Source organism: Stenella coeruleoalba, assembly GCF_951394435.1.
Source record: "Stenella coeruleoalba genome assembly, chromosome: 1".
In the NCBI taxonomy this organism is placed as follows: domain Eukaryota; kingdom Metazoa; phylum Chordata; class Mammalia; order Artiodactyla; family Delphinidae; genus Stenella; species Stenella coeruleoalba.
Genome location: NC_137169.1, coordinates 189,891,798 through 190,035,976, shown reverse-complemented (window position 1 = coordinate 190,035,976; position 144,179 = coordinate 189,891,798). Strand labels below are relative to the sequence as shown.

The 144,179-nt window shown below is 43.6% G+C and overlaps 1 protein-coding gene across 2 annotated transcripts; it reads left to right on the top strand.

The window, feature by feature from the left end:
- The first annotated feature begins 64,031 nt into the window (after positions 1 to 64,031).
- Positions 64,032 to 138,890, top strand: UCK2 (uridine-cytidine kinase 2). 2 transcript variants are annotated; one of them, XM_079945648.1, is made up of 7 exons: positions 64,032 to 64,532; positions 116,873 to 117,032; positions 117,861 to 117,957; positions 124,632 to 124,774; positions 130,772 to 130,869; positions 133,322 to 133,370; positions 134,734 to 138,890. In XM_079945648.1, exons 1-7 carry the CDS (start codon positions 64,434 to 64,436, stop codon positions 134,871 to 134,873), a joined length of 786 nt encoding a protein of 261 aa, XP_079801774.1. In that variant the 5' UTR covers positions 64,032 to 64,433; the 3' UTR covers positions 134,874 to 138,890. The 2 variants fall into 2 exon arrangements, with proteins under 2 accessions (XP_079801774.1, XP_079801775.1); XM_079945649.1 differs by lacking the exon at positions 130,772 to 130,869 and having other exon boundaries at positions 134,734 to 134,867.
- The last annotated feature ends 5,289 nt before the right edge of the window (positions 138,891 to 144,179 follow it).

The following is a 144,179-nucleotide window of genomic DNA, read 5'->3' as shown; positions in this document are numbered from 1 at the left end:
GGTTTTAGAGAACTGTGTACCCTCTAGCTGCTGTTGAGGTGTAAAGGAGTAAGAGGCCATCATGAGAACACAAAGGAACTGTGTTTCAAAGTAAAAATTGAGGTACCGTTCAATCCAGCAGGCCCACCGCTGGGCCTTTCACCCGAGCAGACCACAGTCGAGAAGACACAGGCTGGCAAAGGTGCACTGCAGCAATCTGCACAAAAGCCAAGACACGGAAGCAACCAAAATGGCCATCAGCAGATGAGTGGACAAAGAAGAAGTGGTCCATGTGCACAGTGGAATATCAGCCGTGGAAAACAAGGAAACACTGCTCTTTGCAGCACCATAGATGATCCTAGAGATAATCACAGAACATGAGGTAAGTCGGAAAGCAAAAGACAAATATCTTATGATATCACTTCTGGGTGGCATCTAACAACTGATACAAATGAACTTATTTCCACAGAGAAAGACAAACACTTAGAAAACAACTATGGTTATCTAAAACGAAAGGTGGGAGCAATGGGCAAATTAAGGTTAGGGCTGCCATACGTACACAAATACATATGAAATACATATATATAAGAGACTCACCATATACGAAGGGAGGTCTACTGAACACTCTGTATTAATTTACATGGAAAGAGGATCTGTACATGAATATATATATGTGTGTGTGTGTGTGTGTGTGTGTATATATATATATATATATATATTAGAAATGAACCAGTGTGTGTACACCTAGAACAAATAATATTCTAATCATTACCCTGATTAAAAAAACTTAAATTATAACAATGAAGAAGATGTCCTGAGACATAAACTTATGCGTTGTTTTCCTGGCACATTCCACTCTAATTTACAACCTAGGAACACGAGTTCCAGGAAAGCTCTGCTGCCCTAGTAACGAGGTTTGGGAAAGGAGAAACGCTGCCGCCGTGCGGCCGTTTCCCACAGCGGCAGCATTCAACCCAGTGCTAATGGTCACTAAATATTAACAACGATTGCAAACTTGTAAGTGCCACACGCCTTCAAAAAAAATCCTGCGGTCGAAAATCGACCAAAAGTTTCAAAAGAGGGCAAGGTTTCAAGAAGACAATTTCAAGAGGTATATTTTACACGCACTGGTTTTTTTTTTTTTTCCTTTTTAACAGCAACAACAACAAAAAAGTCATGGAAAAATGCTCATCATGAGGAAATGTTAAAGATATGCAAATCCAATCTTCAAAAACGTATCAGCTCACACCGGTCAGAATGACCATCAGCAAAAATTCTGCAAACAATAAATGCTGAAGGGGCTGTGGAGAAATGCGTACCCTCATCTCTAAGTGGGACTAAACTGGAAAGAGCCACTAATGAAAACAGAATGGAGCTGCCTTTAACAGATACCCATTGAGGCACCATAGGATTCAGCAGGCACGCTCCCGGGCCTATGACCTAAGAAGACACAATTAGAAAGACACAGGCAGGCAAAACTGCACTGCAACAGTATGACAATAGGCCAGACAGGGAAGCTACCAAAACGTCCATCCAAAGATGAATGGAAAAGGAGAACCGGTACATGTACAGATGGAATAGGAGCCAAGGAAAAAAATGAAACAATGCCGTTTGCAGCACCATAGATGAGCCTGGAGGTAATCACAACATGAAGTAAGTCAGAAAGCGAAGGACGCATATCCTATGATATCACTTAATGGTGTTACCTGAAAATTGATACCAATGAAGATTTTTCACAGAGCAAGGCAATCAAAGATTCGATCAACAAACGTATGGTTAACCAAATGGAAAGGTTTGAGGACTGGATAAATTAGCATATTGAGGGAAACAGAGCTACACCAACACATGTGAAATATATAAGCACCAAGGACCTATGGAATACCAAGAGAAGACTACTCAACATTGTGTCCTAACCCACATGGGAAACGGATCCGAAGGTGAACAGATAATATGCATATAGGTAAAAGAACCACATCTTGCACACCCAGAACAAACAAAACATTGTATTCAAATTTGCTGTGATAACAAATAAAAATTAAATTAAGAAAACCAACAAGAAGTAATGAGACATAAACTCATGGGGGTTTTTCCTGGCCCATTCCATTCTAACTTACAGGTTGGAACATTACACCTAGGAAGGCTCTTTTACCCCAGTAGCCAGATTTGGGAATGGAGACATGCCACAGCCTTGTGACTGTCTCCTGCAAAAGCAGCTTTAAACACAGTGTTCAGGGTCTCTTACTATCCACAAGAATTGCACCTCTGTAAATGACACCTGCCCTCAAAAAAATCCTGGGTTCGAATATCGACGAAAAAATTCAAAAGAGGGCAATCTTGCAAGAAGACGATTTCAAGAGGCACATTTAACTCACATTCTTTCTCTTTTTCTTTATTTCCGTTTAACAAAAAAGGCCGTGGAAAAAGCTCCACATCAGGAATTACTAAAGACATGCAAATGCAATCTACAAAAACGTTTACGGGACAACAGTCGGAACGTTCATCAGCAAAAAATCTCCAAACAATAAATGCTCAAGGGGTTTTAGACAACTGTATACCCTCTAGCTGCTGCTGGGATGTCAAATGGTAACAGTCAGTAGTGGGAACAGAAAGGAGGTAAAAATTGAGCTACCATATGATCTGGTCGGCCCACTACTGGCTCGATCACCTGAGAAGACCAGAATCAAAAAGACACAGGCTGACAATCCTACACTGCAGCACTATTTACCCTAGCCAAGACTTGGAACAACCAAAAGGTCCATCAACCGATGAATGCACGAAAAAGAAGTGGTCCGTGTACCCAACGGAGTATTACTCCGATACAATAAATACAGTCAATATAAAAAACAAACATAACTGAGGAGACATAAGCTTTGTGTGTTTATCCGGGCACATTCCACTCTAATTTACAACCAAGGAACACTACTTCCCAGAAGGTACTGTTTCCCTAGTAACTAGGGTAGGCAATGTAGAAATGCTGCCGCCCTGTGGCCGTTTGCCGCAACAGCAGTTTTACAACCCGTGCTAGAGGTCACTTCGTATTCACAAGGACTGCAGGGCTATAAATGACACCTGCCAACAAAATGTGTTGAGGGAGGTAATGGCAAAATAAATTCAAAATATGCCGCATACTTCAAGAAACTATTTGAATAGGTAAGCTGTACTCACTCTTTAAAAAACAATAAAAATGCATGGCTATAAGCTCAATATAAGGAATTATTAGACATATGCAAATCCAGCCACAAAATGGTATCAGCTCACACCAGTCAGAATGACCCTCAGCAAAGAAATACAAACAATACATGCTGCAGAGGCTGTGAGCAAATGCACTCTCACCTTTAAGTGGCTCGTAAACTGGTAAGTGCCACCAATGAAAAGAGAATGGAGCAGCCCTTAAAAGGTAAACACTGAGATACCATATGATCCCGCAGGCCCACTCCTTGGCCTATAAGCTAGGAAGACGGAAATGGAATGACACATTCAGGCAAAACGGCACTGCAGCAGTATTACAATCGCCAAGACATGGAAACAACCAAAAAGTCCATCAAGATACGAATGGACCAAGAAGAACTGGTACGTGTACAGATGGAACATGAGCCATGGAAAAAACGTGAAACGAAGCAGTTTGAAGAACCGTAGATGACTCTGGAGGTGATCACACAACTTGAAGTAAGTCACAAAGCGAAAGACACATATCCTATGATATCAATTATAGGTGTTACCTAGAAATGGATACCAACGAAGATATTTCCACAGATAACGGGAATCACAGATTTATTAAACAAACTTATGCTTAACCAATCGGAAAGTTGTAAAGATTGGATATATTAGGATATTGGGGTCGACAGAGGTATACAAACACACGTGAAATATATAATCGCCAAAGACCTACAGAATTCCAAGAGAAGACTACTCAACACTGTGTCATAACCTACCTGGCAAATGGATCCCAAGATGAATACACATATGTCTCGGTGTAAAAAACACACACATCTTGCGCACCTAGAACAAAGCAAACATTACAATCAAATTTGCTGTCATAAAAGATTATATTAAAAAAATGAACAAGAAATAATGGGGCATAAAATTATGGGCCTTCTTCCTGGCTCATGCCATTCTACCTTCCAACCTTGGAACACAGCTCCCAGGAAGGCTCTGTTGACCTAGTAACCAGATTTCAGAGTGGAGAAATCCTGCAGCATTTTGGCCTTCCTCCAACAGCAGTTTTAAACCCAGTGCAAATGGTCAGTTAAAATTCACCCGAATTGCAGGCCTGTAAATGACACCTGTCCTCAAAAAAACATTCTGGGGTCGAAAATCGACCAAAAACTTCAAAAGAGGCAACCTTTCAAGAAGACAATTTCAAGAGGCATATTTGACACACATTTTGTCTTTTCTTCTGTTTTTTTTTCTTTAACCAAAGCAAGTGCATGGAAAAAATGCTTAACATCAGAAATTAATAAAGTCACGCAAATCCAATCTATGAAAGCGTTCACCTCACAACAGTCAGAATGATCATCAGCAAAACAGTCCACAAACAACACATGCTGAACGGGTTTTAGAGAACTCTGTGTACCCTGTAGCTGCTGGTGGGAGGTAAACTGGTAACAGCCAGTAGTTAGAACAGAAAGAACATGCGTTTCAAGGGAAAAATTGAGCTACCATAGGGTCTGGTAGACCCACTGCTGTGCCTCTCACCTGAGAAGACCAGAATCCAAAAGACACAGGCTGGCAATCCTACACTGCAGTGATATTTACCACAGCCAAGACTTGGAAGCAACCAAAATGGCCGTCAACAGATGAATGGACAAAGAAGAAGTGGTCCGTGTACACAGTGGAACATGAGCCATGGAAAAGCATGAAACAGTGCTGTTTGCACCACCATAGAAGGACCCAGAGATAATCACACACCTTGAAGTGACAAAGAAACCGAAAGAAAGACATCCTATGATATCACTTATACGTGTTACCTAAAAAATGATACCCATGAACTTATTTCGAAGAAAAGGACACTCATGGATTAAGAAATCAAGATTATGTTTAACCAAACGGAAAGGTGGTAAGAATGGATAAATTAGGATATGGGGGTGTCAGACCTATACTAATACATATGAAACCTAGAATCACCAAAGACCTATGGAATACCAAGAGAGGTCCACTCAACACTCTGTAATAACGTCCATGGGAAAGGAGGCAAAGATGAATAGACAGATACATAGATATAATGAACCAGATTCTGTACACCTAGAACATACACAACATTTTTATCTCATTTGCGCTGAGGAAAAAGAAAAATTACATTTAAAAAACAAACAAGAAGTAAGGAGATATAAGCTGTCAGGGGTTTGCCTTGGCACATTCCACTCTAATTTACAGCCTACTAACACGATTTCCAGGAAGCCTCTGTTGCCCAAATGCCCTGAGTTGTAAATGGAGAAATTGTGCCGCCTTGTGGCCGTTTCCCGCAAGAGCGGCTTTAAACCACGGCTAATGGTCACTTCATACTCACAAGGACTCAGGGCTGTAAAGGACACCTGCCCTCAAAAAAATGTTCTGAGGCAGGGAGTGGCCAAAACACTTAAAAGACAGCAAAGTTTTCAAAAAGATCCTATGAGAGGTAAGATTTACACACTCTTTACAAATAAAAAGGGAAATGGATACAAGCTCAACGTCAGGAATTATTAGACTCATGCCAATCTAATCTATGAAAAGCTTTCAACACACACCACTCGAATGACCCTAAGCAAAAGGTCTACAAACAATGCATGCTGAAGAGGTTTTAGAGAACTGTGTACCCTCTAGCTGCTGTTGAGGTGTAAAGGAGTAAGAGGCCATCATGAGAACACAAAGGAACTGTGTTTCAAAGTAAAAATTGAGGTACCGTTCAATCCAGCAGGCCCACCGCTGGGCCTTTCACCCGAGCAGACCACAGTCGAGAAGACACAGGCTGGCAAAGGTGCACTGCAGCAATCTGCACAAAAGCCAAGACACGGAAGCAACCAAAATGGCCATCAGCAGATGAGTGGACAAAGAAGAAGTGGTCCATGTGCACAGTGGAATATCAGCCGTGGAAAACAAGGAAACACTGCTCTTTGCAGCACCATAGATGATCCTAGAGATAATCACAGAACATGAGGTAAGTCGGAAAGCAAAAGACAAATATCTTATGATATCACTTCTGGGTGGCATCTAACAACTGATACAAATGAACTTATTTCCACAGAGAAAGACAAACACTTAGAAAACAACTATGGTTATCTAAAACGAAAGGTGGGAGCAATGGGCAAATTAAGGTTAGGGCTGCCATACGTACACAAATACATATGAAATACATATATATAAGAGACTCACCATATACGAAGGGAGGTCTACTGAACACTCTGTATTAATTTACATGGAAAGAGGATCTGTACATGAATATATATATGTGTGTGTGTGTGTGTGTGTGTGTATATATATATATATATATATATTAGAAATGAACCAGTGTGTGTACACCTAGAACAAATAATATTCTAATCATTACCCTGATTAAAAAAAGTTAAATTATAACAATGAAGAAGATGTCCTGAGACATAAACTTATGCGTTGTTTTCCTGGCACATTCCACTCTAATTTACAACCTAGGAACACGAGTTCCAGGAAAGCTCTGCTGCCCTAGTAACGAGGTTTGGGAAAGGAGAAACGCTGCCGCCGTGCGGCCGTTTCCCACAGCGGCAGCATTCAACCCAGTGCTAATGGTCACTAAATATTAACAACGATTGCAAACTTGTAAGTGCCACACGCCTTCAAAAAAAATCCTGCGGTCGAAAATCGACCAAAAGTTTCAAAAGAGGGCAAGGTTTCAAGAAGACAATTTCAAGAGGTATATTTTACACGCACTGGTTTTTTTTTTTTTTCCTTTTTAACAGCAACAACAACAAAAAAGTCATGGAAAAATGCTCATCATGAGGAAATGTTAAAGATATGCAAATCCAATCTTCAAAAACGTATCAGCTCACACCGGTCAGAATGACCATCAGCAAAAATTCTGCAAACAATAAATGCTGAAGGGGCTGTGGAGAAATGCGTACCCTCATCTCTAAGTGGGACTAAACTGGAAAGAGCCACTAATGAAAACAGAATGGAGCTGCCTTTAACAGATACCCATTGAGGCACCATAGGATTCAGCAGGCACGCTCCCGGGCCTATGACCTAAGAAGACACAATTAGAAAGACACAGGCAGGCAAAACTGCACTGCAACAGTATGACAATAGGCCAGACAGGGAAGCTACCAAAACGTCCATCCAAAGATGAATGGAAAAGGAGAACCGGTACATGTACAGATGGAATAGGAGCCAAGGAAAAAAATGAAACAATGCCGTTTGCAGCACCATAGATGAGCCTGGAGGTAATCACAACATGAAGTAAGTCAGAAAGCGAAGGACGCATATCCTATGATATCACTTAATGGTGTTACCTGAAAATTGATACCAATGAAGATTTTTCACAGAGCAAGGCAATCAAAGATTCGATCAACAAACGTATGGTTAACCAAATGGAAAGGTTTGAGGACTGGATAAATTAGCACATTGAGGGAAACAGAGCTACACCAACACATGTGAAATATATAAGCACCAAGGACCTATGGAATACCAAGAGAAGACTACTCAACATTGTGTCCTAACCCACATGGGAAACGGATCCGAAGGTGAACAGATAATATGCATATAGGTAAAAGAACCACATCTTGCACACCCAGAACAAACAAAACATTGTATTCAAATTTGCTGTGATAACAAATAAAAATTAAATTAAGAAAACCAACAAGAAGTAATGAGACATAAACTCATGGGGGTTTTTCCTGGCCCATTCCATTCTAACTTACAGGTTGGAACATTACACCTAGGAAGGCTCTTTTACCCCAGTAGCCAGATTTGGGAATGGAGACATGCCACAGCCTTGTGACTGTCTCCTGCAAAAGCAGCTTTAAACACAGTGTTCAGGGTCTCTTACTATCCACAAGAATTGCACCTCTGTAAATGACACCTGCCCTCAAAAAAATCCTGGGTTCGAATATCGACGAAAAAATTCAAAAGAGGGCAATCTTGCAAGAAGACGATTTCAAGAGGCACATTTAACTCACATTCTTTCTCTTTTTCTTTATTTCCGTTTAACAAAAAAGGCCGTGGAAAAAGCTCCACATCAGGAATTACTAAAGACATGCAAATGCAATCTACAAAAACGTTTACGGGACAACAGTCGGAACGTTCATCAGCAAAAAATCTCCAAACAATAAATGCTCAAGGGGTTTTAGACAACTGTATACCCTCTAGCTGCTGCTGGGATGTCAAATGGTAACAGTCAGTAGTGGGAACAGAAAGGAGGTAAAAATTGAGCTACCATATGATCTGGTCGGCCCACTACTGGCTCGATCACCTGAGAAGACCAGAATCAAAAAGACACAGGCTGACAATCCTACACTGCAGCACTATTTACCCTAGCCAAGACTTGGAACAACCAAAAGGTCCATCAACCGATGAATGCACGAAAAAGAAGTGGTCCGTGTACCCAACGGAGTATTACTCCGATACAATAAATACAGTCAATATAAAAAACAAACATAACTGAGGAGACATAAGCTTTGTGTGTTTATCCGGGCACATTCCACTCTAATTTACAACCAAGGAACACTACTTCCCAGAAGGTACTGTTTCCCTAGTAACTAGGGTAGGCAATGTAGAAATGCTGCCGCCCTGTGGCCGTTTGCCGCAACAGCAGTTTTACAACCCGTGCTAGAGGTCACTTCGTATTCACAAGGACTGCAGGGCTATAAATGACACCTGCCAACAAAATGTGTTGAGGGAGGTAATGGCAAAATAAATTCAAAATATGCCGCATACTTCAAGAAACTATTTGAATAGGTAAGCTGTACTCACTCTTTAAAAAACAATAAAAATGCATGGCTATAAGCTCAATATAAGGAATTATTAGACATATGCAAATCCAGCCACAAAATGGTATCAGCTCACACCAGTCAGAATGACCCTCAGCAAAGAAATACAAACAATACATGCTGCAGAGGCTGTGAGCAAATGCACTCTCACCTTTAAGTGGCTCGTAAACTGGTAAGTGCCACCAATGAAAAGAGAATGGAGCAGCCCTTAAAAGGTAAACACTGAGATACCATATGATCCCGCAGGCCCACTCCTTGGCCTATAAGCTAGGAAGACGGAAATGGAATGACACATTCAGGCAAAACGGCACTGCAGCAGTATTACAATCGCCAAGACATGGAAACAACCAAAAAGTCCATCAAGATACGAATGGACCAAGAAGAACTGGTACGTGTACAGATGGAACATGAGCCATGGAAAAAACGTGAAACGAAGCAGTTTGAAGAACCGTAGATGACTCTGGAGGTGATCACACAACTTGAAGTAAGTCACAAAGCGAAAGACACATATCCTATGATATCAATTATAGGTGTTACCTAGAAATGGATACCAACGAAGATATTTCCACAGATAACGGGAATCACAGATTTATTAAACAAACTTATGCTTAACCAATCGGAAAGTTGTAAAGATTGGATATATTAGGATATTGGGGTCGACAGAGGTATACAAACACACGTGAAATATATAATCGCCAAAGACCTACAGAATTCCAAGAGAAGACTACTCAACACTGTGTCATAACCTACCTGGCAAATGGATCCCAAGATGAATACACATATGTCTCGGTGTAAAAAACACACACATCTTGCGCACCTAGAACAAAGCAAACATTACAATCAAATTTGCTGTCATAAAAGATTATATTAAAAAAATGAACAAGAAATAATGGGGCATAAAATTATGGGCCTTCTTCCTGGCTCATGCCATTCTACCTTCCAACCTTGGAACACAGCTCCCAGGAAGGCTCTGTTGACCTAGTAACCAGATTTCAGAGTGGAGAAATCCTGCAGCATTTTGGCCTTCCTCCAACAGCAGTTTTAAACCCAGTGCAAATGGTCAGTTAAAATTCACCCGAATTGCAGGCCTGTAAATGACACCTGTCCTCAAAAAAACATTCTGGGGTCGAAAATCGACCAAAAACTTCAAAAGAGGCAACCTTTCAAGAAGACAATTTCAAGAGGCATATTTGACACACATTTTGTCTTTTCTTCTGTTTTTTTTTCTTTAACCAAAGCAAGTGCATGGAAAAAATGCTTAACATCAGAAATTAATAAAGTCACGCAAATCCAATCTATGAAAGCGTTCACCTCACAACAGTCAGAATGATCATCAGCAAAACAGTCCACAAACAACACATGCTGAACGGGTTTTAGAGAACTCTGTGTACCCTGTAGCTGCTGGTGGGAGGTAAACTGGTAACAGCCAGTAGTTAGAACAGAAAGAACATGCGTTTCAAGGGAAAAATTGAGCTACCATAGGGTCTGGTAGACCCACTGCTGTGCCTCTCACCTGAGAAGACCAGAATCCAAAAGACACAGGCTGGCAATCCTACACTGCAGTGATATTTACCACAGCCAAGACTTGGAAGCAACCAAAATGGCCGTCAACAGATGAATGGACAAAGAAGAAGTGGTCCGTGTACACAGTGGAACATGAGCCATGGAAAAGCATGAAACAGTGCTGTTTGCACCACCATAGAAGGACCCAGAGATAATCACACACCTTGAAGTGACAAAGAAACCGAAAGAAAGACATCCTATGATATCACTTATACGTGTTACCTAAAAAATGATACCCATGAACTTATTTCGAAGAAAAGGACACTCATGGATTAAGAAATCAAGATTATGTTTAACCAAACGGAAAGGTGGTAAGAATGGATAAATTAGGATATGGGGGTGTCAGACCTATACTAATACATATGAAACCTAGAATCACCAAAGACCTATGGAATACCAAGAGAGGTCCACTCAACACTCTGTAATAACGTCCATGGGAAAGGAGGCAAAGATGAATAGACAGATACATAGATATAATGAACCAGATTCTGTACACCTAGAACATACACAACATTTTTATCTCATTTGCGCTGAGGAAAAAGAAAAATTACATTTAAAAAACAAACAAGAAGTAAGGAGATATAAGCTGTCAGGGGTTTGCCTTGGCACATTCCACTCTAATTTACAGCCTACTAACACGATTTCCAGGAAGCCTCTGTTGCCCAAATGCCCTGAGTTGTAAATGGAGAAATTGTGCCGCCTTGTGGCCGTTTCCCGCAAGAGCGGCTTTAAACCACGGCTAATGGTCACTTCATACTCACAAGGACTCAGGGCTGTAAAGGACACCTGCCCTCAAAAAAATGTTCTGAGGCAGGGAGTGGCCAAAACACTTAAAAGACAGCAAAGTTTTCAAAAAGATCCTATGAGAGGTAAGATTTACACACTCTTTACAAATAAAAAGGGAAATGGATACAAGCTCAACGTCAGGAATTATTAGACTCATGCCAATCTAATCTATGAAAAGCTTTCAACACACACCACTCGAATGACCCTAAGCAAAAGGTCTACAAACAATGCATGCTGAAGAGGTTTTAGAGAACTGTGTACCCTCTAGCTGCTGTTGAGGTGTAAAGGAGTAAGAGGCCATCATGAGAACACAAAGGAACTGTGTTTCAAAGTAAAAATTGAGGTACCGTTCAATCCAGCAGGCCCACCGCTGGGCCTTTCACCCGAGCAGACCACAGTCGAGAAGACACAGGCTGGCAAAGGTGCACTGCAGCAATCTGCACAAAAGCCAAGACACGGAAGCAACCAAAATGGCCATCAGCAGATGAGTGGACAAAGAAGAAGTGGTCCATGTGCACAGTGGAATATCAGCCGTGGAAAACAAGGAAACACTGCTCTTTGCAGCACCATAGATGATCCTAGAGATAATCACAGAACATGAGGTAAGTCGGAAAGCAAAAGACAAATATCTTATGATATCACTTCTGGGTGGCATCTAACAACTGATACAAATGAACTTATTTCCACAGAGAAAGACAAACACTTAGAAAACAACTATGGTTATCTAAAACGAAAGGTGGGAGCAATGGGCAAATTAAGGTTAGGGCTGCCATACGTACACAAATACATATGAAATACATATATATAAGAGACTCACCATATACGAAGGGAGGTCTACTGAACACTCTGTATTAATTTACATGGAAAGAGGATCTGTACATGAATATATATATGTGTGTGTGTGTGTGTGTGTGTGTGTGTGTATATATATATATATATATATTAGAAATGAACCAGTGTGTGTACACCTAGAACAAATAATATTCTAATCATTACCCTGATTAAAAAAAGTTAAATTATAACAATGAAGAAGATGTCCTGAGACATAAACTTATGCGTTGTTTTCCTGGCACATTCCACTCTAATTTACAACCTAGGAACACGAGTTCCAGGAAAGCTCTGCTGCCCTAGTAACGAGGTTTGGGAAAGGAGAAACGCTGCCGCCGTGCGGCCGTTTCCCACAGCGGCAGCATTCAACCCAGTGCTAATGGTCACTAAATATTAACAACGATTGCAAACTTGTAAGTGCCACACGCCTTCAAAAAAAATCCTGCGGTCGAAAATCGACCAAAAGTTTCAAAAGAGGGCAAGGTTTCAAGAAGACAATTTCAAGAGGTATATTTTACACGCACTGGTTTTTTTTTTTTTTCCTTTTTAACAGCAACAACAACAAAAAAGTCATGGAAAAATGCTCATCATGAGGAAATGTTAAAGATATGCAAATCCAATCTTCAAAAACGTATCAGCTCACACCGGTCAGAATGACCATCAGCAAAAATTCTGCAAACAATAAATGCTGAAGGGGCTGTGGAGAAATGCGTACCCTCATCTCTAAGTGGGACTAAACTGGAAAGAGCCACTAATGAAAACAGAATGGAGCTGCCTTTAACAGATACCCATTGAGGCACCATAGGATTCAGCAGGCACGCTCCCGGGCCTATGACCTAAGAAGACACAATTAGAAAGACACAGGCAGGCAAAACTGCACTGCAACAGTATGACAATAGGCCAGACAGGGAAGCTACCAAAACGTCCATCCAAAGATGAATGGAAAAGGAGAACCGGTACATGTACAGATGGAATAGGAGCCAAGGAAAAAAATGAAACAATGCCGTTTGCAGCACCATAGATGAGCCTGGAGGTAATCACAACATGAAGTAAGTCAGAAAGCGAAGGACGCATATCCTATGATATCACTTAATGGTGTTACCTGAAAATTGATACCAATGAAGATTTTTCACAGAGCAAGGCAATCAAAGATTCGATCAACAAACGTATGGTTAACCAAATGGAAAGGTTTGAGGACTGGATAAATTAGCATATTGAGGGAAACAGAGCTACACCAACACATGTGAAATATATAAGCACCAAGGACCTATGGAATACCAAGAGAAGACTACTCAACATTGTGTCCTAACCCACATGGGAAACGGATCCGAAGGTGAACAGATAATATGCATATAGGTAAAAGAACCACATCTTGCACACCCAGAACAAACAAAACATTGTATTCAAATTTGCTGTGATAACAAATAAAAATTAAATTAAGAAAACCAACAAGAAGTAATGAGACATAAACTCATGGGGGTTTTTCCTGGCCCATTCCATTCTAACTTACAGGTTGGAACATTACACCTAGGAAGGCTCTTTTACCCCAGTAGCCAGATTTGGGAATGGAGACATGCCACAGCCTTGTGACTGTCTCCTGCAAAAGCAGCTTTAAACACAGTGTTCAGGGTCTCTTACTATCCACAAGAATTGCACCTCTGTAAATGACACCTGCCCTCAAAAAAATCCTGGGTTCGAATATCGACGAAAAAATTCAAAAGAGGGCAATCTTGCAAGAAGACGATTTCAAGAGGCACATTTAACTCACATTCTTTCTCTTTTTCTTTATTTCCGTTTAACAAAAAAGGCCGTGGAAAAAGCTCCACATCAGGAATTACTAAAGACATGCAAATGCAATCTACAAAAACGTTTACGGGACAACAGTCGGAACGTTCATCAGCAAAAAATCTCCAAACAATAAATGCTCAAGGGGTTTTAGACAACTGTATACCCTCTAGCTGCTGCTGGGATGTCAAATGGTAACAGTCAGTAGTGGGAACAGAAAGGAGGTAAAAATTGAGCTACCATATGATCTGGTCGGCCCACTACTGGCTCGATCACCTGAGAAGACCAGAATCAAAAAGACACAGGCTGACAATCCTACACTGCAGCACTATTTACCCTAGCCAAGACTTGGAACAACCAAAAGGTCCATCAACCGATGAATGCACGAAAAAGAAGTGGTCCGTGTACCCAACGGAGTATTACTCCGATACAATAAATACAGTCAATATAAAAAACAAACATAACTGAGGAGACATAAGCTTTGTGTGTTTATCCGGGCACATTCCACTCTAATTTACAACCAAGGAACACTACTTCCCAGAAGGTACTGTTTCCCTAGTAACTAGGGTAGGCAATGTAGAAATGCTGCCGCCCTGTGGCCGTTTGCCGCAACAGCAGTTTTACAACCCGTGCTAGAGGTCACTTCGTATTCACAAGGACTGCAGGGCTATAAATGACACCTGCCAACAAAATGTGTTGAGGGAGGTAATGGCAAAATAAATTCAAAATATGCCGCATACTTCAAGAAACTATTTGAATAGGTAAGCTGTACTCACTCTTTAAAAAACAATAAAAATGCATGGCTATAAGCTCAATATAAGGAATTATTAGACATATGCAAATCCAGCCACAAAATGGTATCAGCTCACACCAGTCAGAATGACCCTCAGCAAAGAAATACAAACAATACATGCTGCAGAGGCTGTGAGCAAATGCACTCTCACCTTTAAGTGGCTCGTAAACTGGTAAGTGCCACCAATGAAAAGAGAATGGAGCAGCCCTTAAAAGGTAAACACTGAGATACCATATGATCCCGCAGGCCCACTCCTTGGCCTATAAGCTAGGAAGACGGAAATGGAATGACACATTCAGGCAAAACGGCACTGCAGCAGTATTACAATCGCCAAGACATGGAAACAACCAAAAAGTCCATCAAGATACGAATGGACCAAGAAGAACTGGCACGTGTACAGATGGAACATGAGCCATGGAAAAAACGTGAAACGAAGCAGTTTGAAGAACCGTAGATGACTCTGGAGGTGATCACACAACTTGAAGTAAGTCACAAAGCGAAAGACACATATCCTATGATATCAATTATAGGTGTTACCTAGAAATGGATACCAACGAAGATATTTCCACAGATAACGGGAATCACAGATTTATTAAACAAACTTATGCTTAACCAATCGGAAAGTTGTAAAGATTGGATATATTAGGATATTGGGGTCGACAGAGGTATACAAACACGTGAAATATATAATCGCCAAAGACCTACAGAATTCCAAGAGAAGACTACTCAACACTGTGTCATAACCTACCTGGCAAATGGATCCCAAGATGAATACACATATGTCTCGGTGTAAAAAACACACACATCTTGCGCACCTAGAACAAAGCAAACATTACAATCAAATTTGCTGTCATAAAAGATTATATTAAAAAAATGAACAAGAAATAATGGGGCATAAAATTATGGGCCTTCTTCCTGGCTCATGCCATTCTACCTTCCAACCTTGGAACACAGCTCCCAGGAAGGCTCTGTTGACCTAGTAACCAGATTTCAGAGTGGAGAAATCCTGCAGCATTTTGGCCTTCCTCCAACAGCAGTTTTAAACCCAGTGCAAATGGTCAGTTAAAATTCACCCGAATTGCAGGCCTGTAAATGACACCTGTCCTCAAAAAAACATTCTGGGGTCGAAAATCGACCAAAAACTTCAAAAGAGGCAACCTTTCAAGAAGACAATTTCAAGAGGCATATTTGACACACATTTTGTCTTTTCTTCTGTTTTTTTTTCTTTAACCAAAGCAAGTGCATGGAAAAAATGCTTAACATCAGAAATTAATAAAGTCACGCAAATCCAATCTATGAAAGCGTTCACCTCACAACAGTCAGAATGATCATCAGCAAAACAGTCCACAAACAACACATGCTGAACGGGTTTTAGAGAACTCTGTGTACCCTGTAGCTGCTGGTGGGAGGTAAACTGGTAACAGCCAGTAGTTAGAACAGAAAGAACATGCGTTTCAAGGGAAAAATTGAGCTACCATAGGGTCTGGTAGACCCACTGCTGTGCCTCTCACCTGAGAAGACCAGAATCCAAAAGACACAGGCTGGCAATCCTACACTGCAGTGATATTTACCACAGCCAAGACTTGGAAGCAACCAAAATGGCCGTCAACAGATGAATGGACAAAGAAGAAGTGGTCCGTGTACACAGTGGAACATGAGCCATGGAAAAGCATGAAACAGTGCTGTTTGCACCACCATAGAAGGACCCAGAGATAATCACACACCTTGAAGTGAGAAAGAAACCGAAAGAAAGACATCCTATGATATCACTTATACGTGTTACCTAAAAAATGATACCCATGAACTTATTTCGAAGAAAAGGACACTCATGGATTAAGAAATCAAGATTATGTTTAACCAAACGGAAAGGTGGTAAGAATGGATAAATTAGGATATGGGGGTGTCAGACCTATACTAATACATATGAAACCTAGAATCACCAAAGACCTATGGAATACCAAGAGAGGTCCACTCAACACTCTGTAATAACGTCCATGGGAAAGGAGGCAAAGATGAATAGACAGATACATAGATATAATGAACCAGATTCTGTACACCTAGAACATACACAACATTTTTATCTCATTTGCGCTGAGGAAAAAGAAAAATTACATTTAAAAAACAAACAAGAAGTAAGGAGATATAAGCTGTCAGGGGTTTGCCTTGGCACATTCCACTCTAATTTACAGCCTACTAACACGATTTCCAGGAAGCCTCTGTTGCCCAAATGCCCTGAGTTGTAAATGGAGAAATTGTGCCGCCTTGTGGCCGTTTCCCGCAAGAGCGGCTTTAAACCACGGCTAATGGTCACTTCATACTCACAAGGACTCAGGGCTGTAAAGGACACCTGCCCTCAAAAAAATGTTCTGAGGCAGGGAGTGGCCAAAACACTTAAAAGACAGCAAAGTTTTCAAAAAGATCCTATGAGAGGTAAGATTTACACACTCTTTACAAATAAAAAGGGAAATGGATACAAGCTCAACGTCAGGAATTATTAGACTCATGCCAATCTAATCTATGAAAAGCTTTCAACACACACCACTCGAATGACCCTAAGCAAAAGGTCTACAAACAATGCATGCTGAAGAGGTTTTAGAGAACTGTGTACCCTCTAGCTGCTGTTGAGGTGTAAAGGAGTAAGAGGCCATCATGAGAACACAAAGGAACTGTGTTTCAAAGTAAAAATTGAGGTACCGTTCAATCCAGCAGGCCCACCGCTGGGCCTTTCACCCGAGCAGACCACAGTCGAGAAGACACAGGCTGGCAAAGGTGCACTGCAGCAATCTGCACAAAAGCCAAGACACGGAAGCAACCAAAATGGCCATCAGCAGATGAGTGGACAAAGAAGAAGTGGTCCATGTGCACAGTGGAATATCAGCCGTGGAAAACAAGGAAACACTGCTCTTTGCAGCACCATAGATGATCCTAGAGATAATCACAGAACATGAGGTAAGTCGGAAAGCAAAAGACACATATCTTATGATATCACTTCTGGGTGGCATCTAACAACTGATACAAATGAACTTATTTCCACAGAGAAAGACAAACACTTAGAAAACAACTATGGTTATCTAAAACGAAAGGTGGGAGCAATGGGCAAATTAAGGTTAGGGCTGCCATACGTACACAAATACATATGAAATACATATATATAAGAGACTCACCATATACGAAGGGAGGTCTACTGAACACTCTGTATTAATTTACATGGAAAGAGGATCTGTACATGAATATATATATGTGTGTGTGTGTGTGTGTGTGTGTGTATATATATATATATATATATATTAGAAATGAACCAGTGTGTGTACACCTAGAACAAATAATATTCTAATCATTACCCTGATTAAAAAAAGTTAAATTATAACAATGAAGAAGATGTCCTGAGACATAAACTTATGCGTTGTTTTCCTGGCACATTCCACTCTAATTTACAACCTAGGAACACGAGTTCCAGGAAAGCTCTGCTGCCCTAGTAACGAGGTTTGGGAAAGGAGAAACGCTGCCGCCGTGCGGCCGTTTCCCACAGCGGCAGCATTCAACCCAGTGCTAATGGTCACTAAATATTAACAACAATTGCAAACTTGTAAGTGCCACACGCCTTCAAAAAAAATCCTGCGGTCGAAAATCGACCAAAAGTTTCAAAAGAGGGCAAGGTTTCAAGAAGACAATTTCAAGAGGTATATTTTACACGCACTGGTTTTTTTTTTTTCCTTTTTAACAGCAACAACAACAAAAAAGTCATGGAAAAATGCTCATCATGAGGAAATGTTAAAGATATGCAAATCCAATCTTCAAAAACGTATCAGCTCACACCGGTCAGAATGACCATCAGCAAAAATTCTGCAAACAATAAATGCTGAAGGGGCTGTGGAGAAATGCGTACCCTCATCTCTAAGTGGGACTAAACTGGAAAGAGCCACTAATGAAAACAGAATGGAGCTGCCTTTAACAGATACCCATTGAGGCACCATAGGATTCAGCAGGCACGCTCCCGGGCCTATGACCTAAGAAGACACAATTAGAAAGACACAGGCAGGCAAAACTGCACTGCAACAGTATGACAATAGGCCAGACAGGGAAGCTACCAAAACGTCCATCCAAAGATGAATGGAAAAGGAGAACCGGTACATGTACAGATGGAATAGGAGCCAAGGAAAAAAATGAAACAATGCCGTTTGCAGCACCATAGATGAGCCTGGAGGTAATCACAACATGAAGTAAGTCAGAAAGCGAAGGACGCATATCCTATGATATCACTTAATGGTGTTACCTGAAAATTGATACCAATGAAGATTTTTCACAGAGCAAGGCAATCAAAGATTCGATCAACAAACGTATGGTTAACCAAATGGAAAGGTTTGAGGACTGGATAAATTAGCATATTGAGGGAAACAGAGCTACACCAACACATGTGAAATATATAAGCACCAAGGACCTATGGAATACCAAGAGAAGACTACTCAACATTGTGTCCTAACCCACATGGGAAACGGATCCGAAGGTGAACAGATAATATGCATATAGGTAAAAGAACCACATCTTGCACACCCAGAACAAACAAAACATTGTATTCAAATTTGCTGTGATAACAAATAAAAATTAAATTAAGAAAACCAACAAGAAGTAATGAGACATAAACTCATGGGGGTTTTTCCTGGCCCATTCCATTCTAACTTACAGGTTGGAACATTACACCTAGGAAGGCTCTTTTACCCCAGTAGCCAGATTTGGGAATGGAGACATGCCACAGCCTTGTGACTGTCTCCTGCAAAAGCAGCTTTAAACACAGTGTTCAGGGTCTCTTACTATCCACAAGAATTGCACCTCTGTAAATGACACCTGCCCTCAAAAAAATCCTGGGTTCGAATATCGACGAAAAAATTCAAAAGAGGGCAATCTTGCAAGAAGACGATTTCAAGAGGCACATTTAACTCACATTCTTTCTCTTTTTCTTTATTTCCGTTTAACAAAAAAGGCCGTGGAAAAAGCTCCACATCAGGAATTACTAAAGACATGCAAATGCAATCTACAAAAACGTTTACGGGACAACAGTCGGAACGTTCATCAGCAAAAAATCTCCAAACAATAAATGCTCAAGGGGTTTTAGACAACTGTATACCCTCTAGCTGCTGCTGGGATGTCAAATGGTAACAGTCAGTAGTGGGAACAGAAAGGAGGTAAAAATTGAGCTACCATATGATCTGGTCGGCCCACTACTGGCTCGATCACCTGAGAAGACCAGAATCAAAAAGACACAGGCTGACAATCCTACACTGCAGCACTATTTACCCTAGCCAAGACTTGGAACAACCAAAAGGTCCATCAACCGATGAATGCACGAAAAAGAAGTGGTCCGTGTACCCAACGGAGTATTACTCCGATACAATAAATACAGTCAATATAAAAAACAAACATAACTGAGGAGACATAAGCTTTGTGTGTTTATCCGGGCACATTCCACTCTAATTTACAACCAAGGAACACTACTTCCCAGAAGGTACTGTTTCCCTAGTAACTAGGGTAGGCAATGTAGAAATGCTGCCGCCCTGTGGCCGTTTGCCGCAACAGCAGTTTTACAACCCGTGCTAGAGGTCACTTCGTATTCACAAGGACTGCAGGGCTATAAATGACACCTGCCAACAAAATGTGTTGAGGGAGGTAATGGCAAAATAAATTCAAAATATGCCGCATACTTCAAGAAACTATTTGAATAGGTAAGCTGTACTCACTCTTTAAAAAACAATAAAAATGCATGGCTATAAGCTCAATATAAGGAATTATTAGACATATGCAAATCCAGCCACAAAATGGTATCAGCTCACACCAGTCAGAATGACCCTCAGCAAAGAAATACAAACAATACATGCTGCAGAGGCTGTGAGCAAATGCACTCTCACCTTTAAGTGGCTCGTAAACTGGTAAGTGCCACCAATGAAAAGAGAATGGAGCAGCCCTTAAAAGGTAAACACTGAGATACCATATGATCCCGCAGGCCCACTCCTTGGCCTATAAGCTAGGAAGACGGAAATGGAATGACACATTCAGGCAAAACGGCACTGCAGCAGTATTACAATCGCCAAGACATGGAAACAACCAAAAAGTCCATCAAGATACGAATGGACCAAGAAGAACTGGCACGTGTACAGATGGAACATGAGCCATGGAAAAAACGTGAAACGAAGCAGTTTGAAGAACCGTAGATGACTCTGGAGGTGATCACACAACTTGAAGTAAGTCACAAAGCGAAAGACACATATCCTATGATATCAATTATAGGTGTTACCTAGAAATGGATACCAACGAAGATATTTCCACAGATAACGGGAATCACAGATTTATTAAACAAACTTATGCTTAACCAATCGGAAAGTTGTAAAGATTGGATATATTAGGATATTGGGGTCGACAGAGGTATACAAACACACGTGAAATATATAATCGCCAAAGACCTACAGAATTCCAAGAGAAGACTACTCAACACTGTGTCATAACCTACCTGGCAAATGGATCCCAAGATGAATACACATATGTCTCGGTGTAAAAAACACACACATCTTGCGCACCTAGAACAAAGCAAACATTACAATCAAATTTGCTGTCATAAAAGATTATATTAAAAAAATGAACAAGAAATAATGGGGCATAAAATTATGGGCCTTCTTCCTGGCTCATGCCATTCTACCTTCCAACCTTGGAACACAGCTCCCAGGAAGGCTCTGTTGACCTAGTAACCAGATTTCAGAGTGGAGAAATCCTGCAGCATTTTGGCCTTCCTCCAACAGCAGTTTTAAACCCAGTGCAAATGGTCAGTTAAAATTCACCCGAATTGCAGGCCTGTAAATGACACCTGTCCTCAAAAAAACATTCTGGGGTCGAAAATCGACCAAAAACTTCAAAAGAGGCAACCTTTCAAGAAGACAATTTCAAGAGGCATATTTGACACACATTTTGTCTTTTCTTCTGTTTTTTTTTCTTTAACCAAAGCAAGTGCATGGAAAAAATGCTTAACATCAGAAATTAATAAAGTCACGCAAATCCAATCTATGAAAGCGTTCACCTCACAACAGTCAGAATGATCATCAGCAAAACAGTCCACAAACAACACATGCTGAACGGGTTTTAGAGAACTCTGTGTACCCTGTAGCTGCTGGTGGGAGGTAAACTGGTAACAGCCAGTAGTTAGAACAGAAAGAACATGCGTTTCAAGGGAAAAATTGAGCTACCATAGGGTCTGGTAGACCCACTGCTGTGCCTCTCACCTGAGAAGACCAGAATCCAAAAGACACAGGCTGGCAATCCTACACTGCAGTGATATTGACCACAGCCAAGACTTGGAAGCAACCAAAATGGCCGTCAACAGATGAATGGACAAAGAAGAAGTGGTCCGTGTACACAGTGGAACATGAGCCATGGAAAAGCATGAAACAGTGCTGTTTGCACCACCATAGAAGGACCCAGAGATAATCACACACCTTGAAGTGAGAAAGAAACCGAAAGAAAGACATCCTATGATATCACTTATACGTGTTACCTAAAAAATGATACCCATGAACTTATTTCGAAGAAAAGGACACTCATGGATTAAGAAATCAAGATTATGTTTAACCAAACGGAAAGGTGGTAAGAATGGATAAATTAGGATATGGGGGTGTCAGACCTATACTAATACATATGAAACCTAGAATCACCAAAGACCTATGGAGTACCAAGAGAGGTCCACTCAACACTCTGTAATAACGTCCATGGGAAAGGAGGCAAAGATGAATAGACAGATACATAGATATAATGAACCAGATTCTGTACACCTAGAACATACACAACATTTTTATCTCATTTGCGCTGAGGAAAAAGAAAAATTACATTTAAAAAACAAACAAGAAGTAAGGAGATATAAGCTGTCAGGGGTTTGCCTTGGCACATTCCACTCTAATTTACAGCCTACTAACACGATTTCCAGGAAGCCTCTGTTGCCCAAATGCCCTGAGTTGTAAACGGAGAAATTGTGCCGCCTTGTGGCCGTTTCCCGCAAGAGCGGCTTTAAACCACGGCTAATGGTCACTTCATACTCACAAGGACTCAGGGCTGTAAAGGACACCTGCCCTCAAAAAAATGTTCTGAGGCAGGGAGTGGCCAAAACACTTAAAAGACAGCAAAGTTTTCAAAAAGATCCTATGAGAGGTAAGATTTACACACTCTTTACAAATAAAAAGGGAAATGGATACAAGCTCAACGTCAGGAATTATTAGACTCATGCCAATCTAATCTATGAAAAGCTTTCAACACACACCACTCGAATGACCCTAAGCAAAAGGTCTACAAACAATGCATGCTGAAGAGGTTTTAGAGAACTGTGTACCCTCTAGCTGCTGTTGAGGTGTAAAGGAGTAAGAGGCCATCATGAGAACACAAAGGAACTGTGTTTCAAAGTAAAAATTGAGGTACCGTTCAATCCAGCAGGCCCACCGCTGGGCCTTTCACCCGAGCAGACCAGAGTCGAGAAGACACAGGCTGGCAAAGGTGCACTGCAGCAATCTGCACAAAAGCCAAGACACGGAAGCAACCAAAATGGCCATCAGCAGATGAGTGGACAAAGAAGAAGTGGTCCATGTGCACAGTGGAATATCAGCCGTGGAAAACAAGGAAACACTGCTCTTTGCAGCACCATAGATGATCCTAGAGATAATCACAGAACATGAGGTAAGTCGGAAAGCAAAAGACAAATATCTTATGATATCACTTCTGGGTGGCATCTAACAACTGATACAAATGAACTTATTTCCACAGAGAAAGACAAACACTTAGAAAACAACTATGGTTATCTAAAACGAAAGGTGGGAGCAATGGGCAAATTAAGGTTAGGGCTGCCATACGTACACAAATACATATGAAATACATATATATAAGAGACTCACCATATACGAAGGGAGGTCTACTGAACACTCTGTATTAATTTACATGGAAAGAGGATCTGTACATGAATATATATATGTATGTGTGTGTGTGTGTGTGTGTATATATATATATATATATATATATTAGAAATGAACCAGTGTGTGTACACCTAGAACAAATAATATTCTAATCATTACCCTGATTAAAAAAAGTTAAATTATAACAATGAAGAAGATGTCCTGAGACATAAACTTATGCGTTGTTTTCCTGGCACATTCCACTCTAATTTACAACCTAGGAACACGAGTTCCAGGAAAGCTCTGCTGCCCTAGTAACGAGGTTTGGGAAAGGAGAAACGCTGCCGCCGTGCGGCCGTTTCCCACAGCGGCAGCATTCAACCCAGTGCTAATGGTCACTAAATATTAACAACAATTGCAAACTTGTAAGTGCCACACGCCTTCAAAAAAAATCCTGCGGTCGAAAATCGACCAAAAGTTTCAAAAGAGGGCAAGGTTTCAAGAAGACAATTTCAAGAGGTATATTTTACACGCACTGGTTTTTTTTTTTTCCTTTTTAACAGCAACAACAACAAAAAAGTCATGGAAAAATGCTCATCATGAGGAAATGTTAAAGATATGCAAATCCAATCTTCAAAAACGTATCAGCTCACACCGGTCAGAATGACCATCAGCAAAAATTCTGCAAACAATAAATGCTGAAGGGGCTGTGGAGAAATGCGTACCCTCATCTCTAAGTGGGACTAAACTGGAAAGAGCCACTAATGAAAACAGAATGGAGCTGCCTTTAACAGATACCCATTGAGGCACCATAGGATTCAGCAGGCACGCTCCCGGGCCTATGACCTAAGAAGACACAATTAGAAAGACACAGGCAGGCAAAACTGCACTGCAACAGTATGACAATAGGCCAGACAGGGAAGCTACCAAAACGTCCATCCAAAGATGAATGGAAAAGGAGAACCGGTACATGTACAGATGGAATAGGAGCCAAGGAAAAAAATGAAACAATGCCGTTTGCAGCACCATAGATGAGCCTGGAGGTAATCACAACATGAAGTAAGTCAGAAAGCGAAGGACGCATATCCTATGATATCACTTAATGGTGTTACCTGAAAATTGATACCAATGAAGATTTTTCACAGAGCAAGGCAATCAAAGATTCGATCAACAAACGTATGGTTAACCAAATGGAAAGGTTTGAGGACTGGATAAATTAGCATATTGAGGGAAACAGAGCTACACCAACACATGTGAAATATATAAGCACCAAGGACCTATGGAATACCAAGAGAAGACTACTCAACATTGTGTCCTAACCCACATGGGAAACGGATCCGAAGGTGAACAGATAATATGCATATAGGTAAAAGAACCACATCTTGCACACCCAGAACAAACAAAACATTGTATTCAAATTTGCTGTGATAACAAATAAAAATTAAATTAAGAAAACCAACAAGAAGTAATGAGACATAAACTCATGGGGGTTTTTCCTGGCCCATTCCATTCTAACTTACAGGTTGGAACATTACACCTAGGAAGGCTCTTTTACCCCAGTAGCCAGATTTGGGAATGGAGACATGCCACAGCCTTGTGACTGTCTCCTGCAAAAGCAGCTTTAAACACAGTGTTCAGGGTCTCTTACTATCCACAAGAATTGCACCTCTGTAAATGACACCTGCCCTCAAAAAAATCCTGGGTTCGAATATCGACGAAAAAATTCAAAAGAGGGCAATCTTGCAAGAAGACGATTTCAAGAGGCACATTTAACTCACATTCTTTCTCTTTTTCTTTATTTCCGTTTAACAAAAAAGGCCGTGGAAAAAGCTCCACATCAGGAATTACTAAAGACATGCAAATGCAATCTACAAAAACGTTTACGGGACAACAGTCGGAACGTTCATCAGCAAAAAATCTCCAAACAATAAATGCTCAAGGGGTTTTAGACAACTGTATACCCTCTAGCTGCTGCTGGGATGTCAAATGGTAACAGTCAGTAGTGGGAACAGAAAGGAGGTAAAAATTGAGCTACCATATGATCTGGTCGGCCCACTACTGGCTCGATCACCTGAGAAGACCAGAATCAAAAAGACACAGGCTGACAATCCTACACTGCAGCACTATTTACCCTAGCCAAGACTTGGAACAACCAAAAGGTCCATCAACCGATGAATGCACGAAAAAGAAGTGGTCCGTGTACCCAACGGAGTATTACTCCGATACAATAAATACAGTCAATATAAAAAACAAACATAACTGAGGAGACATAAGCTTTGTGTGTTTATCCGGGCACATTCCACTCTAATTTACAACCAAGGAACACTACTTCCCAGAAGGTACTGTTTCCCTAGTAACTAGGGTAGGCAATGTAGAAATGCTGCCGCCCTGTGGCCGTTTGCCGCAACAGCAGTTTTACAACCCGTGCTAGAGGTCACTTCGTATTCACAAGGACTGCAGGGCTATAAATGACACCTGCCAACAAAATGTGTTGAGGGAGGTAATGGCAAAATAAATTCAAAATATGCCGCATACTTCAAGAAACTATTTGAATAGGTAAGCTGTACTCACTCTTTAAAAAACAATAAAAATGCATGGCTATAAGCTCAATATAAGGAATTATTAGACATATGCAAATCCAGCCACAAAATGGTATCAGCTCACACCAGTCAGAATGACCCTCAGCAAAGAAATACAAACAATACATGCTGCAGAGGCTGTGAGCAAATGCACTCTCACCTTTAAGTGGCTCGTAAACTGGTAAGTGCCACCAATGAAAAGAGAATGGAGCAGCCCTTAAAAGGTAAACACTGAGATACCATATGATCCCGCAGGCCCACTCCTTGGCCTATAAGCTAGGAAGACGGAAATGGAATGACACATTCAGGCAAAACGGCACTGCAGCAGTATTACAATCGCCAAGACATGGAAACAACCAAAAAGTCCATCAAGATACGAATGGACCAAGAAGAACTGGCACGTGTACAGATGGAACATGAGCCATGGAAAAAACGTGAAACGAAGCAGTTTGAAGAACCGTAGATGACTCTGGAGGTGATCACACAACTTGAAGTAAGTCACAAAGCGAAAGACACATATCCTATGATATCAATTATAGGTGTTACCTAGAAATGGATACCAACGAAGATATTTCCACAGATAACGGGAATCACAGATTTATTAAACAAACTTATGCTTAACCAATCGGAAAGTTGTAAAGATTGGATATATTAGGATATTGGGGTCGACAGAGGTATACAAACACACGTGAAATATATAATCGCCAAAGACCTACAGAATTCCAAGAGAAGACTACTCAACACTGTGTCATAACCTACCTGGCAAATGGATCCCAAGATGAATACACATATGTCTCGGTGTAAAAAACACACACATCTTGCGCACCTAGAACAAAGCAAACATTACAATCAAATTTGCTGTCATAAAAGATTATATTAAAAAAATGAACAAGAAATAATGGGGCATAAAATTATGGGCCTTCTTCCTGGCTCATGCCATTCTACCTTCCAACCTTGGAACACAGCTCCCAGGAAGGCTCTGTTGACCTAGTAACCAGATTTCAGAGTGGAGAAATCCTGCAGCATTTTGGCCTTCCTCCAACAGCAGTTTTAAACCCAGTGCAAATGGTCAGTTAAAATTCACCCGAATTGCAGGCCTGTAAATGACACCTGTCCTCAAAAAAACATTCTGGGGTCGAAAATCGACCAAAAACTTCAAAAGAGGCAACCTTTCAAGAAGACAATTTCAAGAGGCATATTTGACACACATTTTGTCTTTTCTTCTGTTTTTTTTTCTTTAACCAAAGCAAGTGCATGGAAAAAATGCTTAACATCAGAAATTAATAAAGTCACGCAAATCCAATCTATGAAAGCGTTCACCTCACAACAGTCAGAATGATCATCAGCAAAACAGTCCACAAACAACACATGCTGAACGGGTTTTAGAGAACTCTGTGTACCCTGTAGCTGCTGGTGGGAGGTAAACTGGTAACAGCCAGTATAACAGCCAGTAGTTAGAACAGAAAGAACATGCGTTTCAAGGTAAAAATTGAGCTCCCATAGGGTCTGGTAGACCCACTGCTGTGCCTATCACCTGAGAAGACCAGAATCCAAAAGACACAGGCTGGCAATCCTACACTGCAGTGATATTTACCACAGCCAAGACTTGGAAGCAACCAAAATGGCCGTCAACAGATGAATGGACAAAGAAGAAGTGGTCCATGTACACAGTGGAACATGAGCCATGGAAAAGCATGAAACAGTGCTGTTTGCACCACCATAGAAGGACCTAGAGATAATCACACACCTTGAAGTGAGAAAGAAAGCGAAAGAAAGACATCCTATGATATCACTTATACGTGTTACCTAAAAAATGATACCCATGAACTTATTTCGAAGAAAAGGACACTCATGGATTAAGAAATCAAGATTATGTTTAACCAAACGGAAAGGTGGTAAGAATGGATAAATTAGGATATGGGGGCGTCAGACCTATACTACTACATATGAAACCAATAATCACCAAAGACCTATGGAATACCAAGAGAGGTCCACTCAACACTCTGTAATAACGTCCATGGGAAAGGAGGCAAAGATGAATAGATAGATACATAGATATAATGAACCAGATTCTGTACACCTAGAACATACACAACATTTTTATCTAATTTGCTCTGAGGAAAAAGAAAAATTACGTTTAAAAAACAAACAAGAAGGAGATATAAGCTGTTAGGGGTTCGCCTTGGCACATTCTACTCTAATTTACAGCCTACTAACACGATTTCCAGGAAGCCTCTGTTGCCCAAAGGCCCTGAGTTGTAAATGGAGAAATTGTGCCGCCTTGTGGCCGTTTCCCGCAAGAGCGGCTTTAAACCACGGCTAATGGTCACTTAATACTCACAAGGACTCAGGGCTGTAAAGGACACCTGCCCTCAAAAAAATGTTCTGAGGCAGGGAGTGGCCAAAACACTTAAAAGAGAGCAAAGTTTTCAAAAAGATCCTATGAGAGGTAAGATTTACACACACTTTACAAATAAAAAGGGAAATGGATAAAAGTTCAACATCAGGAATTATTAGACTCATGCCAATCTAATCTATGAAAAGCTTTCAACACACACCACTCGAATGACCCTAAGCAAAAGGTCTACAAACAATGAATGCCGAAGAGGTTTTAGAGAACTGTGTACCCTCTAGCTGCTGTTGAGGTGTAAAGGAGTAAGAGGCAATCATGAGAACACAAAGGAACTGTGTTTCAAAGTAAAAATTGAGGTACCATTCAATCCAGCAGGCCCACCGCTGGGCCTTTCACCCGAGCAGACCAGAGTCGAGAAGACACAGGCTGGCAAAGGTGCACTGCAGCAATCTGCACAAAAGCCAAGACATGGAAACAACCAAAATGGCCATCAGCAGATGAGTGGACAAAGAAGAAGTGGTCCATGTGCACAGTGGAATATTAGCCGTGGAAAACAATGAAACACTGCTCTTTGCAGCACCATAGATGATGCTAGAGATAATCACAGAACATGAGGTAAGTCGGAAAGCAAAAGACAAATACCTTATGATATCACTTCTGGGTGTCATCTAACAACTGATACAAATGAACTTATTTCCACAGAGAAAGACACACACTTAGAAAACAACTATGGTTATCTAAAACGAAAGGTGGGAGCAATGGGCAAATTAAGGGTAGGGCTGCCATACGTACACAAATACATATGAAATACATATATATAAGAGACTCACCATATACGAAGGGAGGTCTACTGAACACTCTGTATTAATTTACATGGGAAGAGGATCTGTACATGAATATATATATGTATGTGTGTGTGTGTGTGTGTGTGTGTGTATATACATATATATATATATATATATATATATATATTAGAAATGAACCAGTGTGTGTACACCTAGAACAAATAATATTCTAATCATTACCCTGATTAAAAAAGTTAAATTATAACAATGAAGAAGATGTCCTGAGACATAAACTTATGCGTTGTTTTCCTGGCACATTCCACTCTAATTTACAAGCTAGGAACACGAGTTCCAGGAAAGCTCTGCTGCCCTAGTAACAAGGTTTGGGAAAGGAGAAACGCTGCCGCCGTGCGGCCGTTTCCCACAGCAGCAGCATTCAACCCAGTGCTAATGGTCACTAAATATTAACAACAATTGCAAACTTGTAAGTGACACACGCCTTCAAAAACAATCCTGCGGTCGAAAATCGACCAAAAGTTTCAAAACAGGGCAAGGTTTCAAGAAGACAATTTCAAGAGGTATATTTTACACGCACTGGTTTTTTTTTTTCTTTTTAACACCAACAACAACAAAAAAGTCATGGAAAAATGCTCATCATGAGGAAATGTTAAAGATATGCAAATCCAATCTTCAAACACGTATCAGCTCACACCGGTCAGAATGATCATCAGCAAAAATTCTGCAAACAATCAATGCTGAAGGGGCTGTGGAGAAATGCGTACCCTCATCTCTAAGTGGGACTAAACTGGAAAGAGCCACTAATGAAAACAGAATGGAGCTGCCTTTAACAGATACCCATTGAGGCACCACAGGATTCAGCAGGCACAATCCTGGGCCTATGACCTAAGAAGACACAATTAGAAAGACACAGGCAGGCAAAGCTGCACTGCAACAGTATGACAGTAGGCAAGACAGGGAAGCTACCAAAAAGTCCATCCAAAGATGAATGGAAAAGAAGAACTGGTACACGTACAGATGGAATAGTAGCCAAGGAATAAAATGAAACAATGCCGTTTGCAGCACCGTAGATGAGCCTGGAGGTAATCACGACATGAAGTAAGTCAGAAGGCGAAGGACACATATCCTATGATATCACTTAATGGTGTTACCTGAAAATTGATACCAATGAAGATTTTTCACAGAGCAAGGCAATCAAAGATTCGATCAACAAACGTATGGTTAACCAAATGGAAAGGTTTGAGGACTGGATAAATTAGCATATTGCGGGAAACAGAGCTACACCAACACATGTGAAATATATAAGCACCAAAGACCTATGGAATACCAAGAGAAGACTACTCAACATTGTGTCCTAACCCACATGGGAAATGGATCCGAAGGTGAACAGATAATAGGCATATATGTGAAAGAACCACATCTTGCACACCCAGAACAAACAAAACATTGTAATCAAATTTGCTGTGATAACAAATAAAAATCAAATTAAGAAAACCAACAAGAAGTAATGAGACATAAACTCATGGGGGTTTTTCCTGGCCCATTCCATTCTAACTTACAGGTTGGAACATTACACCTAGGAAGGCTCTTTTGCCCTAGTAACCAGATTTGGGAACGGAGACATGCCACAGCCTTGTGACTGTCTCCCGCAAAAGCAGCTTTAAACACAGTGTTCAGGGTCTCTTACTATCCACAAGAATTGCACCTCTGTAAATGACACCTGCCCTCAAAAAAATCCTGGGTTCGAATATCGACGAAAAAATTCAAAAGAGGGCAATCTTTCAAGACGACGATTTCAAGAGGCACATTTAACTCACACTCTTTCTTTTTTTCTTTATTTTCGCTTAACAAAACAGGCCGTGGAAAAAGCTCCACATCAGGAATTACTAAAGACATGCAAATGCAATCTACAAAAACGTTTACGTGACAACAGTCAGAATGATCATCAGCAGAAAATCTCCAAACAATAAATGCTCAAGGGGTTTTAGACAACTGTATACCCTCTAGCTGCTGCTGGGATGTCAAATGGTAACAGTCAGTAGTGGGAACAGAAAGGAGGTCAAAATTGAGCTACCATATGATCTGGTCGGCCCACTACTGGCTCGATCACCTGAGAAGACCAGAATCAAAAAGACACAGGCTGACAATCCTACACTGCAGCACTATTTACCCTAGCCAAGACTTGGAACAACCAAAAGGTCCATCAACCGATGAATGCACGAAAAAGAAGTGGTCCGTGTACACAACGGAGTATTACTCCGATACAATAAATACAGTCAATATAAAAAACAAACATAACTGAGGAGACATAAGCTTTGTGTGTTTATCCGGGCACATTCCACTCTAATTTACAACCAAGGAACACTACTTCCCGGAAGGTACTGTTTCCCTAGTAACTAGAGTAGGCAATGTAGAAATGCTGCCGCCCTGTGGCCGTTTGCCGCAACAGCAGTTTTACAACCCGTGCTAAACGTCACTTCGTATTCACAAGGACTGCAGGGCTATAAATGACACCTGCCAGCAAAATGTGTTGAGGGAGGTAATGGCAAAATAAATTCAAAATATGCCGCATACTTCAAGAAACTATTTGAATAGGTAAGCTGTACTCACTCTTTAAAAAACAATAAAAATGCATGGCTATAAGCTCAATATAAGGAATTATTAGACATACGCAAATCCAGCCACAAAATGGTATCAGCTCACACCAGTCAGAATGACCCTCAGCAAAGAAATACAAACAATACATGCTGCAGAGGCTGTGAGCAAATGCACTCTCACCTTTAAGTGGCTCGTAAACTGGTAAGTGCCACCAATGAAAAGAGAATGGAGCAGCCCTTAAAAGGTAAACACTGAGATACCATATGATCCCGCAGGCCCACTCCTTGGCCTATAACCTAGGAAGACGGAAATGGAATGACACATTCAGGCAAAACGGCACTGCAGCAGTATTACAATCGCCAAGACATGGAAACAACCAAAAAGTCCATCAAGATACGAATGGACCAAGAAGAACTGGCACGTGTACAGATGGAACATGAGCCATGGAAAAAACATGAAACGAAGCAGTTTGAAGAACCGTAGATGACTCTGGAGGTGATCACACAACTTGAAGTAAGTCACAAAGCGAAAGACACATATCCTGTGATATCAGTTATAGGTGTTACCTAGAAAGGGATACCAACGAAGATATTTCCACAGATAACAGGAATCACAGATTTCTTAAACAAACTTATGCTTAACCAATTGGAAAGTTGTAAAGATTGGATATATTAGGATATTGGGGTTGACAGAGATATACAAACACACGTGAAGTACATAATCACCAAAGACCTACAGAATTCCAAGAGAAGCCTTCTCAACACTGTGTCATAACCTACCTGGCAAATGGATCCCAAGATGAATACATATATGTCTCGGTGTAAAAAACACACACATCTTGCGCACCTAGAACAAAGCAAACATTACAATCAAATTTGCTGTCATAAAAGATTATATTAAAAAAATGAACAAGAAATAATGGGGCATAAAATTATGGGCGTTCTTCCTGGCTCATGCCATTCTACCTTCCAACCTTGGAACACAGCTCCCAGGAAGGCTCTGCTGACCTAGTAACCAGATTTCAGAGTGGAGAAATCCTGCAGCATTTTGGCCTTCCTCCAACAGCAGTTTTAAACCCAGTGCAAATGGTCAGTTAAAATTCACCTGAATTGCAGGCCTGTAAATGACACCTGTCCTCAAAAAAACATTCTGGGGTCGAAAATCGACCAAAAACTTCAAAAGAGGCAACCTTTCAAGAAGACAATTTCAAGAGGCATATTTTACACACATTTTGTCTTTTCTTCTGTTTTATTTTTTTAACCAAAGCAAGGGCATGGAAAAAATGCTTAACATCAGAAATTAATAAACACACGCAAATCCAATCTATGAAAGCGTTCACCTCACAACAGTCAGAATGATCATCAGCAAAACAGTCCACAAACAATACATGCTGAACGGGTTTTAGAGAACTCTGTGTACCCCGTAGCTGCTGCTGGGAGGTAAACTGGTAACAGCCAGTAGTTAGAACAGAAAGAACATGCGTTTCAAGGTAAAAATTGAGCTCCCATAGGGTCTGGTAGACCCACTGCTGTGCCTATCACCTGAGAAGACCAGAATCCAAAAGACACAGGCTGGCAATCCTACACTGCGGTGATATTTACCACAGCCAAGACTTGGAAGCAACCAAAATGGCCATCAACAGATGAATGGACAAAGAAGAAGTGGTCCATGTACACAGTGGAACATGAGCCATGGAAAAGCATGAAACAGTGCTGTTTGCACCACCATAGAAGGACCCAGAGATAATCACACACCTTGAAGTGAGAAAGAAACCGAAAGAAACACATCCTATGATATCACTTATACGTGTTACCTAAAAAATGATACCCATGAACTTATTTCGAAGAAAAGGACACTCATGGATTAAGAAATCAAGATTATGTTTAACCAAACGGAAAGGTGGTAAGAATGGATAAATTAGGATATGGGGGTGTCAGTCCTATACTACTACATATGAAACCTATAATCACCAAAGACCCATGGAATACCAAGAGAGGTTCACTCAACACTCTGTAATAACGTCCATGGGAAAGGAGGCAAAGATGAATAGATAGATACATAGATATAACGAACCAGATTCTGTACACCTAGAACATACACAACATTTTTATCTAATTTGCTCTGAGGAAAAAGAAAAATTACATGTGAAAAACAAACAAGAAGTAAGGAGATATAAGCTGTTAGGGGTTTGCCTTGGCACATTCCACTCTAATTTACAGCCTACTGACACGATTTCCAGGAAGCCTCTGTTGCCCAAATGCCCTGAGTTGTAAATGGAGAAATTGTGCCGCCTTGTGGCCGTTTCCCGCAAGAGCGGCTTTAAACCAAGGCTGATGGTCACTTAATACTCACAAGGACTCAGGGCTGTAAAGGACACCTGCCCTCAAAAAAAATGTTCTGAGGCAGGGAGTGGCCAAAGAACTCAAAAGAGAGCAAATTTTTCAAGAAGATCCTATGAGAGGTAAGTTTTACACACTCTTTACAGAAAATAAAGGAAAATGGATAAAAGCTCAAACTCAGGAATTATTAGACTCATGCAAATCTAATCTATGAAAAGGTTTCAACACACACCACTCGAATGACCCTAAGCAAAAGGTCTACAAACAATGAATGCTGAAGAGGTTTTAGAGAACTGTGTACCCTCTAGCTGCTGTTGAGGTGTAAAGGAGTAAGAGCCAATAATGAGAACACAAAGGAACTGTGTTTCAAAGTAAAAATTGAGGTACCATTCAATCCAGCAGGCCCACCGCTGGGCCTTTCACCTGAGCAGATCAGAGTCGAGAAGACACAGGCTGGCAAAGGTGCACTGCAGCAATATGCACAAAAGCCAAGACATGGAAGCAACCAAAATGGCCATCAGCAGATGAGTGGACAAAGAAGAAGTGGTCCAAGTGCACAGTGGAATATTAGCTGTGGAAAACAATGAAACACTGCTCTTTGCAGCAGCATAGATGATCCTAGAGATAATCACAGAACATGAGGTAAGTCGGAAAGCAAAAGACAAATATCTTATGATATCACTTCTAGGCGTTATCTAACAACAGACACAAATGAACTTATTTCCTCAGAGAAAGACACTCACGGACTTAGAAAACAGCTATGGTTATCTAAAAGGAAAGGTGGGAGCAATGGACAAATTAAGATTAGGGTTGCCATAGGTATATCAATACATATTAAATACATATCTCAAAGAGACCGACCATATACCAAGGGAGGTCTACTGAACACTCTGTATTCATTTAAATGGGAAAAGTATCTGTACATGAACATATATATGCATATGTATGTATATATATATATATGTATGTGTATATATATAAAATGTACAAATGAACCAGAGTGTGTACACCTAGAACAAATAATATTCTAATCATTACCTTGATTAAAAAATTTAAATTATAACAATAAATAAGATGTCCTGAGTCATAAAGTTATGGGGTTTTTTACTGGCACATTCCATTCTAATTTACAACCTAGGAACACGACTTCCACAAAAAAAAAAAAGCTCTGTTATCCTAGTAACCAGATTTGGGAATGGAGAAACGCTACCGCCGTTTGGCTTTTTCCCACAACAACAGTTTTAAACCCAGTGCTAAACGTCACTAAATATTAAAACAATTGCAAGCTGGTAAGTAATACACGCCCTCCAAAAAATCCTGAGGTTGAAAATCGACCAAAAAATTCAGAAGAGGGCAACCTTTCAAGAAGATAATTTCAAGAGGTATATTTTCCTCGCACTTTTTTTTTAAACAACAAAAAAAAAGGGATGAAAAAATGCTCATAATTAGGAATTATTAAAGACATGCAAATCCAGTCTACAAAACTGTATCAGCTCACACCTGTCAGAATGACAATCAGCAAAAACTCTTCAAACAAAAAATGCTGAAGGCGCTGTGGAGAAATTCGTACCCTCATCTCTAAGTGGGACTAAACTGGAAAGAGCCACTAATGAAAACAGAATAGAGGTGGCTTGAACAGGTACAATTTGAGCTACCATAGCATTCAGCAGGCACACTCCTGGGCCTATGACCTAAGAAGACACAATTAGAAAGACACAGGCAGGCAAAACTGCACTGCAACAGTATTACAATAGGCAAGACATGGAAGCTACCAAAAAGTCCATCCAAAGATGAATGGAAAAGAACTGGTACATGTACAGATGGAATATTAGCCAAGGAAAAAATAAAACAATGCTGTGTGCAGCACCACAGTTGAGTCTAGATGTAATCATAAGTTGAAATAACTTAGAAAGCAAAGGACACATATCCTATGATTTCACTTACTGGTGTTACCTAAAAATTTATACCAATGAAGGTTTTTCACAGAGAAAGGCAACGAAAGATTCAATCAACAAACATATGGTTAACCAAAATGAAAGGTGTGTGGATTGGATAAATTAGGATATTGGGGTAAACAGAGATATACCAACACATGTGAAATATGTAAGCACCAAAGTCCTATGGAATACCAAGAGAAGACTACTCAACATTCTGTCTTAACCCACATGGGAAATGGATCCAAAGATGAATAGATATATGTATGTGTGTAAAAGAACCACATCTTGCACACCTAGAACAAACAAAACATTGTAATCAAATTTGCTGTGATAACAAATAAAAATTAAATTAAGAAAACCAACAAGAAGTAATGAGACATAAACTTATGGGGGTTTTTCCTGGCACATTCCACTCTAATTTACAACCAAGGAACACTACTTATAGAAAGGTACTGTTTCCCTAGGAACCAGAGTTGGGAATGTAGAAGTGGTGCACCCTGGGGCCATTTGAGGCAACATCAGCTGTAAAACCTGTGCTAAAGGTCACTTCATATTCTCAAGGACTGCAGGGCTATAAATGAGACCTGCCAAGAAAATGTGTTGAGGGACATAATGGCCAAAATAATTCAAAATAAGGCACATACGTCAAGAAACCATTTGAATACGTAAGCTGTACTCACTCTTTAAAAAAAAAAGAAGAAAAGAAAATGGCTAAAAGCTCAATATAAGAAATTATTAGACATATGCAAATCTAACCATGAAAAGGTATCAGCTCACACCAGTCAGAATGACCATCAGCAAAAAATACAAACAATAAATCCAGAAGAGGTTTTAGAGAACTGTGTACCCTGTAGCTGCTGGTGAGATGTAAAGTGGTAAGAGCTAATAATGAGAACAGATAGGAACTGCGTTTCAAAGTAAAAATTGAGGTACCATTCAATCCAGCAGGCCCACTGCTGGGATTTTCACATACGAAGACCAGAGTCGAGAAGACACAGGCTGGCAAAGGTGCACTGCAGCAATATGCACAAAAGCCAAGACATAGAAGCAACCAAAATGGCCATCAGCAGATGAGTGGACAAAGAAGGAGTGGTCCATGTGCACAGTGGAATATTAGCCGTGGAAAACAAGGAAACACTGCTCTGTGCAGCACCATAGATGATGCTAGAGATAATCACAGAACATGAGGTAAGTCGGAAAGCAAAAGACAAATATCTTATGATATCACTTCTGGGTGGCATCTAACAACTGATACAAATGAACTTATTTCCACAGAGAAGACACTCACAGACTTAGAAAACAAACTGTGGTTATCTAAAATGAAAGGTGGTAGGATGGATAAATTAAGATTAGGGTTACCATAGCTATACCTATACATATTAAATACATATATCAAAAAGACCGACCATATATGAAGGCAGGGCTACTGAACACTCTGTATTAATTTACATGAGAAGAGGATCTGTACATGAATAGATATATATAATGTACAAATGAAGCAGATTTTGTACACTTAGAACAAATGATATTCTAATCATTACCCTGATTAGAAAAGATAAATTAAAAGAACATACAAGAAGTACTGAGACATAAACTTAGGGGGGTTCTTCCTGGCACATTCCATCCTAATTTACAACCTAGAAACACTACGTCAAGGAAAGGTCTACTGCCCTAGTAACCAGATTTGGAAATGGAGAAATGCTGCCACTTTGCGGTCATTTCCGACAATAGCAGTTTAACCCAGTGCTACTGGTCACTTAATATTAACAATATTTGCAGGCCTGTAAATGACACCTGCACTCAAAAAAATCCTGGGGTTTAAAATCGACCGAAAAATTCAAAAGAGGGAAACCTTTCAGAATTCAGAACAATGATAGTGACAATGATCCAGGGCCTTGGAAAAAGAATGAGGGCAAAGATCGAGATGATGCAAGAAATGTTTAACAAACACCTAGAAGGATTAGAAAAGGAACACCTAGAAGAATTAAAGAACAAGCAAACAGAGATGAACAATACAATAAGTGAAATGAAAAATACACTAGATGGAATCAATAGCAGAATAACTGAGGCAGAAGAACGGATAAGTGACCTGGAGACAGAATGGTGGAATTCACTCCCATGGAACAGAAAAAAGAAAATAGAATGAAAAGAAATGAAGACAGCCTAAGAGACCTCTGGACTACATTAAACGCAACAACATTCACATTATAGGGGTCCCAGAAAGAGAAGAGAGAGAGAAAGGAACAGAGGAAATATTTGAAGAGATTATTTTCGAAAACTTCTGTAACATGGGAAAGGAAATAGCCACCAATGTCCAGGAAGCACAGAGAGACCGAGGCATGATAAGCCCAAGGAGAAATATGCTGAGACACATAATAATCAAATTGACAAAGTTTAAAGACAATGAAAAATTATTGAAAGCAACAAGGGTAAAACGACAAATAAAAGACAAGGGAACAGCTGATTTCTCAGCAGAAACTCTACAAGCCAGTAGGGAGTGGCATGATATATTTAAAGTGATGAAAGGGAAGAACCTACACCAAGAGTACTCTACCCAGCAAGGATCTCATTCAGATTTGATGGAGAAATCAAAAGTTTTACAGACAAGCAAAAGCTAAGAGAGTTCAGCACCACCAAACCAGCTCTACAACAAATGCTAAAAGAACTTCTCTAAGTGGGAAACATAAGAGTGGAAAAGGACCTACAAAAACAAACCCATAACAATTAAGAAAATGGTAATAGGAACATACATATAGATATTACCTTAAACGTGAATGGATTACATACTCCAAACAAAAGACACAGGCTTGCTGAATGGATACAAAAACAAGACCCATATATATGCTGTCTACAAGAAACCTACTTCAGACGTAGGGACACATACAGACTGAAAGTGAGGGGATGGAAAAAGATATTCCATGCAAATTGAAATCAAAAGAAAGCTGGTGTAGCAATACCCATATCAGATAAAATACTTAAAAATAAAGAATGTTACAATATACAAGGAAGGACACTACATAATGATCAAGGGATCAATCCAAGAAGATATAACAATTATAAATATATATGCACCCAACATAGGAGCACCTCAATACATAAGGCAACTGTTAACAGCTATAAAAGAAGAAATAGTCAGTAACACAATAATAGAGGGGGAATTTAACACCTCACTTACACCAATGGACGGATCATCCAAAATGAAATAAGGAAACAGAAGCTTTAAAAGACACAACAGACCAGATAGAGTTAATTGATATTTATAGGACATTCCATCCAAAAATAGCAGATTACATTTCTTCTCACGTGTGCACAGAACATTCTCCAGTATAGATCACATCTTGGCTCACAAATGAAGCCTCAGTAAATTTAAGAAAATTGAAAACATATCAAGCATCTTTTCTGAAAACAACGCTATGATATTAGAAATTAATTACAGGGAAAAAAGTAAAAAACACAAACACATGGAGGCTAAACAATAGGTTACTAAATAACCAAGAGATCACTGAAGAAATCAAAGAGGAAATCAAAAAATACCTAGAGACAAATGACAATGAAAACATGACAATCCAAAACCTATGGGATGCAGCAAATGCAGTTCTAAGAGGGAAGTTTATAGCTCTACATGCCTACCTCAAGAAACAACAAAAATCTCAAATAAACAGTCTAACCTTACACCTAAAGGAACTAGAGAAAAAAGAAGAAAAAAAACCCCAAAGTTAGGAGAAGGAAAGAAATCATAAAAATCAGAGCAGAAATAAATGAAATAGAAACAAAGAAAACAATAGCAAAGGTCAATAAAACTAAAAGCTACTTCTTTGAGAAGATAAACAAAATTGATAAACCATTAGCCAGACTCATCAAGAAAAAGAGGGAGAGGACTCAAATCAATAAAGTTAAAAATGAAAAAGGAGAAGTTACAACAGACAACACAGAAATACAAAGCATCCTAAGAAACTACTACAAGCAACTCTATGCCAATCAAATGGACAACCTGGAAGAAATGGACAAATTCCTAGAAAGGTATAACCTTCCAAGACTGAACCAGGAAGAAATAGAAAATATGAACAGACCAATCACAAGTAATGAAATGGAAACTGTGATTAAAAATATTCCAACAAACAAAAGTCCTGGACCAGATGGCTTCACAGGTGAATTCTATCAAACATTTAGAGAAGAGCTAACACCCATCCTTCTCAAACTCTTCCAAACAAGTGCAGAGGAAGGAACACTCCCAAACTCATTCTGTGAGGCCACCATCACCCTGATACCAAAACCAGACAAAGATACTACAAAAAAAGAAAATTACGGACCATATCACTCATGAATATAGATGCAAAAATTCTCAACAAAATACTAGCAAACAGAATCCAACAACACATTAAAAGGATCATACACCATGATCAAGTGGGATTTATCCCAGGGATGCAAGGATTCTTCAATATATGCAAATCATTCAGTGTGATACACCAAATTAAAAAATTGAAGAAGAAAAACAAGATCATCTCAATAGACGCAGAAAAAGCTTTTGACAAAATTCAACACCCATTTATGATAAAAACTCTTCAGAAAGTGGGCATAGAGGGAACCTACCTCAACATAATAAAGGCCATATACGACAAACCCACAGTCAACATTATTCTCAATGATGAAAAACTGAAAGCATTTCCTCTAAGATTAGGAACAAGACAAGAATGTCCACTCTCACCTCTATTATTCAAGATAGTTTTGGAAGTCCTAGCCATGGCAATCAGAGAAGAAAAAGAAATACAAATTGGAAAAGAAGAAGTAAAACTGTCACTGTTTGCAGATGACATGATACTATACATAGAGAATCCTAAAGATGCTACCAGAAAACTACTAGAGCTAATCAATGAATTTGGTAAAGTTGCAGGATACAAAATTAATGCACCGAAATCTATTGTATTCCTATATACTAATGATGAAAAATCTGAAAGAGAAATTAAGGAAACACTCCCATTTACCACTGCAACAAAAAGAATAAAATACCTTGGAATAAACCTACCTAGGGAGACAAAAGACCTGTATGCAGAAAACTATACGACACTGATGAAAGAAATTAAAGATGGTACAAACAGATGGAGAGATATACCATGTTCTTGGACTGGAAGAATCAATATTGTGAAAATGACTATACTACCCAAAGCGAGCTACAGATTCAATGCAATCCCTGTCAAATTACCAATGGCATTTTTTACAGAACTAGAACAAAAAATCTTAAAATTCGTATGGAGACACAAAAGACCCCAAATAACCAAAGCAGTCTTGGGGGAAAAAAGCAGAGCTGGAGGAATCAGACTCCCTGACTTCAGAGTATACTACAAAGCTACAGTAATCAAGACAATATGGTACTGGCACAAAAACAGAAATATATATCAATGGAACAAGATAGAAATCCCAGAGATAAACGCATGTACTTATGGTCAGCTAATCTATGATAAAAGAGGCAAGGATATACAATGGAGAAAAGACAGTCTCTTCAATAAGTGGTGCTGGGAAAACTGGACAGCTACATGTAAAAGAATGAAATTAGAACACTTCCTAACACCATACATAAAAATAAACTCAAAATGGATTCGAGACCTAAATTTAAGATGGGGCACTAAAAAACTCTTAGAGGAAAACATAGGAAGAACACTCTTTGACATAAATCACAGCAAGATATTTTTTGATCCACCTCCTAGAGTAATGGAAATAAAAACAAAAATAAACAAATGGGACCTAATGAAACTTAAAAGCTTTTGCACAGCAAAGGAAAAGATAAGATGAAAAGGCAACCCTCAGAATGGGAGAAAATATTTGCAAATGAATCAATGGACAAAGGATTAATCTCCAAAATATATAAACAGCTCATGCAGCTCAGTATTAAAAAAATAAAAATCCAATCCAAAAATGGGCAGAAGACCTTAATAGATATTTCTCCAAAGAAGACATACAGATGGCCAAGAAGCACATGAAAAGCTGCTCAACATCATTAATTATTAGAGAAATGCAAATCAAAACTACAATGAGGTATCACCTCACACCAGTTAGAATGGGCATCACCAGAAAATCTACAAACAACAAATGCTGGAGAGGGTGTGGAGAAAAGGGAACCCTCTTGCACTGTTGTTGGGAATGTAAAGTGATACATTCACTATGGAGAACAGTATGGAGGTTCCTTAAAAAACTAAAAATAGAATTACCATATGACCCAGCAATCCCGCATATACCCAGAGAACACCATAATTCAAAAAGACACATTCACCACAATATTCATTGCAGCACTATTCACAGTAGCCAGGTCACGGAAGTAACCTAAATGCCCATCGACAGACGAATGGATAAAGAAGTTGTGGTACATATATACAATAAAATATTACTCAGCCATAAAAAGGAGCAAAATTGGGTCATTTGTAGAGACGTGTATGGATCTGGAGACTGTCATACAGAGTGAAGTAATTCAGAAAGAGAAAAACAAATATCACATATTAACGCATGTGTGTGGAACCTAGAAAAATGGTGCAGATGAACAGGTTTGCAGGGCAGAAATAGAGACACAGATGTAGAGAAAAAACGTATGGACACCAAGGGGGGAAAGTGGCTGGGGGGGGGGGTGGGATGAACTGGGAGCCTGGGATTAACATATATACATTAATATGTATAAAAGATAACTAATAAGAAACTGCTGTATAAAAAATAAATAATATAAAAAAATTTTTTAAAAAGAAAGAAAAAGTTCTTCCCTTCCCATAGACGTATTTATATGAATGAATTATTTCTATGCTTATATCTACAAATACAAAAAAAAGGAATAAATCCTACCTTGAGGGCTTCCCTTGTAGCGCAGTGGTTGAAAGTCCGCCTGCTGATGCAGGGGTCACGGGTTCGTGCCCCGGTCCGGGAAGATCCCACATGCTGCGGAGTGGCTGGGCCCGTGAGCCATGGCCGCTGAGCCTGCGCTCCGCAACGGGAGAGGCCACAACAGTGAGAGGCCTGCGTACCGCAAAAAAAAAAAAAAAAAAAAACAATAAAAAAACTTACCTTGAAACAAAAAAAGAAAAAAAACCACAGAACCCACCAGTTACACAGAGAAAAACCCTATCAGGGCACTTGCTCCAGTGGTAAACAATTCTGAAGTTGGTCAGAGGTGGGGAATCCTCTCCCATGCAGCCAGCAGCCCACCCGCAAGGAGCGTCCTCATTACAAAGCTGGCGGACCGTGCTGAGGCGTCTGTGAGTAAACGTGAGCTGAACCCAGGCCAGCTGCTGCTGAACTGTTCCCACCCTTCCCAGGTAAAACACCTGAATGTGTGCAAGGACTTGAAAGCCTAGAGGAAGGGCCGTGGAGCCACACCGGCGACAGCACGCAGGCCGACTTGGTGCCTGCAGGCCAACCAGGATGGTCCTGGCCCTGGGCGCACTTCTGGAAGCTTTCCATTTCCCTGCCTGAGATACCCCTCCTGTCTCGGCCCCCACTGCTTTTTTCATTCCTCACCTCTGCCCAGGGAGAAATTCCAACAGCAGGTACGGGTGACACATAGTCTTCTTTAGCAAGTAGCAGACTGGCAACTCCTGCAGAAAGTCCAGCAGAGCCCCATTCACACCGGGCCACCCACAAAGCCGTTGGCCCTACTCCCTCCCACCAGCCCAGCCCCGACACTGCTGACGGGGCAGAGAAAATGGCGTCAGACACAGGTGCAGGGGCTTTTGCTGCCTGGAGCAGTGTTTATATACACCTCAACCCAGGTACACCTGGGGAGGGCTGGCCGGCCGGGTCAGGCTGCCCAGGTCAGCCAATCCTCGCCCCTCAGGGGCTCACAGTTGCAGAAAATGGGCCTTGCTGCACCGGCCAGGTCGAAGGAACAAGTGTAGGGTTTTGAGAGTCAGGATAGACAAGGGGCTGCAGCTCTGGCTTGTTTTCTAATCATTTTATTTGGTCCATGAGTGGGAGACAACTTCAAGAAGACCCACTCCTAATGGGAGGAACCTAGGAGTCAGGGAGAGGAGGGGTGGTGGGTAGAGACAGAGGCCTGGTGCTGCGGCTGTAGTGGAAGCCTCTGGAAGACCAGGTGGAGTGAGGCCGCCCAGAGTGAAGCCCAGGGTCACAGACCTGTCGGAGCTGCTGTTTGTTAGTTCAAGTCCTGCTCTGAGGTGCTCTGGGTCAGCTCTGAGCGACAGGTGAGCTGGCGGTGCTCTGCAATGAGGGCTATGTGCACGGTTCCTGTGTGCCCAGCCCTGCCGGGGTACCTGCCCAGGTGAGCTCCATATCCTGGGAGGGGCCTGCCCATGAGAGCCCCGTGGGCTGCTGGGTGCCAGCCCAGGTGAGCTCCATATCCCGGGGGGGCCTGACCACGAGAGCCCCGTGGGCTGCTGGGTACCTGGTAAAGGGTGTCAGGACAGTCAGTGAAGCCACCAAGGATATACATCCAGTAGTTCCTAATTCCTACACAAAGCTTGTCATTCTACTATCAACCAGCACCTGGTATTCTGTATTAGACTTAAAAGATGCCTTCTTCTGTATTCCATTAGTCCCAGAGTCACAAGAAACTTTAGCTTTTGACTGGCAGGACTCAACATGCAACAGAAAGAATCCTGCTGGGCCGTCCTACCACAAGGGTTCAAAAATTCCCCCACCATCTTTGTGGAAACTTTAGCTAAAGACCTAAAAGATCTACCTCTGGAGAAGTGAACCCTCCTTCAATACGCAGACGACATTCTGATCGCCAGCCCTACTAAGGAGGTCTCTGAACTACCAAGCCAATAAAGGATAGAAGTTGTCCAAGACAAACGCTCAAATATCACAGACTGCAGTGACCTGCCTGGGCTTCATTCTCACAGAAGGTCGGAGAAGCCCATCCCAGGAAAGGGAAGAAGCCATTTGCAGCCTTACCCCTTTCTAAAACTAGCTTAGGGGTTCCTGGGGAGGCCGGGGTTTGCTGCATCTGGATCCCTAACTACAGTCTACTAGCTGGGCCTCTATATGAAACACTGAAAGGAAAAGATGATGATCCTTTTGAATAGAATCCAGAAGTGGCCTTTCAAGAATGGAAAGAGCAGTCAATTCAGACCCTTGCCCTGGAACTCCCTAATTTAGCTAAACCCTTTGACCTTTACATTCCCGGTGAAAGGTGAATCGCCATTGGAGAATTAGTGAAAAAACTGGGACCACTTGAAATGGAACAACGCAAGAATGCCATCCAGGTAGGATAAACTACGGTCACCAAGGGGCTTGGCCCACTGCCACATCTGGCCAAGATACTGGCGGTATCTAAAAACCTGGAAATCAGCAGCCCAAAAGGCCAGCTCCCTCCTGAGGGAAAAGGACCCCACGTAGTGATCCTAACCACCAACCATGCCCTGAAGTTGCAGGGTTCGCTCCGTGGGCACACCGACCTCGAGTGAGGAGGCCCTCCAACTCCAACATCCAGAGAGATAACCGGGGGCAACAGGGCACCATGACGACTCGTGTGAACATCACTTGACCTGGAGCTTCTCTCAGAAAACAAGTGTGTACCCCAAAAAAGCAGACTACTGCTTGCAGGACTTACTGCACCCAGAGGGGAGCTAATAAGCTTGGCAGGGGAACCGTATATCACGCTGTCACCATAGAAAAGCCAACAGCCACCGCGGTGACGGCGGCCAGTGAGACCGGCTGGACTCCTGGCTACTTCAAAAGGCCGTTGACTCAGTGGCTGTCATGGTCTTGGATCAGCACCGGGCCTGGACTGTCTGGGAGCTGAGCGGGCAGGGCCCTGACACCTGGTGCTGTTTGTACGTTAACTCAGGGGCCTAATTGAAGAAAGCGCAGACTACTGGTCAGAGCATCTAGGCTGGCAGAAACGGTCAGCCTAAGGTGGCCGAACAAATGTGGGGCGGGGTAAAACCGGCCCCCACAGCGTCTCTGCGCATCTCTTTCCCGGACCCTTAAAGGTCATTGGAATCTATAACACTTCCAATGCTGGCGCTCAGGCGGACGAGCAGTGAGGCAGGAGGCCTAGGGACAATCAACCTCACCTGGAGGCTGCTGGGGAGAAGTTCTGCCCCTCCCCACCGGGTATGAGGACTCCCAACTTAGCACGAAGCATTTACAGAAGAGGGGTCTGCACCCTCAGCGCCCCAAGAATGAGGAACGGGACAAAAGGCAGAGGAGGGTTTTGTCACTGGCAAAGCCCATTAAAAATTCCTGGGAGATAAAAATAGAATCTGGGCAATAAAATAAAGTCTAACCTTTTTTTCCTTTGTGCTTTGTCTAATTTCACTTGCTCCTAGGGTTCCGCAGGCAGAGGCCTCACACCCGGCACTGCAGACCCGATTTCCTAGTGCAAAATGGCTGGGCCGACACCTCAGCTCGCGGGGCCCCGTTCAGACTCCGCGACATAGAGCCGGAGCTCCAGCCGACCCGGCCCTCGAGAGCTCCGCCCCCTCCCACCTGCTGACGCTGACGGGATCCCTACACAGCAGCCCGGCCCACAGCCCGCGGGGGAGCGCTCGCTCTCACCTCTCCATTCTCTGATCAAAATATAAAGTTTCCTTTGCTTCTGAACCAAACTCAATCTCGATCTGTTGGCTCCAATGACACTGGGCAGGGGGACCCTTGTTGGGGCCCACTCTGGAGGATCAGTATCGGAAATTGAGAACATTGTAACTTCAATGAACAGATGTGTGAGCCAAACTGTAATTAACATAGAGCAGTGTATAAGGCTCGGGTAAAATAAGATGTTTCTAACACTTCCCTTGGATATTTCCATCACTTTATTATAAGCAAGTTCAGTGAAAAGGTTTGTCTTATTTGTCAGGTCAATATTAGAGAAATGAAGTGATTTCTTTCCAAGGATGTACGTCTAATAATCTTGGCTGAAGCTTCAATCTTGTTTTGAATGCTTTTCCATTGAAAATGATACCTCTCTTTCAGCTCCCCCATTTCTGAGTATAAAATCTTATAACTTATTATTACCAAAGGGGAAACGCGGGAGGAGGGATAAATTAAGAGTTTGGGATTAACACATACACACTGCTATGTATAAAATACATCATCAACAAGGAACTACTGTATAACACAGGGAACTACACTCAATATTTTGTAATAACCTATAAGGGGAAATAATCTGAAAAAGAATAGATATTTTTATCGACATCATCTATCAACGACAGATAAAATGTAACCTAAAGGAGGTCGATGGTGAGCACTTCTGACCATGAAGACTTCAATCATCTAAAGCTCGGAATCTGACTACTGCCCAAGGCCCTTAATGAACAAACATGTACCCGTAGCTTAAAAATTTCCCAGTGTGGGGTTCGGGGAGACACTGATTTGGAAAAATCCCTGGTGTTCTCCTTACATGTAGGGAACTCTTCCTACAGCTAAAACATGCCTGTGACACCTAGAAGATAGTACACCCTTTGATCGGAAAGAGTTTGGAAAAGACACGTCATCTCCTCATATCCTGGTAGTTGGGTTCACCCCTCCAGCCTCTTTCCTAACAAGCTCCCCACTTGGAGAATCAGCACCTGTAACCTCCTGTTTTGTACAGTTTGCAATTTTTCCGAGGATGGACGGGAAGAGGGGGAACCAATGAGAGACAAGCTCTAGGTGTTTGGACAGGCACATGTCACTCTAATTTCCAATCAGGAATAATTAACCAAAGGCTCACCTTGTTCCCCGGAACCAGAATAGGGCCTGAAGCAATCCTGCTGTTTTGCGGCCAGCTCCCAAAAAAGTGAGTTGAAAAATGGAGCCGAGGGGCACTGCAATTCACAAACCTGCAGAGTTATAAATGATAACTGTCCTCCAAAAATATATTGAGGTAAGGCAACGAAAAGGATTTGAAAGCAAGTTGCAGGAAACAGTTTTCAAGAGATACATTGGACTCGCCTTTAAAGCACATGAAAAGCGGCAGAACTTCGCCAATGATGCAGTTGGCCAAAAAGGGAGTATGTGTTTTTCCTGAATACAATAGTATATATATATATATATATATATATATATATATATACTATTTTACAATTTTTTTACCATTTCTAAAACCTAAAATAAATGGTAAGCAGGAGGACTGGAATGAGGTGGGAATATTCCTAAATTACCAAATTCAGGTTAGAAAAGTATTTAAATATTTGTTTGTTACATGTATATATAGAAGAATGTAACAGTTCAAAAATATTTTTTCTAGGTCTTCATCTACCTGAAGGTTTACATATTGGGCATTTCAAGTTGTCCTAAGGGTTACAGATACATAAAAATTGGATAGGATTGAACAGTTATACTTTTTATTTTTAAAAATGATTTCCACATTCTTCATCATATAATTTGTCTTTTCTGATAGAAACTTGTACCTCTGGCCACACTAAATTTTGTTTCTGTGGCTTTTTTTCCATCGTGGGTTTTACTGTGCTGTTGCACACATAACCTAGAAATATGCTAAAATATCACAGATTAAATGCTCTGTATATGATTCCTTCCTAAAGCATAGCAGACTTTGTCAGTGCCCTACCTAACCTCAGGTCTGACTGTTGTACTTACTCCACCAACGTCCAGCTGCCTGAGGTCTTCTGGCATCAGGAGCTTCTGCTTCTCTAGTGAGGTCACAGGAACCTAAATTAGTTTAAATTTTAAAAGCAATTTAGTAGGATGCATCAAAGGCCTTAAAAACGTGCATACCCTTTGATCCAACAAGAGGAAATAATCAGATAGATGGGTCAAGAAGCATATTTAAGGATGTTTTCACATTCTTACCTAATTAAAAAAGCAGAATATCTAAATGTTAAAAAAGAGGACCATTAAACAAATTATAACAAATTTATGCAATGGAATACTGTTCAGTACTTAAAATGATATAAATGTATATTGATGGCGTTGAAAGTTCACAATATATCATGTGACTATATTGGTTCATTGGTAAATGTATGTTAGGACAATCTTTGCTTTTTAGTGCAATCTCTTAACTGTGGGTACTTGGCTAATGAGATCTTGGCTGAAAAGGACCACTTTTTAAAAAGTTACATATATATATGCACACACACATACCACATAGGAAAACATCTAGAATATTGACAATAACTTGTAATTTATTGTCAGTATTCTAGATCTTGCATAGGGTAGTAAATGTTTATTAGCGTATTAATAAATAATAAAGAGGGTCAATGATGAGAATGTGTTACAAAGTAAGGGTTATGATTATTTCAAATTTGTGCAGTTGAAGTCCATTAAAGAAAGGAAAGAAAGGAAAGGGGAAAAAACATCTAGGAGGTTATACTCTAAACTGTTCATGGGAGTTATATCTGACTAGAACTTTAAGGGTGATTGTTTTCTTTTTTACTCATTTATGAGTTTCTAATATGACTATAGTTCTATATTATGTATATAATGGAGAAATAATAAAAGTCAAAACCATTAAATTTAAGATTAAAAATATTCAACAATAACAACAACAGTGAAGCTTTACGCTCTTAAATACACGAAAGACTATTGTGTGTGTTGGCCAATTATGTTCCTTTGTAGCAAATGCATTACACTGATTTGTGGGGCATCCCATGTGGAATACAGACAAAACATTTCTGTAAACAATGGATAAAGTATATTGGATTTGATTCATTTCACCTATGTCAGGCTACTTTTCCACAATACTTGCAGAAAATGCCGGGTTGTTTATCAACTAACACATAAAAGAAAAGAAGCTACTCGGAAATATAAAGCCATTTGGAAAACACTCCCCTGGGTTGTAAGGTGTTATTGATATGGAGGTGCCTGAATGTAGCTACTTTTTTAGGGAAAGGAGAATTTCTAAATGTTACTACTTAAGTTACTTTATCTTAAATAAAGGAGAACTGCAGATGTAATTTATTTAAACATTCATAGTTTCAAATAGTGAAGTCATTTTAAAAAACTGAGGTTGCTTTGGGACTTGGTTATATGTCTCTGCTAAATATTCCCTAGTACTTTCCCTAGGATTACATTTTATTGTCTTGGAGTGTTCAAGTACCTGTCTTTCTACATTGTAAGCGCAGTAGGAATAGGAATGATATCTGTCTTACTGGCACATTAATAGGAACTTAATATTTTTTAAAAAATGAAAGAATGTATAAGTGAATGAGTGGATAGAGTTGTGAATTTTAAAAAAAATTTATTGGAGTATAGTTGATTTACACTGTTGTGTTAGTTTCTGCTGTACAGCAAAGTGAATCAGTTATACATTACATATACAGTTATACATTACATCCACTCTTTTTTAGTTTCTTTTCCCATATAGGTCATTACAGAGTATTGAGTAGAGTTCCCTGTGCTATACAGTAGGTCCTTATTAGTTATCTATTTTATATATAGTAATGTGTATATGTCAATCCCAATCTCTCAGTTTATTTCCCCCCCTTTTCCCCTTGGTAACCATGTTTGTTTTTTATATCTGTGACTCTATTTCTGTTCTGTAAATAAGTTCATTTGTACCATTTTTTCTAGATTCCACATATAAGCGATATCAGATATTTGCCTTTCTCTGTGTGACTTACTTCACTCAGTATGACAATCTCTATGTCCATCCATGTTGCTGCAAAAGGCATTATTTCATTCTTTTTTATGCCTGAGTAATATTCCATTGCATGTATGTACCACAACTTCTTTATCCATTCCTCTGTTGATGGACATTTAGATTGCTTCCATGTTCTGGCTATTGTAAATAGTGCTGCAATGAACATTGGGGTGTATGTATCTTTTTGAATTATGGTTTTCTCCAGATACATGCCCAGGAGTGGGATTGCTGGATCATATGGTAGCTCTATTTTTAGTTTTTCAAGGAACCTCCATTCTGTTCTCCATAGTGGCTGTACCAATTTACATTCCCACCAACAGTGTAGCAGGGTTCTCTTTTCTCCCACCCTCTCCAGCATTTATTGTTTGTAGATTTTTTTGACGATGGCCATTAGGGTTGTAATTTACAGCTAGGAAATAAAGGGTTGGGGTTTTAAAAAGCACAATGGAGATGGTTACTTACACACTGATGGAGAAGTGTATGTTACATTAAGAGTTGAGATTTTAAGGTAAAATATTTACATCTGTAGTTGACACTAACCAACTGCGGTAAATGAAATGCCAAGATAGAAATATAGTGCTAAAAGTTCCTATGAGGTGTAAGAATGTAGAGAAAAATGGCAGATAAGCTACAATAGCATAATTACATAAATTCAGAGCTGGGAGGGAACTTAAGGCACCTAAAAGTCAATCCTTTCATTTAGTACATGAATAAATTAAATAACTTACAAGGTCACATAGCTCATTATTGATAATACCAGACCGTGGGCAAGGACTCCTGACTTGCTGTTTCCACCAAACCTAAAGAAGGATTGACTATCATCTAAACCAAGGAAAGGGGGGTGGTCAGAGACAATCACCTTGTTCATTGAACATGCTGGTCCAGACTGGTTCTTCAGCCTCAAAGAGCAGCAAAAATGTGGGGTCATTAGGAATGGCATTGTAGAGGAAACAGAAGAGTTCACATTCAGAATACAGTAGGCAGTTCTGTGTCCACACTGGAGGAAAGATACATTAAAGCTAGAGAAAGAACCACAGGAGGAAATGAAACTGATCTGAGAGTTGGAAGAATAGTATATAAACACTCTGACATTTCAGCCTGAGCCGTTAAAAGAAAATAATTGTTGGAACTGGACCTGAAACGTTTGAAGTCAGCATAGAGGAAAATGAGACGCTTCCACAAAATAGCCCTGGACACCATTGTCAGATGTTGTCATGAATTAAATGACCCATAAGACTGATCCAGTATGATAATTACTATGGCCTTGTTTACAAAACCCTTTTTCTTGTCATTTCAATTCCCACTTGATCCCTAGAAACGCCACCAATGGAAAGGGGACTAGTTGAATGCCTAGTTGTTTCCCTTGGTGACAGTGGTGCTTCAGGTGTCAACAGGATGACACTTACTTGGAGTCCCTCCTCTGTTGACCTTCATTTCATTCCAAATCCTGGATTATTGTGAATGAGAGACACCTCCTCCCCATCAATCATAACTGTCAACTACTGATGTCTTTTATTCATTTTCTCTTGTTGGCGTAAACAGTAATTTCATGCCTGTGAATATTTTCCTGTGTAAGTATGCCTTGATTTGTAATAGCCATAGTGAAAACTGTTTTTTATGAAACTGTCAGAGCATTCAAAAGGTAAGTGTTTTGTGTATCCAGAAATAAATAAATTATCCCTTAGTTTCCCATCTTTGGCGTGTTCCATTTCTTGCTTCAAGTTAATCAGATGTCACAGTCATCGTCTTTCTTTTCCTAGGGTTTTTTCCTTCTTTTATCTTCCCTTTTGTATTTAACTTTTAATGTTCATCTTCTGCATATATTTTTTTAAACTCTGATATTTTCATATTTATTTGAAAGCTTAGAGGTTTTAATGGTATTAATGTGTGCATTTTCATTAGATAGCAAAAACTGACCAAATCCTCTCCTAGTGAGCAATTATTGTAAAAAACTTTGCAAAAAATATGAGTTTTAAATACTGAATAATAACACTAAACTGCTAATAATGATAATCTCTAAAGGAGGGGATTAAGGAGAAATTTAACATTCTATATAAAACTTTTCTGCGTTGCTTGATTTTTATACACTAAACATCTATAACTTAAGTGAGAAAACAATTATAATAAATTATTAATAACTGAATATTGAACATGAGATATTGAGCTAATAGAAAGCTGAAGTCAATAAATATCTTTCTCAATGTAAATAGGTCTCTTAGGACCTCTTCCAAGCTAGCAAAATACTGTTTAGTTCCTGGTAGGAGATAATTTGCTGTATGGACCCTTGGTTACTATAGACAAGCATTTCTTAGGGTGAGCTCCACAAAATACTAGCTCTGCCCCTTAGTAATAGGCATACAGGAAAAAAAAGGATTCTGTGCTTTGGTAACTTTGGTAAAACACTGGTTTAAACAAACATAAATAAGTTTCTTCACTGCAGTATTTCTCAGGGTGTTTAATATGCTACTGCACAAGTGGGAACAGAGGGTATTACACAGGTTTTTCCAAACTTATTTGTTCCCAATACCTTTGTTCCTCCCAGAACTACTGTTCCAATGCACATATTTTGGGAAACACTGCTGTAGGGTGTTCAAGAAAGAGTTCATTTCATAGTGATAGGTAATGAAGGACCCTACCCCTTCTTATTTATCACAGGATTTATCCATATATAAAGATACCCTTACTGAATGAAGTAAGTCAGACAGAGAAAGACAAATATCATATGATATGGCTTACATGTAGAATCTAAAAAAATGGTACAAGTGAACTTATTTACAAAACAGAAATAGAGTCACAGATGTAGAAAACTAACTTATGGTTATCAAGGGAGAAAGGGGGTGGGAGGGATAAATTGGGAGATTGGGACTGACATATACAAACTACTATATATAAAATAAACAACTAATAAGAACTTACTGTATAGCACAGGGAACTCTACTCAATACTCTGTAATGACTTATATGGGAAAAGAATCTAAAAAAGAGTAGACGTAGGTATATGTATAACTGATTCACTTGACTGTACAGAAGAAACTAACACAATGTTGTAAATTAACTATACTCCAACAAAAATTATTTAAAAAAAATAAAGTTACCCTGTTTGTTGCATGTCATTTTTGAGCCAGATGTAGAATATTGAAGGTATAGATTTTTCCAATATTAAACTAATACATTTTTTTAACTAAACAAAACTTGTTTGTGATGGATTGTCCTTTTTATGTATTGATGGATTTAAAATTGTGGTTTACGTTCAGGATTTTTACATATTACGCTTATAAGAGAGACTAACCTTTAATTTTCCATTCTTGTAACGTGTTGTCAGGTTTTGGTGTTAAAGTTCTGCTGGTCTCATAAAATGAGTTGCTTAGTGTTCCATCGTTTTTCTTCTCTCTGGTAGAGCCTGTGAAATCTTGGTATTAAGTCTCCTTTGAATGTTTGGTATAACTCACTAATGAAAATATCAGAGCCTGGAAATTTATGTTGCTGTGTTTTATTTCGCTCGATAGTTTTCAGTTTTGCAAGAGAATCTCACTTCTGCAAGAGGAGTCAGGCGCCATTCAGTGTAGTGGCCACAGTCCCACAGCCTTGCCAGCAATAAGCAGTGGACTTAGTTGGGCACAAGGGAAATGCTTCACGCAGCTCTGCCAGCTTCAAGATGACGTTCAGGTTCAGAGCAAGTGGTGAAGCAGCCAGAAATTTAACAGGGTAATTCTGGAAATGAGACACGCATAGAATAGCTGAGATAAGCTCCTCATACATCCTTGGCTGACTGAGACACTACACATGGTTAGAGAAGATCCAAGAGACCTTAGAGAGACCAGCAAAACGTAAAAGATGAGGGGCACTTGAGCACAGGCTGAAACTTTGAATGCATTCCCCAGTCCACACACATATCAGTCAGCAGAGGGTAGGAGCCTAATTGGCTCAAGATGTTTGAGTACAACCTCTGCCCAAAGCATTGACTGACCAGTAAGCTATGCAGTCACAGAGGAAATCACTAGGGAGCCAGTTTAAGCAAACATAACAAATTAACAAACAAAAATAAAACAGCAGAGCCATCAGTGGCTGCACATCAGGGAGATAGATTCTGCAGTTTAAATCTAGGCATGTTATTAAACAAAAAAACCAAAACTCCAACAACTCTCAAAAATATAAAATGAAACTCAGAGTAGCTACAATATATTATCTAAAATGTCCATTTTTTTAAATCAAAAACTACTAGATACGCAAAAAAACCCAGAAAAGTTCTACCCATATACAGAGAAAAAAGCAGTTAGAAGAAACTATGAGTGGGCCCAGCTTTTAGCTTTAGCAGGGAAACACTCCAAAGCAGCTATTATAAATATGTTCAAATAATTTTAGAAATGCTAACAATGAATCAACACAAATCAAATCTCAATAAGGAAACAGTATAAAAAGGAACGAAATGGAAATTCTAGATTTGAAAAGTATAATAACTCAAATGAAAAATTCACTAGATGGTCCCAGCAGCAGATTTGAGATGACAGAAGAAATAATCAGTGAATCTGAGGATAGACTAATAGAAATTATCCACTCCAAAGAACAGAGAAAAAAGAGGATTGAAGAAAAATAAACAGGGTCTTAGAAACCTTGGAGTCAAGCATTCCAACTTAAAAGTAATGGGAGTCCCAAAATGGGGAGAGAGAAAGGAGTAGAAAAAATATTCCAAGAAATAATGGCTGAAAACGTCCCAAATTTAATGAAAAACTTTAACTTACACATCCAAAAGCTCAATGAAATTTGAATAGGATAAACTAAAAGAAAACCACACCTAGACATATGAGGCAAATTTCTGAAAGCCAGGGACAAAGAGAAAAATCTTGAAAGCAGTGAGAGAAAATGACTCATCATATATAGGGGGAAAACAATTAACTAACTAACTTCTAACTTCTCACTAGAAATACTGAAGGCCAGAAAGACAGTGGAATGACTTATTAAAAGGGCTGGGGAAGACGTAGAGAACGGACTTGAGGATACGGGGAGGAGGAAGGGTAAACTGGGACGAAGTGAGAGAGTGGCATGGACATATGTACACTATCAAACGTAAAATAGATAGCTAGTGGGAAGCAGCTGCATAGCACAGGGAGATCAGCTCGGTGCTTTGTGACCACCTGGAGGGGTGGGATAGGGAGGGTGGGAGGGACACACAAGAGGGAAGAGATATGGGGACATAAGTATATGTATAACTGATTCACTTTGTTATAAAGCAGAAACTAACACACCATTGAAAAGCAATTATACTCCAATAAAGATGTTAAAAAAAAAAAAGGGCTGGGGAAAAAATACCATCCTCTTAACCAAGAATTCTATATCCAGTAAAACCATTCTTTGAAAAAGAAACTGAAATAAAGATATTACCAGACAAGCAAAAACTGAGAGAAGATGTTACTAGCAGACTTATTATATTATACTGTTAGATCTACTACAGATTGTCAGGCTATATAAAGAAGCAAGATCCAACTATATACTGTTCACAAGACACACACTTTAGATTCACAGACACAAAGAAGTTAAAACTAAAAGATGGAAAATGATATACCATGCAAACAGTGATCATAAGAGAGCTGGAGTGGCTTATTAATGTCAGACAAAACAGGCTTTAGGGCATAGAATATTCCTAGAGATAAGTAGGGACATTTCATAATGGAAAAGGATAGGTATATCCTTTATATATATCTATATATATATGACCACTCATAAATTTACATGTACTTAACAAAAGAGCCCCAACATACATGTAGCAAAAAGGGATATAACTGAAAGGAAAAATAGATAATTCAACAATTTTAGTTAGAGATTTCAACACTTCACTCTCCATATGTGGTGGCCAGGAGAAATGCCTCAAAGAACTCCACCCACAAGGAACAGACCTGACCAAGAGCCTGAGCTACTGTGCTGCATTTGCTCCCTGACTGTGCTTCCCACAGGCTACGGCCAGCCAGTTGGAATACTCCATGTCACTGGAATACTAAGGCAGGTCCATTCCTAGGCGAAATGAGGCTCTTCTTATTGTTAACTTTAACTTGAGGACTCCCAGCAGCTTGGCTGAATCTTTCTTAGTCTGCACAGTAGTCTAGCGTGCTTCTGCCCAATCTTCCTTCTCCCTCTCCTTCACTCAGAGCCAGGTCTGTATTGCAGTCTGGGGTCTCTCCCAAGTTTTTCCAGCCCCCTCTTTCCTCTCACAGTCATTACCCCTAATCTTCATGTGTTTAATCCCATCTTGGCATCTGCTTCTTAGAGGACCCAGATTAGCACCACTGGTACCAAGAGTGGTCCAAGAAAATAGGTGGTCAGACAGAGATTTGGAATGGCTCACTTACTGCCCAGCAGAGGAAGAAGATGCCGTCCTGGTTGGGGAATGGGATGTGGCACAAGATGGTGCCTCAGTTGCTAAAGGTTTCACTGGTGGTGGCCTGTGAAAATGTCCTGGTGGCGGAGAAAGCCGTGGCAGGAGCCATGTTTCAGGCCTTTCAGAAAATATGGGGGACCAGTGCCTACAAAGGCCGGAGTTGGCTGGTTGCTGCTAAGTTGTGACATGCTATTGTTAGCAAGCAGTTAATGGTTAAGTGTGAGAGTCAGAGAACCTCTGGTAGCTTACAAAGAGGTCCTGATTGTAAGGTCGGATCTTAACAGACGGCACCGCGAAACAGAGGAAAGCTTCAAGTGAGCTTTATTAGGGAGCGCTCCCGGGCCAGGTTCACTGGTCCGAGAGAAAGGGGCCAGAGAAGTCGCACCCGGGCGAGGGTTGGGCAAGATTTTATAGGGGAAGAAGGGAAAGGGGTGTGGTGAATCTGGGAGGGCGCAGGGTATTCCTTATTTGGTGGTCTTTTCAGGTATCCTGGGGGACCGTTAGTACCGCGCCTCGAAAGGGGGGAAGGCTGGGCTGGGTTCGAAGTCCCCAGGTCAGTTTCTGGAACTGGGTGGTCCGGAATGTCTCCAGGGCAGTTTCTGGAACTGGGTGGTCCGGAGAGTTTCGGTCTGATGCAACCTGTGAATCTGATTGTGTTCCCCTGCCTCGGGCCAGTTGGCCTTACACTGATCTTTTGCAGTAGAAGTGCAGGCACATTTGAGCAGCAGGCTGAAGACCTAGTTGTTAGAGGCTCAGAGCTCAGTAGCTGTTTACACTGGTCAGCCAAGGCAGGACCGGTAGGAAAATGTCAGGGCCTTGGTGATAAAAACCTAGGATCCTAAAATATGGGTGGGGACATCTGGATGGGTGCCTTTGAAGATATTGCCTTGGCAACCACCATGCCCCCCGGGGCCCTCTGTGCGCGCAGAGATGGCCCATATTCCTTAAAAAGAGATTAACACTTCCATTGTGCTGGCAATAGGTGCTCTCCTCAGAAGCTGTCCTCACCCCCACCACCTCCCCTGGCCACCAGGATGAAAACTGGGGCTATGTCAGGCCTGAGTAAATTATACTCAAAATTCTACTTGTGTGTGTATGTGTGTGTGTTCCTGGGGAATCGCCTCCTTTTTTTAGCTTTCTCAGTCTGTGACTAAAAATATTTCGGAAACACTAGGTTCCATCACTCAAAGCCTTAGGCCTCTTTGCTACCAGAAACAGCTGTAATTTCATTATGAAGCAGATTTGAACTAATTTTCTCTCCTAATGATCTGGGGAGAGGTTGCTTCCAGATACCAAAGTAACTTTTCAGCAACATACCATTTGAACTCTGAGCAAAAACTAACCTGCTAAATCTGCAATCTCATTTAGCCTCCAACACCAATTAGCACCTCAGTCCATTACCCTGAGGAGAGTCAAACCTGCCATCCTTGGCCACCAGTCTAAATACAAGCCAAGCCACCAGACTAAATGTAGCTACTGCTCTGTGGTTGATGCCATTAGCTGTACTGTCCTCTGCTTCTCCTGTTGACAATTACCAGGGCTGGGACTGGGGTGAGGCAAGGAAGGCGTCTAGAGCAAACACGTAAAGAAGACTTCTTTTTAAGTTCCACCCTACGCTAGCACTTCCTCCATCCAAGAGTCAGAGCCTCCTTACATTTTGCACCCTAGGGGTCCTCCCTTGTGTCAGGCTAGTCCCCAGCACTGTACATCACCAACCACGATGCATCCATTATGGTGTAATAGACAGAGCATCAGCCCCAGGGGGGAGGGGGGAGGGGTAGAAGTAGAAGTAGATTAATTACAGAGAAAGTGACCTTGTAGCTAATTGAGGAAGGTGAAGGAAGTCATTGTAGAAAAGTGGGATGGGCAGGGTGGTAATCTGGTGATAGGAAAAGAAGCAAAGGGTCAGATGCAGGTCTGGGATAAGACCTGGGAACAAAATGAAGCTAAATGGCTTAGAACAAGGAGAGTGAACAAAATAGTGATGCTGGGAGCTGGCTGGGCAAGACAACTGAACTCCTTATTTTATTTAAAGTCTTATTTTCATAGAATCACACTAGAAAATCCTGTTATAAGGTAGGGAGAGAAAATCAGAAAATCCCTATAGAACTAAAATCTATATGTTAATGTTTTCAAAGTCTGGGAAGACTTCTGTGGGCATGTGGGATTTCTGAAGTTGGGCCAGCTAAAATTTAAGGGCCCTTGTATGACTATTATTTTTCTGAGGAAGGGGACGAGCATATGTGCAAAAATCAATATACTGAATTTAACAAAATTAACAACTTGCATTTGGGTACTGTTTTATAGGTTACAAAGTCCTCTGACCATTGTCTTTTTAGTTCTCAAGTCTTTTTTCTGTGCCTTTGCCATTTCTGTTCCCAATTCTGAAAAATCTCTTACCCCTCCTAGACTGCAGGTTGAGACTTAATTTTTGAAACTGCTTTGAGAAATAATTTACGTACCATACAATTCACCAACTTAATGATTCAATGATGGTTCTTAGGCAAAAGTTGTGCAACCATCACGACAATTAATTTTAGAACATTTCCATTACCCTAAGAAAGATATCCTGGACCCATTGGTCGCCACTCCCTATTTATCCCCCAACTTCTCTAGCTGTAGGCAAGCTCTACCTGTAGTTACCTATTCTGGACATTATATTTCCTTTTTAGTTTAAAGTGTCCTTGGGGATTAGGAGTCCTTACCTTTGGAATTCCTAATCTCTAAATGGTATGACTCTTGCAATAATCAGGGACCAGTGACGGAAATAGGAGGGAAAGAGAAATGATATTTAATAACCACTATATGCATACTGATATAGATTCGTTATTTTCACAACCATCCTATGAGCCAGGTACCATTTAACAGCTGAAGAAACCAAGGATTATAGAAAGTAAGTAATTTGCCAAAGGTTACAAAGTTAGTAACAAAGCAAGGATGTAAAGCTTGCTTTTCTGACTAGAGCTCACACTGTCTTTGTTCCACTAAATCAGTAGTTCTCAAACTTTGGTGGGCACTAGAGTCAAGTGGAGGGTTTATGAAAGACAAATTGCTTGGCCCCTCCCACAGACTTTCAGGTTTATTACCTCTGGGGTGGGGCCCATGGATTTGCCTTCAGAGGCTGCTGAAGCTGCTCTTTCTGGGACTGTGCTATATCCTGCTGCTTAACAGAACAGTATCTGAGAACAGGATTGATTAAGATCACAGAGCCAGATGCTGAAGTAGCTTTCATATCATCTGGTCATCTTTTCAGAACAGTACTTATGACCTGTCAAAGCAATTGCTGATTGATAAAAGGCAGGAGGTAGTTGGAAAGGCAAAACAGGGAACTAACATGCTGCAGAAGACATACTGAAGTGCGAGAACATTTTTTTCTGGTTGGGAAATGTGATAAGCAATTAGAGAGTTAGCTATGGTGCATGAAGCACCTAGAGGTAGCATTTGTCAGCTGGATGCAAAATGTAAGGTTGCTTGTCTAGTTCAGAACTATAGCTGCTTTAAGGAGAGAAGGCAGGCAGATAGAGGACTGTCAACAGCAAGGTCTTTTCTCCTTCTTTGGCTACAGCTATAGTTGCACACTCATGCTGACTTCATTCCCAAATGTTAACTAGGCCAGAGCTTGATCAGACTGAAATCTGAATTTGTATTAAAAACATTCTCACAGATACTGAGAAAATGTGTTCCCTTGAATCTGTTCTAGCTCTGGATTTTATTGAAAATGTTTGATTTTTTTTTCTTAGTGGGAGGGGAAAGAGGGCATCTGGAAATCACTTAATCCAGAATCTGCAGTGTAATTGCTAGAGGAGGCTCAAACATGATTTGAACATCCCTAGCTGTGGGATTTGGTGACCAGGCTCCCAAGAGAGGATGACACAGCACAGGGAATAGCACAGACAGCCTGCCTTGCTTTTTAGAGAGCAAATATGCAAAAGTCCTTGCTCAGGTCACCAGTGCTGAGAATACTCTTAATAATTTAAATGGACAAGGGGAACTTCCTTATGTGTAGGTGAGCCTGCCCTAGAGACAGAATAGAGAAAAAACAGCAAAGTGAAAACAGGGAGTGCAGAGTGCAGCTGGATTAGGCCTTTATATAGATAGCTTTTGTTTTTTTTCAGAGCACTTTTTTTTTAAGTTATTTATGTATTTATTTTTGGCTGTGTTGGGTCTTCGTTGTTGCGCGTGGGCTTTCTCTAGTGGTGAGCAGGGGCTACTCTTTGTTGTGGCGTGCAGTGGCTTCTCTTGTTGCAGAGCACGGGCTCTAGGCACGCGGGCTTAAAGTGGTTGTGGCACGCGGGCTCAGTAGTTGTGGCTTGCAGGCTCTAGAGCTCAGGCTCTGTAGCTGTGGCGCACAGGCTTAGCTGCTCCGCGGCATGTGGGATCTTCCCGGACCAGGGATGGAACCTGTGTCCCCTGCATTGGCAGGCAGATTCTTAACCACTGTGCCACCAGGAAAGTCCCCAGAGCACTTTTATGTATATTAACTCATGTCAAATATTATTATTATTAAACAGGGTGCAGATAAGTGTAATGAGTTAGCTCAGTTAATGAGTTAGTTTAACTAGTTAATAGATGCACGTACTAGGATTAGAGGTAGACAGTTACTTGGAATGCCAGGAAAACAAAACATTCAGAAATAATAGTAACCACATAAATGCAATCTAGGGAAAACCACATTTCCTTCCAAAGTGGTGGAAGTGAAGTTTACTTGTTGGTATTTTCTTACCTCTTTCATATTTGTTCATTCATTCATCCATCCATTCATTCAACAAACATGTATTGAGCCCTTCCTATTTCCAATTATTTTGCTCTGTGGGCCTTGGGAATGTAGAAATGAGATATGGTGTCCATTCATTCAACAAATATTTATGAAGGTCCTACTGTGTCTCAGAAATTGTTTTAGGTGCTAGGGATATAGTAGTTAAAAACAGACAAACAGGGGCTTCCCTGGTGGCACAGTGGTTAAGAATCCACCTGCCAATGCAGGGGACATGGGTTCGAGCCCTGGTTGGGGAAGATCCCACATGCCGCAGAGCAACTAAGCCCGTGCACCACAACTACAGAGCCTGCGCTCTAGAGCCCGCGAATCACAACTACTGAAGCCCTCGTGCCTAGAGCCCGTGCTCTGCAGCAAGAGAAGACACCACAGTGAGAAGCCCGCGCACCGAAGCGAAGAGTGGGCCCCGCTCAGCAACAAAGACCCGACACAGCCAAAAATAAATAAATTAATTAAATAAATTAAAAAAGAAAAGATTAAAAAAAAACTAGACAGACAAAGCAAGAAATGTATAAACCAGTTTGGAGTAACAAAGGGAAACAAGCTATAATAAAAATAATAAAAATGTGATAGAGGATAGGTAGACAACTAGTGTGATGAAACAAGTATAGTACAATGTTAACAGCAGAATCTAGGTGGTGGCTATATCAGTGTTTACTGTAAAATCTTTCAACTGTATGTCTGAAAATTCTTATGATAAAATATTGTAGAAGAAAGTTATAGGAATGATAAAAAAAAGGCAGAGATTTGGGGAAAGTTCATGGAGGACATGGCAGTGTTTTATCCTCTTCTTCCTCTCAGCTACCTAATATCCCCTTAGCTATGAGTCCATCAACTTCCAAATTCCAATAGGCCTTGTCTTGGGCTGTGAAGAGCTCTGCAAAAGTCCTTGAAGATCTTATCTTTTTAGTGGAGAAAAACTTGGAGGAGGAGAAGCAGACACATGAATCAGCTAAAACTCACCCACCCCACAGGCATTTGATAAGGCACCCTTCTAGCTAACCTCCCCCAAATGCCTGCCTCTGGGTACCAGGTAGCTGCGTTCCCCAGCTTAGTTTCCTGTCTGAGCTTCTGTGGAGTTTGGTTTTGGATGGTTACCTGAAATATATAAAAAGTGAAGCGAACATTTGTTTTTTCTAATACTCAATTTTCTTTAGTAATTTTTTTTCAAAAGAATTCTGAATTTTAGGTAACACTAAGTTTTGAAAGAGAATGCTATAGACTTAACTTCTCCTTTAGACTGTAGGACCCCCATCAGCTCATTTATACCAGTCCCAGGTTCACAGGGGCAGCGGCTGTGACTAGTCTAGTCCTCCCTCTCTCCCCTGTGCCCAAACGAAGCTTCCCTTTCCAGTTTCAGCCCTTTAGGGGCTTTTCCTCATAGATCATTTATATAGGGTCTTGTACCTGTGCAGGGTACCACGTTAAGTACTTTAAATACAATAGTTCATTTAATATAATAATCCTAGCATGTAACTGCCATTATTATTCCCATTTAACAGATGAGAACATTGAGCAAGGGAGATTAAGTAACTTGCTCAGGGAACTGCAAGTCAATGCAGAAATCTGGCTCCAGGGGTGGCGCTGTTCTGAGTCATCAGCAGCTACTGCCTTTGTAACCAAGTGCCTAATTCCCCATCTCTGAGAAACCAGTTCACTTAAAGGTATTAATAAGTCAACGTGACATTAAGCATCATTTATCTTTTCCACAGCTCTAACTCCACAGGAACCTCAGTGTTTGGGATTTCAAACTACGGTTAGAAAGGGCGTTGATGTTAGGAGGAAGGGCTTCCCTCAGATGAGCTCCTCAAATTACCTTTCTCTAGGAAGGACTCCAGAGAGTCGCCGTTTAAGGAGGATGGTGTTTGGGGGTTTCCAAGAGAGGAAATATTTAAAGCCAGAGGCTGACATATTATTTTGGCAAACGGGATGGGAAAAAGAAATCTCATTTTCGCAACACAAGTTTTTAGTCTGGATAATGGGTAAATGACATTAACTCTTTGTTTCATCTTAACCTTCCAAGCTTGTTCTAATTTTGCTTCTCAAACCTGAGGCATCTCCTCCATTATTTGATCTGTCCTTTTAGCTTTTTATCCCTTTTGAAATAGGTGGGAGCATACCCAATTAAAACGCAGAAGGCTCCTTTCTTTTCCCTTGGTCCCGCCGCAGGTCGTCGTCGCGGAAAGGGTTAACCAGGCGGGTTGGGAGAAGGGTCGGGCTCATACCTTTCCCAGAGACCCCAGGCGGCGGCGGCGGGGCCCGGGAGGGGCGGAGGCTGGGGCAGACGCCTCGCCGCCGCTGCCTCGGCGAATAGCAGTGCGCTGTCCGCCCGGATTGGAGCAGCAGCATCACGCTGACCTCTGCCTGGGATGTAAACCGGGGCGGCCACAGCGGGCAGAGGAAGGCTCTCGGCTCCTTCGGGAAAGCCAGCTCCAGCACCGGGATCCGAGCGGTGCGCAGGGAGCCGCGTCAGCCTCGACCTGGGCAGCGCCCAGCGGAGGCTGCGGGAAGCGGAGGGAGCCCGGCGCGGGCGGGGAGCGTGCGTCCGTTCGCACAGGCAGCGGGAGGAGGGGCGGCGCGAGCCATGGCTGGGGACAGCGAGCAGACCCTGCAGAACCACCAGCAGCCCAACGGCGGCGAGCCTTTCCTGATCGGCGTTAGCGGGGGCACGGCCAGCGGCAAGGTACGGCGGGGCCCCGGGGCCGCTCTCTCTTCTCCTCCCCACCTCTCCCCACCCCGGCCGGGCCCCGGCGGCGCCGCATGTGGCCGGCGGCCGCGGGCCATGTCAGTTCCTGCAGCCACCGCGTGGCCCGCGCGCCTCCGCTGCTGGCCGCGCTCCAGTGCAGAGTCTTCCCCGCGCAGACTCTGGGCGCCGCGGCAGCGGATGGGCGGCCGGGGACTCGGGCCATCTGAGGTTCCAGGGGTACTCCGGCCACCGATCACAGGGCTGGCACGCTCCCGGCGGCGGTAATTCGTGGCCGGGGTCCTATGGGGGAGGGGCGGAGAAAGCGGATGCTTATTGTTTTGCAAGTCCGTCGTGGGGGAGAGGGCTTTAAGCGGGGTCCTCTACGAATCCCCGGTACACCCGTCTTCCCTCGGCCTGGCGTTGATGTGCTCGCCCGGCGACGCAACCCCGGTGCCGGGTCGGAGCGAGCCGGGTAGCCCGACCGGGAGGGCTGCGAGAACGTGACGCGGCGTCCCGGGGAAGGGGAGCCGCACTTGGGCTGGACGCCGGTGCCGGGCACTGCAGAGGTTTTCGGGTAAAATCCCGAGAGCCAAATAGGCGAGGTGACATCAGTGAAATGATCATAGTCGGGGCTTCTCTTTTTGGGGGGTTTTAAGAGGAAACGCGGTCGGCTTCAATAAGAAAGTTGTGCTGGCCCCATGCTCTTAGATGTCTGGGGCCGTACGCGTCTTGCATCCGCGGAAGGAGGTCGTTTTCTGGCTGTCTGACTCCTCTAGGAGCCTGCTTTCTTTGTTTTTTCAGCAAGGCAAGGAGAGACTAGGGATATGCTTTCCTAGCTTTGCCCGCGGCTTTTTCTGCAGGTGGAGAAGGGTAGAGTCCTCTCAGATAGTTTTCTTTGCTCCCCTGCCTTTAAGATGTGGCTACTTGTTTATCCTACTGTTACCCTACTGTTTAACAAGTACATTTGGTGCCCGGGCTCCTCAAGGGGAGCCTGCGAGAAATAGGTGCTGCGCGCTGGGTTTGGCGAGGTGGGATGATGCCTCCTAGGGTCAGGGAGAGCGGAGCAGGAAGGCTGGTTGGCGCCATGAGAAGCGAGCCACGAGGTTTTTGCTCCGGAGCAGACTCTGCCGTAGCCCCTCCTCCATGTTGGTTTTACATTTTTCCCTCCAGGTCTGGACTACTTTGGCGCCCGGGGCCCAGGCACGGCAGCTGGCGCTATGGAACTTCTTTATTGATTAGTTAATCTCGACTGTAGACCCCAGGGCTTGGGATCTGCCTGCTTTATGTCCCAGAAGTTTATGTTGAATTTGCCCCTGGTTGAATGCCTTTTTTAATTTTTAAAAATTTTACATGTTTTTTATTGGTACTATTACTAGTAAGTCAAAGCCAAACCAGGATGCCAGCTCTTTTAGGAAATGTACCTGTTATATTAGAATTTTCTCAGTCCCCCTCCGCACCACCCCCCCGCCCTTTCCATAGTATATTCGTGTTATGTGGGACCTTTTTTGTTGTTGATGGCCATATTCCCAGCGCTCCTAGCACGATGCCTGGCACATAGTTGGACCCAAATATTAACCTGAGATCCAGCCCTCCTAGGGGAAAGGAGACCGAAACTGGCAGATGAGTGTAGCATTTAGAAACAAAATGACCTTGGTAATCATCTAAATAATTTAGTCACTACAGAGGCGGAAACTAAGATCCTAAAAGGTGAACTAACTGCTTCTTATTATTGTGCGTTCCTCAATCATCACCTTTTCTCAGTGGATAATCAGTATAAATGTGTTATTTCTGTAACGTGTCAAGTAGGAGCTAGGAATGAGCCATTAAGGGAACTCTTAACTCTGCTGTCCCTATTTCTCATCAAGGAGGAAGATACTCCTAAGAAAGGGTCTATTTTCATGCAGTTTTTAAAGCATGTTGTATCTTTTGGGCATTAACAAATACTTTGTCATTGTAAGATTTTATAATTTTTTTGTTATTAAGAAAAAGTCCAAAGGAGCATTGGACTTCAAAAATTCTTTACTGCAGTCAGTTTGCTGCAATTATGTCTTGATACTTTAGTCCAGTCCTTAGTGCCTTTTCTCCAAGGAATTTGAAGTTTTTGTTTTTGTTTTTGTTTTTTAAAGGATGGTCAGCATTAACAAACTGGACCTCCTTTGGAAGCCTCAAGTCTGAACATTGTGGTACAGGAGGGCCTGGAAGCAGTCGATACTCTACCCCCTGCATATTTGCTCTGTGCCTGTTAAAGGAATTTGGGAGAAGGCAAAGGGCCCAAGGACATCAACAAAAAAGGACAGTTTTAGAGCTAGAAGGAACCTCGGAGGCCCTGGAGTCCAACACTTCATCTCATCACTTACGGATGAGAAAAATAATGAATTCAGATCATATATTTGTCCCAGCTATTGGCCTTGTTTAAGAAGAATTGACTAAGGCATGCCCGGAGAACACAAGTTTACACTTTCAACCTGGAAAGGGGCTACTTGGAAATGGCTACAGAATGGTTTCAGAGGTACTTGACCCAAAAGGAAATGGAAATGCAGATTGCTTTGTACTCAGTGGCCTGGCAATATAGATCTTGATTGCTTTCTCCCCTCCTTTATAAGAGAAAACAACTCCCTGTTCAGCTTCTCTTGAGAGCTCTAATTTGTCTCAATGTTGTTGTTGCCCTGAGTTAACAAGTATTTTATCTTAGCCTAAATTAGTTTGGTTGTAGAAGGCAAAAATAGCGATTGTGGTTATATATTACATTTTTGTTTGTTTGTTTTGGCCATGCCACACAGCATGTGGGATCTTAGTTCCCCCACCAGGGATCGAACGCGCACCCCCTGCATTGGAAGCGTAGGGTCTTAACCACTGGACCGCCAGGGAAGTTCCATACATCACATTAAAGTTTGTTTTATACATGAAGATTAATTAGGACTCTAGAGTAAGCTTTGCTAGGCTGACATGGCAAATCATTCTTAAAAACTCACCTTAAAATTGTGGTGGGGGCTTCCCTGGTGGCGCAGTGGTTGAGAGTCCGCCTGCAGATGCAGGGGACACGGGTTTGTGCCCCGGTCCGGGAGGATCCCACATGCCGCAGAGTGGCTGGGCCCGTGAGCCATGGCCGCTGAGCCTGCGCGTCCAGAGCCTGTGCTCCGCAACGGGAGAGGCCACAACAGTGAGAGGCCCGCGTACCGCAAAAAAAAAAAAAAAAAAAAAAAAATCGCATTCTCGTATTTCCTCCTAAAGGACAAGTCTAAGAGAGCAAGAAGTAACACTGGATGGGGAAAAAAAACAGTTTAAACTTCTTTACCTGAATATATATCCATGACTTTAGGTGCCATTCCCTCTCCTCTTTATTTTTGCTGTTTACTGAGCTGTGACTTCTTCGCCAATTAAAATAGCTTCTCAGTCTGCACTGCCATCAGAGCGGTCTTCGTTAGTGTAGCTCTGACTGTGCCACTCTCCTTTTTGGAAACCTTGGATGCCTCTTCACTGCCCAGGCTGTAGGTCAGATATTTCAGCACAGTGCACATCCCCCTGGCCCCCAAATGTGGTCCCAGACTATTTATTTATTTATTAAAAAATTTTTTTAAAAATAAATTTATTTATTTATCTATGGCTGTGTTGGGTCTTCCTTGCTGTGCGTTCAGGCTTTCTCTAGTTGCAGTGAGCGGGGGCTACTCTTTATTGCAGTGTGTCGGCTTCTCATCGTGGTGGCTTCTCTTGTTGTGGAGCACAGGCTGTAGGCACTCAGGCTTCAGTAGTTGTGGCTTGCGGGCTGATAGAGCACAGGCTCAGTAGTTGTGACGCATGGGTTTAGTTGCTCCTCGGCATGTGGGATCTTCCCGGACCAGGGCTCAAATTCTGTGTCCCCTGCATTGGCAGGCAGATTTCTAACCACTGTGCCACCAGGGAAGTCCCACCAGACTATTTTTCCACTCTTGTCCCGCTTCCCCACACCCAAATGCACACACACACATCTGTGGAACTTCTTTCATTTATACTTTTGCTCCTGGTCTTCTCTCTGGAACGGCCTCTAATCCTTTCAAGGTTTCAGTTTTGTTAATACTTCCCCCAGGGAACTTTGTTATCCATTTTCTTAATCAGAATTATTTTTTGTCTCTAATGCTTCCATAGTTTCACCACATTTTGCCTAGTGCTGGGGTTATTTGTTGACTGCTTCCCCCGCTATAGTAAAAGTTCTATAAGAGCGTCTCATTTATTTCTGCCTTAATGACCATTACAGTGTTTGATACAGTGTTTGTTGAACTGAGTTAGGCAGACCATCATTTGTAATTATCCTTTTATTCTTTTAATTCATAAGACTATTTGAATTAGGCTTTGAAGCCACAGTTGAAACCATGTTTAACTGAGCTATTCGTGTTGCAGTGACTAGACAGTAAAAAACCCCGCTGAACCCTAATACTGTACATTGGTATTGCTTATTCAGAGCCTAGCATTTAATTAGTATGTACTAAATGAACATTTGTTGAATGTCATTGTGAAGAATACTGTATTATGAGGAAGTCAGGTCGTAAGAAAATATGAGAGAAAGTCTGTCAGTATTTTATAGTTGCAAGCTGCTTAAACAGCTCATCAAGCCAATTTATCATTAAAGCATTTCCTTATCTCTTCCTTTTGAAGTGGGGCAGGTGTCTTCCCCACTGATGGATAACACTGGAAGGTGTTAGGAGAATTTTTGACTTGCCTGAGGTCATGTAGCTAGTAAGTGATAGAACTTGGATTGGAATCCAGGTTTTTCCTTTACTAAAGCTATGCCTGTTTTGAACTTTCTCCACAAGCAGGGACCAGCCCTCGGACGTATTTTGAGGGAGGTCAGTAGGACAGTGTATGAATAATACAGACCAAGAGAGGACATTGCAGTCCCCTCAGAGGTGGGGGCTGTCACCTCAGCTCTGCCTGACCATGAGTCAGCATCTGCTTTTGGAGCGCTCTGGAATGCTCCCTGGACCTCCGGCTCCGACTCCCATTGCTGGGTTCCTGGAACCTCGGCAGCCATCCCCATCCGGCCAGATCACTCATTCCGCACCCTCCCTCCATCAGGTGCTCCCAGAACCATGGGACTGCTTTGGTTCTTTCGCTGTTTTTCTCGGAGCTGGCATTGTCTGCTTTGTACCGCCTCAAGCTGCTGCCTGGGAGGTCTGACGGGATCTGGCCCTGCTGACCTCCTGCCACTCTCCCCTTTGCTCTCGATTCCAGCCACATCCCCAGCTTGGCCCATCATGTTTCCCCCTGCCCAGGGCTCTTCACACTTGCTGTTTGCTCTGCCTGAAATTCCCCTCTTGTTCATCGTGCCAGTGCCTAGCACATGCCTGCCAGAATGAAGCCCAAGCAGCAGGTCTTGCTGCTGCTGCCTTTCCTCAGCTGCTGCCTCATTTCTTGTTGGAAAGTCTTTGAAGTGTGTTTCTGATGCACACTGTCTGTGGTCACCTAACTCCAGCTCACTGTACCTGTAGCATTTGCTTAGGTCTTCTGCCTGATATTATTTCTTTCTTATTTTTTTTAAACATTCCCACCAACAGTGTAGGAGGGTTCCCTTTTCTCCAGCATTTGTTGTTTGTAGACTTTTTGATGATGGCCATTCGGACCAATGTGAGGTGTGATACCTCATTGTAGTTTTGATGTACATTTCTCTAATAATTAGTGATATTGAGCATCTTTTCATGTGCCTGTTGGCTATCTGTATGTCTTCTTTGGAGAAATGTCTATTTAGGTTTTCTGCCCATTTTTTGATTTTTTTTTTATATTGAGCTGTATGAGCTGTTTATATAATTTTAGAAATTAATCCCTTGTCAGTTGCATCATTTGCAAATATTTTCTCCCATTCTGTAAGTTGTCTTTTCTTTTTTCTTTTTTTTAAAATTATCTTTTGAGTTATGTTGCTTTATATACATATATTTATTTATTTATTTTAAGATTTCGTTTTATTTATTTTTGGCTGCGTTGGGTCTTCATTGCTGCGCGCGGGCTTTCTCTAGGTGTGGTGAGCAGGGGCTACTCTTGGTTGCGGTGAGCAGGCTTCTCATTGCGGTGGCTTCTCTTGTTGCGGAGCACGGGCTCTAGGCATGCGGGCTTCAGTAGTTGTGGCTCGCGGGCTTTAGGGTGCAGGCTCAGCAGTTGTGACACATGGGCTTAGTTGCTCCACGGCATGTGGGATCTTCCCGGACCAGGGCTCGAACCTGTGTCCCCTGCATTGGCAGGGGGATTCTTATCCACTGTACCACCAGGGAAGTCCTGTAGGTTGTCTTTTCACTGATATTATTTCTTTGTTGAGTCTTGCTCTCATGAGGTCCTGTGATGGAGACAGGTTGTGTTTGGGAATTTCATGGCTGAAGACCTGGCCTTTTTTGCTAGTGGGATCTGAGATGGTGCTGTTGGAATTGCTTAAGATCTCTAAGGTCTTTTAGACGTGTGTCTCAATTTTTTAAATCAATAAAAACGTTTGAATGTATATTCTGTGTGTGTGTGTGTGTGTGTGTGTGTGTGTTTATGTGCTTTCTTGTCCATTAAACTTTTTATCATTAAAGCATTTGATCATCTTGTTATTGTAATGTGTCATGTATCTGAATATGCAAATTATGTAAGTATAATCAATGTAATTAAAAACAAAAATAGGGGTAATGAAAAGATAAGAAAAATGAGATAAACACTTAAAATTGTGGTTTCTTTAGCAGTATAAAGACTTTTGGTTCTTACTGAATGTTTTATTTTTAAAAATCTTATTTCAAATGTGGTGATTCATGAATCTTGGATGATCTTGGTGATATTACTCTTAGTGATAATATAAGGCTGAAAGTTTGGTTCTAAGTTAAGTATCATGAATCTTGATTTCATGACTGTATTTTAAAAAGTTATTCCCCAAAATGATCCAAGTACAGGAAACTCATCCTTTGCAGTATTTATAAAATCATGAGAGTCCCATCCCCCTATTATGCAGCTAGAAAATTTTCATCGTCCTTGTTGTCCATCAGCTGTTTTTGCAAACCAAGATGCTCCATTTAATGTTTTCTTTCTTTTTTTTTATACAGCAGGTTCTTATTAGTTATCCATTTTATACATATTAGTGTATATATGTCAATCCCAGTCTCCCAGTTCATCCCACCACCACCATCCCGTGTGATCACACATTTCATTTTGGTGGAGCATTCATTTTCACAATAATAGTGACAGAAGATTCTACCACTTGCTTTTTGTATGACTTGTGGCACATTACTGTAGAGCTTTGGTAAGGTAAGAATTTTGCCTGGTACATACATGGTAGAAGCATAAGAATTTTGTGTGTGTGTTGTTGAAGTTGAGTTGTGCTTCTTTATTGCTTTAATGAGGCTGGAAGTATGCTGTCTGGTCTGATATCCATACCTCCCTTCCCCTCAGCTGAAGAGCTGTTTTGTCATATCTCAGCAAACATCCTCTGTTTGTTTGCCTGTCCTGTAGGCAGTCCGGAGTTCTGCAGTTGTCTGTAGGATTGCCTCCTCCCGCATGGTGGAGGGTGAGCTCTGTCTCTGTGCAGGTTGGTAGTCTCTCTCAGGCTCTACACAGAGCTTGTAGTAGAATGGGATGCTAAGAGTGCTGACCTGTGATTTTGGACTATGGTCTTTAAACATGTTTGCATCCATTTCTGCTAAGAGAATTTTGGAGAATTCTTTATCCCTGTCACATGGTTTTGACATCAGTTTCTTTTATCACATGAGTAAAGAGTAGCAAAATATGTAATTTCTGATATAGTGTAAATGTTGACGTTTTAAAATAATTGTTTCCTTCTCTTAAATGTGCTCTAAATACTGTAATAATTTGACCTATTACCATCCATTTAAGAAATACATGAATAAGCTCTTCATTGAATCAGAAATGTTAATTTTTCATTTTTTTCTCCTTGAAATCTTATTTCAATTCCACTTCCTCCACAAAATGTTAATTTGTTTTTGTGCTTGAAAATTTTTTATCGATCACTCTGTCATCCTTCTGCAACAGAAATATGTATGTACATTGGAATGATCTTTATTTCCTGTTCTCATAAGTCTCTTCAGTGTTAATTTCCTTTGGATTGCATCAGTATGATTATTAGCATAAATTAATCAGATCAAGTAGATATACATTTTGGTAAGTAATTAGACACAAAAGGTAGAATTATGTTGGAAAGCAACTTGATGAGACAGGTGGAGCTCCCCCACCCAATTACTTCATGTATTGGGGGATGATTACTACTTAATGCTAGAATAAGATGTTTTGCTTGTTTAGATGTAAACTTTGAGAAACCTTGTTGACGTAAGTAGATGGGAATGGAAGAACTTTTGTTATATCAAGGTCACCCAGTTTTCATCTTTCTATTTATATGTCAGAACCTGATGTGTATTTATGAATCAGCCAGCTTGCCACCCACCTCCCTTTAATTTTATCGAAAGCAGAAAACTGGAAACCTCCAGAATTGTAAAAGCATTTGTTACCCACTCGTTGGGTCATTCACTTTTTAGTAACGGCACTAGTATCTCAAATCAGTGTATGGCCACTAATTTAGGAAACTTGCATTCCGGTCCAACTTTGCCAGTTACTTATTAGGTATATTCATCTATAGAAGAGGGTCCTTTCAGCTCTTAGCGTTTCACAATTCCACAGCTTGCCCTGAGTATCCTATAATTGTTTTCTCACTACCGGTCACACAGATCAAGTACTTTTCAAACCTTCAACTCCGAACCTCTATGACGCGGTTGGCATTTGTCATCTTTTGGTGGGGTTCTGAGGCACTGTCATCTCTTGGCCCTTGCCAACATCCACCTGAACTGGATTTCTCGTAGGTCCTGGGGCCCTGTGTGCTTCCTCTCACAGATAGATGTTGCTTCTTTTCCCTAGAGTTCCTTCCTCCCTGCATCCTCCTTCCTTTTCCTTACCCGGATAGCCCCTGCTCATCTTTCCGTTGGTGTCTCTGTCTCCTAGGCAGTCCTCCTAGGCTGGCATGATTGAGTGTCCCTCTGCTGTGCTGCTAAAGTGTCCTACCAGACCTCCCTTGTAGAATTCTCCCCCACCCAGGGCGGTCCTTGCTTCTTTAGTCTGTCTTCCTCTCTAGACGGAGCTCTCAGCATCAGGGACTATGTTTACCTCACTGTTGCCTGAGTGAGGCTCACACGTGGGCTAACAACAGTCTATGTGAGTTCTCAGTAAGTGTTTGTTAAATAACCAAACATTAAGGACTCATCTGTAACTCCCTGACATCTTCACTTAGATGTATAACAGGAATCTCAATACGTCCAATATTTAAGTCCTGCGCTTCCCTCAAATGTGCTCAACCTGTAGCCTTCCCCATCTTAGTTGATGACATTTTCAGCCTTCTAGTTGCTCAGGCCTAAGACTTTGGAGCCATTCTTGACTCCTCTTATGTTCACTTGTATCCAATCCATTAAGGAATCTTGTAGACCCTACCTCCTTACCTACATGTCCACAATCTGACCACTTTTCATCTCCACTGCTTCCACTCTGATCCAAGCCACCAGCATCTCTCAGCTGGGTCACTGCAGTAGAATCCTGACTCATCTCCCTGATCTACTCTTGTCTTCCGTCTATACTCTGTTCTCATCGTAGCAGCCAGAGTGATTCTGTTAAAATGAAGGAAGGTTGGGCTTCCCTAGTGGTGCAGTGGTTGAGAGTCCGCCTGCCGATGCTGGGGACACGGGTTCGTGCCCCGGTCCAGGAAGATCCCACATGCCGCGGAGCGGCTGGGCCCATGAGCCATGGCCGCTGAGCCTGCGTGTCCGGAGCCTGTGCTCCGCAACAGGAGAGGCCACAGCAGTGAGAGGCCCGTGTACCGCAAAAAAAAAAAAAAAAAAAAAAATGAAGGAAGGTTGGTTAGCAGTTTCCCTGCTTCTGCTCACAACCTTGCAGTAGCTTCCCATTTTACTCTCAATAAAAGCCAAAGTCCTTACAAAGATCCACAGGGTCCTACAAATGGGCCTTTGCATTGGCTGTTCATTCTGTGGGGACAGCACTTCCTTCAGACATCGGAATAGTTAACTCTCTCACCTCCTTGGTCACCTTATTTAGAATTGCACCCAGTAGACACTCTAATATTTGTTGAATCAATGGATGAAGAGTGCGTTATTTCCTTGCTCAGTTATCCCTTCTAATACTAGTTTTCAGCACTTAAACCCAGTTGCTTTGGCTGTTGCTGGGAGATCACTGTCCCTTTGCTGGTCACATTTGTACTTCCTCTTGGACATCACTTTACCAGGATAGGATTGTGGGCACATTGCCAACCACAGAGCTCGGCGTCAGTGTACATTCTAGATGGCTTCGGTGCCTGTTTAATGGCGCGTTTAAAAAATATATAATGAACGTTAATATCTCGCTGTCAAATTCATATTAGGGATGCCACCTAATTTTGTTTAATGAAATGCTTGTTGATATGAACTAGATTTTTACTTTAACTCAAGAAATGCTAGAAGAGTAGATCTTTTAAACCAAAACGATTATCTTCTCTATCTTAGAGGAAGGTAGATGCATCATCTTTTGAGAAAAACTATCTCTGCTTTGGGCAGCTTGCATTCCTCTGAATATAGGCCTTTCATAGCATGGATTGGAGTTGCAGAAGTGCTGAGCAGAGCCATAGGGTGGGAAAACATGGTAGCTTTTTAGGTTCTTTTGAGTTTAGAGTGGCTTGTAGGCAACAGAGTATGTCCTTACTGAATCAGAGAGATTCGACATGACAGACACTGTCCAAAGCTATGTGTGTAATTCTGTATTGTCCCATTGGGGTTATTAGTGTTCTTCCTTTCATCAACACAGATGAGACATAATTATATGTATTACAAACTTTAGTTTCTGCTGTAAAACAGCAGTGTTAAGATCTGAGATGCTACTATTTAAAATGTTTTCTCTTTTTCGACAAAAGAAGTGCAGATACTTTGTAAACTGAAACAGTTGAGGTCTTCACTGCTCTAGTAAATTTATGATAGGACTGATAATAAGTAGTTCTGCGCAGGAATAGAACTTGGAACCCGGGGCAAATACCCAGGAGCCACGGGTAGCCTGCCGCATCTGTGCAGCTCATGAGTTAGCACCTCTACCAACAGGTGCACTGGAATCAGCCTGGCATTTATCAAAGCAGCTGTGGTATGACTGCCCTTTGTCTCAGTGGAAGGTTTCTTTTCTTTTCTTTTTTTTTAATTTTTATTTTTTTGGCTGTGTTGGGTCTTCATTGCTGCTCGGGGTCTTTCTCTAGTTGCAGCGGGTGGGGGCTATTCTTCCTTGTAGTGCGTGGGCTTCTCATTGTGGTGGCTTCTCCTGTTGCGGAGCACGGGCTCCAGGCGCACGGGCTTCAGTAGTTGCAGCACACAGGTTCAATAGTTGCAGCATGTGTGCTCTAGAGCGCAGTCTCAGTAGTTGCGGCGCACGGGCTTAGTTGCTCCGCGGCATGTGGGATCTTCCCGGACCAGGGATCAAACCCGTGTCCCCTGCATTGGCAGGCAGATTCTTAACCACTGCACCAGCAGGGAAGTCCCAGTGGAGGGTTTCTGAGGACCTGTTTCTGTTGTATGGTGTATTGGTTGTCTGCGCAAACTTTCTCCAGAATTTCTCCAGTAGTTGAGTTTGGTGAGGAGATTGGTTAAGAGCCCTACTGTTTCAGGTGGGCTGCATTTCCTGGGGACCTGTTGATTTTTCTAATGAGCTAAAACATGCATTAAAAGTTTATTTTATTTTATTTTATTGAAGTACAGTTGATTCACAATGTTGTGTTAATTTCTGCTGTACAGCCAAGTGATTCATTTATACATATATTTATACATTCTTTTTCATATTGTTTTCCATTATGGTTTGTCACAGGATATTGAATAGAGTTCCCTGTGCTATACAGTCAGACCTTGTTGCTTATTCATTCTATATATAATAGTTTGCATCTGTTGATCTCAAATTCCCAATCTTTCCTCCCCCCCACCCCCCCTTGGCAACCACAGGTCTATTCTCTGTGTCTTTGAGTCTGTTTCTGTTTCATAGATAAGTTCATTTGTGTCATATTTTAGATTCCACATGTAAATGATATCATATGGTATTTGTCTTTGTCTGACTTCACTTAGCATGATAATCTCTAGGTCCATCCATGTTGCTGCAAATGGCATTATTTCATTCTTTTTTATGGATGAGTAGTATTCCATTGTATATTCGTACCACATCTTTATTTATTCATATGTCGATAGACGTTTAGGTTGTAAAACATGCTATTTTAATTAGTCAGTGGCTTCATTTTCCTCTACCCCCCTTGTAGAGAAAGTAAAAAATTTTTTTAATATTTACTTATTAATTAATTTATTTTGGTGGTTCTGGGTCTTAGTTGCGGTGTGCGGGCTCCTTAGTTGCCACACATGGACTCCTTAGCTGTGGCATGCATGTGGGATCTAGTTCCCCGACCAGGACCGGGCCCCCTGCATTGGGAGCATGGAGTCTTAACCACTGCACCACCAGGGAAGTCCTGAGAAAGTAAACCTCTGAAAGCATAAGTAGCAGACGACGGAGTGATACATAGCAATTGAATAAGGGGCAGTGAGTATTCTTCTGAAGGCATTGCAGGCAGAGCCCTCCTGTGTGACTCTGGAGGACACAAGCTAGAGGCTGTGCTGGATTGACCATTTGGGTTCTGGAGGGACACGATCACGGGACGTCCTGCTGGAAGTGGAAAAGCTTGTTTTGTACATCTGAGAAGAGCTAATCCCCAGCCTGCCATGAGGCTCCTTTTGCAGGTCTTTGTGGGGTTCAAGGTCTTGGTGTGATAGAATCAAAGCTTTATGATGTCTCTCCTTGCAGCAGGGATTGCAGTAGATCTCCAGTAGGTCCAGACAGCTCGATGGGCTTTGGAGTCAGCGTGCTTGTGTTAACGTCCCAGTTCCACCACTCTTCATCTGTTTCTTCTGAACCCCTTTCTCCATCTGTGAAAAGGAGATCATGTCTCGTTTGGAGAGTTGCTAGGATTCCATGGGAAGGAGCAGAAGTACATACATCGCAGGGAGTCTACAGGGGACCTGTTCGCCTGCACCGTGGTTCCTGCTCTGCAGCAGCCGTGCTGTCACTGCAGGCTCTTTGGCCATCCTGCTGACACTTCTGACCAGCACGGCTCCCTGAGCACATGAGCCTGGTGCTGTCCAGGCGTTGCGGTGTTGATAGTGATGAGGACCCCTTTGGGCATTGTGATTCCTACCTGCTAACCGTGGTGCTGTCTCCTTGAGGCCATGGCCTGTCCTCTTTGCTGATAAGGCCATGACTAGTCAGACGTTGACTTCTCAGTGTTCTTTGTCTCATCCCCAACTTGCTGGAGGCCTTAGCGATCCTGTTCTGTAGCTGTTAAGATGGACTTGTTTTATAAAGTGTAGTTATGGGGGAAAAAAAGCAATTAATTAACATACCTTTTTTTTTTTTTGGCTGTGCCACGTGGCTTGTGGGAACGTAGTTCCCTGACCAGGGATCAAACCTGCGCCCCCAGAAATAGAAGCATGGAGTCCTAACTGCTGGACCGCCCGCCAGGGAATTCCCTAACGTTACTTTCTTTTATTTCTTTTGCGGTACGCGGGCCCCTCACTGTTGTGGCCTCTCCCATTGCGGAGCACAGGCTCCGGACGCGCAGGCTCAGCGGCCATGGCTCACGGGCCCAGCCGCTCCGCGGCATGTGGGATCTTCCTGGACCGGGGCACGAAGCCGTGTCCCCAGCATCGGCAGGCGGACTCTCAACCACTGCGCCACCAGGGAAGCCCCTAACATTACTTTCTTAAAAAAAAACCAAAAACCCTTTTAATTGAAAATACAACATACAGGAATGGGTGTAAATTACAAGTGTGTGGTTCAGTGAATTAATCACAAAGTGACTGCACCTGTGTAGGTATTCGCCCAAGTTAAGAAATATATTGTGACCAGCATCACTGCAAGTCCCTTGCCATCACTACCCTCCTCTCAATTGTCTCTTGATTGTCTGCTAGATGCGAGGCAGTGTTTCATAGCTGTAGAGTTACCATGTATGACTTGTGGGACTCTAGGAACTTGGTCTAGTATAGGAGATACATGCATATGAAAATAAAGCCACTGAAGCTTTCACCCTTGTCTGCCTCTGAGAGAAAAGGTCGTGTCTTCCATTCATTGGTTCATTCTGTAAATATTTATTGATTTCTGACAAAGGGCCAGGCACACTGTTAAGTACTGGGACCACACAACAGTGATTAGATAAAGCCCTTGACCTCGTGGGGCTCACATGTCTAGGTCTGACTCATGGGTGCTAACCTGCTACCCAACCACGTGGTAGGTGTTTAATAAATGTCTTCCAAACCCAACTAAATATAATCCCTTTACTCTTCTCCTATGGCATTTACCCTTTTGTAGTACTGTGCTCAGCTGTTAGACCTCTGACTTTTTTCCCCTGTATTTTAAAACATTTTTATTTATTTATTTTTGAGATATAGTTGACTTATAGTATTATATTAGATCAGCTGTACAATATAGCAATTCAAAATTTTTGTAGACTATACTCCATTTATAGTTACTGTAAAATATTGGCTATAATCCCTGTGCTGTACAACGTATCCTCGAAGCTTATTTATTCTATTCATAGCAGTTGGTACCTCTTAATACTCTACCCCTATCTTATCGCTTATCTTACCTCTTAATACTCTACCCCTATCTTATCGCTCCCCGCTTCCCTCTCCCCACTGGTAACCACTAGTTTGTTCTCTCTATCTGTGAGTCTGTGGGTTTTTTTCTGTTATATTCACTAGTTTGTCTTATTTTTTAGATTCGACATATAAGTGATAACATACAGTATTTGTCTTTCTCTAACTTATTTCACTAAGCATGATACCCTCCAGGTCCATCCAAGACCTCTGACTTCCAGATTCCAGGATCCTGGAATGCAGGTTGTCCATCTTTGTATTCCTAGTCTCTTGCATAGAAAGGACTTCGGTCTGATTATTGAAGGTGTGACAAGTGCCGAATAAATGGTACAGTCAGCAAGTGTTGTCAGAAGTTAAGAGGAGTTGGAGAATGTTAACGGCTATGGTAAAGCTTTTCTTGCTAAAGTCACCAATAATCACCTAGTCCCTAAAGGCCCGTTAAAGCTGTTGATTCCTTAGTTTACTCTTCTGTAACAATTGACAATGACCAATTCCTCTGACGAAAGTTTCTTTTTTTAATTAATTTATTTTTTTACTTTTGGCTGCGTTGGGTCTTTGTTGCTGCACGCGGGCTTTCTCTCTAGTTGCCGCGAGCGGGGGCTGCTCTTGGTTGCGGTGAGCAGGCTTATCATTGATCGAGGTGGCTTGTCTTGTTGCAGAGCACGGGCTCTAGGTGTGCGAGCTCAGTAGTTGTGGCACGTGGGCTCAGTAGTCATGGCTCGCGGGCTCTAGAGCGCAGGCTCAGTAGTCGTGGCACATGGGCTTAGTGGGATCTTCGCAGACCAGGGTATGAACCCGTGTCCCCTGCATTGGCAGGCGGATTCTTAACCACTGAGCCACCAAGGAAGTCCCTGGGGAAAGTTTTTAGATTTTACCACTCTAGGCTGACTTTCTTCCTGTCTCGTGGTTCTTCCATTTCTGAGGGTTTTTTCTGCCTGTGAATGTGTCATGCCTCAGAACCCCCTCCTTAGCTCACTGGTTTGTACCCTCTGCATACTCTGTATCCTCCATTTGTTGGTGACTCCCAGGTGATTTCTTGCCCTGAGCCTGTTCCTGGGTTCCTTTCCCACTTATCCAGCTGTCTCCTGGGCATTGCCCTTTGATGTTCACGAACTAAGTTTATTCAGGACTAGACACCTAGTCACTAGTACCCAGTCTCAACTGCTTCCAGCCACAGGTGCTGCACTACCCGTATTTTCCCTCCGCAGAAATGCATGGGAAAGAAACCTCAAGTCATCTCTCTCCAGCGCTCCTCCATCCTCCCACACCCTTCCTGGCTCCTGGGGTCCCACCAGTTCTACTTGCTGAATTTCCCTTGGAATTACCCCCACCCTCCCTCGCCTGCATCCATCATTTCTTGCCTGGATAACTCTCCAGTGGTTGACTTCCCAGCCGCCAATCTGGACTTCTTTCAAGACATTCTCCATACTGTTGCTAGAGTGATCATGCCTGTCACTCCCCAAAAATGCTTTAGTGGCTCTTCTTTGCCTTCAGTCTTGCTGTCAGCATTGCCTCCCACCTAAGCAATGGTTTAGTCTCTCCAGGCTTACTTCCTGTTTCTCCCCATACATACACCATGCCTGTCCTTTCCAACCCAGATGTCAGCTTCCAGTTCCCAGATCTTGGACGGCTCACCTCCACACCTCCGGACGTGTGGCTGCTTCTTCTTCACATGTTGTCCCCTCCCCTTTTGTCCGGTCCCTTCAAAGCCCTGGGAGGTGTTCTCTGGCCGTCCACTGTGCTCTGAATTGAGGTTCCCATCCTGTGTTCTCCTCCCTCTAGCACGCTGTTCGCTGTTTGCTTATTTTTCTTCCCAGCAGACTGAGTTTTAAGAGCAATGTCTTTCATCTCTACTATACCTAGAATATCATAGGTATGAGGGTTTTCTTTGTTTTTGTTTGTTTTGTTTTTTGCTTTTTGTTTTGCTACGAGTGTAGGGTTGAGTTATGTATGGGTTCACCTGGATAATTTTTTTTTTTCATTCTAACATCAGAATTTGAGATCTGAAAAGTTAATCTCACATATATATAGTTCTTGGTTGGTGTGGCACAGATGTTCATGGCAGTTGCTCTCTGCAGAGCTGAACATTAAACTAGTGTTGGTAGGAAGTATACTAGCAGGAGGCACACTTGTTGATTTTTTTTTTAATAATTTATAGGCAGGCCTTTTTTAAAAAAAATTAATTTTTTGCTGCATTGGGTCTTCAACGCTGCGTGCGGGCTTTCTCTAGTTGCGGTGAGCTGGGGGCTACTCTTCGTTGGGGTGTGTGAGCTTCTAATTGCGGTGGCTTCTCTTGTTGCGGAGCACGGGCTCTAGGCATGTGGGCTCAGTAGTTGTGGCTCACAGGCTCAGTAGTTGTGGTGCACGGCCTTAGTCACTCTGCGGCATGTGGGATCTTCCCAGACCAGTTATCGAACCCGTGTTCCCTGTATTGCCAGGTGGATTCTTAACCACTGCACCACCTGGGAAGTCCCACACTTGTTGATGTTGCATCCGGTTTAACCTCTGCCGTGCCTGTCATGTGTGTGTAGGTGTGTGAAAGGAGAGCAGGCATGGGGATGGCAGATGGACTGGGCACTGATGTTTTAGACCATGGGACTAGTGCAGAAAACTTTGTCAAAAGTTATTATAGGGCTTCCCTGGTGGCGCAGTGTTTGAGAGTCCGCCTGCCGATGCAGGGGACACGGGTTCGTGACCCGATCCGGGAAGATCCCACATGCTGTGGAGCGGCTGGGCCCTTGAGCCATGGCCGCTGAGCCTGCGCGTCCGGAGCCTGTGCTCCGCAACGGGAGAGGCCGCGACAGTGAGAGACCCACGTACTGCAAAAAAAAAAAAAGTTATTATACATGAGTGTGAAAAAAAGTCAGCTTTAAATGAACCCTGTATTTATAGGAAAAACCATTGCTTTTCTATTGAGTTCCTAGGTAGATATTTCAATTTCAAGAAGTTGTTGGGTCACTGGTGTTTTGAGGGGTGGCACAGTCTTTTTTAAAATTATTTTATTTTTTTATTTTATTTTGTTATTATTTCCAGCCACAGCCCACGGCTTGCAGGATCTTAGTTCCCCGACGAGGGGTCAAACCCATGCCCCCTGCAATAAAAGCATGGAGTCCTAATCACTGGACTGCCAGGGAATTCCCTGACCACCAGGGAATTCCCAGGCACAGTCTTTTAATTTATTAGAAAGTACAACTTTTATCATCTTTTGCCACTTCTTTTTTTTCTTAATCCGAAATAACACATGCTCTTGTGAAACATCAGCATGACATGTTGGAGTGCCTGCAGTCACTCTATTCCACTGCCTTATTTTATTTTACTTGCATCGCTTTCTGAAATTATTTGTACGTATGTTGATTTTCTATTTCTTTTCAAAATACTTTTAAAAATAATAGCTAATATTTTTCTGAGCACTGACTGTGTACTGTTCCAAGTGTTATATATTTATTAACTCCTTAAATCCTTCTAAGAACCCCGAGAGATACGTTACTGCAATTATCCCCGATTTCCAGATGAGGAGATTGTAGTACAGAGACGTTAAGTAACTGTCTCAAGTCCGTAAGCACTATGTGGTAGCAATGGAATTTAAATCCAAGCAGTTTGGCTCCAGAGTCCAAGACCCCACTCTGTTCCGCTGAGTCTCAGCCTAAGCTGGATAGGACAGGTGCCTGGCTTCCTGCAGCTCCCAGTGTGGTGCTCTGCACTGGCTGTGTGGAATGAACATGAAATATACCAAGCAAAAAGTGGAAATGAAGTCCTCTTTCAGCACCCTTCTGCAGTACAATTTGGTTGGTTTCCTCAAAAAGCTTTTTTCAATTACAAGCATACACTTATTCACAGATAGAGTCCTTTTACATAAATGTTAACCCTCTTGGGAAACATTTCTTTTCCTCCATGACTCCTTGGGGACATGTCCCTTGAGTTATGACATTATCTTAGCTGTGCGACAATGAACGGCCCTGAAATTGTTTTATGTTACCTAAATGTCAGTCTTCTTGAGATTTGGGGAACATTTTAGCTTCATCAGCAATATCCTGGGGAGAGTGGTGCTCGTCCAGATGGCTGCTGCCATCTATTTTCTGTTGATTCTTACTAGAAGATGTCATCCCTGTAAAGAAAGTTAATGTTGCTAAACTCTAAGGATATACCTTATTTGGAGGTTTGAGCATCCTGGTTACTGACTGCGGTCTTTTCCTAGTTCCTATAATTGTGCTGATGAGAAAAAAAAGACGGCGTAAAATTTTCTTTGTGTAATAACAACCTTTTATAATAACATTTGGGAAGTGGTTAAGTCTTGTCTTTCCTTCTCTTCCCCTCCAGTGGGAGCGGAGGCTTTCCCTGAAGGGCAGGGGCTCTTAGGTTAGCCTGGGGCCCTAGGGTGGTGTTCCAGAAGGGCCATCAATTTCTTAAACTATGTAGAATCTTGTTAAGTGTGCGCATTTTGCTGGAGGAGCTTTCCATTCCCAGAATGGAGCATGAGGACACAAAGAGCCCTTTTTGATACGGGTATTAACACACTCTCATTGACTTGATTTAGAGATTGGAAATACTTTTTTCTAGTTTGAGGAAATGAGGTGGGTGCCCTCTAGAGAGGGCAGTTTGGACGTTTCCTCGTTAGGGCACAGAGGTTCTCACTAATTGAGGAGAATGTGTGGGCTCAGCCTGTATACAGGGGGCACCTGGTCAGATTAAATAAACATTTTGGTGTGACACTAATGTCATGCCCACTTTCGTCCCCATCTGAGCCTTTTATCATGTAGTTTGGAAATAGCTCACACCCTCATATTTAACTGGCTGTTTTTTTTGTTTTGTTTTTGTTTTGTTTTGTTTTTTTGCGGTATGCGGGCCTCTCACTGTTGTGGCCTCTCCCGTTGCGGAGCACAGCCTCCAGACACGCAGGCTCAGGGGCCATGGCTCACGGGCCCAGCTGCCCCGCGGCATGTGGGATCCTCCCAGACTGGGGCACGAACCTGTGTTCCCTGCATCGGCAGGCGGACTCTCAACCACTGCGCCACCAGGGAAGCCTTAACTGGCTGTTTTTATTCCAAATGCTGCTGCTTTTGTGCAAGTACCTGATTAAAAATTTAACCTGTATGTTATTACTTGGTAAAAGTTTAAAAAATGTATTTGGTATAAAAAGACAAATAGTTCTGCCTTTGCTCTGCTACTGCCTAGTGCAGTGGGCTTGAGGAAAGTTGCTTGCTGTGCCTCATTTTCCTCATCTGTAAAATGGGTACCAAAATGTACCTCTCAAAAGAGGTGAAATAATATAGAGATGGCAGTTGAAACGTTACCTGGTATTTAGTAAATAGCTTTTAGGAAGATGATGATGACAGTAAGGATAACTACCTCTGCAGAAAGGCTTATAACCCTAAATAAGGAGTCCTTTCTCCTTCGCTCCATCCCATTTCCCAGAGACAAACACTTTCAATTCTTTTGATTATTTCACTATTTCTGAATTTCAAAAAATCACATTTTCACTGCTATTTTCTGATTTTTCCTCTCCCAATATTAAACATTCTTTATTGACTCCCTGTTGTAGATGATGAGGTTTTAACTAACACCTCTTCCCCTACGTCTCTTGTTCTAATATAATTATATCAAGTTTCAGTTAGAGCGATATTTATTTATTTATTTCTTGTTTAAAAAATAAATTTTCTTTTTTTAAAAATTTTTATTGATTGATTGATTTTTGGCTGCATTGGGTCTTCGTTGCTGTGCGCGGGCTTTCTCTAGTTGCGGCGAGCGGGGGCTACGCTTCTTTGCGGTGCGTGGGCTTCTTATTGCTGTGGTTTCTCTAGTTGCGGAGCACGCTTCAGTAGGCGCCGCAGGCTTCAGTAATTGCAGCACGTGGGCTCCAGTAATTGCAGCACGTGGGCTCAGTAGTTATGGCTCACGGGCTCTAGAGCGCAAGCTCGGTATTTGTGGCACACAGGCTAAGCTGCTCCGCGGCATGTGGGATCTTCCCGGACCAGGGATCGAGCCCATGTCCCCTGCCTTGGCAGGCGGATTCTTAAGCACTGCGCCACCAGGGAAGTCCCATAAATTTTCTTTATTAATTAATTTTTATTGGAGTATAGTTGAATTACAGTGTTGTGTTAGTTTCTGCTGTACAACAAAGTGAACCAGTTTTGGTTTTTTTTTTTAACATCTTTATTAGAGTATAATTGCTTTACAATGTTGTGTTAGTTTCTGCTGTATCAGTGAATCAGCTATATGTACACATATATCCCCATATCCCCTCCCTCTTGAGCCTCCCTCCCACCCTCCCTATCCCACCCCCTAGGTGGTCGCAAAGCACCGAGCTGAGTCCCTGTGCTATGCAGCTGCTTCCCACTAGCTATCTGTTTTTCATTTGGTAGTGTATATATGCAGAGCGACATTTAGTGTTTTACATTATTATGATCATATAAACTTTGTTCATAGCTGAGTTGTGGGATAGTGTTGGGTGTTACTGAATATTTCAACTGCTATTTTGAATTGAAAAAAAATGAAGGGGGTATTGTTGATTTGCTCTCAGTTATGAAGTTAAAGGTTGTCATGCGGTTGCTAACTGCTTAGATGTATTTTGTGAGCCGCTTATTTTTCTCCTCGGCTGTTCAGTTTTACCTCATTCGTTCATATAACCATACAGGAATCTTAGAATTGGTAGAGGTTGAATTTCTAGAAGAAACATTGGGCTTTCGATAGACTGGGAGTTTGGAGCAGACATGGATGTCTGTGAGTCTGTTAGCTTTTGGTACTAGCTGCCCTTCAGGTCCTTATCCTTAGGCTTCAGAACATATGCCAGGTTTCAGGGAAGCACAAGGTGGGACTGCCTAGGTGGGTGTGGAACGAAATGAGCCCAATGTGGGAAAAGGCAAACTGCTAATATGATTATGAAAAGGAAATACGAATGACAGTAGGGAAGAGCAGAGTCTTCAAAGTGCACTCAACAGAAGGACTAGGCAGATTTTCACAGATGGAAAGTCAGTGTTGATTTACTTCTATAATACTTGGTACAGTTTACCCAGCCTGGGGGGAGGGGCGGAGATAAGGACAAAGGAGGAGTTGTGGTTTTGTGGGTCTCAAGTGTTTACCAACGAACCAGACAGGAGGTCAGGTGGTGCGGTGCCACTGCTCTGAGAATCCTAACTGGAGACAAAACATTGCCTTTGTGTAGTTCATGGTGAAAGTGTGGGCTCTGGATTTGGGACAGGGGTTGGGGAAAACCAGACGCCAAGCGGAATTTCTCTCTGGAGCTGCAGTTAATGAAGTAGTCCTGAAGGGATCCTGGTCTGGGACTTGCTGGCCTCAGAGATGTAGCGGGAAAGGGGCAGGGCAGGGCCGGAGTGGGGGGAGGGTGGGGAGAGAGGAGGAAGCCAGTGCTCAGGTACTAATCATTGCTTTATACAGAATGATCAGGTGCAGCATTGAGAGAGAAACACAAGATTAATTCCTGCTTAAGACAAAGTTACTTTTCTCATCTTTGGCTCTAACCTTTTTTTTTTTTTTTGCAGTATAATTGCTTTACAATGTTGTCTTAGTTTCTGCTGTACGACAAAGTGAATCAGCTATATGTATACGTATATCGCCTCCCTCTTGGCTCTTTTTGTGTTGGGGGTTAGTGACCAGTTTCGTAGGGTAATTGTCGTGAGGGTTTATACACACTGGAAAAGCTGGTTTTAGCTGGGAAAGCATGTCTCTTGGAGTGAGTAGCAGAGGGTTTTCTTGTTCACAGTAGTTCTTCCCTTTCTGTTCTTGGTGTGGTACCTTCCTCCACATTTTTCATTCAGCCTTTACCAGGTTTTGCTGAATAGTTAACAGTAAGTCATAAACGTCTGTAACTTGGTCATTTTCTGTATCAAGAAGGTGTAATTACTAACACTCATTACTCAGAGAGATGGACTGGATTAACAGGTAAGAGGTTTGACTGGGGTGACCCAGAAATGGTAAGGAATAGTCAGGAAAAGAACCCAAGCTTGCTCCATATGCCAGAACAGACACCTTCTTTAGGTCCACGTTGAGGGGAACTGGAATAGACAGCCTTGAAATTCCCTTCCAGGTCACATAGTCTGAATCTTGGGGAAGGTAAACACAAGATTCTTTTCCCTCTGTGATCTGTGTCTCATCTTTGGAGCTGACCCGGCACACCTGGGTGTCTCTGAGATCCGGTTGTGGCCGTCAGCCCCCAGGGGAAACATTGTGAAAGGTGCATTGTGGTGGTGGTTTTTCTCTCTGGTTTATTCTTTTGTCTTCTGGCTTCATCCATAAGCACACAGATTCTCAGGCTCTTTCCTTTGTCTTAGTTTCCTTTTGAATGTTTGGAAGGAAGCTTTCATTTTGTGCCCCAGTTTTTTTTTTTTTTTTTTTTAACTGGGTCTGGGTGAGGTTCTTAGGGGTGACCTCAGTGCCCAGCCTGGATACCTGGTACCATCTGGCTTAACTGGGACATTCTGAAAAGTCCTCGTATACAGTGATGAGAATCAATCTCAAGCCAGTACAGCTCTTGCTGTGGCTTTGAGTCAAACATCTCTCAAGTATCAAAGCAAGGTCTCCCTCGTCAAGGCTCTCGTTCCCCAGGCTGTGCCCCTCTCAGGGCCCTGGCTCTGGTTTCTTTTCTTCTAACTTGTCCCTTTCGTTGTGAGTTACGTGTCATGTGGATATCAGGGTTCCAGCCTGGCGCCTGTGAGCTCTGAGGGGCCACCTTCCCACAGAATTTTGCAGAACCACGTGAATCATAGAGAACAGACTTTAAAGCTATGGATTGCCATCAGGCTTTCAGATTAGCACCTGGAGGCACCAGAAAGAGCCCAACCTACTGACAGTTTTTCTCTCCTGGATCTGGTCAGAGACTGGAGGGCGGGATGGGAAAATTTGTGTTGGGGAGCTGGGGAGCAACTCAGTGTAGAGCAGACCATCTCAGTGATTTTAATGCCCATCTGTTTTTGCAAAGTCAAAGGAGAAGGATATTCCCTTATTGCATCTCCAACACTGAACTTGTCAGGCATATTTATGAGATTTTTTTTTGTCTCCATGAAAAATAAACCAAGCATGCCAGTATACCAGTTATATCTTTGTGTGTGTGTGTGTGGTACATGGGCCTCTCACTGCTGTGGCCTCTCCCGCTGCGGAGCACAGGCCCCGGACACGCAGGTTCAGCGGCCATGGCTCACGGGCCCAGCCGTTCGGCAGCATGTGGGATCTTCCTGGACCGTGGCATGAACCCACATCCCCTGCATTGGCAGGCGGACTCTCAACCACTGCACCACCGGGGAAGCCCCAAATAGTTATATCTTTTAAAGAACGCTAAGTATCATGTCTGCCTGCTAAATCCAGTGGGTTCTCTTTCCGTCTCTCCCCTACCCAACTGGGAGTTTGCAGAAAGGGTCTTTATCCAAAAAGGAATCACCTCCCTCCCTGAATGTCATCCTCTGTCAGAATGCATTTCACAGAGAGCTTTTCTTCTCTACTCCCTCCTCTGTTTGGTGCTTATAACCTGTGAAGATAATGGAAAGTATTTATTTTGGGCCCATGGTGACACAAGGTTAAGGTACTAGTGATATTCTGGAACTTTCCATTTCCATCCCCACGCCCTAGTTGTGTCTCCCTTCATGAGTATGTCACAACTGGGGACAAGAGAGTTACCTCCTTGGGAGTTCTTAACTTGCACAAACACAAGGCTCTGGAAAAGCCATCAGAGCTCTTGGAATGTCCGTTTATGGGAGCACTTGTATGTAGTTATTCGAATGTAAAGATCTCATCTTTCAAACTTTCTTCCTTAGCAGCTTTAGATAGAATCTTGGGTACCGCTTTTTCAGCAGCCTTCTCAACTAGAGCCGAGCTGTCAGAATCCCCTGCTCTCAGGGAAGTTTGAAGACTGGGGGAGGTGGGGTCCCATTTGTATCTCCCTTCATTTGGGGGTTCCAGTGGTGAGGCAGAATGCCTGCTGAGATTTCCTGAGGGAGCGGTAGGAAGCAGTCAAGCAGTGGATTCTGGAATGGCTTTCCCCCAAGGCACCATGGAGGGTGGTGGCAGGCCAGAGAATGTGTACACCATCCCACACAAAAAGAAGGGGCTTAGCTTCTGAAACCACCCATGCCACAGGGAGGGATGGGGAACAAGGGGCTCTGGTCCTAGGATATTAGTTAATAACTTCATTCAGGTGATTACCACGCATCCCATGGGAAAGTAAATTTTGGTTCCTCTGGTTTCCCTCCAGGACTTGATCTCTCGAATAATGCAGAGAACTGCCGGGTAGTGTAAGGCCCATGACCAACCCAACCAGTGTAGCTGTGTAGCTGCATGCCAGTGGCCTTTTCAGTGACCCGTGTCCCCTCCCCCAGACCCGCCTCTTAGAGTTAGGCTGTACATTGCTAACTCAGCCTCCTTTAAAAAAAAAAAAAATGTATCTTTTGAATCTTTATAAATTAAAGAAAGAAATTTGTATTCTCCTCTCTTGATGTTCTGATTTTTGTTCAGCTCTTCACTCTAGATCAGCCCCCCACACCATAACTCTTCCTTCACCATACCTTTTCTTTTAAGTTAATTTTTAAAAATCATTTCTTTATTCATTTTTGGCTGCGCCGGGTCTTCGTTGTGGTGCGCGGGCTTCTCTAGCTGTGGCACGTGGGCTTAGCAGTTGCGGCACGCGGGCTTTGTTGTGGTATGTGGGATCTTAGTTCCCTGACCAGGGATGGAACCCAGGCTTGCTGCATTGGGAGTGTGGAGTCTTAACCACTGGACCACCAGGGAAGTCCCGACCATATCTTTTCTTTTCTCTCTTTTTTATTTGGCCGCACCGTATCTTTTTGAGTCCATAAATAATACCTTACTTTCTTTATTTCAGTCCCCGAACTCTTTCCTTTATACTTCTGTTTTTCCTACAGATCCCCAACACTTATTGGACCCTACTTTAGAAGGACATAGTTGAAAAGATTTTAACTGGTTTTGAAAAGTTAGGTAAGTCCCTTCTGAAGGTGTAATTAATAGTTTGCTAGGTACCTTGCACACAGGGACAATGAAAAGAGAAGGGACAGAATAAAGTATCTTGCTGGAGAAAATGATGATCGCCACTTTTTCACCCTGTGTGAAATGCTTGTCAACCTGTATTTTTTTCTGCCTGTTCTGAATTGTTTTACCTTGGAGAGTTGGACACTTGTAAAACAAAGGAAAAGGACATTCTTCATCTCTGGAATGATATAGATTGTAATTGGCAGGATCCAACTAGCTCTCTTCAGGACCTCTTTCCCCATGTTGTAGGCCTTAGTGTGTGAAGGTTAGTTCCAAGGAGTCAGGCTTTCTGAATTCATTCCTATAAATGCCTATTCCTGGTCTCTCTGAATCTCCATGTACTTTGCAGTAAAGATGTCCCCCAGTAAGTCACTTATATATAGCAACAGATCCTACTTCCTTGCATCTTGTTTCAGAACCGCTCACAGTTGAACACATTTCAGTTGGCACACAGTCCACCACGGTAGGAAGTAAAACTGTTTTCACATGTGGGTTCAGTCACTTCCCAGTTTTTGCATTTTCTCTCACAAGCTCCTTCTGTCTTGTCTAACTGGGACCCACGTGATCTCTGCACCTGCGCATCCCAAGGTTTTCGTAGTTGTCTGAACACAGGTTGGGTGGTGGAACACGTGCTGTTTGGTTGAACCTTGCTTTGGGTGATGCGCTGGAGTCGCTATGTCTGAGGCTGTGGCACGTGGAGACAGGGCTACCTGTGATGTAGAACGTGGGGGCAGAGGTGAAGAGAGGGGCCAGCCTGGCCCTGGGAGACTTGGAGCTCTGTTTCCCTTCCCTGGCCAGCATGGCCCCCGGGAAAAGCCGCAGAGTAGAGAAGTCAAAATACTCTGAATCTGCGCTCTGCTCGGCCTCTGGGTGTGTCCTGGTGCAGGTCGACTAACTTCCAAGATGTTTGATCATCTCTATAAAGTAGAAAGGAATTTGCCCTATCTGTGGCACTCAGGTGTTACAAGAATAAAAGGTGAAAATAGGTATGAAAATGTTTTTAGACCCTAAAGAACTCTCCGTGATAAGGCGATGTGCATTTTCCAGGGTAGAAGGTATTATGTATTATGTGTTCTAAGCGGTATGTTACATTTTATATAAAGTAGATATGCCATCCCACTTACTATAGATGATAGAACTAAGGCTCAGAAATGTGTCTTCCCCAAGCTCATACAACTAGTGAGCGGCACAGCCAGCACTTGAATCTTCTTTTTGAAACCTGGTTTTTACTAAGCTAATCAAGGTCCATCAAAGCAGTAGGCAACTTACAGTAGTAGGTACCTTCTGATGGGTTAATTTCTTCGGCAAACATTAAGTGACTGCTGTAGGCCTAATACCTGGCATTTTAGGTGTTAAGTGAGTTTTGTTTGTTGTCATTTCAGTTTTTTCCTCTAAGTAACTTGTAATGGTCTTTAAAAGCGTTGGGCTTAAAATTGTTTTTCCTCTTTTTAACTACTCCAACCTTGGTTCTCAGTCTTGATTTCTTTTTTCTTTTCTTTTCTTTTTTTTTTTTTTTTGGCAGTACGCGGGCCTCTCCCGTTGCGGAGCACAGGCTCTGGACGTGCAGGCTCAGTGGCCATGGCTCACGGGCCCAGCCGCTCCGCGGCATGTGGGATCTTTCCGGACCGGGGCACAAACCCGTGTCCCCTGCATCGGCAGGCGGACTCTCAACTCCTGTGCCACTAGGGAAGCCCTCAGTCTTAATTTCTTAGTTGACACTCCTGTGTGTATATACCCTGCAACTGGCCAGAGGCGTGTCTCCTAGGAAGAGAAACTTGGCATGACTTCAGTAAGTGAACTAGGAGTTGTGACATGTGATTGTGTCAGCTTTGCTTGTGTTTAGTTGGCCAGGTGGTGATTTAACTGTTAACCTTCCTAACTCTTCAGCTTTGGGCTCACCTAGGGGGAGCTGGAAAGCTTTGGTAGATAAATTAATTGGAAAACACTTCCAGAGTCAAATGTCAGTCCTTTGGCAGTTTCAGATGTCACCTGGGACGAGCATTTAGAGCCTGAGGATGAAGGATATGCGTTAAACGCAACCTTCATGGGCTCCGGGGCTTTCTTTTTAACATTGGGCAACCTGTCTACAGAGATGAGACCGAGAAGGCCTCCTACAGGTGATGTGGCTTCATTCTCTGCGGAGAGAACATTTTTCAGGGGCTTGGGAAAGCATTTGCCTCAACAGTTCCCAGAGTTCTCTTCTACCTGCCTTCTCGAGATCCTGAGGTCAATCACAGTCATGGAAGGTGGACGGTATTATTCATCCCTCCTTTTAATACATGAAAAACTGAGGTTCAGAAATGAGTGTCTCCCCAAGTGTCTTCCCCGGTCACATACAGCTAGCAGATGGTGGAGCTGGTACTTGAACCCTCATCTCGCTGAATCCTGGTTTCCACTAAGCTGATGAGGCTCCATCAGAGCAGGAGGCAGGCTATGGTACTGAATACCACCCGAGTCATCAATTTATTCAGCCAACGTTAAGTGCCTGTTGAGTCCCTAGTACCTGGCATACAAAGACGAGTAAGGCAATAGGAGAGGACAGAGATAATGGATACAAGCGATGGCCGTGCAGTTGGGTAGGTGACATGATGTGGGAACACCAGAGGGAGATGTCATCGCAGGGGTGGGGAGTTGGAGAAGGCGGAGACGGTGACTGAGCTGCAGTAGGAAAGATGAGCAGAAGTTTGCCAGATTGGAAAGGTGGGTGGGGATACTTGCAGGGTGGCGTTCCAGACAGAACGGGAGCAGCCAGTAGAGGCCAGCTTGGCAGCTTCGTGTGCCAAGCCGGAGGCATTTGAATGATGTCCCGTTGCCACCATACCCCACATGTCCTTTATGTGCTGCTCTGGCTGTCATCTGTCTGTCATTCTGGCTACCCTCCCTCCCCTTCCTTTCTCCTTTTTTTTTTTTAACCCCTCCCAAGGCTGTCAGTGTCAGCCTCACACATTAAAGGGTTACAGGCTTTCACCAAGCCAGGTGTGTCCTCTCGGAGTGATTTCCCTATGTTGTTTCCCCGTATCTGTGTCTGCTGGAGGGATGGAGAGAGTGGTACAGGAGGAGTTCTGAGGATCTTGGATCTTGGCCTCTAGGATCAGCGCTCTGAGAAAGTGAGGGAGGGGAATGGTAGGAGGACTAGAGAAAGGTTTGTTTCCAGACCATTCCAAAAAATCTCAAGTTAGGATACATGAGGTATGTGCATGAGGTTGGTTTGTGAGACCACAAGCGTTATTGAGTGTTCTAGCCACTGTGCAGGGTGCACCTAAAGATAGAAAGCTGCTCATTTACTTCTGTCCTGAGGTGAGGTTCTGGTCCTCTGTTTCAGGGGAGGGAGTGGAGACTCAGAGAGGTTAAGTAACCTGCCCAAGCTTGCTCAGCCAATAAGGGATGGACCCGGGGATTCACACGTGTGTCTGTCCAGCTCTTCCTGCTTGCCCTGTGCCTGCTGCAGGTGTCAGTGGGTCTGGTGGTGCTGCCCTGGGTGCCATGCAGAAAGTGGCTGTGGTTCCCTGTCTGCCCCCTTGGCAGCCTTGCCTACGTTAGCTCGATTTTTGCTGACAGATGAGCAAGCCAGCAGCGGCTGCTCTGATAGGCCTGGGAACTTGTCCCTGAAGGAAAAGGCTGAGTCCAGGAAAGTTATACCAGGCCTTGCAGCAGAAGCGTCTGGACATGTCACAGAATCTACTGAACTAGTAGCTGTCCCGTTTCAAATCCCATTCTACAGATTTACAGGTGATGCTGGCCCTGACTCCCTGACGTTTGATTTGAAGACTGAGAAAGATAAGACAGTTCACTGGGTGGTGACATTTATGACACAGGGAATGGAAGACTGTAATAAAATCCATATAAATTTATGTATACAAACCTTCCCCTGCATTTCAGACCCAAACAGCACCCTGTTAGCAGGTTCAACTGGAATGAAGAGAAAGTCCCTTCCCAAACTCGAATCCCGGGGGAGGGTCCCTCACCCTCTCTGGTGAACACTCCACCCTCCCTGCCCACCTTGCCTCCTCTTGACAGTAGCCCTTCCATCCCACTGCAGTGCCCCTCCCCCTTTCCCCAGCCTCCTTGTAGGTTGCTGTGTGCTGGGGCTGTCTGTGTTCATTGCTCCCAGCTTTGAATCAGCTCACATCACCATCGCATTTGCAGTAGGACAGACCCCTCCCGTCCCATGGGAGCTCTGGACTTTCATCTGTACCTTTCATCTGAAACCCATCTGTACCTTAACTCCAAGCATGCCTGGTGCGCTGCTGTTTTCAGTGTTAACCACCTGCCTTTCAGGATCCACTTCTTCTTTTCTAAACTGTTTTTTTTTTTTAATTAATTAATTTTTGGCTGTGTTGGTCTTTGTGGCTGTGCACGGGCTTTCTCTAGTTGTGGCTAGCAGGGGCTACTCTTCGTTGCGGTGCGCGGGCTGTAGGCGCATGGGCTTCAGTAGTTGTGGCACGTGGGCTCAGTAGTTGTGGCTCGGGGGCTCTAGAGCACAGGCTCAGTAGTCGTGGCTCACGGGCTCTAGAGCGCAGGCTCAGTAGTTCTGGCGCATCGGCCTGGTTGCTTTGCGGCATGTGAGGTCTTCTCGGACCAGGGCTCGAACCCGTGTCCCCTGCATTGGCAAGCGGATTCTTAACCACTGAGCCACCAAGGAAGTCCAGGATCCACTTCTTTTCCCCCACCTTTGTCCCCCTCCTTCCTTGAAGTCGTTGCTAAGGCTGCAACACCACCATCATTGAGCTGCCTTTTTCTCTGTTGAAGTCTTTTCACTATTGTTAAAAAGAGAGAGTACTATGACCACAGGACTCTAGCTCACCTCCCTGCAATTATGCGTGACGTTTATACAGAGTAAATTCTTCATCTTATCGAATATCTAATCTAATATCCCTTGTTTGTTAGTATCCTTGGGATTGTGATGATAAAGTCCAAGAGAGCAGGGATTAAGTCTACACGATTTTCCATAAATGCCCCATACTCTACCAGGCATAAGTAAGTGCTTGAAACTGCTTTTTGTTTTGAAAAAGAAAAGAAAGCAACTTGTCAACTATAATTTGTGTCTTAGCACCAGTAAAACGAATTAGCTCTGGTTTATTGAATGCTTGTGCATTCCTATAAGATAGGTGTCCCCTACCTGGCCATCTTGTGGTTGAAGAAACTGAGGCTAAAGGAGATGAATCAAAGGTCACCCGTCCACATCCGATTCAAGCACAGATCTGTGTAACACAAGCCTGTTTTGTCTTCACTGTGCTCTTCTGCCTTCAGGGGAATATAAGCCAATTTCATGAAGCCACTTTTAAATTTCAGTAAATTATATTATCATTTTCAGTAAACCGATTGATAATTATTGGGTGACCCTCGGGAGAGAGGAGTTCTGATAGGAGACCCTCATCATTTTTTATTACTCTTTAATGATTCCCACTTGGAAGTCCTTGCTTATTGAAAAGAAAGCCATCGGTCCTCTTATGAGCCTTGGTAGAAATCCTTACTAAATACTTGACTGAAAACATTCAAGTCCCCAGGTATGTGCTCTCATCAGTCTCTTTATGCCTACGCACAGTCTCATTTTCGATTTTCCCTTCCTTTTGAGTGGTCTCAGATGGTACTATTCTCGGAAGCTAATCCTGTCACCTGTGCTCTGAAGTGTCTCTTCCTGCTGCTTCAAAAACGCTCAGGGAAGCGTGAGGTTGCCCTTGCTAAGGCAGCCAGGGCCAGGACAGGGCCGCATCCGCATCAGAAAGCATCCGTAGGGTGGTAGTCTGGCCACATCTCTGCTGCTCAGGGAATGGCAACCTGAGATGCCTGGAAGCGTGAGGTGCTGGGGAGTAAAAAACCCCAACCCGCCCCCGGAACCTCGAGGGTGGCACATTTCAGAGAGCCCCGTTTAAGTACCAACACTTGGGAAAACTTAATTTTAGGGAGAAGTGATCGAAAAACATCCCAAGCGCCCCCTTGTTTCCGCAGGGGGAAATGGAGCTGCTGCAGTCTGAGACTTGTATCGGCTTTTTTTTTTTTCTTTTTCTTACCATAATAGTGCACTCAGCCTGTTGCTGGCTACCGACTCCTGGCATTGACTGCTTCCAGGGACTTCAGATCCACCAGGTGGGGTCTAGTTTCAGGTCACAGTTCCGATGTCATTGCTGAGTGGCCTTGACAAGACACTTAGACCCTTAAATGAGAATAAAATAGTGCCACACAGAGGCACTCAACAATTACTGTTAATTTCTGTCCCTTTGACTGGAAATCTGGAAGGGAAGCTTCTTAGATTTGTGGGCAAAAATAAAGAGGAACCTATAATTGAGGATCTCCCTGTGTAGAAAAAGTAGAGATTTATCTAAATCAGGGACCTTGCTAGGCATTTGGCTACTTAGTGATAATTTTACTGTCTGGTTCTCAACTGCCCCCAGCCAGATCTGGAACTTAGGAAACATGTAATTATGTGTGAGCCTTTGGGCCCCAAGACAACAGATGCACAGCTATTGCGACCTCCATTTAGAGGCTGCTGCCTTCTCCTCTGCCTGGTTCCCAGCTGTGCTAAAGATGTGCTTTGCATGTTGACCCTAAGGGGGGTTTATGCACTTGAGGGCTCGTCTCTGGAGACACACAGAAAACTAGTGAGGCCAAGAGGTTTGGAGTAGAGACCTCCGGAGAGATGGTGGACAGGTTATGTGTTGAAGAACCAGCCATGCTGGCCATTTTCTGTGAGTAGCATGAAGAAATTAAGCTTAAGAAGCATAGGTCTGTGTCCTCAAGCACCAGCATTTACTCAATTGTACTGGTGTTCTTCTCTACTTAAATTTTAGAAATGCAGCAGTATTGCTTTCTCTTGTTTTGTAGACTGTTCGTCGGTATGGGTTAAATGACATTAGAAGCTATGCTGGGAACCTAATCCTCACTCGTTTATGTGGAAAAATGTGTTCCATTTTTGCACAGCCAGTGAACTTTTGGGTGGCAGTGTGTTTGTAAGTTGGGGACTGCTTGTAGGGTATTTTGTAAAGAAGGAAACATTCTTTTCAAGTCAGGACCTTCTGTGGGTTAAAGGGGAGTCACTGGAACCAGATGCTAAAAAAGCATGCTCGAAATGAGTTTTGGACTTGCCTGTAGTATGGTTGAGCCTGAATAACTTCCAACAGGGTGTTTAGAAATTCAGAATATTAGTAGTGGAGTCATAGAGATGATCTAGTGCGTCCTAATTGCTGGTTTGCAAACTGGTTTGTCTGTAATAAAGAATTAAGTTGTCTGCAATGTCTATAGAAAGCACATATGGTATATATCAATTACATTATGTATTTGTGAAATACGGCAATCACCTTACATGTATTATAAAAAGTCATGTCATTTATCTTTTAATAGTTCCCCCCTTATTTTTCCAACAGCTAGGTAAGTGACCCTTCATATCAGGGTCCTGGATCTGCCACCTGTTTTTGTGCATTCTTTGTTCCTTTGTAATGGTCAGACTCAGGGTGCCAAATGAGAATAGGAAACCACAGAATTTTTTCCATCTCTACCTGTTCTAATGATAATGGGTTGTAAACCTTACCAGGGTGCACAGCTTTTCCTCTTAGCAGTCTTTTTAAAATAAATAGACTGATTTTTTAAAAATAACATTTCAGAAACAAATGTCATTTTTATTATTTTTCTGAGTATCAGCATGTTGTGTATGGGGTTTTGGATTGGACCTCTTTCTGTTTGAACGTTATCATTTGGTGTGAAAAAATAAGCAAAATAGTGTAAGGAGGAAGAAAAATGATTTACTTGATTCACCCAGACCTAACCATTGTTAAAACTATGAAATTTCTTTCTGAACTGTAATATATATACATCCATGGACCTTATTTTGTTTTCGGACAAAACTGAGAAAAACATAGCTTTTGAAAACTTAATATATCCCGAGCATTTTCCCATATTACCCAAATTGTTTTGCAAACATGGCCTGGTACCTGTGTTATATTTTATGCGCAACGTACAAGAATTTACTTAACAAACCCACTCCCCTCATTGTTGACTAAGTAGGTTGTCATTAACTTTTTTGCATTGATGAACATCTTCATAAATTTTTTGTTCCTTTTTAATTATTTCCTTACAATAAATTCCTAGAAGTCTAATTATAGGTTAAAAGGATGAACGTTTTTCCTGCTCTTGCCAAGCCGGGAACAAAATCCTCGGTGCATGCCATTGGCAGCATTGTGAGTAGTTTCCCAGGACAGCTGGGCCCCAGATGCAGTGTGTCGCCGCCGGGGCGGCAGTGCAGTAAGGGTCTCCCCCGCCCCCTGCCGCAGGCATGGTGAGCGCAGCAGCGCGAGCCGTAGAAGAAAAAAAACCGAGAAAACCGGTTGTAACTAGCATTTTTTGCTCTTGCTTCTTTTGGGGGTGGGGCGGGGTGAGTTCCTTCTCGAAAACTCAGCCCTATTTATATATTCCTTATTTTTTCATGTAAAAAGAGAGACCTATATTATATTGCCTTTATCTATTTATTTATTTAATATACAATGTATCTATTCTTTCTCGAATTCTTTTCCCATTTAGGTTGTTAGAGAATATTGAGCAGAGTTCCCTGTGCTATACAGTAGGTCCTTGTTGGTTACCTATTTTAAATGTAGCAGGATTATCATACTAAGTGAAGTCAAGCCAGACAGACAAAAGACAAATATCATATGATACGGCTCTATGTGGAATCTAAAAAAAATGATAAAAATGAACTTATTTGCAAAACAGAAACAGACTCACAGACTTAGAGAAAGAACTTAAGGTTATGGCAGGGGGAGGGATAGATTGGGAGTTTGGGATTGACATGTACACACTAGATTGTCTTCTTTTTTTTTAAACCCTCTCTCGTACACGAAAAAGCGAGCCACTGACTGTTCATTCCATTTCAGAGTGTCCACCATGAGAAGACAGTAGAGGTGATCTGAAAGGAGCAGACCTCCCATCATAGCCGAGGACCCCATGAGAGAGCTTGGAAAAGCCAGGGGGTGGTTAACTAGGGTGACCACAGCCGTGATAACTAAACACAGAACACGCGTGTCATCAGACTTGACTTCCACCAGTGATGGCAGGACTCACGTCAGGATTCTTGCTTCCGTGTAGGTGTGAGACCAAGCCTGATCTAATTTTCTTTTCACTAACCTGGGCTTTCTTCTTAGTAGTTAGTTGGTGTGTGGCTGGGAATGGAAGAAGGGCTATAGAAAACTGAGTGGTTGGCCAGTGTGGGGAGTAGGGAGAGGAAGAAAAGGAGGATGAGGGGGGAGCAAAGATACTTTCAAGGAGCAATCTTTTAAGTCTTCTTGGAAGAGGATGTTAACTCTGGGAGATTAGAGTATATGCTGTGTTTTTGGCATATACCAGGAAGCAAGCACCTTTTAAGAGCTTGGCTTGAAGTTGGTAACTAGTAATGCAAACTATTGACTTTTAAATTTTTTTGGTTAAGTTTTTGTTAATGAGAGAATTGATTTCTATAACTGAGAAAAGGGTTATAAGACATGGTGTGTGTCTCGCCCCTCCCCACAAATCATGGCTTCAGGGGCTGCTTTTCAGTACTCTGAACCTGAAGCTGGAAGGCATCTTGGTTTTAGACTCTACATGAGAAATGTGACTTTGGCTCAATAATCTTTTATCGAGGGCTTGGCACTGGGATAGGTGTACAAAGATGAATGAGATCAGACCCTTGCCCGTCCTTTGGTGATACAAGGTTAGTAATATAAATAATAGATACGTTTTTATTGTGGCATAATATACATAACATAAAATTTACCATTTGAACCATTTTAAAGTGTACAGTTCTGTGGCATTAAATTGTTGTGAATGTATTTACCATCATTCATTTCCAGAAATTTTCCGTCTTCTCCAACTTAAAACTCTGTATTTGTTAAACAATGACTCCTCATTTCCCTCTCCCCGCAGCCCCTGGAAACCACCATTCTACTTTCTGTGAATTTGATTATTCTAGGTACCTCATAAGCAAATCATACAGTATTTATCCTTTTGTGATTGGCTTATTTCATTTGGCTTAATTCTTCCAGGAATTAAGTTTCATCCATGTTGTAGCGTGTGTCACAATTTGCTTCCTTTTTAAGGGTGAATAGATACTCCATTGTATTTTTCATTTGTATTTTTCATGTTGTAAACCACATTTTGTTTATCCATTCCTACATCAATAGACACTTGGGTTGCTTCCATCTTTGGCTATTGTGAATAATGCTGCTTTGAACATGGGTGTACAAATATCTGTTCCTTGCTTTTAGTTCTTTTGGGTATGTATCTAGAACTGGAATTGTTGGAGCTTATGGTAATTCTATCTTTAGTGTTTTGAGGAATCACTGTACTGTCTTCCACAGTGGTTGCACCATTTTACAGTCCCACCAGCAGTGCACAGGGTTCCAGTTTCTCTACATCCTTGCCATCACTTGTTATTTTCTTCTGCTAATAGCCATCCTAATGGATGTGAAGAGGAATCTCACTGTGGTATTGGTTTTCGTTTCCCTGATGATTACTGATGTTGAACATCTTTTCATGTGCTTATCGGCCACTCATATATTCTTAGGAGAAGTGTCTGTTCAAGTCTTGATCAGTTTTTAATCCGTTTTTTTGTTGTTGTTGTTGTAAGAGTTCTTTGTGTATTCTGGGTACCAATCCCTTATCAGATACGTGATTTGCAAATATTTTCTCCCATTCCTTAGGTTGCTTTTTTACTCTGTTGGTAGTGTCCTCTGATGGTCAAAAGGTTTTACTTTTGATGAAGTCCATCTTATTTTTTTCTCTTGTTGCCTGTGCCTTTGGTTTCATATCCAAACAAAAGTCATTGTCAAATCCAACATCATGATGCTTTCCTCCTGTGTTTTCTTCTAAGAGTTTTGTGGTTTTCAAATCTTGCGTTTAGGCCTTTGGTCCATTTAGAGTTAGTTTTTGTATACTGTGTAAGGTACGGTTCCAGTTCTTTTCTCCCTTCCCTCCCTCCTTCCCTCACTCTTCCTTCCTTCCTTCCTTCCTTCCTCCCTCCCTCCCTCCCTCCCTCCCTCTTCCTTCCTTCCTGTGGATATTCAGTTTTCCTAATACAATATGTTGAAAGACAACTTTAATATATGAAAGAAGATGCTTAGCTGCAAGCAACTCACAGGAGTTATTGAGCCACAGTCTCTGGCAAGAGGGTTCTGTTTGGATGATATAGGAGGAAGAGATTCAAGCCTCTCACTGCATTATGGAGAGACAGCACACTGCAGGAAGCTTCCCTGTGGGTACTTCCTGTGCAACACAAGTCTGGGAATTCCCACAACACACGTCTGGGAATCTGCAGGAGCCATTTCAAGTGAGAAGGGGGGAAAGAGAAGGACATTATCCAGGTAAGATGAGAAACACATGGTATATAATGTGCTTCTTAATCTGTTATCTTTAGTTATATATGTATTCTTTATAGGAGGCTTGTTTGGAATAGGAATTAATTATAGGAATTCCTTGTTAGTCTTTAGTTTGTGGGGGTTTTTCAGTGGGGATGTGTGTGCTTACTTTAGCTATTTGTCATGGTAGAGAAGAAACAGGGTTTCGTGTTGGTGGGAAGATATTACCTTGTTTGAAAGAACGATAACTTTGCACATGGCCTTCATCTGTGATGGACTCTAAACCTGCTGCAGATTTCTCCCCTAAAAGTGGTGCCACAACACAAGCCTGATCTCAACATGTGTGCAACTGTGGACCAGAGGGTTGAAAGCAGATCCTGTGTCTCTTTCCGGATGAATTCCAGGGGGACACAGCTGCAGGTTTTTCTGTAACTCTTTGCATGTGCACAGGAAGTTCCTTACAACCCACTCCTTTAGATCTCATTTCCTTTCAGTTTTTTGCCCTCAGTGCTCCCTGGGTGTCTGGCCTGTAGGTTCAGGGTTCAGAGAGCCTCTGGATTGGGGCCCTCTTGTGGTCCTCCTGTGATCTGGTTGGGATCTTGGGAGTTGAAGGCCAAGACAGGGTCCCTAAGAAGAAGAAAACTTGGGGGAATTGATTATAAATTTCTGCATGAGGAAGTCTTTTTAAAATATAACATGATAGGGCTTCCCTGGTGGCGCAGTGGTTGAGAGTCCGCCTGCCGATGCAGGGGACGCGGGTTCGTGCCCCGGTCCGGGAAGATCCCACGTGCCGCAGAGCGGCTGGGCCCATGAGCCATGGCCGCTGAGCCTGCATGTCCGGAGCCTGTGCTCCGCAACGGGAGAGGCCGCAACAGTGAGAGGCCTGTGTACTGCAAAAAAATAAATAAATAAAAATAAATAAATAAATAAATAAAAGCAAGGGCAAGAGGACAATCTATGGTTAGGGTAAGACTTTAAAAAAATATATATATATATAAAACATGATAAAAGCATTACGAAGTTCATCAATTTAACTACACAAATAAAATTTTTCTTCAGGAAACATCCCTTTTTTAAGGGTAAAAGACAGTTCACTGGAAAGGATATTTGTAATGCAAATGAGAAATGCTCAGTTTTCTTAATGGATATCAAGAGCTTTTCAATAAAGAAAAGATCAGTAACTCAACAGAGAAGTGAGGATAGGATATCAACAGACTGGTTTCAGAAAAAGAAAAACAAAGGTTTTTAGGCATATAAACGATGTTTAGCCTCACTTAAAATAGAAACGTAAATTAAATAGGTAGATAGCATTAAGTTAGATACTAAGAGTATGAGGAAATCGATGTATGTAAATCACTGATGCTGGGGGATATCTGGGCTTATGTATGGAAATTTTAAAAAATAGAGATTCTTTGCCCTAGCAGATCTACTACTAGAAATTTATCTGACAGGTGTATACATTTGCCCATACATGATGCTTGTTTTAGAAAAAGTTGGGCACGATTAAAATGTTTATCAGTGGAAGACTAGCTGTGGTTCCATTCATACAATGGAATGTATGCACTTGTAAAGGAAGAGGTCTTAAATGTGCTGATGAGAAAATCTTCAAAATATATGAGTGAACGAAGGTACAGCATTGTGTTAGTGTTTGTTTGAAAAGTTTGTACACGCTTCTGTTTTTTATATGCAGTGACCGCCTCTCAAATGATGTACATGAAAACCGAAAACAGCACCTGCAAGAAAGTCAGAAAGGTGGTTGGGATGTGGGGTGGGAAGAAGGCAGACTTTACACTTTGTGCTGTTTCATACCTTTTAGATTTTGTACCATGTTTCAGATATTGCCTCTTAAAAAGCTAACTGCCTTGAAAAGGGTAATAGAGATAAGTAAGTAGAAAAACCAAGATAAAAACTAAAAAAAACCCCAGAAAAACCAAAAACACCCCCCAAAACCCAACAACAACCTAGAATTTCAGCTCAGGTTTTAGATCACCAAGGTTTAACAATGAAGCGGGGACAAATGACAGAATTCTGAGCTAGAGAGAGAACGTAGTCCTGTACGGTTTCATAGATGTGAAGAAAATATAACAAATGGGCATGAATCAGGATGAAGTCTTCAACTGAGTTACAAAATAAAAAGTTTCCCAATAGACTTTCCAGGAAATATTTGTATAAATGAAAATTTAAGGGGTTTTAGAGACAAGAATAATTTTCATTGAGCATGTATTTTGTGTTAGCCACTGTCTTATATATATTGACCTGTTAACACTTAGAGCCCATTTGTGGAATGGCTGTCATTCCTACCATTTGCAACAAGGACAGTTAATGGTCTGAGAGGTTGAGTTGTCTGATAACTGGTGTGGGTGCGGTAAAGTCAGGAATCAAGCCAGGTCCCGTGTGCCCAGCCTGATTCAAAAGGACCCATTTTTCACCTTTTAGACTTTGTGGTAAGTGGGTAGTTTTTGTCCATCTCGGCCTCTTTTTTTTTTTTTTTTTAATCTATCTTGCTCAGAAGCTTAGGGCATTTCTATCACGATACAAAATGGTACTTTTTACACATCTGCAGCCTAATAATTGGTACTCATTTTGAAGACCCTGAAGCACCTTGCTGGATCTAAAAGCAACTTCTTAGTTACCAAGGAAACAGTAGATTTAGCCTAGTGCTCAGTCTAGTTTCTTTTAAGTGTAGTTGAGATCTTTAAAAATTGGTTGAGTCTGTTTAGCTTGTATGATAATTATTAACCAGGATATTTGATGAAGTAGACAGTCCTATATGCCAGCTAGTAATAGTCTACACTTAGAGCAAACGGAAGACATCAGGAAAAGTTCTGCAGGAAAAGATTATAGAATGAAATGATACATATCCTATGGCATATATCCTCTGGAAGAAGAAAAAAAAAATTGTGTCCAAGAGTAGACATTAATAGAAGTTGAAGAACGTGCTCATATTCTCTGTGATTTAAAAAAAGAGAGAAATTGAACCCAGCCATTGAAAAATGACAGGTGTATTAGCTTTCTAGGGCTGCAGTAACAAATTATCACAAACTTCGTGGCTTAAAACAACAGAAATTTATCCTCTTACATTTCTGGAGGCAAGAAGTCCAAACTATAGATGTTCGGCGGCATTGGTTTCTTCCGAAGGCTCTGAAGGAGAATCTGTTCTGTGCTCCTCTCCTAGCTTCTGGTGAAGTTCCTTGGCTTATAGATACATCACTCCAATCTCTGCCTTCATCTTCACGTGCTGTTCCCTCATGTCTCTGTGTTTCCTCCTTTTCTGTTTCCTACAAGGACACTTGTCATTGGGTTTAGGGCCCATCCATTGCAAGGATGGTCTCATCTCGAGATCCTCAACCTTAGTAACATTTGCAAAGACCTTAATGCCAAATAAGGTCACATTCTGAGGTTCCAGAGTTTAGGACATGGTCATATCTTTTTGGGGGGCCACAATTCAACCCACGACAAGTTGAATCACAAAAGACGATGGTCATTGATCTTTTTTTCAGATAAACTTTTTTGGGAGATAATTGTAGATTCACATACAGTTGTAAGAAATAAAGCAGAGAGATCCCATGTACCCTTTACTCAGTTTCCCCAGTGGTAATATCTTACAGGGCACTGGCCTCAATAAAGTGAAGATATAGAACACTTCATCACCACAGGATCCCTCCTTCATGTTGCCCTTTATTAGCCATCCCTGCCTTCTTCCACCACTGCGATCCCCCATCGTCCCTCATCTCTGTCAACCTCTTCTGCATTTCCATCATTTTGTCATTGCTAGGTTACATAAATGGAATCATACATTACCCCCCACCCCCACCCCGCGCCTTTAGCATAACTCTCTGGAGATTCCTGCAGGTAGGTTAGGAGTTCATTCCTTTTCATTGCGCACTGGTGCTCCATGGTGTGTGTCACCAGTTTGTTTAAGCATTCACCCACTGGAGAACTTCTGGGTGATTTCCAGTTTTTGCCTGTTATGACTAAAGCTTCTGTGAACGTATGGGTACAAGCCTCTGTGTGAACATGTTTTCATTTCTCTGGGCTATATAAATGCCCAGGAAGGAGTACAATTGCAGGATCATATCGTAGTTGCGTGTTTAGTTTTGAAAGTGCCGAATTGTTTTCCTGAGGATGTGAGCCATTTACATGTCTCCCAGCAGTGTATGAGTGATAGCTTTCCTTCCCGTCACCAACATTTGGTGTGGTCACTATTTTTTATTTTAGCTGTGCTGTAGGTATGTAGTGAAATGTCATCCTGGTTTAAATTTACATTTCCCTAACGGCTAAATGATATTGATCATCTTTTCATGTGCGTATTTGCCATCTCTATACCCTCTTGGGTGAAATGCTCCTTCACGTCTTTTGCCTATGTGCTAGTAGGAGTGTTTGTATTTTACTGTTGAATTTTGAGAATTTTTTATATAAGATACTTCGTTTGACATTTTCTCCCAGTCTGTAGCTTGTCTTTTCATCCTCTTCAGAGAGGTTTCACAGAGCAAGGTTTACTTTTGACAAAATTCAGTTTATCGGCTTTCCCTTTTATGGGTCATGCTTATGGTGTCAAGTCTAAGAAATCTTTGCCAAGCACTAGATTCTGAAGACTTTCTTTTCTTTTTGGCCGCGCCACCTGGCTTGCAGGATCTTAGTGCCCCCACCAGAGATGGAATCCGGGCCCTGGCCGTGAAAGCGCCAAGTCTTAACCACTGTACCATCAGGGAATTACCCCTCATAAGTTTTCTGTTTTCCATAAGCCCGTTATCCATTTTGAGTTAATTTGTATATAAGGTATGAGGTTTAGGTCAAGGTTCATTTTTTTTGCCAATGAATGTCCAGTTGGTCCAGCACCATTTCTGGAAAAGACTGTCCTTCCTCTGTCAAGCAGGTGGAGTTATTTGTGTGAGTCTAAAACAAAAGTTTGGCCTGTGTCTACTGATAGTTGCTTCAGTTTCACAAATTAATAAAAGAAGATCATTCTCTGCAAAGGATACGTGCTTTAGTGCCTCTTATCTGCCAACAGTAGATTAGCCCTGATGATTTATGATGATTTACATTGTGGTAAACTCACCATACTTTATAGAGTAACATGGTGTGTAGCTTTGGGAATTCTTTTATTTATTTATGTTTGGATTCCAGAGGAGTTTGGGGGGCCAAGGAGGTAGTTGATGAATGACGAATCCATCAAAATCTGGAAGGGATAACTTGAGGCAATTGAATCTCTTAACAGAGGATTTGAACCCCTCTCTTCAGATGCTATGAGGAATAAATGGGAAGTTGGGTTTTCAAGGACAGTGAAAGAGACTTTCCAAAAGGACGGGGAAGTGGGTGCGTGGCACACACTTTCGGTTTCCTCTCCCTGCTGTGCTGCAGTTAGACGTAGGTGCTAGAGGAACCCTGAAGAGAAAATTAAAAAAAAAAAAATCTTTTGACCGCCAGATAGTCTAACTTCTGGTTTTCCACAATTTGGATAAGGATTACTGGAAAGGAAGAGTTAACTCAAATATGCTTTGTACAACAAAGCAGTCTTGTGCTGTTAAGTCCACGTTAAACGGTTACCCATGTGTGGCCTTCAGTTTGCAAAGATTTAGCCAAGGATCCAACCGCACATTGTGCTCGCCTTTTTATCCATTCATTTTTTAAAAACAGGGGGGAGTCAGCTTTCCTTTTTGTGCCTCTCTCCAGAGGGACTTCAAGTCCTGGGCCATAATTTCTGTAATAGGCATATTATCCTTGCTTCGTAAGCCAAACTGTACGAAGTGGGTGGGTTTTGGCACCGCTTGTCCAAAGACGTGCTCATCTTTTCCTCGGAGAGGGGGCTCGGTTGGCTGAGTCTTACCATCTCAGCTTGCCTCCTGCCCCTCAAGTAAAAGGGGAAGAAAAGAGATCCAGCCTCACTTGCACCCACGAGGCAGTGAGAATTGACCCTCTGGCATGCCTCCTCTTGCTTCTGCCTCTTGCAGTGGGCTTCATAAGGAGCACATTCATCAAAGCTAGCAATAAGCCTAGATGCATTCCATTTTTTTAGGAGTGAGGAGAGCGGTGGTGGTGCCTTTTGTGTTTGTCCTGTGGGGAGTACAAAGAAGTGTCCACCGATTCCATATTCAGGCTCAGAATCAGCAAGAGGGGGCTGAAATCAATCACTGTTTTTATACTGAATAATTGTAACCCGGTGGTGAGGCCCGCATCACCCCTTGAGCACAAGCACAGTCCTATCTTGCTTGATGTTTTGCCTGAGTTTGGTGGCAGGTGTTAACCAGGCTGTGGCTGAGACTGGAACTCGGCTTCACATAAGGAGCATGGGTTCCCCCCCCCCCCCGTTTTTTAACTGAAGTATAGTTATTTTACAGTGTTGTATTAGTTTCAAGTATACAGCAAAGTAGGGGGATCAGAAGTGACTTGTGTTGCTCTTTTCCTAGTAAAATATTTCTCAGGAAAACTAACTTCTAAGGAAGTCCAGCAAGCCTGTGCTTTGGAGCCCAAGGGGAGGAAATTACAGAGCTGTGCTGAGAGTGTTCTGTTCCTGGCAGCTCCTGTATTATTTGTTGTGGACACTGCACCTGTGTTGTAGGGTCACTGTGGCTCTCGGGAAGAGAATAGGTTTCTGTCCCCTTCTGATGCAGTGGCAAGGCAGGCAGTGTGTGTGGTTGTTAAGAGCCAGCGTCCTGAAGCCAGCCTGCCTGGTTGTGAAGACTGGCGCAGCTGCTCTCTCGCTGTGTGATCTCGGGCCAAGTCACTTAATCTACCTCTGTACCCCCATTTCCTGGATGTAAGATGGGCACAGTAAGACCACGCACCTCACAGAGTTGATTTGAGGAGTAAATAACATAGTAAATGTGAAGTCCTTAGAACAGTTCCTGGCGTCTGTGTGTTAGCTATTGTTCATCATTCCTCGGTTGATTCTAAACAAGTTTAATTTCATGAGCGAGTGTTCTTTGAGGGCGTTTCTCTGCAGGGGCTCGTGACTCCAAAGAGAACAGAGCCAACTAGGTAATTTTACAAACCCAGAAGTGAATTATTTTAAATGTCTTTGCTAGGAATAGAGCTTAGATGGACAATTCACTGAAAAGTCCTGGGAATATGTTTATGTTGGTGACTGTTGATCAACTAGAATTTTTCTCAGCTGCAGGCTCATACCTGGGATTTTCTACGCTGGACTACCTTTGCAGTACCAACACGGATCAGGAATTAAAACTGTGCTCTGTGATGACCTAGATGGGTGGGATGTGGCGGGGGAAGGAGGTCCAAGAGGGAGAGGATATATGTATACATATAGCTGATTCATTTCGTTGTACAGCAGAAACTAATACAACATCGTAAAGCAATTATACTCCAATTTAAACACAACACACACACACACACACACACACACACACACACACACACACACACACACACACACACACACACACACACACACAACTGAGAGCTTCCATTGTGGGGCGTTTTCATCTAGTGCTGTTTATAATCTGGTTTCCCCCTCCCAGCTGCAGCTTCCTCTATGGAGTGCTTGGCTTGCAGCACAAGTAATGTGCTAAAAGATGGGGAGGATGTTTAACTCCACTCTGACACATCAAGGTAAATACAGAGAGAGAGGCTGGCAGGTGGCACAGAGGTACCCAGTGGTCTGGGGACATTGGCCCAGGCAAAATGTTCCTCACCTCACCTTTTTTTTTTTTTGCGTTACGCGGGCCTCTCACTGTTTTGGCCTCTCCCGTTGCGGAGCACAGACTCCGGATGCGCAGGCTCAGCGGCCATGGCTCACGGGCCCAGCCACTCCGCGGCACGTGGGATCTTCCCGGACCGGGGCACGAACCCGTGTCCCCTGCATCGGCAGGCGGACTCTCAACCACTGCGCCACCAGGGAAGCCCCCTCACCTCACCTTTTAAAACTCAAAGAAATTGCTTGGCTGAGGGGATGCTTGTGGCGCCTGTGATGAATAAGGCAGCCTCTTGGCCCAGGACAGGAGAATTATTGCAGCTTTCAACAGGACATTTACACTAAGGTATACTGGGTAATGTGGGTGTTGACGTTAGGATTATTTAAGTTGAAAGAGACAGAAAACTTCAAACAACAGAGTTTAAACAAGATGATTTACCTCATTCCTATCTTAGTTCTATGATCCTTTGAGTCTGTGGCTCCTTTATTTGGCTGCTTCACTACCCTTAGTTAGCATGATATCAATCCTACAGTGTGGCTGCCTGAGCTCCAGCCATCAAGTTTTCATTCCAGCCAACAGAAAGGAGAGAGTCAAAAGGGCACCCTTATTCTTTTAGGAGATTCTAGAAGCTTCCATTTCACAATTGGTCTAACTGGTCAGAACTTAGTACAATCACAAGCTGTAAGGGAGGCTGGGAAATGTAGTCATGTGCGCAGCTGGAGGCTGAGATTTGGGTACACAGCTAGTTGTCTCTACCTGAGTATGTGATATGCTTTAGGATGGAATCAAGGCTGATGCTAAGGATGAGCAGGGCAAACTAGATTTTTGAAATTCCAGGTCTGAAGGAAAAAGAAAACTGTTGGGCCATCAATGCAGACATTTCCTGTGGTCATCCATTTAACCACATTTGAGTGAGCCCCCCAGGTGCCAAGCCCTGCCAGGCCCTGGGAATAAAAGCTGAGCTGAGTCATAACTGGTTCCTGTGTTCCAGGAACTCTTAGTTATTGTAAGGTAGCTATGCTCACCAATGCCTGTTAGTGATTGGATTGATCTGTGGCTACCTCTTGATGTCTAAGACCCTTTTTATCACATAACAACTTAGTGAGTTTCTGATTTAGATCTTATTTATTTGTGTGTGTGTGTGTGTGTATGTGGTGGTGGTATTGTAGTTGTAGCTAGGAGAACCCGTTTAGCAGTGCATGGGTTCTGGGGTCATCTATGGACCCAAGGCTGGTTGGCCTTAGAGATATTCCCGGGGAAGCATTGAGTGACACCTCCCTATTGCTTCCATATAGTTGGCTTGACCAGGAATTGAGTCAGCAGATTTGAGCTCTCTTCTGTCTCAGGGCAAATTACTGGGGCTTTGGTTTTCTCATACTTGTAAATTAGAGTTTCTGAGCTGCATGGGGAGCGACCCCAGCCCCCAAAGGTGTGATGTAATGTCTGGGGGCCGTGCTGAGCACCATATAAGGTAGTGGTGTGTTTCTTTTTTCTTTCTCTCTCTTTTTTTTTTAAATTAATTAATTTATTTTGGGCTGTGTTGGGTCTGCGTTGCAGTGTGCAGACTTCTCATTGCGGTGGCTTCTCTCGTTACAGAGCACGGGCTCTAGGCGCGCAGGCTTCAGTAGTTGTGGCTCGTGGGCTCTAGAGCGCAGGCTCAGTAGTTATGGCGCACGGGCTTAGTTGCTCCACGGCATGTGGCATCTTCCAGGACCCCAGGGCTTGAACCCATGTCCCCTGCATTGGCAGGCGGATTCTTAACCTCTGCCCCACCAGGGAAATTCCAGTGGTGTGTTTCTTACTTGATGATAGTGACAGGGAAAGCTACTTTTAAGAGTTCTCGAGGTGACTTGTACACAGTCCCAGAGTGACGGAGTTAGATGGGGTCTTCCTGCCTGAGGAGGCTAAGCATCTGGCCTCCTTACACTCTTAGCTGCTGGGTGGTGCCTTCAGGGCAGGTGTTAACTGATGCCCACAACCCATTCTGAAGGGTGGGGAGGGAGTGATGAGTCAGGTGCCTCACCTGGAGCTGGCTGACTATTTTAAGCTGCGGGCTGTGTGGTTGCTAGGTTTTCCTCCATCTCAGCAGCGCTCCCTCTGCTAATGAAGCAGCTCACTCTGAGCAGGACAGACAGCTTGATGCGATTCTTGCATGTCGGGCAGCATAGCCCTCAGCCTGTACTCTTCTGTAAGGTTGCGCATGAGAGATGCCAACCCCGTCCCCTGGGGACACACCCAGCCTGAAGCCCTCTGTGGGGCTGAGCTATGTTGCTCTGAGCTGACCAGCTTGGGCTCCATCCAGGTTATGTGTTGGGGTGGTTGGTGGTTCACCCAACAAAGAGGCCACCAGAGCTCATTTGCTCTGTTTGTTTCGTTTGTTTTCCTCATTTGGCAGTATTGGGATTGGACAAGAGGATCTTAAGGAAGATCTTGGAAGACACACACACACTAGAAATGGCACACTAAGATGGTGTCTAGGCTGTCTGAGCCACCTCCTATGTGAGAATCAATTTAGAGAATTGCTGTACTTCCTAAAGCAATGGGAAGTGTCCCCGAGAAGGGAGTCCGCCAATTGGTTAGCACATCTGGTGGACTGGCCTAATTATGAAGTCCAGTGTTGGCATGTTCTCGGAATTACAATGTGGGAAGGAATCTTAAAGTCATTGTGAGTTGTTCTCCATCACTGTAGTTGTTTGTGAGATTTAGTCCTACAGATTTTTCTTCAGAGAATTTTCTGGGCCCTCCAAATTTCTGGCTCCAAACAGCTGGATTCGTTGAGCATAATCCAAATTTAGGTTCCAAATACCTTGAGTGTGTGTGTGTGTGTGTGTGTGTGTGTGTACACTTGTAGCTTCTTTTTGATATACAAATCACTTGCCTGCCTTGAGTCACATGAAATTCTATGAAAGTTGACTTTAATGATACAGTGGGACAAAACAGTATTACGTTTCTAACCAGTTCCCTCCCTGCTCTCTGGAAATGGAGTAAATTTATAGAGAGTAGTGGGGCTGATGCCAGAGCTGCTTCAGTTTGGAATTGTGAGAAGAATTGTGCCTTTGCAGTTAGAAGATCTGTGGCTTGAGATTGGGCTCCATGACCTTGAGCAAGCCATTCAGCTTGAATGAAATCTCTAAGCTTCAGTTTTCTCATTAAGGAAAAAAAAAGATAAAATAGTGTCTTGTTGTAAAAGAATTGAGATAATATCTTCAAAATGGCACAGGAGTGAAGAAATTGTAAATGACCTTCCCTGAGTCTTCCATATGATTTCTTTTTTTCCTTTTCTAAAGCTAACCTCATTGATCTTAACTTTGTATTCAGACAGCAGCCCTAGCTGGCTTGTCGCTGTGTGTCCTGTCCCCCACCCCCTCTTCTTTTAAAATAGTGTAGTAGAAGTGGCAGGGACAGAAGACATTCTGGATACATCGCGCTACATGTGGAGATACCATGCAAAACTGAGTTTACCTCCAGCCCCACGGGTGGTACCAGTTTGCCTGGGAGGTGCAGCTGGAAGGAGGGTGGGCTCTGGGGTTGGACTCCTCGCGTTGGAATCCTGGCTCCACTGCCACTTGACTTGGGCAAGTCACTTCACCTCAGGCTTCACCGTAAGTAGAGTGGGTATAATAATAATGGCCAGCATACAAGGTTGTAATAAGTAAATGGGATGATTTAAAAATGTTGAGCCCAGTATCAGCACATAGCAAGAAACTGCCCCTTAAATGTGAACTCTTCTTATAATAATAATTATTATTTTTAATTGTGGTAAAATATACATAACATAAAATTTACCATCTTAAACCATGTTTAAGTGTACTTTTCAGTAGTGTTAAGTATATTCACATTGTTGGACACCCAATCTCCAGAACTTTTTCATCAGGTAACACTGAAACTATATCCGTAACACGGCTCCCCACTACCCTGCCTCCCCCAGCCCCTGGCAACCTCCATTCTACCTTCTGTTTCTATGAGTTTGACTACTCTACATACCTCCTGAGTGGGATCATATGGTACTTGTGGTTTTGTGACTATAATTATTTAATAAGTCTTAGCTCACCACAGCAATTGCGCTCTCTCCCATTTTTAGCATTCTACAAGCTCAGGATTGCCTGCCTTCTCCTCAAACCCTAGTCATTAGTGACTGACTTCCTTTCTTGAGGGAACAAGACACCTTGCACCTCCATTTCATCCTTTTGAAAAGGGTAGGGTTAGAGAAAAGGGAAATTAAAGTGAAGGAGACATAAAAGGAGGGCCTTCAGTAAGGAAAAAACCATTCACTCATTGCAGACGTCCTCTGTAGGACTTCTTCCTTCTGATTGTGTGAAGATTCAAACCTAAGCACCAGTAGAGGCAATGAACCCCTCCCCAAGTATCTGTCGCCCCGATTTAACAGTTTTAACAAGTTCCAGAAAGAAGAAAATACTAGAAAAATCTAAATTAACCTAGAGGCAAGTGTTTCTTTGTTTGTTCATGCAGTGGTGTTTATCTCCTGAGTGATAAAAGGGTTTCTTCGGCTTGGAACTTCTGACTACCTTTTTTTTTTTCTTTTGAAGCATAGTTGACTTACAGTGTCGTGTTAGTTCCAGGTGTGCAGCAAAGTGATTCACTTATACATATATCTATATCTATTTTTCAGATTCTTTTCCATTATAGGTATTACAAGGTATTGAATATATATAGTTGCTTGTGCTATACAGTAAATCCTTGTCATTTGTCTATTTTATATGTAGTAGTGTATATATGTAAACCCCAAATTTATCCCACCCCCCACTTCTGACTACTTTTTTAAAAAAATAAATTTATTTATTTTATTTATATTTGTTTTGGGCTGCATTGGGTCTTTGTTGTTGCGCGTAGGCTTTCTCTAGTTGTGGCGAGTGGGAACTACTCTTCATTGTGCATGCGGGCTTCTCATCGTGGTGGCTTTTCTTGTTGCAGAGCATGGGCTTTAGGCACACGGGCTTCAGTAGTTGTGGCATGCGGGCTCAGTAGTTGTGGCTCGCAGGCTCTAGAGCGCAGGCTCAGTAGCTGTGGCTCACGGGCTTAGTTGCTCCACGGCATGTGGGATCTTCCCGGACCAGGGATCAAACCCGTGTCCCCTGCATTGGCAGGCGGATTCTTAACCACTGCGCCACGAGGGAAGTCCCTGACTACTTTTAAGTTGAAGAGGAAAGGAACCAGGATTGTATGACTGTAGCCAAGTCCTTTAATTTGGTGTCCACATCTGTGAAGGGTAACACTTGTGACTTCTGGGGGTAGCTGTAACGGAGCACTTGGCCTAGGGCCTGACACCTAACCAATAATCAGTTAAAATGTTAGCAGTTGGTGGTGGTGGTATGTTTGTGGAAAGAACGATCACCAGCTCAGTCCTTGAAAACATAGAGCTGAGACAAGCAGCTGCGGACCAACAAAACAGCCATCTTTACCCTCTTTTTGTTTGTTTGCTTTGTTTTGGCCACGCCACGTGGCTTTCAGGATCTTAGTTTCCCGACCAGGGATCGAACCCAGGCCCCGGCAGTGAAAGTGCTGAGTCCTAACTACTGGACCACCAGGAAATTCCCCAGCCATCCTTACTCTTGTTAGAGAGGGTGATGAGCACTAACGTTCTAGAATTGTACCTATTGTATGTTCATTAACCAATTTTATTGGCCATTGGATAGGTTCTGTCCTAGGTTGTGCCTGGGTTAAGGGAAATGATGGTTTATCTGTGAAATTAAGTAGTGTAACTTCCTTATATGCTTTTCTGGCAGTGGTGGGATTACTATTCTTCTTAAAAAAACACATATTTAATGTGTTTTAGCTACAAATAAAAAAATACCATTATTTGAATAACCTGATAGATTATATATATCTGGCTCCATGAATCCCTCTTTTCACTTTTGTTCTTTGGACTTCTGGAAGGAGTTCTATCTACTAGTGAAGGCTGCAGGTATAAAAGTTGCCCTGTCATAGCCTTGAGCTAGGAAAAGGAAATTATGGGCCTATACATGTTTAAAAACTTAAACAGGTTTTGATTGCATAGAACCTTTGATTCTGTTGTAGCATTTTCATTTTTGAATGTAGTTTAAGTCATGTGCAAGCTTTATACCTTCCTGTGATTCCTTTTTTTTCTTTCTTTTGGCACATCTGTAGTTCCAAAAATCCTAAGTAGTTTTAAATGCTTTTTTGTGTGTTAATATGCAAAAGTGTCATAAAAGTAAAATAATTTTCTAATAATTAACAGTTGAGTCAAAATATTTTTCCCCGGGCTTCCCTGGTGGCGCAGTGGTTGAGAGTCTGCCTGCCGATGCAGGGGACACGGGTTCATGCCCCGGTCCGGGAAGATCCCACATGGCGCGGAGCAGCTAGGCCCGTGAGCCATGGCCGCTGAGCCTGCGCGTCCGGAGCCTGTGCTCCACAATGGGAGAGGCCACAACAGTGAGAGGCCCGCGTACCGCAAAAAAAAAAAAAATTTCCCCCACAGATCCTTATAATATGGCAGTGTGTTTCACCACGTGTACAACAGGACATATTGTGCAAAATAGTTTTTTTTTTTTAACAACTTTATTGGAGTATAATTCAAAATAGTTTTAGTTTGCACTGGCTAGTACAACAGGAATGACCAGTTTTCCTTATGCTTGGACAAATCAAATACATTCTTCATAAGAACTTTGAAAAGTTTCCTGGTTTTTCCCTGTAAAATCAGTTGGTAAAATAAGTTCAATAGTAAGACTTCTAAGGCTGAGCCCAAGAAACCTCTAACTGCTCATTTTTTCATCGCTTGTAATTAGGTCAACCAGTTCCATAGGGGGCTTGAGTTACAGCTTCTAGAGGTTTTGTAATGTAGACATTCTTATTTTTCAATTAATCTTTGTATCAAATGAAAAAAAAAGAAAAGAGTTATTTGGTAAATACAATCTTTCACTATCTCATTCTTTGGAATGCGCTTGCTTTTATACTTTTCCTTTTACAAAGAGCGTATGTTATTGGAGAGAAAAGGAGTCAGATATGTGTATTACTAGCAACACAATACAAAGCATGTAGGTTTGAGTTCATCTGGAACTGGCATCCCTACTCTTAGTTGGGATACCCCTAGGTTGTTTCAGGTATTGGTGATGTTTATGTCTCCAGCTCTAAAAGCGGGGGCACACATCTGTGACAAGGCTGTCTGGGGTACTATGAGGGCAGTGATGTCCACGGCTCTGGACCAGAGCAAAAGAAACCAACAGAAGCAGGATGGAAACCATGACCTTGGCCTTACTGCCAACCAGCCAGGCTCTCTGCTATGAGATTCCTTTGACATAAAGAGATGTGCAGGGGCTGTGAGATGTCTAGCAAATGCCCAGGCACTTCATGACCCAGAGGCCCTTGGGCCCATCAGCACAGCCTCAATGTGCCCTTTCCCCACTTTCTGCTGTCTTTTTTGTGTATCTATACCAGGGTGCAAGCCAGGAAGAATAAAATAGTGTCACCTTTTATTAGTAGCTTTGGGAAAGGCTTTATGGAAGAGGAGTTAGAGATTACGGCCCTCCTTCCCCTGCCTTCACTGTGGATACCTGAGTGTAGTAAATTGTGTTAAGGAAAGAGAGGAAGAGACTTTTGGGGCCCCCGAATTCCTTCTCAGCAGACGTTTCCTCCCTTCCCCTAATGCATCATCCAAGATATGGTAGCCTTTGGGTTCTTCTTTCCAAAGGCCCCCTTGCTCAGGGCGCACACATCAGCTCAGTGACTGGACCTCCCTTATTCCGTGGTGTTCCCTTCTTTCCTTACAGTCTTCCGTTTGTGCTAAGATTGTGCAGCTCCTGGGACAGAATGAGGTGGATTATCGCCAGAAGCAGGTGGTCATCCTGAGCCAGGATAGCTTCTACCGTGTCCTCACTTCAGAGCAGAAGGCCAAAGCCTTGAAGGGCCAGTTCAATTTTGATCACCCGGGTGAGTCGGGGCATTGAAGGGGCGTTGCGGGGGGATCGGTTGAAGAAGTTACTTAACCTCTCTGTTTCCCATCCATAAAATGGAGGACTGTTAGGTACCTTGCGGGGTTGCGGTGGGGCTTATAGGAAAGAAGCGCTTTGCAACGCATCCTCTGGTGCTTGGCGCCTTAAATACTGATCGAATCTGTGTCTGAACAAGGGCGACTCTTGGAGAAGCCTATTCCTCAGGGTGGGCCAGACACAGGCTAGCGCACACACAGCTGGTTCGCCCGCCTCCTGCTCTGCAGCAGCCTGTGTCACACCCTCCCGCCAGCACCCAGCACGTGCGTGTACATGGCTCGTGTGTTAAACTCACCGACTGGCAGAGAGTGGGGTGGAGGGTCCAGGATGGCTGCCTGAATGTCTTTGGCCCTGACAGTCCCAGATGAGCACACTGCCCCTTCAGCTGGTTTGGAGTTCTTATAACTGTGAGAGTCAAAACTTGGTGTGATGCCTGCTGCAGTGCCCTAGTTGTGAGTATGCTTTCCAGGTTATCATATGCTGCTGGATTTAGAGGGAGGACAGAGATGTCTGAGGCCAGAGACGGAATGGCAAGCCAAAAAAAAAAAAGAATCCACTTTTCAGAACTCATTTATACACTTTGGTTTGAGATGCAGGGAATTGGCATTCTGCTTTAGGTAGATATCTGGCTTTTTTGTGGGGAGGGGATGCTTCTCTAGGGTGTGATACACGTATGTGAAATAATAGGTTTCTAGGGATGCCCTGTTCATCACTATAGGAGAAATCATTTTACAATTAAGAAACATCTTAATAGTTTGATTTCCTTCAGATGCCTTTGACAATGAACTCATCTTCAAGACACTCAAAGAAATCACCGAAGGGAAAACAGTCCAGATTCCTGTGTATGACTTTGTCTCCCATTCCCGGTAAGTGAGCTGCTCTGGGCTGGGGATTGTTACCTGTTGCTCCCCAGAGGGTCCCCAGAAGTTCCAGGCTTCTTCACGCCGCCCCCATGTGTCTGGTGCCCAGTGCAGCCTGTCAGTGACAGGGCGGTGGCGTCAGCATACCTGTAGGTGCACGGGGTCAGGAATTCATCCAGGTGCTTCCTGGAACAGTCCCATCGTGATCATCATGCTTTGTTAACTCTGAAGGGATAGATTTGTGAATTTGGACTCAGGTGAGGGACTGCACATTCGTCCTCATCCACATGCCCAAGCTGTTGTTCCTGGAACAAATGCAAGGGGGTGTGGTAGAGGAAAAACAGGAAGAAGAAGAAAAGAAACTGTTCTTTCTGCTCTCCTGGATTACTTGGGATCGAGCTGTGTGGGGAGGTGTGAGGGCACTGGGGTCACCAAAGACTAGACCCACCAGAGAGCTTCTCAATCACGTCAGACCTGTCCTTTCCATTTGTCGATTCTCATGCTCCTGATAGAATAGCAGAGTGGCTTGACCTCCATCACAGCCTCCTTCCCTCTTGAGTGGTGGGAAGGGGCTTCTGGAGGACTTCCCTCCTGCTAGCCAGACCCCAAGCTCTTGCAGAGCTACACAGAGCTCTTTGCTCACTTTGTCTCCTTCGGGGGACCTCCCAGGCACATTCGACACTCGTAAATGTTGTGTCACATCACGTGTAGCTCCTTAGTAGTGGCTCAGTAAGTGCTGTTTTTAGCTCTGGGATCTTTTGAAAGTTTCTCCCTCCCGCTTTTCATTTTCCTTCTTGGTTTCTTTATCCCACTCTCTCTTGAGTTGATTTTTTAAAAATGGGAAATTAGATTTCATACCAAATATTTCTATAATTAGAAACAAATGTTTCTATCATTAAAATGTTTCTACTACCAAATGTTTACTACCAAATGTTTCTATAATTAAAAGCCCAATCTTCATCTCCCTGTGTGTTCCTTTAGGACAATCTCAGCCTTTAATGCAGTTAGCTCACATGTTCTGTGCTCTTCTCATGAACTTTCTCAGAACTTGAGGGTGTGGCAAAGATTGGGTTGGAGGAGGAGGAAAGAGCACATTGTGATGGAAAGCCGGGCTGCTTTGGTTCTCACCTTCATCCCTCACCAGCAGCTCTTGAAGTACTTCCTACTGTGGACCCGATTCTGCTGTGCAGGACATTCAGAGAACAAGATATGCCTCCTATATCAAACCTCTCCAGACTATGCAGGAATAAAGGGGCGCTTAGAATAGGGAACTGGAGCTAACATGAATAACGAGGGGGCTGGGAGAGCAAAGATCTGGGAGGCCGCAGCCGGAGAATCAGAGAAATTCGTCCCCAATGGTGGCAGCCTGAGCTGCCATCTGGAGAAGAAGCTAGGTTCGTGCAAAGTCCAAGAATCCGCTGCATCCATCCGGGCCCACAGCCTCTGAATGGGAACTTATGGAGTGTCTGCAGTTTCCTTGTCTAGCTTTATGGTCTCCTAAAAATTACAGCTTTTGTTTCACTTTCATCTTCTTTTTTAATTTAATTTTAAACCTTTATTTTATTCAAGTATAGTTGATTTACAGTGTTGTGGTAATCACTTTCATCTTCTGAGTTTCCCATTGGTAAAGTAGCTGGGACCATGTAGGGAAAGGGATTCTGGGAATTGTAGTTTCTAGCCTTGGGGGAGTGGTGGTGATTTCAAGTTGACAAGAGACAGTCTAGCCCACCACCTCTCAGGGCCTGGGCAGGGTACTGCTACAGAATTACAGTGCAGCCTGACGACTGAGGCAAGGAGATGTGGAGCAGTAGGAGGGAGGAAGGGCTGGAGTATTTAGTGCAGGTTGTGTAAAGGAGATGATATTTAAGCTGTGCATTGGAAAGCATGAGAAGCTGTTGGGAAAGGGATTTCCAAGGTGATGGGTAGGTAGACATTTCAGGGGCCAGCTTGGTGGGGGATTGCAGTAGGTTAGGTGTGGAGGGATGGGGGTCAGTGTGTGGGAGGAGCGGCGGGAGGTGGAGAGGCTGGGAGGCAGGCAGGCCTCAGATCAGGAAGGACCATGGATGGACCCCAGGGCCAGAGGATAAACGTGTTGGCAGTAGGGAGCCATAGATGGCAGTTATGTAGGAATGGAGAGGTCAGTCTTGTGGCAGGAACGAGGATTCACAATGCTGTTTAGGAAGCCGTTGGAGTGGCCCAGGTGAGAGACTGATACAGGCCCGATGGAAGGGAGTGGAGTGAGGGCAGTTGGCAGGAGTCAGGGCCTGACCAGTGTAGTCGGGGGGCAGGGGGTGAAGATGAGTACCTTGTGCAGCCCGAGCTCCATCAAGTTCACGTATTTACAAAAAAAAACCCTGCAGAGTTGCCCGTCCAGATGTGTTTGACTTTTTTCTCCCGATTCCCCTCTCATACCTTTTATTTTAAAATCCTGTTCTTTAGTGGCCCAGCGCCCATCTCTTGCATGAAGCTTTGTGACCACCTAAGACCACAGCAGTCCCCCCCAACTCTTAAGAGCCACTTGTGAGGGACCCAGCTGTCCAGGGTTAACTGATCCCATCCCAGCCATGGGTCTTTCTTGGTGACCACAAACAAATGTTGGGCTACAACTGAGAAGTCACCTATTCTCTGTAAATACCTTTCTCTGGTCTTCCCCTTCTTTATCATAAGGAATGATTGTCAAATGAGAAGGTTGGGCTAGGTAATCCCAAATTTGGTAATCCCAAATGCTCTAATACTCCAGGTTTATGTGAACCTCCCAGCCCATCTCTAAACTCCTAAACAGAATATTGCACCATAGGTTCCTGGCGCATCCTGGGCTAGTAGGTGCTCAATAAATGTTGTTTTTAGCTCTAGGCTATTTCTAAATGTTCTCCCACCTAGACCTACATGTGGACTTGGGGAGTGATTGATTTCAACTTTTGGGGACACCACCCACAGAGCAGGCAGTTTGGTTCTCCTTACTGTCCCAGGATTGAAGAGGCATGACTGTTGAGTTGGAAAACCACCTGTTCCTTTTTAGTGTTTATCAGTTAGGCAAGCTGATCAGCACTGCCAGACAGTGTCAGTCTGGGTAAATTAGCACGGTCATTGCACTCACTCTGTGTATTCCAGATGGAACCCTAGGAATCCCACACACGTTTCGTTTCCCGGCAGAGCCTTTCTGCCCTCTTCTTGGCCCAGGGCAGCTGCCTAGAGTGACTCATTATTTCACTCACTCATTGATCCTTTTTTCTATCCATCTTGCTTCTGAACTCTGCCCAGTTTGGTTCCTTATCCTAAACCACAATGAGCACCCTGTTTTCCAGTACCTGACATTCTTCTAGGGTTGGCGTGTCTCAACCCTGGCTGCACAGTAGACATACCTGGGAGCTTTTTTAAAAAAGGGCTGAAATCTTGTCATTTGCGGCAACGTGGGTGGACTTAGAGGGTATTATGCTAAGTGAAATCAGTCAGACAGAGAAAGACAAATACTCTATGATTTCATGTATTATGTGGAATCTAAAAACAAATGAACAAACAAGAAAACAGAAACAGTGTCATAGATACAGAGAACAAACGGGTGGTTGCCAGAGGGGAAGGGGGGGGTAAGGGAAGAAGAAATGGTGAGGGAGATTAGGAGGTACAGACTTCCAGCTACGAAATAAATGAATCACAGGTATGAAGTGTACGGTGTGGGGAATATACTCAATAATAATAATGTAATATCTTTGTGTGGTGACAGATGACAACTAGACTTAGCATGGTAATGATTTGGAAATGTATAGAAATATGAAATCACTGTGTTGTGTACCAGCAACTAACGTAGTATTGTATGTCAATTATACTTCAAAAAACAAATTCATAGAAAAAGAGATCAAACTTATTGATACCAGTGTGGGGAGTTTGAGGAGGTGGGGAAATGGGGAGATGGGCTTGCAGGGGGAGGGAGAACTAGATAATCAAAAGGTACATACTCTAGTTATCAGATAAATAAGTACTAGGGATGTAACGTACAACATGATAAAGATAATCACTGTTGTACGTTATATATGAAAGTTAAGAGACTAAATCCTGAGTTCCTTCACAAAGTTTTCTATTTCTTTAATATTTCTTTTAATGTTTCTTTAAATATTTCATTTATATGAGATGACAGATGTTCACTGAACATTATTACCATTGTTGTGGTAATCATTTCATGATGTATGTAAGTCAAATCATTATGTTGTACACCTTAAACTTACACAGTGCTTGATGTCAATTATATCTCAATGAAACTGGGAGAAGAAAATGTACATTTTTAAAAAAAAGAAAAAATTAAAAATAATGTATCAAATATGGAAAAAGAACAAACATTGCTTCTAGAAACGGAAAACATAACGGCACATTTTTAAAACTCAGTAGACGTATTTAGCAGCAAAATGGACCTAAAAAAACCCAATTCAAACACTAGGGGATTCATCTGAAGAAATCATTCATTAATGCATTAAGGAAAGAAGAAGACAGAAAAAAACCAGAAAAGAGATTAAGAGACATAAAAGACAGTGAAAAGACCTGAAAAATATTTAATCAGGAGGAAAGGAAAGAGAATAAAGGCAATATCTGAAGAGACAGTAGCTTAATTTTCCCAGAACTAATGAAACTCACTAAATCCATAGATTCAAGAAACGCAACAAATTCCCAAGCAGGATAAATAAAAAGAAATACACAAGTGAGTTCTACTCTTTGGAATTGGTTAATATTCCATTGTGGCCTAACAGTTAATTTTTGTGCCTGCTGCAGTTGTATTTCAAAGTTTTGTACAAAGTTGTGTGCACGCACAAACACATACATGATTGCTAATTGTGTTATTCATACTTTCCATTTCCTTCTTTATTGCTATTTCATCTGTCAGTTTCTAAAATACAGAAGTCAGGCATCTCTCCAATACCAACGTGGATGCAGTTTCTCCTGGTATTTTTATCCGCTCAATATACTTCGAACCTCTGCTGTTAAGTAAATAAAGTTTCATGACTTTAAAAAAAAAGAAAAAAGAAAAGAAATACCTGGGGAGCTTTTGAAAAATATCGATGCTCTAGCTCCACCCCAGACTAATGAAGTCAGAGCCCCAGGGGAGTCGGGTCCAGGTATAAATATTTTTAAAAGCTCCCCAGATGATTCTGTGTGCATCTAGAGTTAATACCGCCATCCTAGAGAGTCTCCTAATTGCACTAACCTGGTGCTTTTCTGCTGTCTTTCATGCTCCATATTCTGCCACCTTGGTAGTTGCTCCAACAGTGCTGCCTTAGAATTTAGACAAGAACCCAGGGGACTGAGCCAATAAAGAATCAAAGCATGTTTATGGGAGGGAAGTCCCTACTCAGTGGCCAGCTGCTGCTGACTTCACTGTGTTTGCACAGATAAAACCTATAATCTTAAGGAACTTTTGAAATAACTGTGTGGTTTTCTTCACAAACGTCTGCTAGTTAGGGTGAGTGGTAAACCTTGCAGTGGCGTCATTACTTCCCTTTTCGTGAATTTTGAGGTGAAGTGCAAGGTGGTTTTCCGACAGAAGTGAAAGACAAGATTGCAGTGAAAGTTGAGACAGGGCAGAGCTGGACCCCCAGTTATCCATTTGGTTTCACTCCCCTGGCTTTTGAAAAGTCGTGTTTACAGTAGTATCTGCCTTCGGCTTCCCAATCCTGTGGGGAGATGGATGAGGTAATGTATGTCCCTGCTTTATTTATTTATTTTTATTTATTTATTTATTTTGCGGTACGCGGGCCTCTCACTGCCGTGGTCCCTCCCGTTGCGGAGCACAGGCTCCGGACGCGCAGGCTCCGCGGCCATGGCTCACGGGCCCAGCTGCTCCGCGGCATGTGGGATCTTCCTGGACCAGGGCACGAACCCGTGTCCCCTGCATCGGCAGGCAGACTCTCAACCACTGCGCCACCAGGGAAGCCCGTCCCTGCTTTATTGATAAGGAAGACAGTTGTAGGAGCTGGGCAGAGCCAACCCTGGCAGGACTGGGACTCTTTCCTTCCACAGAAATCCTTTCCCCTTCCCACCCTCTTACCTAAAGTTTTCTTTTCCCCTCCCTCCCTCTGCCCCTTCCTTCTTCCTCCCAGTTGCCTCAGCACTGGGGGAGGGGGTGGACTTGTTGGGAGAAAACTGTGAGTTTCTGTTTTTGAAAGTTCAGAGTGTTAGGTTCCATAAATGCCAGGACTGAGAGCATTCCTGGAGACGCCTTCGGAGGGGGAAAAAAAAAGTGATCACATCTTCTTTTGTCTGTCTTTATTCTTCATTCAACAGCAGGTTTTTTTTGTTTTTTTGACCGCGCTGTGTGGCATGTGGGATCTTAGTTCCCCGCCCAGGGACCGAACCTGCGTGTCCTGCATTGGAAGCGCAGAGTCTTAACCACTGGACCGCCAGGGAGGTCCCAACAGCAGGTTTTTTATTCCAAGGAGAAGGATGTCTACCCATCTGCTTTATGGCGGAAGCTCAGAAGAACTGGTCACAGGAGACCTTTGCTGCAGCCGTCCTGGCCCTCATTCTTGGGTCTTCCGTGGTGGTCTGAGGGCTCTGTAAGGTTGTGTTAGCTAAACCTTCTCAGTGCCCTTTCAGTCAAGGGGCTAGGACCCCAGACTCCCAGACAGCTTCTCTTGTTTCCTCCTCCCGGGCTCCCCCTACCTGGCTCGGCCCATCATCTGCTCTGTACTTTGCAGGAAGGAGGAGACGGTTACTGTCTACCCCGCAGATGTGGTGCTCTTCGAAGGGATCCTGGCCTTCTACTCCCAGGAAGTGCGAGACCTGTTCCAGATGAAGCTTTTCGTGGACACAGATGCGGACACCCGGCTCTCCCGCAGAGGTGCGTTCCAAAAGCCTCAGATGGCCCTGTCGGTGGCCTGTGACAGGCCCCTGCCCTCCCCGATTCTGGGCCCCGTGCCTTCCCCGAGGCAGCCTTGTGCAAGGCTGCCTCGTGGCTGCATGGCCCAGCCCAACTGAGTCAGTCTAGCCCCAGGGATGTCCTGTTGCCCAAACATTTGGTGACATTTGAGAAGGGATTAGTCACTTACTGTTTCAGATAACGAAAAGCTTGTGAGGTCACAGAGATGACATAAGAAGTTCACGTTTTGGTTTTGCTGGGGAAAAGTTTGGTTAAGTGCTCAGTTCCTTATGATTTACCCACAGGTGTCATAATCAAGATGGGAACTCACTGTAGGACATCTGGGGGGTGGGCAGGAACACCCTCTGCCTGCAACTCTGGGCAGCTGGTCCCACCTGCCCGCTTCTTTCGCCCTTTGCTTTCCGGAAAGTTCTGTGGAGGTTTGGTCACTCTGTCCACCCAGCTCGGGAGCAAAGTCAGTTGTTCTCTCTGCAGGCCTTCCTTCCACGAGTGCTGAAGACACCAAACTGCTTGCTGGTGGGAGAGCGGAGCCTGTGAATTCAGCTCTGCGGGACGCGAAGCAGAGGGCTTGCTTCTACCAGAGAGCTTGGGAGACTTTGTGGGGGAAGTGGGTTCTGGACTTGGATGGGGCGGGGTGATGGCCTAGGCAGCCCAGGAAGGCATATACCTCAGACAGAGACACCATGGCTCGTTAGGACTGTCCTGCTGATCTGGACAACAGGTAGGGCTGTCGCCTGTGGGTGGTGTGAGGGGGAATGGAGAGTTGGGGAGAGATGAGAAAGGTTCCTAGCAGAGTTAGCGCTGACCGGACCCCAGCCAAGGCAGCGGGGTGTGGGTGACTGAGGAGAGGGATGAAAGCTGACTTAAGGTTTGAGTCCCCATCGTGCGGAAGAGGAGTGACACAGGAAACGCCAGGGTTAGCTCCTAGTCGCAGAGCAAGTCATTGGCAGAGTCAGATTTCATAAGCTGCAGCCCAGAGCCTTCTGACCTCAAAGTCTGTGAAGTTTCCTCTTTTCCGGTTCATGAAACAGATTTTTAGTTTATCCAGTTCAGTACTCTTGTCACAAGAACTATAAGTGGAAATGGCAGCATCTAGAGAAATGACTCCCTGGGTTTTACCCTCCTAAGAAGTAATAGGAGTCACACTCTTTTAGGTCAGGGGAGCTGTACTTCCCCTCCCCGGTGGTGTCGGGCCGTGGGAGTAACCTGATAGAGAAAAGGAGAATTCTAGTCCCAGCAGAGCCCCTTGCTAGCTTTGTGACTTTGGTGCCTCTTGTGACCTCCCAGGCATGGGTTTTTTTTTATTTAAATGGGTAATATGAAGGAGACAGGCCTGTTTTTTAGGGTTACACAGGCCAGGTAAGAATTGCGTGATCTTTTTTGACAGATAATTGAGGCTTGAGCCTGACAATTGCTTATGCATCTGCCCCAGGGTCTGGTTTATCACCTTCATCCACAAACCCAGGTCCTACCTAGGCTGATCTGCTCGGATGTCCATAGTAGCTTGCCAAATTTGGGAGGCATCACTGGGGGGAAAATTGGAGTCAGATGAACTGGACATTATTTAAATCCTGGTTTCACCGTTGAGTAGATGTGTGACCTTGGGCAGATTATGGGGGTTTTTTTTGTTTCTTTTTTTACATCTTTATTGGAGTATAATTGCTTTACAACGGTGTGTTAGTTTCTGCTGTATAACAAAGTGAATCCGTTATACATATACATATGTTCCCATGTCTCTTCCCCAGATTCTGTTTTAATGTCTTTGTACCTTATTTTCCTATTGGTTGATCATGTAAGGATTAGTTAGTACTCCTGGGATAGTTGTGCCGATCAGAGGTAATGCAGGTAAAATGCCTGGTGGTGGCATTAGTCGATAAATATCAAGGTGGCAGGTAAGAAACCTGCTTCACCTGAGATGATGATGTTATGTTTTCCAAGTGTTCTCTCAGGACTTGTCAGAACCTCTTGAGTAGTCATGTCCTCAGGAGCTGGTGACACCTGGGCTGGTAGCATCATTAGTCCAGCAGGTGGTACTAAAATCCCAGGGGATGGAGTGATGCCTGAGGGTGGGGCGAGTGCAAGAAATTGCATAGGAAATTAGAACCGCTTTTGTGGAGGGGCCACATCCTTGGACTCTGATTCATTCAAACAAGTAATCCTAGGGTAGATTAAACAGAAACTTCTCCCTCCTTTTCTTGTGCTGAGATCCTTATGTGAAATGGGGGAGAGACCTGAGGTGATGGTGGCCTTCTCTGGGGATTTCTTAGGGTCAGTTCTCTTCACCCCCTGCCTTCCCTGGTGCCCCCGGGGCAGGTCGCTGCCTTCTTTCCGTTCCGCTGTCTTGTCATGTCACCCACTGCTTAGTCACTCTCAGCAAAAGTTGTTTCTACAAATTCACTCTCTGTCCACCTAGGACAAAATACATGCCTGGCATGTGCTTTGTGGGTAAGGGAGAGGGAGGGAGGGTTAGTTGGGAGCTGTGAGGCAAAAGAACATTCCTGGAGACTTGAGTGAGCGCTACGATTTCACCTGTCTGTGGGTTACATCCTCCTGGGCACATTCCAGGTTGACCCTCATGTGGGAGGGAGGTCTGCATCAAGTCTCATAGCCTTGGAAGGACTTCCTTCCTTCCCAGGGACCCCCTTGTATTTCTAGGGAATTGGTTTCCTCCCAGCAAAGCTTGCCTTTGCCTTCCCTCTCTATATGCATTTAATCAACCCTTGAATTAGGGACAGGGGAGACGAGAGGCGGGGGCCCTGAACTGCTGACCCCTCTTCTCTCCCGCCACGGCTCTCTGTGCCCAGTTTACACGGAGTTAGGGCTGCAGTGAGCCTTGGCATGGTCAGTGTGTTCTTTTACTAGAGTAACACGCCTCCTCAACGAATTTTTAAAGTGACTTGACAGCCATGGAGGAATTGTGTTTATTCTGGGTCCTTCTACATGTGGTTCTCAGCTTTGGCTGATGGGAAGCAGCATTAGCTGATTTGGAAGGGCTGAGTGGAGGCCAAGCAGGGAAGGGTAGACCTGTCGTTTCCTGCCCTTTACCCTGCAAGGCCCCTCTGAGAGGGCCTGTCTCAGCCCAGCAAATGTGCCAGGGCCAGAGTGATGACAAGGAAGCTGGTTTTAAGTCCCTGGAGTGTCCGGTTTGTGCCAAGACCTTGTTCTGCCTTAGTTGTCGGCTTCGCCCCGTTTCCTGACTGAGGAGGAGGGCGTTTCAGTGCGGTGAACTGGCTGGCCCCGAGCTGTCCTTAGCTTAAGGAGGGGGCCCGTCTGTTTAAGGTAGTAATTCGATGGAAGGCTCTTGGGAGCGGAGGTGGGCGAAGCCTTCTGGTTTTGCGTGTTCCCAGCGTCTGGGCAACGTGCCGACCCACTGCCATCTCCTTTTCCAGGGTGGAAGCTGGAGGATGCCCCCTGCCTGTCTTCCTGTTTCTCCCTCTCCATCCTGTCTTTCCACGTGTCCGCCCTCCACCTCCTGCACTGCAGCCCCCCCCGCCCCCCCACCTTCCCAGCTGCTCTGAGGGACTCCCACCCCCACTGGGTCCAGCCTGCTCACCTGAGTTCACAGTTCCCATCCTTCCGATACGACAGTCTGCTGTCTCAGGGAGCCATCCCCCTCCCGGAGCTTCCTCAGTTCCTGTCGTCTTCATAGAAATTTAGGCTTACTGAATACACACCATGTGCCAGCCACGGTGCTGAAGCGTTTTATGGATATCTCCCTGTCTTCCTAAGTGACCGCTTTGTGAGAAAGTTGCTATTATGGGCTCTGCTTTACAGTCAAGGAAAATGAACTCCAAAGATGTTAAGTAACTTGTCTAAGGCCACAGAGGTAGTAGTTAATGGGGTCAGGATTCAAACTGGGTCAGTTTTGCCCCATCGCTGTAGCTGATGGGGCAAGAAGTGGCTTCGGGCTTCAGCGGTCGCAGGTGTGACTCACCTGCGTCCACTGCTTTCTCCCTGGTACGTTCCTGTCTCCCGTGACATGACAGGTGATGCTCTCGGGTCTGCAAGACACAAGAGAGCTGCAGGCCTGGGCCGAGGGCAGTGGCAGAGCGATGTGAAAGGGGAGTGTGTGTGTGTGTGTGTGTGTGTGTGTGTGTGTGTGTGTGTGTGTGTGTGTGTGTGTGTGTGTGTGTGTGTGTGTGTGTGTGTTCTGGGGAAGGACAGAGGTTCCCACAGTGCTGAAGCTGTCAGCAGTTGTGTGAAATGCACGTCTTGTGAAACAAACCCAGCATCAGGCATTTGCAGGGCTTTTGAGTCAAAGCTGCTTAATAAGTGCGGGCGTGTGTTTGCTTTTTTCCCTCCACCTCTGACAACCTTTTGGTCTGGCTTCCTTTTCTCTTTGGACCTTATCTGGAGACGTGTGAAGAGCTGGAGGCCGCATGGGCTGTGTGTTTTGGTGAGCTCGGCCCGGCCCGATGGCCTGAGTGCCCAAGCTCTTGGAGGCCCGTGGGGCTGAGCCACGTGGCACCTGCTGGGGCTCCTACTTGGCCAAGTGTCCCTGGCAGAGCAGCGGCGGTGGCAGCTGGAGCAGGGCCCTGTGTCCAAATGCCTGAGAAGACCATTTCCTGGCTGGGCTGGGTGCACAGGCGGCAGGGTTTGTGAGGCAAATCCTGACGATTTAGGGACCAACCAACCGTTTTACTGCCAGGGCTCATGCGGGGGGAAAACTCCTTGTGATTTGAGGAGCTGGTAGAGAAGTCAATGGTGACAGCAGTATATTTGTTACCCGGGTTTCTGGAATGGGGTCTTCCTGACAGTTTTCTAGCCATCTGATCATGCAGACTTCATGCCAGCCTGGACCAAAACCACAGGCTCTCCCTGTTACCTGCCCTTCCCCACGTGCGTGCGTTCCTGTGCGCATGCCTGTGCGTAAACACAGAATTATTTACAGACGTGGCTTTCCAGAAATTCACTTACAAGTATTCCCTATGTTTGTTTAGAGTTTCATCCCACACTGAAACGATTACCTGAGAAATGACTGAGGGGAGCTGAGAGCCCATTGCAAATGACTGTAGATGGATTCGATACCCTTTCGGGGTAGGAGGGAAAGAGTTAATAGCCAAGATTGAAAACATTTGTAGGGAGGGGCTGGTTTTGATTATGGGACTCAAACTCACTTGCTGAGTTTGGGAGAAACTCAGGCCCAGGGAGGTTAGTGTACAGTGGCGGAACGAGGATTCTGGACGCTTTTCCGTGTTTTGATGAAAGACTGTATTAAAAGCAGTGTTTGTTGCAAGTCCCCGAATAACAGCACCCCCAGGAGGAAGAAGGTAGAAGATGATGAGTTTGGGTCCATCTGGGCAGCTTCACAGCTCCAGGCCGTGGTTTCTTACACCATGGTTTTCTCATCTTTCACTAAGAGGTCTTCCCTTTGCAGACCTCTGTGCTTGAGGTGGCCAGGAGTGGCTGACCACAGGTGGGCCCTCTGCCCCACTTCTACGCCCTGTAGGGGCTCAAGTGTGGGTGGGAGCCGGGCAGGTGGAGGTGGCACATCAGCAGAGGGTTGCCGCCCTGAACACAGGTAAGTGTAAGGGCAGGGGATCAGGGTGGGCAAAGGAGAAGTCTCCGGGCAACCCGCACCCTTTTCCAGGAAGCCCCACCACCTCTCTGGGCCCGGTCCACTTCCTATTATGAGTTTGTCCTGCCTTTTTCTGGGGTTCTCAATGAAGTTTTATTTGGGTCAAATGTTGCTTGAAACCAGAAGACTATTGGCCTTTCCTGGAAAACCTCTTGCTTTGGAGAGCATAGCTGGATTTGACTGTAGCAAGATGTGAAAATGCAACTTGTTTTTCCCAAAGCGGCTGCTGACTGGCTCTCGGTCAAGTCTCTTAGGAATCCGGCTTGTGAATCATCCAGAGTCATTGTGAAGCCTGTGCGATCCTGGTCGGCCTCGTGAAAGGCGGACATGTATTGACTCATGCGCTCTTTTCTTGATTCTTGTTTTTCCTTCTCTTCTAGTATTAAGGGACATCAGCGAAAGAGGGAGGGACCTTGAGCAGATTTTATCTCAGTACATTACATTCGTCAAGCCTGCCTTTGAGGAATTCTGCTTGCCAGTGAGTTGTGTTCTTGTTTTTCATTGAATTTAGTCTTTAAAATGTAATCAAACAAATAAAGGTCTGTAAGTTGAGCTCCCTGGCCGGGATTTCACTCATTCCCTCCTCTATCCTCAAGTCCCAAGAAAGGGCAGCCTTTGGTGCTTTGTTCCCTATCACTGTGTTCTCTAAGAGCTCTGTCCTGCCCCTCTTTTTCTGGGGTACCCCTTCAGGATCCTGCTGTCTGATTCCAGCAAGCTGTACACTTCTTGCTTGGTAGGCTCGTGGTGTGAGACCCTTTATCGAGGGTGCATCAGTATCCCAGGATAGACTCAGCCACTTGGGTCTTCAGAAGGTCTGTGATGGTTGGAGTACTGGTGTAGGAGGCCTCAGCTACAAGGTATTCCCTTCTGAATCTCTTCTGCCACTACATCTGAGCCCCGTTTCGAGCTTGTCGTTGGTCCCCGTGTAAGTTCCGATTTGGGAGGTTCGCCATATTGGAACAGGCTTCTGTACTTCTGCCCTAGCACGGGCTCTGTCAGGCCTGCCCACGGCAGCTGGGAACTCTCTAGTGAGGTGGCTTTCAGAGAAGGAAGGGTGAGGACGGGGGAATTCTCAGCTTTTAGCGAATCAGCCCTCAGCCTAGGAAACACCCCAGCTTCTTCATGAAAGACCTGCGAACGTTGAGGGAAGACCTCAGGGACATGAGGTTTGGAGTGGTGGGGTTAAGTTCTGAGAGAAAGCGAGAGAGGTTGAGTCTTCGTCTTGTCTTGGGTGATGCCTTCGGGGAGATGGGAGGTGTAGAGTGTGGCCGAGTGTGGGGATTTCTCTGCTTCGCCTGATAATTAACTTCTTTTTCCTCCCATGGAAAAATATGATCCCAAACCGTCTTTCTTTCTTTTTTCATTTTTATTGGAGTATAATTGCCTTACAATGTTGTGTTAGTTTCTGCTGTACAATGAAGTGAATCAGCTATATGTGTACCTATATCCCCTCCCTCTTAGATCCCTGCCATCCCTCCCATCTAGGTCACCACCTAGAGCAGCGAGCTGAGCTCCCTGTGCTATGCAGCAACTTCCCACTAGCTCTCTATTTTACACATGGTAGTGTATATATGTCAGTCCCAATCTCCCAATTCATCCGCCGAACCCCACCCCTGCCCATCCCCCCCACCCCGGGGGGCCTCTTTGTTTCTTTAAGTCTGTTAGTAGGTTTTGCATCAAAACAGACTTGACATTTGTTTCAGCCTGGAACCGGGCAGACTTTGAGTCAGCCTGAGTAACGCTGATGCCCTGTTCATTCCCCTGGAGAGGATTGGGTCACAGGATTAGGTTTCTGGGAAGAGGGCAGAAGTGGCTGTGGAGCTGTGAAATTCTATCCATCCATCTGAGGACCTCTCCTGCTCTTTTTAACTTAATAATAAGAATACAGGGCTTCCCTGGTGGCGCAGTGGTTGGGGGTCCGCCTGCCGATGCAGGGGACACGGGTTCTTGCCCCGGTCTGGGAAGACCCCACATGCCACGGAGCGGCTGGGCCCGTGGGCCATGGCCGCTGAGCCTGCGCGTCCGGAGCCTGTGCTCCGCAACGGGAGAGGCCACAACAGTGAGAGGCCCGCGTACTGCGGAAAAAAAAAAAAAAAAAGAATACAAAGTAAACTGATTACTGAACATACATTAGAGTTTACTGCCAACTTCCTGCTGTTTAACTTATTTGTAATGGAGCTCCGAATTTTACGTAAATATTTTCTAGGTTGTTCTACCTGTTCCTCCTGTCCAGCCACTCAGCTCAGGGAAAAGCAGCTCATTCCCACGTCAACCAGGAACTTGGGTCTGATAAATTGTTGGCCTGGTTCAAGCTGGGCATCAGTCGCAATTCGACAGTTGTAGCGTGGAAGCTGCAGAGTACAGATGCCCATGTCCTAAGGCATCGTTTATGTGGTCTCACCAGGACACAAGTTATTTGTAAAATGGTCCACAAAATATCAGTAAACTTTACAAACAAAAAGAGAGTCTGTGGGCTTTTTTTTCTCTTTTTTTTAAGGCTGTGTCATAACAGAGCCAGGGAAAGTGGTCATCAATGGCGATTACTTCTTTTTGGGTTTACCCTCATGCTAGATAAACTGTGTATAGAAATCCAAGGTGAATTGCTCCCCTTTAAGTTTGGTCTTACTAACTGATGGTTTTCCATCAGCGAAGAGGCAGTTATATATTTGGTTTCAAAGACCACGTTCTCTGTGCAGATTGTAAGCTGAAACAATGTTAACTGCTAATGAGAACTCAGGGAAAAGCCGATTTATTATAAATTAGATAACGTGGATAAAATGTATTCTGTTTAAAGCCACAAGCTGCTGCTCTCTGGGATTGGTAGAAGGCTGGCCCTTTCCCCACATTCCCTTAGAAGAGGGGCTTGGTCCAGCTTCTCTCTTTAATGCGTTGTAATGCATTTAACGCATTGTAAATATCTTTCTCCACAGACAAAGAAATACGCTGATGTGATCATTCCTAGAGGTGCAGATAATCTAGGTGAGTCCTCATGGAGTGCCATCCCGTGGGGCATAACTTCTACCCTTTGTCAGTTATACTTTGGAGTAGGATGTGGTAACCAGACAAGGCTCTATAGATGTGGTTGAGCCACTGGCTGCTGCTGTGAGCCAGAAAGGTATTTATACCTATGCATCTGGCCTCAGGGACAGGCCCCTGTGAATATGCATGTACATAAATGGGGACAGGCGTGAACTTGTGCTTCTCTGGCAACAATCAGAGGGCAATAGATTACCTTCTACTGTCATTCCCAGTGATGATACCTGGCTGCCTTGTATCTGAGGCCATTTTTTAGCAAAAGTAGATTTCCTTCTTAATCTAATTTAGAATGACCTGCCACTAAGGTAGCCTTTCCTAAAGGGAAAGGGATTTCTACCACTAGTGCATTTATGCGTTAGCTTTGACTTGTCTAGAAAGTAGGACTATCCCTGGACTTAGGCATAGTGGGGCAGAGTTGAATTGTGAGAATACCCCGTCTTCTCATTCTCTTTATCATTTATTTCAATTTTCCTCTGTTTAAAAAGTAAAATTTTTGCCGAGCCTTTTGGGAGTTAGTCACAGCAGTGAAAATTTCACTGTATATTTCTTAAGGACAAGGCCATTTTCATTTACATTGCCACAGTGCGCTCATCACATCCAGGACAATTAACATTGACTTAATCTCCTTTAACTTTCCTCAGTGTTTCTTTGTTTTTTATGACACTGACATTTTTGAGGAGCACAGGCCCAGTGTTTTGTAGAATGGCACTCAGCTTGGGTTTGCTTTTGTGTCCTCACATTAGCTTCTGCTTATATAGTCTGGAGAACACCCTGGGGGAGGGGTGTCCTTGGGGCATCACCTCAGAGAGCACTTGATGTTTATCCCATTTGGGGTGATGTTAACATTGATCATTTGCTTGAATCATATGATTTCTTTCCAAGGCTAAGGAAAGAGAGTCCCATTTGACCTTTGGAGGAGAGGGCCTTCTGTAGGGTCCCTGTCCTTGGGATGGGGAGCTGCGTGGGATGGGGGCCCAGTGGAAGGGTCTCACAGCTAATGGATGGTGTCAGAGCGAAGGCCAGACCTCATGTCTACAGAATTTGGGTCAATTGCTTTCATCCAGTCCGTGCCTCTGATCGTGTTCTACGTTGTCCTACTCCGAGAATGCCCCCGCGGGGGTCATATTAGCCCTGATGGAGGCTTGGGGAGGTGGCGTGACCTGCTGGCAAGCAGCAGAGCCAGCTTCCTGGAACAGTTTTTAGCCTTTGGTTCCTGAGTGCCGTCCACCCAAACAGACACACAGCCCCACAGACGTGCTCCCACCCTCCCCGTGTCCCTAACACTTTTCTGGTCTCTGCCCCACAGTGGCCATCAACCTCATCGTGCAGCACATCCAGGACATCCTGAACGGAGGGCTCTCCAAACGGCAGACCAACGGCTATCTCAATGGCTATACCCCTTCACGCAAGAGGCAGGCCTCGGAGTCCAGCAGCCGGCCGCACTGACCCCCGTCTCCTCAGACCCTGGCCCCGATCTCCAAGGGACAGGAGGAGGGGACAGGAGGCACTGTGCATCTATACATATGGTTTCCTATGACATTGCTGTATTTAAGAAAACACCATGGAGATGAAATGCCTTTTTTTTTTTTTTTTTTTTTTTTTTGGTACTTCGGAGCAGCGAAATGAAACAGAACTTGACCCTGAGCTTAAATGACAAACTGTGCCAACTACTACTGGTGATGCCTAATTATGACTTCAACGTGTAACCAGTTATAAATACATACATATATATATATAGAAAAGGATCTATTTTTGTGTAAATGTACAAATACTGTACAGCTGTTTGCCGTAAGTATTCTGCAGGAGGGCCTGTACTTGAGTGTGTTTTGGGGGCTGGAGCTGGAGTTTCACCAAAGGGAAGTTGCCTGGTGGGTTCCAGGTAGGGCAGGCTCAGGCGTCTGGGAGGGAGGCTCACGGCTCGCGGCTCTCGGTGTCCGTGGGTCTCGTTGGAAGTGGAGTTTGGAACTTTTGATTGCTTCCCCTGCCAGATGCCACCTTCCTGGTGCTGGAGCTTCAGGATAACGTTAATGAGAGATCCTCTTTTCTTTTTTTTTTTTTTTTTTGAGTTGAAATTAGGCAAGACCTCAACTCAAAACTCAAACTCAGGGAAGGGGCCCACTGAGGGGAACGAGTCTTCTGCGTTTTCTTCTTGCCCCTGCCCACCTCTGGCTGCTCGGGTAGCTCCACACTTCCTTCCTTACTCACCCGCTTCTCAGTCTCTCGGAAAGCCAGAGCTGCCTCGCTCTCCTTCCCTGATGGGGATGTGACGGGGTCGCTTCCTGACTGAGTGGGGAAGGAGGGAGTGGGACTATGCCTGTCGCATCGTCTGAGATGCTGGTGCCTCCCAGGGAAGTCACCCATGAGATTCCTTGGGCTGTCCCCCAAGCTGTGGAGTGCACAGTGGACCCTTGCAGTCTGGGCTTCGGTTGAGGGCCTCTGCTGGCAGCCTGCCCCTCACAGGGTGGCAAGAGAGCTCTGCCGTGTAGGGAGCCTGTAGCTTTTGTTCCCCGAGGCGTGGGGATTTGCAGCGAGGTGAGGATAACGGGGACCGTCACTGGCAACATCACAGCCACATTGATTGACTTATTTACCACGCTGCCGCGTCATGTGGCAGCTGCCGGAAACGAGGGGTGGGGAAGGGGAGTGGCGTGTTTTTTTTGTTTGTTTTTGTCTTTTTGCAGTACGCGGGCCTCTCACTGTTGTGGCCTCTCCCGTTGCGGAGCACAGGCTCCAGACGCGCAGGCTCAGCGGCCATGGCCCACGGGCCCAGGCGCTCCGCGGCATGTGGGATCTTCCCGGACCGGGGCACGAACCCGTGTCCCCCGCATTGCAGGCGGACTCTCAACCACTGCGCCACCAGGGAAGCCTGGGAGTGGCGTTTTTAAGTCACAAGTTGGAGTCTTGGGCTGAAAACATTTGGGGTGGAGAATTCCAGCTTTTCCGAGGGCTCCCTCTTGGTGAAAACTTCCTTCTTTGCAAGAAGTACGGATTCCTGAAGATTCCTGGTGGGGAGGGGTGGAGGAAGCAGGGGACCAAGCGAGAAGGAGGAGGTGTAATTATAGAGGCCTGAAGCGTCACCTTTTAACTGCAGAAGAGGCAGAAGCTTTTCACCTCAGTGTGTTCCATCTCAGTGCTCGGTAGGCTATGCCCTTAGTTATTCCCTTGTGACTGCCACAGCCTGAAACACTTTGGGGAACGCTTCTCCTTCCATTGCTTTCATAGCCCCTTGAGCCATTCAGATAAACTGATGCCGTTAACTCTAGTCACACGGGAGCAAGCAGCCATGCAGTTTGCCTCCCCTTTTCTGGACTCCACTTGACTCTAACTCCGTTGGGCTGTGTCAAAAAGTCAAACCTAATCCCCAGCAGGGCTTTGCCACCCCTGAGACCTTCAGGAGACTGTACTGCAGGCCCTGAGGGAGCCCCCCAAGGGCAGCAGCTGCCTGGTTGGAGAAGGGGAGGGTCCCGAGGTGCCTGCTCTGAAGGCCGGTACCTGGCGGGATGGCCAAGTTCTGGAGTGCGTGTTTCCGAGTCAGTATTGATTATCTTTCCAGTCATGCCTTGTGCGGTTCTGAGATGAAGGGTAGATGGCAGGATCCTGAGGACCCAGGGGTCTCCTGCCTTGTTGGGTGGGGCCTGTCTGTGCTCAGGGGAAGCCCGTCCCTGTCTGGGAGAGCCTCGGCCCTTCGGTGGTAGCACGGTCAACTTTACTTGAAGCTCCCAGGTGCCAAACCATTCAGTGCCTTGGCTGTCTATCCCACTGCCTTGGAAGATGGATTCTTCTCATCTCTGAGCCTTGAGTTACTTAGCCGCTTCCTCATCTACTCCTGGTGTTGGGACCAAGCCTCCAGTGTCTCCGAATAGCCCTGTCCTCGCTGGAAGCAGCTCTAGGGCTGCCCTGCCTCTGGGTAAAACTGTCACCAATTCTTGGTGTCTTGGTTGGGGGCTCACTGGGCCGTGCTGACGACTCCTCTGGTTCTGTGACATAGTACGTCTGGGGCCAGGAGGGGACGGGAAGCTCTGCCTTGGTGTGGTGACCCCAGCGTTTAGCCAACTGAGTATCTGAATTTGAGCTTTCTATGTGGCCAATCCCGGACTTGGTATTTTAAGAGTCACTGGATCTCTGATTCCATTGGAGAGTCAGGTAGAGAGCCATTAGGCCAGAAATCATGACATGAGTCACCTGGGTACCCTTTGCTGTCCAGGGAGGCGACACGGATGAGCAGAGTGGGGCAATGTTGGTCGTGTGTACATGGGAGTCTCTTGTCTTCAGAGATACCCTGTGGTGCTTGCTTCTCCCGGCTCCGCAGGTATTGTCCAAGGACCATGTGTTTAGGGAACAGGCATTGTGTCGTGGGAAGGCCTGGTCCCAAGCTCCTTCACCCCAGTGGAGCTTCTGCTCCCTGGGTTTCTTGTTCTTGGGCAGCCTGAGACCAATAGGGGCAGAGAGCTGGCAGTGTGTATACGGAAGATGCAGTGTTGTGACTTCAGGTGTCCTTTGATTTGGAATGGATAGGGTAGGCCCTCAAAGAGGCAGCGGTCTCTGAAGAACAGGCTGGGGAGGGTGGCAGGGAAAGGTCCCCGGTTCACCCTTCAGAACCTGTTGTCTCTGCAGCAACCCACTGTGGTCTTGGCTGCTGGGCAGTCAAAGACACTGGCTTTTTGCCTCTCCTGAGCTGGCTTGGACACTTGTCTCTGTGTCCAGGGTGGGTTGCCAGTCTCATGAGGCCACTAGGTCAGGCTAAGGCTTGTGTGCGGGAGGGACTGGAGCCCAGCTCGTTTGTGTATCACCTCCTTTGCTGTCCTTGTGAGGTTTCCCTGATTTGACATCCTTGACCAGCACTAGGGCCCAAGGCTATTGGAGGGAAGTAGTAGCCTCTTGCAGGGAAGTGTTTTCCTCTGCCCTGGAGTCTCCCACCTGCCTGCCCACAACCGTGTGGGTGAGGCGGGCTAGGGAGATTCTGGGTCCCAGGGCTGGGCTTCTGAGAAGGGCTGACTGGACCTCTCTGCCACTCCTCTCCTTCACCCTGACCTCAGGGTGGAGTGGGGAAAGTCTCGGTGTCCGAGCAAACGAGAGGGAGAGCAGGCTGAGGAAACCGTCGGGGTGAGCCTGGAGCTGAGTCCCCTTTGATCTTGGTCTCTGGGCCTTCTTCGGCCCTCCTGGGGCAGGGGGCTGGCTACAGGTCAGCATCCGGCCACCCTTAGAGGCAGTGAGTGCCTAGCCAGTCCTGCCTTAGGAACAGAGTGAGTGGTAAATAAAGACGTAGGCTTCTTTTGTGTGTCTTAGATGCCTGCGCTTCCCCCTTTTCTTTCTACTGCCCTGCCTTTACTCTTAGCAGTTACATAAATGACCACATACTCTGTACTTTGCTGTAAATAAAGACTGAACAGAAAAGAACCCACTCTTGCCTTCTTTGTGGTGCTTGGGCCGGAGGAACAGTGGCTGAGGCCAGCGAGCTGAAGGGAAAGTAGCGCCTCCAGGCCTTCGCTGTGTGGATACGGGCACCAGCCTGCTGTCACTATGCCTCCCCTCCTGGGCTGCACCCAGGCCACCATGTGTGCACTTGTGTGTTTCTGCTCTGCTTCTGAAGCCAGGTCGAGATCCCTGGGAGGCTTCTCTTCTCCGGCTCTGGCCGGCTCTGCTCCCTCTGAGGTCATCGGTTTGTGCAGTCTCCTCCCTTCCTGTCCTCCCTTCCCCATCCCTTCCTCAACTTTCACAATAAAAGCCAGAACAAAACCTTCTAAATAAAGAAAACTTTATTGGGGTTGGGTGGAGGAAAGTTGACATTAGGACAATGTGAACAACTTCAGGCTGAATTCACATACATATATGTGTGTGTGATTACCCTGATGACTATATCCATTTAGTGTATAGTCATACATCAATCAAATGCAGATAATCATCATCTCTTGTTACTGAAAGATCTAGGTCACCCACCACCGAGGATTTGAAAATAATTAAAGTAATTGGCTTTTGTGCTCCTTGTAGCACCCCGACTCTTCCCCCCGGCCCCCCCTTTTCTCAGCTTCCCTTTCATCCCTTCACCTGCTGCCTCCCAGGCACCCAATGACCCTCATTGATGTGCGGAGTTGCCCTGTTATTTCCAGCCACTTGTTCCAAGGACAGAGGCAAACCCTTCAAGGAATTCAGATCCAAAAGAACTTGGATTTAAGAGGAATCCATCCTCAGAAGGCCGTTGTGTTTTCACATAACACTTAGGTGTGTGTTATCAAGCTCGATTATTGCCTGCAGGCAGATGAAGACGTGAGTCGTGGTTGTGCAAGCCGCTTTAGCTGCCATCCAGTTTGCTCTGTGCGTTGCTCTCACATTTCCCCTATCTGTGGACCACGTCTGGAGTCCAAGCTTTGCTTGGGACTCTGTTCATTTCTCAGAATTCAGTTCTGCTTCCTTGTTGTAATTTGAGGCACAGTTGTGCAGGCCAGTGAAGCCCTTGAGCGATTTGCTCTGCCTCCCACCCGCCTGTCGCAGCATCCTTTGAGCCACTTTCCGCTCTGCATCCTGGACTCACCCTTTTGACGGGTGAGTGCTGCTTGAATCAAACCACGTCGGCTCAGACTGAAAGAAACCCGTTAGGACCTGCATAAGAGTTTTAAAGACAAGAGGTGGAGCAGGAGACCTAGGATGTGGGAAAACTTTGAGAGGATGGAACCGTAGGGATTGATTTCTTTCATCATCTGGTGCTGGGGGCTGTTTAGATTTCTGTTTTAAAACAGTTTAAACACATTTGCTAAAACCCAGAATGAAGTTAACCTTCCTGCTAAATCTTGGGCTGTACCTGCATATATGCTTATGTATCTTTTCAATTACATCATGAACTAAAATAACAAACTAGCCAACTGAATCAATTTGAAGCTAGGACTAAGGATTTATCTAGACGTATCTCCTCAGATGAACGGATGGAGCTTACGGGTGGGAGAACATGAAACTGTGCCTTACGCAAACTCATTTTTCGCACGGTCCAATCCATGCTTGGCATCCCCTTTTACAATGAGGATTTGCTGGGACTAGGTCAGTGGCGCCCATGATGCAGGGGATGAAAATGGCGTGGGGTTCACCATGGTGTTAAGTGCTGACTGCCCTGGGCCAGGGGAAGCCAGCCTGGCCTCTGCCTTACAAGCTCATGTGCTTCATGGGGTTTTATCTGACAAGCCCAGGATGCTCTCACTAAGGGAATTAGAGTTGAGGATATTTCCAGATTCCTCTTTATCAGTGAGCACCATGTACTTTCTTTTCAGTTCTTGAAATTTCCCAGTTTTCATGATAACACTCACATCAGACTTTTCCAGCCTTCAAACAGTCCTGCAAAGTATGTTAGGAATGCGGTCCTGCTCCAGTTCTACCGAGGAAGCTAGGAAGTAGGACTGTGCTGTAGGAGGAGGCTGCCTGGTGCGTGTCTGCCATCTAGTGGTGGAACTCAGTTCTCAACGGCGGTTGGGGGTTGCCTTGGGTTGTGGAACTAATACTTTTGCTTGGCTCTCACGGTTTCTAAGAGAATGGTCAGAGGGCCTAGAAGTCTAACTACTTCTGATGTGATTCTTTTTTTTCTTTTTTTTTTCCTGGAAGATCTTTATTAAAGCCTTCACTAAGGCAGGTAGGAGCATCAGCTCCTACTTCTTAGTTTCTCTGTTGCTGCAGTCTACTCTAGTGGTTCCCCAAGCTGGCCATCATCATCACCGGGGCTTGATAAAGACACTACTGTGATCCATTCCTGAGAATTCTGATTCTGTAGGTCTAGGGAGAGGGTCTTTTATAACAAACTACAGGTGAGTCAGATGAATAGGCAGAGTTGGAAACCCAGGACCTTGTGTATTTAATCGCGTAGACCGTTTAAATCTGTGATGTTCACAGCACTGGAGAGCCCATTTCTCCTGAAAATGTCATCTGTGCTGTTTAAAGCCCTTCACTGCCTGCGTGGGGACTGGAAAGGGGCGTTAAACGCTGCTCAGAAGCTCATTCAAGTCCAGCACTGCCTCTTAGGTTGTAAGACACCCTCCACCCCCCCAGCCCCCCCAAAAACCCGGCACCAGGAGACACTAAACTACGGCTGCATGTCTGCCCTGGGAAAGTTCCTAGGATGTCCTGGGAGCAGGGCAAGCTTTTAGAAGTCATCTAGTCCACTGCCTTCAAGCATGCTTTTAGTCATGGAGCCCTTCGTGAAGTCTTCTTGAAGTCTCAATGTGAAAAGCAGAAAAGCAGCTTCTCCCTTGAGAATTCTCAGGGTTTTCTTTGAAGCCATTGAAGTCAAAGCCCTTCATTTTACAGATGAGGAACCTAGGGCCCAGAGGCAAAACGACTGGGTCCGGATCCTACTACCGACTGGGCTGTAGGTCTGCAGTGGACTTGATTTCAGGGTTGGAAACAAAAGTCCCTCCTCCTGTAGTCCTTTAGAACTTCTCCAGGGCAGGCATTGGTGGCAGAAGTTGGGGTGGACCACTGCCATTGGACTGATTCTTTTTTTTTGCGGTACGCGGGCCTCTCACTGCTGTGGCCTCTCCTGTTGCGGAGCACAGGCTCCGGACGCGCAGGCTCAGCGGCCATGGCTCACGGGTCCAGCCGCTCCGCGGCATGTGGGATCCTCCCGGACCGGGGCACGAACCCGTGTCCCCTGCATTGGCAGGCGGACTCTCAACCACTGTGCCACCAGGGAAGCCCTGGACTGACTCTTTTGGGCAGCTACAGGAAGAAGGACCTGGGTGGGTGGAAGGCAGGAGAATGAAGAGAGAGAATCGAACTTCTTTTAAAAATTATGTTTGGTTAGTTGGGGGTCAGCTGAGTTCTGTAAAAGGGATTCCACCTTCTGCTCAATGATTTCACTGTTGTCTGGCTTCAAGTCAAAGGGAGACTTCAAGCCTGTTGGGGGAAATCACTGTGGAGTTGACAGATCTAGTTTCAATGTTGACTCTTTCACGTAATGGCTGTGTGGTCTTGTGCAGCCTGTACTCTAGGGATAAGGACCCCTGCTTTGCTCAGTGTTGAATGAGAGCTTGTACACAGGCAGGACTGCCTGGGTGTAAAGTGTCCAGGGAGTGGCAGCTGTCTTTATACTCTTAGTAATTGGGCTGCAGTGGGTGAGACTGAGTTCCTAGAAGGCTTTTTCTTAGTAGCTCAGGGCATCTGGGAGAGGCTGGCTGGCTTGGGGAATAATTCCTAAACCAGATTTCTCTGTAGCTACTGCTGGAGCCCTGCCCCAGGGCTAATCTCAGAGTTGCCAGAGGAGGGTTTAGCAAAAGCACAATAGGATATTTTGACGCAAAGACCAACCCAATAGGTTCAAAGCTTTAGCCCGCCCCCAGGGCTATGAGCATCCCAGGCTGAAACCCACCCATTTCTGGCCCTCTTGTTGACCCTGACACCTCCCACGGGTGTGAGGCTCAGAGATGGGAGTTGGATTCAGGGGTGGAATAAGGAAGGATATCTGTTGTACATATCATTTAGGTATTTAAAATGGATCCAAATACTTGATGGTGTGCTTTTTTTTTTTTTTTTTTTTTTGATGGTGTGCTTTTTAGGACCTCAAAATGTTGACTATCCAGAAGCCTTGGCACCAAAACAAAGGGGTCAGATATTATGTTCTCTTGTTCTGTAGCTGAAGAGTGTGTCTGTGGGGCAAACAAGCTGAGGGGCGGCACTGGGCATCTCCAGTGGGACAGCCTACGTTGTCCTGGCAGCCCCTTCAGGGTTAGGGGTCCCCCCTGGTACTCCAGCCGATGAAAGTGCCTTGTCTTTCTTGATTAGGGTTTTCAGTCTTTTTTTGTGCCATGGACCCCTCTAGCAGTCTAAGGACACCTGTCAGAATAATGTTTTTACACCTATGAAATAACATCCAAAGAAATTTAAGAAAATAAATTATACTGAAACACAGTTACCAAAATATAAAAACAAATCTGTGATCCGTGTGCTTCTTTATTAACACATCAAATAACAAGATTCAGTGGCCGGTCTAATAACCACTACATGGTATCATAGTGATGAAACTAAATCGTATTTTGAAATTCTGCGGCAACTGTAAGGTGTTAGGAACGTAACTCTGATTTCTATTGCTGACAAACAAGTCCAAGTACAACTAACATTCATTCCTGTGGTTTGTTTCCTACATTCATAACGGAAGGCAAGGCTAACATGTCAAGTAGAGGCCAGTGAAAATAAAGATGTAAATTTTAAAGATCATAGACCACCTGAATTCTGCCCAAGGCTTCTGTCCTTAATCCTCAGATTAAGAAACACTGGTCTAGATCCAAATCTTCCGGGTCACCTGGTGACTAAGGTAGATGAATTTGTCTCCTTTTACTATGTGTCTTGAGTGAGTCAGGACCCAGCCATGGCACTGGGCTTCTTGTGTGACAGCTGTCTGGGTGCTGGCCAGTGGACACACAACAAGCAACCCCAATGTAATTGAAAATGTTCTTGAAACCACACTTAAAAGAGTAAAAAGAAGGTGAAATTAATTTTAACATTATATTTTATTTAACCCAGTATATCCAAAATACCGTTATTTCAACATGTAATCTATGTAAAAATTACTCATATCTTGCATTTTCTTTTTTTTGTACAAAGTCTTCGTTATCTAGTGTCTATCGCACACTCACAGCACATCTTGATTTGGACTGGGCACATTTCAAGGGCTCAATGGCTACATGGCTAGTGGCTGCCTTATTGGACAGCGCAGGTCAGTACCGTTAGAATTATATTGTGTTTGGGTCAGGCAAGGGCTCCCATTAAATACTATCTTTT

Coding starts and splice junctions, on each gene's coding strand:
- UCK2 (XM_079945648.1), top strand. CDS start 64,434: ATGGCTGGGGACAGCGAGCAGACCCTGCAGAACCACCAGCAGCCCAAC. Junction 124,775..130,771: donor CACCCGGCTCTCCCGCAGAG/GTGCGTTCCAAA, acceptor CTTCTCTTCTAG/TATTAAGGGACATCAGCGAA. Junction 130,870..133,321: donor TTGAGGAATTCTGCTTGCCA/GTGAGTTGTGTT, acceptor CTTTCTCCACAG/ACAAAGAAATACGCTGATGT.